Below are 121,896 nucleotides of genomic sequence, written 5' to 3' on the forward strand. Positions count from 1 at the left end.
ACCATCTAGTTTGGCTGACCAATAACAGTGCAGTGAATTGTCACATTAAAATAAATACAGCTTAAAACCAAAGCAGGAATTTTATGTACCTTAGTTTCCATTTTGCTGCTTGGGTTAACAAAGTGGTACAACCATTTGGTTGTATGAGATCCTTTCAAATTCACTAATTGATGCATAAATAAATAAAATGTGTTTGGGCAATGAAAAGATGACCTGACAACTAACATGACAACAATAAGTGGCTACTTTTCTACCCTAACTGCGACTAGTAAACATCACCGGTAATAAACTCAGACAAAACAAATTGAGAAACAAGGAGCAGGGAGAAAACACGTGCACACACTCTCACACACACACACACACACCCGAAAATACACAAAGTAAGAAAACTAGGTCTGTATATCATTCTCTATGCATGTGCGCACTTACACCTGACATTAACTACTCCCACACCTTCTTTGTTTCTCCATTTCCTTTTCTATCTTCTTGTGCATGCTCACATTTACTCACCCACATGCAAGTAAATGGGCTCATGTTTACATACAGAGGGCGCTAGAAGGCCTTAGAATAAAATATACACCACATGCCAAAAAACAGACCATCAGTTGCCATGTTTATCTAAGTAAATGCTGTATTTGTTTGTTTTGTCTCAGATGAGGAGGACGGGACTTCTCCAGTCAATGGAGGTCATAGACTACCAAGGAGCCTTGGTGAGCTAAGCCTCCCTCCTTCCTTTTTATTCCTCCAGAGTGTCATTTGAAAGGTTGGGGTTTTTCGTTTTGCGGTCAAGATGTGAATTTGTTCTTTACCATTAAAGAGAGAGAGAGAGAGAGGCATCACTGCTATTACACTCACGTGGCTTCTGTACATCTTCAAAAAAGGATGCATCAGTTTGTGTGGATAAATATCTACCTATTCGTACTCATAAATGGGTTAATAGAAGGTTGTAGTGCTGGCATTCCTGGATTTTCATCATTAAAGGACTCCATCCTCATTAGTGTAAGGCTGCGGGCATGTACAGCCCGCCTTCTTGGAAGTTGATTAATGTGATAAGCATGGTTTTAGTGACACAGTAAAATCCTTCCCATTAACCTCTTTTGGCTAGCATGATAAAGCAGATGTCTGAATTACTAGACATCAATCTTCAACAGTCTGGATAACTCCTGGATTCCCTCTAACATAGGGTAATGGCCCTTCATTAATTCTCATGTAAACTATGCCCAATATCTTGTATGTGTCCTTATATTTTTAAACAAAAGAGTTTAATTGAACTGTGAACCTTTTGTGAAACAAAGGACAAATACAGAGCAATTATCAACAAAGACTGACTGGAAGAAGTTGTAGCATATCTAGTCATTTCAAATTAATGAGTTTCACATTATGATCTGCCTGCTTGTCTCTGCTCTGCAACAGTTAGAAACAGACTGAAATGGATGCCCTGGTGCTAATGCAGGATTTTATAAAATGGTAAATTGGGTTTCAATGACAAAAGCTTGTATCGCACTATACCATACATACACTTGTAAACAAGCTAGAGGATAAGCTGAGTCACTGTGGATGAATGAGTTTTCTTAACACTACTGAATGTAAATAGGTCTCTGATATTTACCAGACATCTAGTCTCCTAGCAACTTGTGTGAATTTAGACAGCGTGCATTTTGAGTTTTGTCTGTTACTTGTTGGTACAACAAACACATACACAAAGGTAAGGGGTTTTACAAAGTCTTAAACATCCTCTGGGCTTAACCTGTGTCACAGAAAGAGACACAAAAATACACTATATGAGACGCAATATTACTCTTCTAGTCTGTGCTCAGGGGCCCATTGTTTCATAATCCATACATGCTCACACTCGTCACATCTTATCCTTCAGACGCCCAGCCAGCTCAACAGGCTCTATGTAAAGTTCGTACGGAGGTGGTTGAGGTTACGAGGGCGATGTTGGACCGTAGCAACGCTAACTTCTTGTTATGGCCGCCCTGTGTCGAGGTTCAGCGCTGCTCTGGCTGCTGCAACACCAAGAGCCTGCAGTGTGTCCCTGTCGTCACGCACACCCGATACTTGCAGGTAAACAACCACAAGCACACACACAAAAACAAAGCCAAATGTCTGAACGTGCACATTGACAATATCCTAGAAAGGCTGCCCTATGTTTGTGTTATACTCAGAATGATGTCCTCAGGCTCCTTCTCATTTTTAACCTCTCCAGGTCATGAAAATCGAGTACATCAATAAAAGACCCACTTATGCTAAAGCAGTGGTGTCAGTGGTTGATCATGTGGAGTGCCGATGTCAGCCCACTCCACGGCCCCCTGTGCTGAAGAAAAAATCATCTCGCAGACAGCACAACCACCAGCATCGAAACCAGACACTCAGCCAAGGACATGGACAGGTAATGTGTACAGTAACACTGACACAAAATAATGTCAGGAAAATGTCTCTGTTTTATGTATCCCAACATTGAAACACTTTGGTTCTTGTCTAAACATTAGACTGAGGTAGCACACAATGTGTAATCCATTTTCCTTTGTGGATAATTTGTTTTATCAAATGCTTTCCAGAAGAGTTGAATTCATATTGTTTTCATGTTTCATTCTATTGTTGTTAAATGTAGTTATAATGCAACGGGTAGAATTTAAAGTTTGGGTTTGGACTCATATTCTAACATTAGATAATACATATATTGAAAATCCTAACTCTAATTTTGTGTGACTGTCATACAAATGCCTAGAACACAGCGAGTATATTATCTATCTACTCATTAAGGTCTCCTTTTGTGGCATTGTATGTACTTAAATGTGCAGGCGTAGCATTTTGGTTGAGCATCCATGTACTAAGCTGAGATTTAGCTGAATTGTATTTTGTTGAATTTTATTGTCATAGGTCAAAGTGCACTCCAAGGATGAACTCCATCAGTGGGATGAGCTGAAACAGAACCAGAGGACCCACCTGGAGGATCTCTTGGAACAGCACTGGAGCCCCAGAGGAGACACCTTCACTCAGCCTGGGGAAGGGTACAGCCTGGCTGGGGAGGATACATCCCGCTCTGGAGAGGCTATTCTTTTCACTCCACAGTGGGCACATAACGCCACCAGGCTCCTTGGGACTAAAGACACAACTGACAATCTGGAGAATGTGGAGAGGAAGAATGGTAGGCTCTCAGACAGCAACAAGACTGTTTCCTCCATGGATAATGTTGCCGTTGAGGCAAAGAATAAGTTGGTAGATGGTGGGGGTGGGCTGCTGTTTAAAATAACTAAAGGGAAAGTGAATGGGGGAAACAGGAGCAGTGACGAAGGCACACAAACACAGAGTCCATTATGGCAAGAAGACAAATCCAAATTTTCAAAGAGCCACATGAGTGGTTTCTCTCACGCTGTTACCCAGAATCCTCAAGCCAAGCTCAGTCCTATTGAGGAACCCAGTGAGAGAGGTGGGAGCAGGTTTCGACCAACCAAAGAGCCAAATCCAGATCCTCAAGAACTGGCGAGAAGGAGAGACAATGAGACTCCTGATGAGGTGAGGATATTACAGATTGAGGAGGAAAAACTGGAGCAGGAGAGAAAAGAGCTTCTACTTCTCCACAAGAGGCTTGACCAAGAGAAGGAGATACTGAGACAACAGCAGATGAAACGAGAAGAGGAGGGAAGGCTGAAAGAAAAGGAAACTGAGAGTCAGCATCACGAGAAGGGTAAACACCATCATCATCTGCAAACAATAACAACACAGAAACCAGGTAATATATATTATGGAATAATTTGGGTTATACTTAGTGATGTTTATTTTTGGTAATTTTTTTAGTAATATGAAAATCTTATTCTGACAGCGACAACGTCCTCGAGTACCCCACGACAGCCATCAACTCCAGCAGGCCCCAGACCTCCACCCCATCCAAAGAGAAGGATGAGGAAGAATCGCAAACGCATCAGCAAAGCAGCTATGAGAGCAATGCTAATGTAGAACTAAAATAAACCAAGGTGAGTTCACTGAATGATTAGATAATAAAAGACAAAACAAGTTTTGAATATGTGAATCTAATATTTTGATTTACTGATTATGAATACACTTTTTCTTTGATTCACTATGCCAGTATGTATGAGGTTTAAAATCCATCTTCCTGTGTTTTCCCATCAGTGACACAAAGTGAACTTGGTATATTTTGTGGATCCAGAGGTGAAGCAGAGTGACTCCCTTCATATTAGTATTTATTCATTTGTCAGTAACCTGTGAGATCTCCTCCGTAACACTACTAATGACTGTCTGGTGAACCTGTAACTACACTTGTATGGAGTAAGAGGAGGGTAAGACGAAGATGGAATATAAGTAAAAGGTGGACCTTGTCAAGAGAACACTTTCCTCTACGACTGACAAACTGTGCGCAAGCACAGTACCTGTGGGAGACTGAAACTGCATCGCTGTAGAACTGTGGACAATAGTGCAATTTCAAAACTCTTCTTGAAACCTTGTTTTGATATCAACAGTGAGAAACTGCACTTAAATGTCAACAGAACTGAGTCTATATGGGGTTTAAATGAAAAAGTTTGTTGCTTAAAGACTGGATGATGTGCTGACCACAATCAGATTGGACTACAAAGTGGACATAACTTTTTTGAGTCATTGAAGAATCTGTTTTATTGTAATTGGATTAGAGACAATCATCAATAGGCTGCAACAACAAGTAATGTTGACTAAAATGAGCAGTATTATGTGTGATAGAATTCACATACATACAGGGCTCAGTGTTGGGAAGATAAAGCTGTGTAGATTTAACTTACCAAGGCCTGATATCATTTATGAGCTCCGTAAAACACAGATTGTCTCTCTTTAACCAAATATTAATTATATTTAACTCATTGCAAACACTGGAATCAGAGAACAAAAACATAAAATGTTGCATTAGTGAGTTTTGTCTGTTTCATGATCTCATCACAGGTGTGAAGAAAAAGGTGCTGTTTGAATACTAGCTCATAGCGTTACACCTGTGACCTGTTGATGTGCTATGTTTCTTATTTATTTATCTCTGCCATTACTGTGGATTGATACTGCAAACAAGATGTGGCTGAGATATGTAACAATGCTTCATGATGGCTGGGTGGTTCAAACATACAGAACAAGATGTAAAAAAAAAAGAAGGTTGAAACCTTTTGTGACTTCCCAGGATCATGCAGTGTTTAACTTCTATGTCAAGTGTGTGCATGCATGTTTGTGTGGTGTCATTTGAGTATGGGCTGCGGCCCACGCCTACACATCTGTCATGCATCTCAGTACTCATGTAGAAGCATATATCTGTTTCTCTCTTTCTGTCTTTGGTAAAGAAGTGTCTCTCTTCCACTGATTGCTTTTTTTGTAGAAACAATCACATTCCTTTAAAACTCTGGGAGAAAAAAACACCTACCTACAACATAATTTGTGTCCCCACTGTATTTGTTTTATTAATCTACAACACATTGTATTTGACATTTAATTTACAGGAAACTAAAAGGGTCAAAGCAAGTAAATCAATAGTTAGTCACTTAAAAGGACAGCAAAAGGCCAAAAATTGCAAATGTAGATAGTTTTTGTGTCCTATATTTCCATTAGCAACAACATGTAGAAACTGGTGATGCTATTTCTGTCCAATAATCCATAATCCGCCAAACATCTTAAATTATTGAAAAACATGGCTTGTACGTTCTTCATGCCAACTTACAACTGTTACTGATTTTGTTTGTTTTATTAAAAGATATGATGAAAAAACTGAATGTTTGTGATAACTTTGCCACCTCATGCTCTTTCCATAAGCTACCCATATGGGTATATCGTCAACCGCTTATCCAGCTGACATTGGGCGAAAGGCGGGGTATGCCAGTCCATCGCAGGGCCACACATAAACAAACAACCACTCACATACACACTCACACCTAAGGACCTAATTTTGGAGACACCAATTAACCTAGCCTGCATGTCTTTGGATGGTGGGAGGAAGCTGGAGCACCTGGAGAGAACCCACATGCACACGGGGAGAACATGCAAATTCCACACTGCTGTGAGGTGACAGTGCTAACCACTGCACCACCATGCCGCCCGTGTTTATATTCCTTGTCATCAATTTCCTTCTAAATCGATAAATTAGCTTCCAAAAGGCCAAAGTTTTCTTATAGTGTGCTATATGCTTTTCTAGCTTAGCTAAATGCGTGCAGTGACAATTGCTGATGATGAGTGTCTTAGTTGAACCTGTTAGCATGTTAACATTTGCTAATTAGTACTGAACATAGTACAGCTGATGCTGATGGGAGTGTCATTAGCTTTGTGAGTATTTAATCACCTTTAGTAAATGAAGGTAGTGGGCAAATTAAACATTTTACCTGATGATGGTACTCGATGAAAAGTGTGTCAGATTATCCCTTTAGTGTAAGATGCAAATAAAAAACTATTTTAGCTGGTTAACCACTGTAATCAGTAAGTAGGTGTTTTTTAACACCAAACTCCTTAAGGACACATTAGAACAGTTCCATGGATAAACTGACTTTTCTATGACACCATGAACTCTTGAATATCTTACCATCTCATGAGCCCAGGTGGATTTATTTACTGTGCCTGTTTGGCAGGCTGTGTCTACACAGCTCTCTGGAGACATCATACGTACTCCTTAAATGCACATGAGTTTAGCACTGCCTTGTATTGAGTGTTAGTCCAAGAGATGAACATGATTGTTCAATCTGACAAAAGAGAGAGACAGAGAACGTGGGGGTTGGTGTGCTGAAGGTGAACTCTGGCACACACTCTCTTTGTGGTTTGTTTTTCACATTTACCCACTTGACTCTTGGCTGAAAAAACTCCCCAACTCAGCAGCCAGCTGCAAAGTTATGTCTGCTAATTACCAAGTCAAGAAGTCATCTGCTCCCCTGTGTAATTGGAATCATACGAGGAATGGCTTTGAAGCACAATAATGCTAATGTCCTCACAGATTTAAACAATCTTTAGAGCACAGGGGGCTTACTTATATGTTTGTAGCTTGAAGAGCCACGTTCTTCATATTTATGTGACATAATTTGCAAAAGTCACTAGGTTTAATTTCTGTACCAAAATGACTATTTAGCAGAAAGCAGGCTCACCCTTAATCCCCCTGTATGTGTATTCGTGAATTACTTCCCATTGCTCTACTGTCAATCTCACACAGACATACAAACAGCAGACCATCTCCAAATTCAGCGTCGAGGTGGGATGCCTGTTTTTTCGCGGGTGTCCGAGCAGCTCCCTGCCCCCCATGGACTTCAAATAAGAGCGGGGAAGAGAAGTGCGTGGAGGCTTGTTGACTGTGACAAACTCATTCAAACACACACAGGGGTCAACTACCATGACAACGTGGGAGGGTCTCTGAGGGACCAGAGACTGTGACTAAAGACACGAGATGATTCATAGCCGACTGGTTGACCCTAAAAAATGATATGGCTTGTTGGGTCTTTACAACACTGCTACTTAACCAGCAAACAACCACTGGAACGATACAATGACTGATCTTGTCTAGAACCTGACGGGCAATATCACAAAGACCAACCTGATTACGAAGCATAACCCAACCATTATCATCAGTTAGTTACAATCAAATCCTGTTACATAATAATTACTGTGTTGGAATTCATTAGTGATTTGTTCTTTGGGTGTACATGCTCATTCTGCACCGCTACTTGCATATTTGTCAATTAAGAAAATAAATCATAAATACAACTACACCATGTCTCAAATGTGTCTCTCTTGGCATAATAGGTGAATACTGAATGAAAAGCTGAACAGGATTTCTGTTCATTCCCCTTGTTTTGTTTTAGGTTTGACTTTGTATATGGTCAAAAACAACTAATTTGTGTGATGTGTTGTATGACCACATTGAAAGACAAAAGCATTTTCATCAGCCACACTCAAAGTGGGATAAAAAGATGGCCATCATAAAGAGGAGCGAGACGCAATAAGACTTTCACACAGCCTCTCCTGGACGACATTCAGGGTTGCATTTGTTTGTACTCATGAAAAGTGCCAGAAATAGTTGTGTACAGAATGAAAAAAGAGAAGATCAAACCCTGCTTACTGTTTGACCTCCACACACCGTGCCAATCACTGGATGAAGCGGGTGTGCCTGTTGGATTTTTGTCGTCTTCAAGCTGTAGGGATAGGAGGGTTTCAGATAGTGTTCGACCAACCGACAAGCACTTCAGTTGCAGCATATTGGTGCCTCATGCTGCGGGGACATAAATCACAGTCACATTGTGGAGACTTATCTTGGTTTTGGGAACATAGAGCACATCCCCAAATGGTTGGTTTGAAGTTTGGTTAAGGTTAGGATACGGGTTTGGGTGAAGCATAAAGTGGGTATGGTTAAGGTTAGGGTATGTGTCTAGCGAATTAATGAATGCAATGTCCTCCGAAGCAATGGGAAGAATTTTGTGTTTGTGTCAAAATCAGGCATTGAAACTTCAAGTTCTATTCTTTCTTTCAATTCATCTCGTTGAGGACGGGGGGACACCCACCATTTTTTAAACTGTCAGGATGTAAAATTTCAAACATCAATGAGAATGCATCACTGCAATTTCAATATAACACTGCTGCAGTTCTGGGCCTTCTCCATTAGCAAATAAGCTGTCATGTCACATGTAAATACACAAGTGAATGTTCAGCAAGGTTTCTTACACCTGTGTCTTTCTGAATGCAAGGGAATATAGTGTACGTAAGATAATAAAGAACTTAAAAAGAAACAAAAAGCAAAGAGAGGCCCCGCTGCTGCCCTGATAAAATGCATCTAATTGTCCAAACTGCTTACGAAGACATTTCTTTGGAATAAGAGTCTGTGTTTCAGTATGGCCTGATTCCCTGATGTACAGTAGGGAGGAAACGGAGGCCTTTGAACAGGAGGTTACACAAGCATCCGTGTGGTGCCACGCACTCCCTACACCTTCCAGCACTTTTATTTTCCTGTTTTTATGCACGACAAAGGACAGGGACATGCTGTACACAGACGACGACACAATACATCATCAAGCGCATACACCTCCATTAACCCTGACCTTTATCTGTTATCCATGTTTTTATCTTTTTCTCTTTTCACTGATGAAGATCAATAAGAATCTGTCACTCATTCACTCACTCACTTAACGCACTCTCCCACTCCAGAGAACAAAAATCCCCAGATGGTGATTTTGAGGAATGTGATAATTTTTTTTTGGGGGGGGGGGCTGAGCATCTGAAAAAGCTAGGAATGCTGGGAAAACACATCAAATCGGCTTCCCATCGCCTTCCGCTACCGTGGTCAAGGCCAAGTAGACATGTGCATTAGCGTCTTCACGGGCATCATGACTCAGTCGCCGTGTGTCAAACTGCTCCTCAACCTCATCAGACAGGAAGTTGTACCTAGCGATGGGCTGAAAACACAGGATGTCGATATCAGCATGCCTGGAATTCCAGCATTGTGTTCTCTCTGCAGACACAAAAAAGACTTATGCTTTGCTCAGGAACAATACGTTAATGGTATAAATGTGTTCCAATAATATTGCATTACAAGCTCATACATGCACCACATATGCATTACACACTCACATCTGCTTCCCAAAATGGACAGACCCTGAATACTCTGCACAAGTCAGGCTAGACAGATGTGCAGAAAACAGAGCAATAAATTAGAGAGACAGAAAGTGTGTTTAATTATGCGCAGTGACATCCTCCTTCTGATCTGGACCTCAGCTGCCAGATTACTGTACACACATGTCTAACAAATACAGACACACACTGGTCATGTCCCCAGGTAAACAAGGGAGAAAAACCAGCCACTGTTTGTCATAACTTTGTAAATTTGTAAATTGTTGAAAATCGGAAAAAAGATGCATTTCCATTTACTATTTTTTACTAGTTTACTACCATTATGAGATTATTAGGAGCTGATTTGTCGAACAGCTGGTGGACATTAGACTATTGCAGCGTAAGAGGACGCAGCAATATGAAGTAATTAGATGAGCACCAGTCAACCCTCAAATGGTGAAATACAATGTTGAAAACATGACGGAAAAATTGCATTATTCCTTTGAAGAAGGTCAGTTTCCAGATCTGATGACTGACCCAATTTTTTTTTACGATATGTTGATTTGCATCTGTTTTTTTATGGCCTCATTGAAAATGCACTGAAAAGCAAGTGGATAGAAACCCATCTAGAGAAAGAGACTGATAACAGACGACAGCAAAAAAATAGCCTACAGTAGCCAAGTGTGATGTGAATAGACGGAAGGGACAGTTATAGTCAAAGTCAAAACACAGTAACGACAAGTATTATGCCATAGAAAATATTTATTATGAATATAATTTGCAGTACCTGCTCTAAAAAAGATAATATCTTGCTTAATGCACTTTCTATAGAGAAACAGCTACACAGCTAAAACAAAAATGCTAGCGTACATTAAGCAAAAGCCAGCTGTAGAGATAGCCACTGCTAGGCTTAGGTAAAATTAAAGCTAAATTTACTTGCTAAATACTTGTGTAAAAAGTAAACTTCTTATGTTATCAGAAAATTAAAAAGGGTATTTTGATGAACTGATATTTTGGTAATTATTCAGTTAGTGATTAACTAATGAGACAATAGGCAAATCTAATCATGTTGTAGAAAAACCCTAGCTCAACCTTACACAGCTTAGCAGCTGCCACAGTGGAATCTATGCAATTTTAAATCTGATACTTTATATAGATTCATTCAGGATAAATATTAATAGTAGTCAGACTGCCCTCATTCATATAAATGTAGTGGACAAAATAATAGAAACACTTGTCAGTATAACTCAATGCAATTATAATAAAACCTTAAAAAAGTCATGAAGGTAAGATTTATTGCAGAAGTGTTGTATTAGTTTTAGCTCAGTGAACCTAATAAACTAGCAAGTGAGCATATGTTAAGCAGTTTGCCAGCCAGCCTGAAAACTTACAAGCCAGTTTATATTTGTTTGTGTGTGTATGCTATGAGGGGTGTGTAAGTCATTCATAAAACAGAGATTTTTAAAACATTTTACAAGTTTACTATCACCATACAAAAGTGCAGTCAGATTACTCATACATTGCTGACATCGAAATACATCTATAGGCCTACTTTAAGTATATGCATTAAAAGTAGATTTAACATATTTGAATTCTCTTGAACAAAAACTTGCATACAGTGCCAGTGGCAATGCCACGCAACATAGCAGTATCAGCACATCAACGTGTAGATAATATACTCTATATTTAGCAACACAAATGGCAAGAACATTGAGAACAAGGTCCTAACTCGCACACCTTTGTGCAAACGTGCATACATAACCACAACGAATATGGCAATCAGCAAAGTTACACACCTTTTCCATGAGATGCTGTATAATTCTGCTTCTTACCTCAGCTGTGAGAGAGACAGTAAATTTGAGGAAGTAATAAAACAGACCACATTTCAACACAGTTCTTAAGAGCCTGCGGTTAGATATGTTGGTGAAATGCCTTACATGGCTGGAAAAAATATACAAGGAAGTAAATAATTGTATCTTGCTGAGAAAATCTTACCATTGAATTAAAAATTCTGAACTAGTTTGTATGCACTGCAGTTGTATTGTAATATATTTGTTAATTTAATTTTGACCTAAAATGTGTCAGGAAGCTTCCAAAAAAGTTCAAAAAGAAATAATTACTTTGTGCACCATAGGGGAATTCCATCCCCTTAGATTTACTTGCACCGCAGTCACAGGCTCAGCTCACTACTGCCCTCCATTGGTCAGACATCCAACCTGATGGTAGGTCAGACAAGACATAAAACTGAGCAAAATGTTTCCTAAAAATCCTTTCTAATGTTTAAAAACCCATTTATGTATACCCAATGATTGAATTTTTTCACATGGAAACATAAAAGGCTTAAAATAAAGTGCAAAGCTTATGTTAAAAAAAAACCCAAAACACTGACTGATTGCTATGTCTGCTGAGAAAGCCTGATAGGTCCCCCTTGAAATGCTCTTCCTTTGCTTGCTGCAGGTTACTTTTCTGCTGTCATGTGGGCTGTGGGGAGGTGGCAGTACCCTGAGGCCTGTATGGTGTCCTCTTGAGGCCAGGGAGTGAAAAGTCCTGAGGTGTAGGCTGGAGGTTGGTGGCTGCTGGTGGGCTCGCTGAGGCCTGTCTGGTCATCTGTCTCATCTAGACGCTGTTGGTCCTGCTCAGCGCTGTCGTGCCTGTGTGCGTTTGTGTTGGCATCGCTGTGAAATACAAGATCCTGTGTGGACCTGGAGACGCTGCGGCTGGGCAGACACACATAACCTTCCCCGAAAAGGCCGAAATTCACAGGGGAAGGTGATGAAGAGTCACCTGAGGGGGTTTCTTTTTCTGGCTCTTCCTCTTCACACTTGACATCCACTGACTTGCATTTCAGGTCTGGTGACTGTAGGATAGAAACACTGCTGTTCAGTATGACATCTAACGGCTGCAAGCTAATTAATAATATGTGTATTGATAATCATAGCTAGCTAATTGTCATTTGCTCATTTATAAACTGCTATGCAGCATGTGCAAGTGGCTATCTTCTGAATTATTTTGTTCTCAAAATATTTCCCAAGTTCTCAAGTTGTAATATAGCATGTGATTTCATTGTTATTAAAGGAATAGCTTAACATTTGGGAAATACACTTATTTGCTTTCTTGCTAAGAGTTAGATGACAAGATTGATTCCACGTATGTCTGTACGATAGATATGAAGCTGCAACCAGCAGCCGCTAAGCTTAGCTTAGTATAAAGAATGGAAACAGCTAGCCTGGCGCTGTCTGAATGTTACAACAGTTGCCAATCAGCAACTCGGAAGCTCACTAATTAACATGTTATATATTGTTTGTTAAATTTATAACATTGTGGTTTTATGGGGGTTATGCTATTTCTTGTCCTGGAACAGAGACTTCTTACAACTGCACCTGGCCAAGAACTGTCTGGCACATAACCCACCGTAAAACCACAACATGTCACTTTTAGACTATTTTCTAGATCTTCTCATCTAACTGTGGGAAAGTATACAAATGAGTATTCTGAATTTCCTAAAATATCAAACGATTCCCTTAAGGCCGGTGTTCATCTGCAGTTCCTGGCAGATGTCATCAAAGGCAAAGAATTTAAATCAAATATCTGATGCCATTTTAGGAATGACTTATCAGACAGTATTTCAGCTGATGTAAAATGATAAAAACATGAACATGCTGAACATTCAGATTCAGCTGAATGTCTGTGCTTTTGTGTGAGTGCCTGAGAAATTCTCAGCACCTGGATACCTGACAAATGACACTGGCACTACGACCGTGAGTAACTGACCAGGCAGAAGATGTACGGCCCACTGAAGCTCATGGAGGATGTGTCAGAGCTGTTAACCTTCTCAGCAGGGGAAGGCAGGTTATCACACCTCCAGCAGCCCTCGCCCTGCTCCAAAAGCTTTTTTTCACTGTCTTTGGTCGGCCACAGCGAAATGTCTGAGGAGCTGCAGGGAGATAGCAGAGAATCGTCACGTAATGTATCCATCCATGCACCAGAAGCATTTGTTCTTATTGTCTGTCAGGAAATGTCAAGGGTGAAATGTTTTACCATGTCGATACGCTGTCCATGTGCTGCACTCTGCACATGGACGTGTTCTCGCTCTGCATGAGGGTCCAGCTATTGGCTGACTGGATCACAAAAAATGTTTTTGATGAATGATTTATATGTTACAAAATACAATCAGACAAACAAAAATATGCAGATTTCTTGACACACCAATTCAATCAAACTGTAGAATTAGCCAGTCTCACCTTGATCTCAGACAGGATTTTGCTTTTACCTGGTGAAGGAACTGAGTCCACCCACAGAACTACCCTCCTATTTGTTGAAAATACACCATGTAAAAAGAATGCTTTATTATAAATGAATACGTATCACATTAGTTATCAAAAGGAAATCACTTAGAACATCCTAAATGTGTCTGATTTGTTTAAAGAGATAGTTCAGAGATATAGTAGTTTGAAGACATTTTACTGTCCCAGAGTCAGAAACAATAAATGTATTAGGAGAAAACCCCTGTTTCAGAGTGCTGCTTTAATGTTTTACACAGCAATATGTTTCCATAATGGAAACCTTTGTATGTGTAAAGTAAGGACAGATATTGATGCTTAAACTTTATATTTCAATGTTTTGGACTTATTAGTTTAATTTGATTGCATTTCAGATGTATTATGTATGTCCTCTTTTCCATTTATCTGATGTGCTAGAGTTACATTTTATTTAACAGGACTTTTACTGAAGTGTTCAGAAGTATACATAAATAAAATACCTTCGACAAGCTGGAATGGTGCAGTAGAATGTGAAGAAGACTGTGATCACACACACACAGATAAAGACATAGATCAGGGCGGTTGGGGACCAGGAGGCTGTCAGGGGACAGGAAACAGAATCAATTATAATAATAATAATAATAATTATTATTATAATAACAATAACAATAATAATGGTGCTAATTATTCATGATATGATGATTTTGTTTTTTGCGATCACGCACTTGTGGCATATGTTGGTGTTGCCTTTATTTATGTGCATTCTGTACACGCCGTATAGTACCTTCATGCGAGGTCCAGTCGACAGGCTGGGTCCATTCAGAGGGGATTCCCTTGTAGACGGAATCAGGGACGAGTAGTGACCGGACCTTGACCTGGTAGCGCTGGGATGGGGCCAGAGAACTGTCCGGGATGGTCAGAGACATGGACCCCCCTGAAACGTTCAGCAGGAAAGAGGATCCCTGAAAAAGGAATACATGTAGATCCATTAACATTTGCCGGTTGTGGCGTTTTTAAGGACTAGATTTCATGAGCTAAAAGTTTCTCACCTGATCATGTGCCCTGTAATAGCAGACCTGATAATACAGTTCGAGATTTGAAGCTTTGTTTGGGTTAGTCCATTCCACTATCCACTTGCTGACCTTTTCCTTCACCTGGACCTTCTCTGGTGGTTTGGGACGAACTGCGCAATAAGAGATTAGTTTGTAGCATCCAGTAACTCATGATGGAAACATTTATAATTAAATAAAAACAAGTTATAGTAACTTGTAGTTTTTATCATGTCATGCTTCAAAATTATGTGTAACAAATTATTATTTGCCGCTTATAGTTTGCATGTCCACGTTTCATGTTGGATTGAACCTTTTTTTTGTGATTGTTTTATGCTAAATATGTGGACAAGCGTGTGATTTCTAAGTTGTTTTATGACAGCTTAAAACCAAACCATCTTCAGTTATGTTGTCTTATTGCCTGGTAACAAACACGGATATGGATGCAGCAGTGCCATTCAAACACTAGGTGGGGGCACTCAAACACAGCTGCTCTGCTCGCCGCCATGTGTCTGCACAGCTTTTATCGCCTCATTGTCTGTTTTATTTTAGCTCCAATCTCTCACATAATGTTGTCCCTTCTGTCTCGTGTCCACTCACTGTGTTGGTGGACTTTGAAACTCTTTCCATTGAGTGGTGGTAGGAGCTCCACCATCAGATGTGCAGGGTCTGCGACAGTCAGTGAGCAGCTGTACCTCAGCACCGTCCCGCTGAGGTCAGAAGTGACAGTTGGGTTCACACAGCAACCCTCAGACCTAAAGGCAGATATTAACAGGAGAGGAGGGGAATGAATAAATGGGATGCATTTTTTTTAACCTCAAACAGGTGGTATTGTCAGCGCCACACTCGACTCACTGTGCAGTTTGGTTGTGTCGACAAGCCAACTGGTATGTAATGAAGTGAGCCAGCTCTCCGCTCACCTCCCAGCTACACATCACCTCCTTCTCTCCATCCAGCACACAATGCAAACTGGGAACCTGCTCAGGTTCTAGAGCCAGAGAGAGAGAGATGAGGAAAGAGCTAAAAACAACAGCTGCAGACTTTTCCCATAAAAATGGACAGAGGGAGAAGATTTGAAATGCAAGGAGGGGAGATAAGGAGCAGGGTCTGTATCAGACGAAGACCATCCCGGATTAAAATGATGCAATAAATAAAAGATGCAAGTCAAATGGTTTACCCAGAAATATCAAAGTGAAAGCAAAATTGTGAAACATACAGGAAAGGACTCGCAGTTTTGTTGATGGATTGCACAGGTTACTTTCTTTGACTCACCGTCTTCAGTCTGCCAGGTCAACACAGGACTCCAGAGGCTCCAGTGACCCACGCTGGCCCGGGCCCTCACCCTGGCTTCATACCTGCGACCTGGAAGCAACAATTGCTTATCTAGTTTTGTGCTGGTGTTTGTGACGTACTCAGTCTGCGGAGAGATTGAAAAGTGATGCGAGTGAGTTCTGGCTCACAAAGTATTTAATTAGAGTTCAAATACGTAATTAAAACTGTACACTTTTTGTTTCTGCTTTTATTGTGTGTGGTGAAATATAGAACAAATAAACGCAATTTACGCTCCATTCTACTGCATTAGCTGCCGGTTTTAACTCTACAATGCCTTTATTCAGCAAATATTAGCAAGCGTACATGCTAAACTAAGATTTCAAACAGGATTAACATTACACCCGCTAAACATCAGCATTGTCATAGTGAGTGTAGTTAACATGCTGACGTTAGCATTTAACTCAAAACATTGTTGTGCCTAAATAAAGCCTTATAGAGCCACTAGCATAGCAATGTATGCTATTGTACAGTGTGTTTAGGATATTTATATGCTTCATTGTAGCATCATCAAGGCTCAGGCTTGAGCAGTCAGTTATTGTGTTTAGGAACTAAAACTGCACGAATGCCCATTACATGCTGCTCTTGTCTAGTTTCAGTATGAATTTTTACTGGTAGCATATGTTTCATACTGACCGTCCAGTTGTCCTGTGTCTCTGTCCTGTAGCTGAGCTGATACATGATTTTTTGGTTTAAGGAGGAGGAGGGGGGGTAGGGGCTGGACCAGCTGAGCTGTCGGCCTCCATCACCTGCATCATGTGTGAACAGATTCACAGGTGGACGTGCTCTCACTGTACAACACAAAAACACACAGGTCGAAGTGGAAGTGTTGATGCCAATTAATGCAAATGTTATTTCCTTATGTGTATTATGCTTATATGCATTCATTTGTACTTAATAGCACAATGTATTCCTCTCATAATCATCAGTAACAGTTTTGTTTGACAGATGTCATGTAAACTCACAGTGCTGTAAAAGCTCCAGAGGCTTGTGTGGGTCAGATGAGCAGAGTGTCTTCTCCTTGAGGAAAAAGACTGTGTGATTGATGCCGATGGAAAATGTACGAGTATTATATCTACACTGGACAGTCCTGTACTCGCTCGCTTCTTGTACTGCAGCACCGTAGGGCGCACACAGCGTCCTGCAAGGACATGGACACAGAGCTGTGATACAGAAAACTTTTACATCACTTTTACATCACTTTTACCCCATAATCCTACATTATATTCTATGTTTTGACCAATAATCAGTTTTCATCTTTCAACAAGTTGCCATACATAAAACATTTTGTTTTATTTCAGTCTCTACAACCATCCAGCCCGTCCCGTGTTGCTAAACACCCTCTTGGTCCCCCTGCTGTCCCGTCCTCTCTACTGGTTGTACCTGTTTTTTTCTGTCTTGAACCAAAGCTGCAGAGTTGTGTTTCTGTGTTCCCTCCACTTGCAGAGGACATAGGATTCGTAGTCGTTATGGCACTGTAAGGATTTCAGCAATGGTGACTCTGGGTAGAGAGGGAGTGTTGTTTTTAAGTGATTGCTCAATTACTTTGCTAAATTACCCTTAATTGCTATTGTTTTATGCTGAGTAGATACTGTGAAAAATAATTAGATGTTTTACTTAAGTACAATTAATAGTAATTATGGAAAAAAACCCCCACTCAATTACAAGTGAAGGTCCTGCATACAAAATCTTACCAATGTAAAAGTATGGAAGTGTTTGGAGCAAAATGTACTTAAAGTAACACAACTAAAAGTACTTGTTGTGCATTATGCTTTCCCAGTATTATAGTATTATATATAGGATTATTAACACCAATGCTTGTGTGAAAAGCATTTTTGGGTAACAGTTTTTTGGGTAACAATAGGGGAAACAAAATTCAAAAGTAACTGATAGTGAACCATTAATTAATGAGCAACTCAAATCAAATTTTATAGAGTGGCTTATGATCAGTTAATTTAGAAACAAGTGAGGAAATAATCTGAACAACTTCATTATAGAAAAGTCGTTAACGAGTACTTCCCTAATATTTCCTAATGGAGGGCTATGTAGTAGATAATAATGAGCAGCAGACGGGCGTACGCTACATATATGAATCGTTAGGTAATGATTAGTTCATGAATATCTGTGGATTAATCATTCTGACCACTGTAATATAATGAGACATGCCCACTCTGGTTACTGGGAAAAGGAGATACACACCTACATGTGAGAACGAGAGTACATGTGGAGAACAAGAGTAAAGTTGATTAAACTATATCACTGTGTTCCGGGTGTCCCTTCATCACGCTGGAGGCAAACATGAAAGGTAAGGTAAGATATGTTATTGTCACATACACATACATGTGTAAATTCATTCTCTGCATTTAACCCATACCTCAAGGGAGCAATGGGAAGCCAATGTGCAGTGCCCGGGGACCAACTCCAGATCTGAGCCTGTGTTACTGGCACTCAATGGCATTGACTGGAGAACCTAACATGTTTTTGCGGGTGGGGGAAACCGGAGCAACCAGAGAAAACCCACATGAGGAGAACATGCAAACTCCACACAGTAAGGCCGGGACCTTCTTGCTGTGATGCCACAGTGCTATCCATCGGGCCACACACAGAAAATACTATAACTGCTTTCTTCGTGAGTTCCTGATTCCTCTAAATGATGAAGTACTTATTCAGTAGGGGAGGCCGGGGATGGTTGTAACTTTTTTGAAATTTCTGTCTGCATCTTGGAGCTCTTTCAAGCCAGATCGTTCAAAGTGTGATACAAACTAGTTACATGTGAACATAATAATAAAACAATTAAACTATATTACTGTGGTTGTCAAAGAAAACATATAAATACAATTTTACATTTTCATTGTTGTTAACACAAACCCAGACTCTTGAGGCCATGAACAAGCTAACCTTACAGCTAACAGCTAGAACATTAAGTTAGTTTAACTACAAAGGAGGCAATGCTATAACAAAGTTAAAAAAAAAAAATTTCCTTCTAAAATTGGCAGTGCCTAAACTGGGCATGTGCAAAGGGAATCAGGTGATTAGTAACTTGTTTCTGATTGGAGAAATTGGACGTGTTACAACTGACTCATGTTACACCCATCCCCGGTCTCCCTACTTACTAACCACCCTGTATGATGCACTGCTTTACTTGGAGGGACACAAAACAGGTAAGTAATTGTAAGATAATGATGAAGTAATGAGGGACTTCTTAGTAACTACTCAGTATTATGTATCACTTTTCTTGGGCTACACGAAATTGTTTAAGTAATTAGTAATGTAGAAATTATTACTAGTTTTGTGCTGGTCACCGTCTGGTTCAGAGTTAATCAGGAACGATTCATTAAGAAAATGGTCAGTATGAGCATTAACAGATATTCGTGAACAAATTATTACCTAATGATTCATTAATTTATCTCTAGTAACTCATCATTATCTACAGTCCTCCATTAGGAATTATTAGGGAAGTAGGCTACTCATTAATAATCAAGTTGTTTTAAATCACTTGTTTCCTAAAGCTTGGGTTGGCAACTTTGGAGAAACTATCAAGAGAAATCTAGATTATGAAAGTATTCAATCAAAATAATCCCACCACCTTCACCTTCACACCTCCCTCCAAAGTGACTCCCCCAAAACACATTTTCATGCACAGTGAGTACAAAGGCAGGAGTGTGCAGAGGTAGGCCAGCCAATCATTTAATTTGAGCAAATGTAACAACATGTTTTGTCAGTAAAATTATTAATATTTGCAAAATATTCAAAGTAACCTGTCAGATAAATGTAGTGGAGCAAAAAGTACAATATTTCCCTCCACTGTAGTGGAGTAGAAGTATAAAGTTGCAGAAAATAGTCAAGTCAATACTCAAGTATGTCACTTCACAAGAACTTCAAAACTGTACTTGAGTAAATGTACTTTCCACCACTGATTGTTACCACACCTTATATTTATATAATAATCACACAAACTAGAAAAAAGCATCCCATGAGAGATTCAGCTGAGCAGGGATTCCATTTATAATCTCAAATATTCAAAATGGAAAATTTCAAAGGATTTAATTCCAAAACAATTCAGATTGTTCTAGGTGAACACTGCAGAGACTCACCGCTCTGTAAGCTGCTACTCTCATGGACAGTACAGCGATCTGGACCAGAGGAGAGTGCCAGAGAAAGAGAGAGCGTTGACCAAAGCGCAACCCAGAAGAGAGGCATCATTCCTGGGAACAGACAGGGCCAGGAGCCTCTTTTTTTCTCAGTTTGTTTTAGGAAACTTCACATTGCATCTGTAGATGAGGTGAGTCTGGGTATATAAAGAGAGAGAGAGAGAGAGAGAGAGAGAGAGAGAGAGAGAGAGAAAGAATTAGTTCATTTACTAGAAATAATGAAGAAATGCGTCATGACCGCACTACCAGCACTCACTTCTGCTTTGAGTGTGTGCTTGTTGTGGGATGTCACCACACATCCGCTGCCTCTTATCTCTCTGTTTCACATGTGATGCGCCCTGATAGAATAGAATACACACTCTCTCCCTGGGGACACGCACCAACAAAATACCAAATGCTGGTGAGATGATTTAAATATATATCCTGGCACTAATCACTCCTTGGAGAAAATGCTCATCCTTTTTAAAACGGCAGCATCTCTAAGAAAAGGCGTCAAAACAGCCAGAATGAAGCAGCAGTTACTGGAGACATGGAGTAATATGAACTATGAAAACTGATTGACAAGACATGATTTTAGAATTAAATCTTTTGTCTGAGAGTGATATAATCTTTTTGAAATCAAAAAATTTGTACAATGCAGTTCATTAGTTTTGTTATTTTTCTCTGCACCCAAAAGCAAAAGTGGCCCATTCAATAAATCCAACATGCATCCATCCTGCATGCTAAAATTCAGCAAAGATCCATTAAAATCTTTTATCAGAATCAGAATAAGCTTTACATCTACAAGGAATTTGCTTTGGTGTTTTGGTGCTTAACAATGAACATAGTAGGTTGAAAAATATAAGAAGGATAAAGATAGACCAAGTACTGCAAGTCAAGAATCATGAAGATAATCATGAATATAAAATATAAAATTGATAAGAAGATATGAAAAAAACAAAAAAACAATGATAATGGCATTAACTCTTCGGGATGGTAACTGATGATAACCACAGGCTGAATATGAAACCTGAGTAGCTGAAATGTTGAACAGGTTTAGTTAATTCAGTTGTTAATTAGTTAGTTACCTAATAAAAACTCATTATCTTACATACATATCAAGCACACAAATAATGAGAAATGTTTGAAAAATATATTTTTTTATCTTTCATCTTATCTTCAAATAAAGGGCAAAATAATGTTAAACGATTACGTAGTTTAAGAAAAAGGAGAAAAATAAAGGGGAGACGTGATCATTTCAACGGTAGAATAAATGATAAACCTATGGGGGGGATTTTAAGGGTCACTCAGGCATAACAGACTCCACTTCTGCCTTTTTAGCTGCTGTTTACAGTAGCAGGTTTGGGGAAAACCCCAGCAGTAGGATTGTGGGAAGCCAACACTGACTTTGAAACCAATTAACCTTTTGTTGTCTGCGGTGCTGCAGGCCTGACAGTGATCTTGAGGTAAAAACCAGCTGCTGCAAAAAATCAAAGGCAGGAGTAGATTAATCAAATATAAAAATGGAAAATCTGCATCAAATGGCATAATGAATAAAGCATCTTAAAAGAAGAAACCCCCTTATTATAAGATTATAAAACTCTAGGCTGACTTTGCTTGGCGGTTTTTGATTTCTATGATCAGCTTTGGCATGCAAAAAAGCTACATTTCTGTCAGGATTTCGACTGAATCATCCTGGTGAGTGTCACAATATTACACAATCTTTGTCTGATTATGAAAATTCACTGTAACTAACGTCATGTATCTGAGTCACAGGATGTCAAGAAATGGGATTTTATGTCAACATGCATGCATCCAGCATGTTTTATCATCAGCGCTAATGAAGACTAACAAGTCCAGCTGCTTTTGACTTCATCCTGTCTTGATGTCAGTTTGCCAAATTACAGCTAAACATACAGTATATAAACATCACAATACACAACCGTTGTTTTCTACAGTGATATTTACAGCATACAGACAAATTCAAGCTGTGACATGAAAAAATAATTCAGTATAGGTGTGAGCTATATGACACGACTTTCACCCTGAGACCACGTTCATACTGACCAGCCATCCACAAAAACACACACAGTAAATCACCTTCTCCTACCTCACATGATGAAGACTGGATTTCCTTTGTCCGTCTGTCACCAGCGCTTCCTTCTTGTCAGCCGGTTCCTCACTAACACTTTTGAGAAGTCTGTGGGAGTTTCCTCTGTGACGAGTTCAGTTTCCCCTTTCTGTCCACAGTGTCACTATCACTTTAATACACGATCAGACAGATTTTAATTGGCAGGCTCCAAAATGCTGTAGTTACTGGCTGCAACAGAAACCTCAGATTATTCTGGAGACACAGCTACTTAAAGACAGATACAACAATACATGTATATCTTGGTATAGAAGGTGGAAAAAACAGCAATTAGAGAGACTTACCAGAAAGTTGTAACAGTAAATGTAAAATAAAAACTGCTAAAAACAGTTCTCGACACTTTCTTACTTTTACATTTCTTGTTTAAAGACAATAAATCAAACCAATATTGCTTTCTGACGTCTCAAAGGATACATATTTTGGTTTCGTGACACGACCTACTCAAGGTCTGCCAACAAAATAGTAAGTATCAGTGGTAAATCAACCGCATGCTTTGAGATAACAGAGTTGCACATTTCCTCCATTGCAGCGCTGCCACATGCAGCTGTTTCATGTTTCAGGATGTTCCATTTGTTTACATTTTGAAACACTTGCAATATATTTATTTACATTACCATGTGTAGCTATTTTCCTTTAAAGTATCTTACTTAACCCATTACATCAGATACTCTTCTTTTTCCTACATGTGACTTTAAACGAATATAGCCCAACCTCGCTACTGACAATTAAAGGTGGGCGTAGTGAAGGCATCTTCAAAGCGTGATCATTCGGTGCCGGTTCATGCGGTGCACCCACTTCTTTTGAGAGGGAACAGTTTCACAGCATGTTAGTAAAATGTGAAATTTTTTGCCTCAATTCAGAATTTATTTGCAACAAAGTAGTGATAAGATTAGATCACATTAGATTAGATTAGATTAGATTGACAAAAGAGTAAAACAGTGACACACTAAAATGCATCTAGTATTTAATTCATTTATTCATTCTTTCATTCATCATCTGGGTGACTCCCACCTATATTCTCCTGTTGTCAGTGAAGTAAGCAAATTTGCAGGTGTGGAAAGTAAATAAACTTTTGAAGTAGTTGTACTTTACATGAGTATCTCTTTATTTTATACTACTTTAGGCCTTTACTCCAGTACAATTCAGAGAGAAATATTGTACTTTTTATTCCACTACATTTATCTGACTTCACAGATTAAGATTTTGCCAACAGAACATATGATCAGCTTCAAACATGCTACTGTAACAGATTATCAGGATATCAAGTAGTTCAAATTACCTGGAGCAGCTACAACATTAAATTGGCACCTGCATGTTAAAGCTTTACTAATAATGTAACACTCTTACACACTATAATGCAAAGTAATGATTTCAGAGACTTTCAGAGATTATGCATACAGGAATTTTAGTTGTGATAGCGTCTTTACACGTTCAGTTGCTACTTTTACTTAAGTAAAGAATCTGAATACTTCTTCCACCATTGCAGATTTATAACATGGATGGACCGAGAGGGAAAGGCATTTTAAAAGAATTTTGCAAACCGTTTGGGATTTGATATATTTATTCTGATTAAGCATTCAGAACCATTTCATGGTTAGATCAGAAATTAAGAAAACAGTTAAATTATTTATTATTGTACACCTGCTGCATGTTGTTGCATGAGTTACAATTCACTTGTAATTGCTAATAAGGTGTTTTTATTTAAATGTTGTTGTGTTTCATTTTAAATGAGAGCTCATTGCTGTTTCTCTGCTTTCCTGTTATGATACTGACAGTTATTCAGGTTTCTCGTCCACTAAAGCAATGAGACAGAACCCATATTGAGTCAGTGAACATTTCAACCACCAAACATGTTGGTCACACAATCACTAAATCAGATCATTACTTACCTTTTCACTCATCCTAAATACACACATCTATTACACCCAGTACCTCTTTCGACTGATAAAGAGTGAATTGTGCACACTTATGATAAAGCTCCCTTTTCACCTGTTTTGGTCAGTATTGTGTTGATTAAAGTTCCTTTTTGTGACTGCATGTGTCGGGTTAAAAATGCATTTGCACTTGCAGCCCATGTCATTTACTCATCAATATTAATTCTTGAAAAACAAATTAGAAACCTAACTCTGACTCTGACTCAAACGTGCGTCTCAGTTTCTCCTTTCGTTGAAAGATTACCAGTCTTAGAAGGTGAGTACGCTCTTTAAGCCTCCATGTCTTGCTTGAGGACATTTGGCTCTTTCTAGTCCCCCACACCGCTCCTCCAGTGGATTACACAGCGTGCTATTTAATGCTACAGTTTCACTTGTCTTTTCAATATGACTTTAAAGTTATCTGACAGATCCAGCAGTTTACTCGTCCTGGATCGTGACCCACGCCACTGTCTGATGGCTTTCTTGATTCGACGCATTTGAGTAATGAAGAAGGCAAACATCAATGTGACAAAGACAAAAGATGTAAAGGACATTTTAAGGTCATGTAGGAAAAGCCAGAAACATGCATGCACATCGCCAGAGGTTTATGACTATCTCAGAAACAACTTCAGTGATGCTATATGCTGCTGATTTTGCTGTCAATTGTTTCCGATAGACATGAAAAGAAAGTTTATTATGCTGTAACTCAAAAGGCTCAGCTGACCTTTCTCTCTGTCTCTCTCTCTCTTGCCCTCTGACTTCCTGCTAACATATCTTTAACTCCTCGGTCTGAGCAAAGTTGATGATGAGTGAAGATACAGCATAACCAATTCCTCATTTCAACTGCTGCCACTTTGCTGTGACTTGCCCAATGCACATTTGCAATACTTTTTTAAAGATTTTGATTTTATAACTACTGGCCTCTGCCCACTGTACGTTAATACTGTGTCAGGCAAACAATTTTTTGATGCCACATGCACAAGGGGCTCAAAACCATGAAATTCTTTTTAGTTGCAATACAAATGCAAACAGATCTACAGATATACCACTGGCAACTGCTGTGGCTTCAGAGCTGTCAATATTAGTGCTTCACAGCGCGTTTGGCATGGATCCAGACAAGTTGGGAAGACTAGAATAGCTTCTTTCTCTAGAGACCTTAAGAAAGAAAAAAACCCTTCCTCTGATTCTCAGAAACAATGAGGAACTCACCAATCAACTTGCTGATCTCTACATGTCAGCTACTTGAGGTTTGCTTGTGTCAAGAATCACATATGGTCAACACTTGGTGGGGTGGAACGATAGAGTGTGAACTCACATGTTCATTTTCTCACAACATATAGCAAGATGTGTTGTTGGGTGTATTACAGTGGGGGAAGAAGCACAAGCATATATTTTACTTAAGTAATACGCTCTGTAAAAATACTCTATTACAAATAAAAGTCCTACAGTCAATATGTCACTTAAAATTATTAAAGTAAAAGTTTTATTGTGTTGAATTGTCCTTCAGAGAGTCATATTATTATATATATACATCATATTATTGGAATATTGTTGCTGATGCTTGAACACGTAAGCAGCATTTTAATGTCAGCACATTTAAACTACTTCATGTCTTGTTGTATAGTTTAATTTAAAGCACAGTAACATATTTTATGACTTGATCACATGTTTTGTTTGTAAAATGTAAATCTGTAAAGTAACTAGTGACTCCAGCCATCAGATAAATGCAGAGGACTACAAAGTACAATATTTCCCATTGAATTATACTTCAGTAGAAGCATAAAGTGGCATAAAATAGAAACCCTCCAGCAAAGTAAAAGTACCCCCAAATTTTACTTAAGTACAGTACTTGAGTAAATGTGCTCACTTGCATTTGTGGGATTCTACCATAATCATGCAATAATACAACAGTTACAATTACTAAACATTTTTCTAAAAATGTCACAACAACAATTTTCCAGCCAGCTTGAGCTTAACCTCAATCGTGCCACCTAGTGATTGCAAACTACAAGTGGTGTTAAGTATGCTGATACCTCTGCTGTGGATGGAAAGATGCATGATAAGAGTGGAATTATTGACGGAAACAAACAATGGTTCAAAAACCAGTAGTTAATTTCAATCTTTGTGCAAAATATTTGTTCTTAAACTGAACACTGGACTGATCTGGACAGCAAAAACACCCAACAATGCTGAGTACCAGAGGTTTGGAGTGAGAGTTATCTAATCATGCAACTACCTCTCTGGGGGTTCAAATTAGCTTCTGTTTGAATGACTTCATCTGCCTGTTAAATCAGGTAAATCAGTCATGAGTCCCAGAGACCATCATCTCAGAAATCCCCCAAAACAAATGAGACACTGTGTTCCCATTTCGATTCAATAAAGAGAAAACACATTCTCATTAACTCCACTTCTTTCGTTCCCAGAAATACAATCAGTTCTATTGTTAATGCTCCTACGTGAATGAAACTATACCAGCTCTTTATGGCACATTTGCAGCAGCCTATGAGAATACAGTCAAAGTGCTTATTGTGTAAATCCATGCTAGAAAAGAAACCACACTATCATGGACAATATGTGTTGAAACACTGGGAACTGTGCATTTGTGGCGCCTTTTAAAGATTCAAACTAAAATGTCCAGAAATTGTGTGCCAAATACGCTTACATGCACATGTTCAACCTGATTAAAGTTCAAGGAATAATGCCAGTTTTAAGGTTAAAGCGGTAAGCTGAGTTTTCCAGTAATGCAGTGCAAGTTGACATGATTTACATGACTGAGCGGGAACCAACTGGAAACTTTTATTTCCTCTTCACCACTAACAGCTTCACCACCATGCATCCTGTTCAGCCTCATTGGCAGATGTACCGAGAAACAACAATGAAAGACATTGTATTAGGATTCGTTTAGTTTCTTCATTTGTCTATTTTTTGTCTATGAGGGTTATTACATGTCACAGTAGTTTGTCACAGCGTTTTACTAAACGCACATCCAGCTTTCTCTGGTGAGGTAACGGGTTGGGCAGTACTTTTAAATTACAGTTTCAAATGTTGTCCAATCTTGCGATTTCTACTGATAAGAAAAGATGTGCCCTTATAAATCCTGCCTTGTACAGCTTTAACAGTGTATGCTTTAACATCCTAAATAATTGTTTTGGGGCATTCTTTTTACAAATTTAAAAAAATAACAAATTCATCAACAAGAACAAAAGGATTTTGATTACTCTGAAAAAAAAAATCAACTGCCAAATCAGTGCTAATGGCATTTATACACAGCATGAGCCGAATGATTGGACCAATCTGTTTTTGTCGACTAATAGCGCTACTTTCACAATTGCACAGCCATCATCCTGCTGGTGTAAAATGAAATACCCTTTGAGGCTAATGAGAATGTAATGTAAATTAATGAGATCAATAGTGAGTGTGTGTGTGAGAGAGAGAGGGGGACTCCAGCAGGAGAAATAAGGCAGCGTCAATTCTTGGACTCTTTATGAAGAAAGGCACACTTGTCCAATAAGAATCCGTTATAGTAATTATAAAGTAGTTGTAGTTTAATGAGCAGAGTACTCTGGGCTGATAAACAGCTGCAGGAGACACGCCTTGCTCTCTTTCTCCTGTCTCATTAATTTTGTGCCTTCTCTTTCTATCAGACACACACACACACACAGACACACACAGGCTCTCTTGATGTTATTACCGTCACAGCACAGTTGTACTCCATTACTGCCTGTTTCCCAAAATCACTTGAGAACAATGAAATCAAAAGCAAGACTAGAAATCACATTGAAACTTATGCTGGTGTCAGCAGTGGTGCATGCAGCCATCTAAATGACACGAGCACACAAAAGCAATCACTTAACAATGCATGTAATATCCTGGGAGCAATGATCACTTCCCTTGTCTCAATTTTTACTTCAGATAGAGTTGGGAAACATCTAGAATCAAACAATGACATTGTTTTTATCTGAACAAATCAATTCAATTGTTGGGTTTCTGAGAGTGTGCAGTGCACACACTTCCTCTTTTATTAGCCAGAGTCTGAACTAGGATGTTAAAGCTGCAGCTCTGGAGTCGAGCAAAAAGAGGCGAAATCCCTCAAAGCTGGAACTGCGCCCAAATCTCTTGCTCTGTCTTGCTGTCCATCTATTTTACAAACACAAAATACGCAAGCAGGCTGTGCTTACAGCACAAATCCATGCACACACAGATGTACAATACACACATTCTGGAGGGTGATTTGCCAGAGAGTCTCGCAGGGGTGAATCCCATGGTGCAGCACATTAGTGTGTGGAAAAGAACACATTGCAGCCCAGCCTTTAGGGCATTTTAGATTTTTTTGAAGCTTTTTTTGAAGCTTTATGTAGTTGACTTTTGCAGACTTTTATGAAAATGGTATGCCATTGTCAACAGTGTGCTTAAACAGCTGAGTAAAGCCATTTCTTTTTTAAAGGGTGACAAGAAGTCCCAGGATTAAGCCCAGCATCCACTCTGCTGAAGTGTCCTTGAGCAAATTAATCCTCACCTTGAGAAAATGAATCCTGATATGGTCAGCTCCAGAGTACTTTAGCTGATCCAGACATCTGACACTGAATCCTAAAAGAGATTTTCAAATGCATCACATCTCTATTATCAGAGCCCCTTTTATGGCCCTCAGGTCCGACTGTAGTGAATGAGACTTGACCCTTTATTTGAAATCTGTACCTTTTTTCAAAACCATGTCCGGAAGGTACTTTACTATGTTGCCCTTTTTAAGTGCATTCAGCGAGGGATTTATTTGCCTGCAAAGGTACAACACAAAAAGACCACCAAGAGACGCACAATGGCAACAAAGTGACACAAAATGACCACAAAAAAGAGAAACAACTGCAAAGAGAAACAAAACAACTACAAAGACAAGCAAAATGACTACAAAACAACAGCAAACAGACTACAAAACAAAACTAAACAACTGAAAAGGCTTTCTGCCAGCAGCCCGGTGCGTCAACGGGCTATGATAAAGTGTTGGTATTCGATGACCTGGGAAGGAGAACGGGCCATCCGTCCGTGACTGTAAAGTGCTCTGAGGTATAGTGCCACTTCACAGAACATTATGATTCACACGTGACCCATTACCCTGCCTAAACTTTCTGAAAGACACATGACAGATCAGTGGATTTTCACAATAACATCTTTCACCATTCACCCTTCTTTTATCTTTCCTCTCTTTCTTTCCATTGCTCTTCTTCCCCACCCTTTCATTGCTGAGCGCATTAAGCCAAAGGCCAATCTGCTCCTCTTCCCCTGCTCTCCAGGTCAGTCATGCTTTTCTTAGTGTTCCCCGATTCCATTTTTGTCAGCTCTCTTGCCTCTCCCCCTCTTTTTTCCTTCCCAGCCCTCTTGTCCTCTGGCTCCTGTAAGTTATTGCTCCAAAGGTGATTGCAGTATCCATGCTGCAAGATACCAACACTGGATTGGATTAAACTGTGATTTAATGGATGAAAGGACATTTTCTCCACTCTGAAATAGATTGTCTCCAGGGACCGGCCGTATATGGCGGCTTGACATGAGTTGAACTTATATTTTTTGTTGGCTTTGGAAGGTTACAGCTGTAATGGAGTAAAGACAAAGTTGTGTTGTGAAATCTGATGGTTTCACATATTTTCCTCTAACAAATCAAGGCCCCCTGGATTACAATGTGAACATACCTGTCTCTGTTCTCTTTACCTCTTTGCCTCTGCCCTCATCTATCTTTTTATACTCCTTCTTCCTTTCTTTTGTCTCTGCGTCCTTACCCTTCCTTCCTCCCTCCTCTCTCCAACTTTCCTCTCCGTCCATTCCCTGCAATCCCTCCTCCTCCTCCTCTCCTCTCAAACATCACACATTCCCCTCCTATCCCAATCCAGCGCACCCTCCCTCTCTCCCTCCCTCTTCCTTTATCTCTCCCTCCCTCTCTCTTTCTCCCCTTCATCTCACCTCCAGCCAGCCGGAGCACCCTCCTCCTCCTCTTCACACTGCCTGCCTTCTCTCATCCACTTTCTCTCTCTCTCTCTCTTTATAGCTATCACTCTCTGCTGTCTCTTGTCTTTTTATCTCTCTTTCTGTCTCTTTCTCTCTTTCTGTCCTCCACTTCTCTTCCACCGCCAGAAGCTTGCCGGCTCGCCGCTCTTCCTTCAACCACTGAGGATTCAGAAGCACCCGGGACGAAGACTCTGTCACAGGAGGTAAGTGTCCACAGTATGACTGTATGTGTTGTTGGTTGTCAGTAACCTTACATGCATCTTGAAGAAAAGAAGAGAATAAAGGAAGAGAGAGTAAAAAAGAGGCAATCAGGGCTAGATGATGATGATGATGATGATGATGATGATGATGATGATGATGATGTGTCAGGGGAAAAGTAAAAGAAAAGCATGGAAAAGAAAGGCTGTTTTGAACAATCAAAAAAAGCTTAAAAAAGATTTAGAGTTCAAGGAGATGGAAAGAAAAGCAAAAATGGAAATGAGTGCATGAGATAAAACAAACAAACCAAAACATCAATATTTGAACTAGAGAGCAGCCAACATAAGAGTGAGAGGAGTATTTAACATAAGTAAAGGATGTAAAAATGAGAATGGGGTGGTGATGCTTCCCTGGTGTAGCAGCTACGTGCCTACAAATGCAGCGGTGCCTGCCTCCTCCTCCTCCTCCTCACCCGTAAAAATCCCATTCACAAACAGGACCTGAAAACAGTCGATGGTGATTGGTTCCCCCGAGCGCCGTGTGTCTGTGTGTACTTCATTACGTGTGAATGTGTGTGAAAGAAAGAGAGGGGAGGGTGGTGATGGAGGTGGTGGGGAGAATTACATTCCTGTGCGGGTGATGCTGAGGTTTCGGAGCAGAGCCTTGAATGAAACTGCAGGGTTTGCGCTTATGCATCAACAGTATGACACAGTCCATACTGTACAGGAATGTAGAGACGGTGAGAGCTGTGTAGTGACACTGCATTTTCATTTGTGGATCCATTTCATTTCATTGGCCCAACATAACGTCATGATGACAGACAGACGGCGGTGCGAGTGGTGATTTTGCAACAGACTCAAACTTCTTATTTTCCTAACTCTTTCTCCCTCATTGCATCACACACACTGCTGTTCCAGATTGTCGTCCCTCTGCTTGCTACCGTCACAGCCACAATTTTTGCTGCTGCCAACCCTCCTAAATTAACAGCTGTCCAAATAGCAATGCGCTCCTGCATCGCCAATGCTGTCCAATTAGAAAGTGACATTTGTTTGGGGTGGGGCCGAGGGCTGTCAGGGTTAGTAGTGGACCGACAAACCGACATTGCCCTCCCTAGAACCATGGATAAATGAGATATAATAAACATTAAAATAATTGAAATAATATTCTGCTAGAGAGATACAAGCATACAAGACAGTGAAAAGCCAGTTTAAAAATATAGTAATAATAATAATATTTCAGCTGTTTAAAGGGAAATACAGAGGAAGAGATGCAGACTGTGAATGGTAATTAATTCCCCAGTTTAGGTGCCATGGTAGAAAATTTACGGTCACACTTGGTTTCATTCGTACGTAGGAACAACAAGAAGAGCTTATTTTGCTGAAGTGTGTGTCCTTGTATGAAAGAGCTTTGGAGGTCAAACATATAGCTAGGAGCCAATCCATTTAGTGAATTATAGGTGAATAATATAATATTGAACTGTATTCTGGATGCAATGGGAAATAAATGAAAGGATGCTAAAACTGAGGTAATGTGTTTTCTTCTCATTGTTCCAGTTTTATGATGAGGATAGAGTCCCTTTTTACTGAGGGCAAATTACAATAATCCAGACAGAATGAATGATTTTCTTCTGGTCAACGGCAGACAGAAATAGTTTCGCTTTAGAGATATTTCTCAACTGTTAAAATCACAACTCAATAACTCTTTATACTTGGTTGTCAAAGTTCAGTTTTCCGATTAAAAATAGTCCCAAACTTCTGGAAGGCTGCTTGGTGTGGGGCCGAATGAAACCAAGTTTTCCGTCTGGGTGAGGGAAATATAATTCAATCTTATCCTCATAAACTGGAGAAACTGGATACTTAACGTCCTCAAACGGTCCTTTGGGGCAGTCAAACTACACGAATCAGTGGGGTTGACGGGAAGATATTGTTATGCATCATCTGCATATACACAAAACAATATATTGACCAAGGGGAAGCATGCAATTAGAAAAAATATAAGGTCTCAGAATCGACCCTTGAGGTACACTACAATTAGATGAGGAAATGGAGCTACCAAGTTCCAGAGAGTTATGATTTGAACAACTTTGATATATTTGGGACTAGAATACATATGAAGAGAAGAAGGCAGAGAAAGAAAAGGAGAAAGGCAAGAATTTTAGTCAGCCTCACTTCAGAAGAGAGCACAAGTGGGTCTTGCGGTTAAAAAACAAAGTCCTCTTCTTTCCAACGAGCAGGATGCTATACATACAGACTATACTTTGACCATCAAAGTATACACCCTTCTCTACCCTCCCTCCTGCCACTTGCGCTATCTTTCTCCACTCTTACACCCATCATCATACATCCTCATAAACTTTATCACCACCACCACTTCCCCATTAGATATAAAACTCAGGCGTGAAGCACAGCGGCATTTCTTCGCCTGGTTTCATGGGAATTCAGTGATTTAACGAGCATGGAGCTCTGTGGAGTGCGAAATACCCAGGTGTGACATAATGCTCCTGGGGGAGGAGACCTTGCAGTGTGGGTATGGGACATTTGTGTGTGCAGGAGATGGTTATGTACATCTGTGTGTGTGCTTGCCAAGGAAGACTAGAAGACAGACAGACTGGTGGAAGCGTGTATGAGTGAGTGTGAGAATGACAAAGAGAGATAGTAAGAAGGGGATATGTGTGTTTGTGTGTGTGTGTGTGTGTGTGTGTGTGTGTGTAGCTGTGCAGTACTGATGCTGGTGTGTTTAGGGAAGCGAGAGAACCAGTGTTAAGAGAAATTTCAGACTGGAGCCAGTGGGATTGGGACAAGTGCAATGGGATAGCTATTCAAATGCCATAAAAGCCAGACTGGGGGTGCGCGATGCGATGTTTATATTGACAATATGTAGTCTAGGTGGTCCTATTAAGCGCTCTGAGGAGCTTAGAGTGCGGTCAAATGCTGGTTTGAGGTGGCTCTTGTGGCCTGTCAGCCGAGATGAAAAAGAAAGTCTGTGTGCACTTATCTCTCTCTCTGTCATAGTTCATAGATGCAGACACAATCCTTCACACTGACACATTGTCCCCTCTTGTATATCCATGTTGTGTTTTGTTCAGGGCCGGGGCGAATATAAGATCAGATCTTTAGGGGGGTTCAGCCTCTAATGAGAATGTGAGATATATCAATCTTGGCTTCACTATCTGTCCACTTTCTCACCTAGTTCTTCTATCCATCTCTCTCCCTCTGTGCACTCACACACAAACATATTGGATTCAACTACAACCAACCAAAAAAGTGACACTGGCGAGATGATGCACAAATTAAGCCTGGAATCTAATGTTAGAGGGTTAAAAATATTTCAGAAAATAATTACTATAGTAATAAGTTTCTGAAATATTTTATTATAAATATTAATATATAATTGTAATATAATAAAAAAAATTAGGGGGGATGAGCTGAAATTTAGGTGTGCTTGAGCACCCCTAAAAAGTGTCTAGAAAACGGCCACCTTCTAAACTGTACGGACATCTTTATATAGAAATTGTCACAACAAAATTAGAAAGCCACTATTTGGAAAACCTGACAATACCCATTAAAAAATACTGAATTTTTTAACAGTTTTTCTACTATAACTTAGGGGTGTGCATCTTCACTGGTCTCACGATTAGATTCGATTACGAATATCAGGGCAACGATACGATTTGATTCAATATCTTGATGCATCACGATGCATCACCTGGAAAGTGGGAATTTCTGGACACCTATAATAATAATAATCCTTATTTGTAGAGCACTTTTCAAAAACAAGTTACAAAGTGCTTTAACAAGTGTAAAGAATAATACAAAAAAACAAGATAATAGCATGAAAAATGAATATAAAATTAGTAAAATACAATAAAATAAAAGGGATAAAATAAAGTCAAATAAGATCGGGAAAGGCTCTCCTATAAAAGTATGTTTTAAGAAGGGACTTAAAAGAGTTCACTGACTCAGCCGACCTGATTTCCTTGGGCAGGCTGTTCCAGAGCCTCGGGGCCCTGACAGCAAACGCTCTGTCCCCTTTAGTTTTCAGTCGAGACTCTGGAACAGACAACAGACCTCTGCCCGAGGATCTCAAGGTACGTGCTGGTGCGTATGGGACTAAAAGGTCAGAAATATAACAAGGTGAGAGGCCATGAAGAGCTTTAAAAGTGATCAATAGAATTTTAAAGTCAATTCTAAAACATACTGGGAGCCAGTGTAATGAAGCTAAAATAGGAGTAATGTGGTCATATTTCTTTGTTCTGGTTAAAAGCCTGGCAGCTGAGTTCTGGACAGCCTGGAGTCGATCAATAGATTTTTTGGTTAAACAGGTGAAAAGGCTGTTGCAATAATCCAGGCGTGATGAGATGAAGGCGTGTAAAATGGTCTCGGTGTCCTTAAAAGTTAACATAGATCGAATTTTTGCTATATTTCTAAGTTGATAAAAACATGATTGAACAAGCTTTGTGGTGTGCTGCTCGAAATTTAAATTACTATCAAACCAAGGTTCTTTGCCACAGGCTTAATGTGATTTACTAGGGAACCAGCAGATGGCAGTATCTGATTTGCCATCTGCTGAGACCCGATGACCAGGATTTCTGTTTTGTCTGAGTTCAGCTGGAGGAAATTATTTGACATCCATTTTTTAACTTCACAAAGGCAGTTGTTAAGTGAACTCAGCATACCAGGATCTGTGGATCTGACGGACAAGTATATTTGTGTGTCATCAGCATAAATATGAAAAGAAATGCCATGTTTATGGATAATATGTCCAAGGGGAAGCAGATACAAGGAAAACAAAATGGGTCCTAAGACCGACTCCTGAGGCACACCATATTTAACTGGACAGAACGAGGAGACATAGTTGTTTACAGACACACAAAACTTCCTATTTGACAGGTAGGATGAAAACCATTCTAGGGTAGTACCAGAGATCCCCACCCAGTGCCTCAGTCTGTCTAACATGATGTTGTGATCAATGGTGTCAAAAGCAGCGCTAAGGTCCAGGAGTACAAGGACTGAGCACATGCCTTCATCAGCAGACATTAAAAGGTCATTGGTGACTTTAAGCAGGGCAGTCTCAGTGCTGTGGTACTTCCTAAAACCAGACTGAAACTTTTCAAATAATTTGTTATTTTCCAGTACAGTGAGCAGCTGTTTGGACACAATTCTTTCTAGAATCTTTGCAATAAAAGGCAGTTTTGAATTGGTCTAAAATTATGTGGGAGGGAGGGATCAAAACCAGGTTTCTTTAAAAGTGGGTTCACGCAAGCCGTTTTAAAATAATCAGGGACACAACCAGTAGATAGGGAGCTGTTGAAAACAGAGATCAAATGGGGCCCAACAGAATCCATTATTTTCAGTAAAAATTTTGTAGGTATTTCATCAAGTGGGCTGGAGGACACTCTCATTTGTGATACTGTTTTTAAAAGCTCAGACAAGTCGATGGGATAAAACTGGTTAAAACTCTCTTGTTGCTGGTGAGGAACCTCTGAGTAAGAGGCCACGGGGGTAATAGAGGCTCTGATTGACACCACCTTATTGGTAAAATAAGATAAAAACAATTCACAGTAATCATTACTTCCAGCTGAGGCACAAGGAGGGGTTGGGTTTACCAGATGATCCACAGTCTTAAACAGAAACCTGGGATTGTGTTTATGTGTAGTAACGAGTTCAGAAAAATAGTGTGTTCTCGCATCCTTAACCAAGTTATTCTATTTAATTGATAAATCCTTCAGACTGAGGTAATGGACTTGGAGACTGGATTTTTTCCATCTGCGCTCTGCTTTCCTGCATTCCCTTTTTAGGCTGTGAATGCTGTCCAAGGTTGCTTACTAGCTTTAGACGTAGGCCTAACCTTTAGAGGAGCAGTAATATTTAGTGACGACAAACAGATATGATTGAAGTGATCGACCAGATTGTTGGTGTTGGAATCAGACAGGTGTTGGCTTTGGCTCTGAAAGAATGCGCAAAACTTTGAAACACTTTGTTCATTAAAGATGCGAGAACACACGGAGCTTGGTGAGGCAGCATGAGTAACAGGTGAATCGCAGCTAAAAACAATACATCTGTGGTCAGATATGGTCATGTCCACTAATTCCACAGAGGAAATGCTGACACCCAGGGTAAAAACCAAGTCCAGTATATGACCACGGTTATGTGTTTGCCCTTTGACATGTTGTTTGAAGTTAAAAGAAGTGGCCATATTTAAAAAGTTAGTTGCATTAACATTGGTGGGGTCATCAACATGAATATTAAAATCGCCACAAAGAACAATTCTGTCATAATTTAAAACCAGAGTAGATAAAAATTCAGGAAGTTCTGATAAAAATCCTCCAGGCGGTTTTGGGGGGTGATAAATTATAACAAATATGATAGGTTGCAGCCCTCCAAGTTTAAGAGTGAGAACTTCAAAGGAGTTAAATTCATCACAGCGTACTTGATGACATTTAAAATTTTTCCTATACACGCTCACTAGCCCACCACCACGACCACTGACCCTCGGTTGACTAAAACAATCATTACGATTATAAGGCTACGATGTGATTGTAAAATGATTTGGATAAAGATGTATTTTTCTCACTGTGTGACTACTTGTTACTTTCAAAGCAAAGTATTTGTAACAATCCAAACAAGTAGGTAGGAATGAAATGCAGATATTTAAGGTTACTTCATATAAATGTGTTACGGAAGCCCTAAGCTATTTATATTTTTCATATTTCATATTTTTATTTTAGTTTGTTTTGAAAAGTCCATAGGTTGATGAATGTGGACCAATCGCCGGGATGCACACACTCCAGCACGTGATTAATTGTGAGCATGTAATCATCTTCATAACAACTTTGTTGAAGAGGAATATGAAAAAGATTTTTTTTTTTACATTGGTCATCCATAAAGAATCAAAGTCAAAATCTTACAACTATTAGTCATGTACCTTGCTCACTGAGCTTATCTGTGACATTAAAATCACCTTGAAATTACCTTAAACAAATGTTCTTGCCAACCCCTGTGTTGAACTACTGTTTTGTTATCTGGAGATCATGAGAAAATGATCTCGTTATCATGACAAAACAACAGTCATTATCTCGAGATCACGAGATAATTAATAAAATAAAGATACGAATCGATGGCTGCTTAGGGCTTCCGTAGTAGCTAACATTGCAAAGCATTAATACATTATTACAGCGTTATTACTGACCTCTGCTGCTGCAATTTTTATTTCTGAGGCTGCTGTTATTAGTATAGAGTCAGATGGGGTTGAACTACGCACTTTACAATGCTCCAGCCAAACCACGTTCACTCCACCTTAACAGCTGTTCCTTTTTTTGTCTCATCTAGTGTAGAAACATGGTTGTGCATCTTCTTGTAAGTTGATTATTGTAATCTTGTATTGAGCACCATGGGCCTTGAGAAATGACATTTTGTTCATTTGTGTATTCGATACATGGATGAATGACAACAAACAAACATGAACTAGTAGCCTAAAAACATCCTGCTCAGCTTCCAGACCGCAGTCTGAAGAGGAGATGTTAGCTAGCGCTAACTGCCTTCACTTTTCAGTAGTTGGAAAACAACAGACAGACTTTAATTAACGGACACACTGTGACCTGCACATTTACAGCCAGACTGAAACCTATACCACTCATGTTTTCCTCTGCTCCACTGCTTTCACCGTCACCTACAGCCGCCTGTCACGTAGCTGTCCTATGAAGAATGAGGACAGGATGTTAGCTAAGCACTACTGTGCTGCACAGTATGCGGATGAAAATCATTAACGTTAGTTACACATTGATTTTATTGATCATGTGAAAGTTTATTAGCAGCAGTCATTTTAAACAGATGCCTGTCTGTGCCGAACAGGGAGAATCACAGGTCTCTGTTGTGTGCACACCACAGACTGCCTGGAGCTGCACTTCCACATTTGTGAGTCACGATGCATCTAAAAATCCATTATTTTCAACATCCCTACTGTTAGCCTACTATTGTATGCCACTCCTGAAGTATCTTCTCCCCTGACATTACATGTAGAGAGTGATAAACTGTTGCTTTGTGTATAGTGCCATACAATGGCTCCTAATTTAGTCTATGATGAAGTAAATGATCCGAAGAAGGTTTTAAAATGTGTGACTGTCCTTACACTTAATAATTATCATGCATGCAGATCTGCCCTGATGTTCCTACAAAAAAATCAATCTAAAAATGTGAAATAATTTAAAATATGATTAGGTTTAATGTTGGGTCATTTCAAATGTAAAATCTCAACTGATTTTATTTTTCATACTTTCAAATGGTACTAATGTTAAACAAGACTGTCAATTTCCAGACATGCTAGCGGTAGCTATGCTTTGAGCTGTATGCTAACCTCAGTATGCTAATATGCTCACAATGCTCACAATGACAAGGGATTTTTAGCAAGTAGAATATTTACCATGTTCACCATCTTACTTTAGCACGTTAGCTAACATTTGCTAATTAGTACTAAACAGTACAGCTGAGGCTCTTGGGAATGCAATTTGTTTTGCAGGTAGCTATAAAGGGAAATCCATTAGTCTATAAATTGGTATACCATTGTATACACCAACAACAACAAAAGACAAAAAAACAAACAAACAAGCAACACAAACAAATTAACATATGCAACAAATGTCATGGTAATCTATCTATCTTGTTATTTCAGAACTAAAGTGGTGGAAAGAATGGCAGACAGACCGCTAAAGTGGCTAAAAATGCTCAAAGAAACAGAAACACACACAAACAGCAGCTACACATGTATTTTGCAAATAGAAATGGATTTATTACCTGTCACTATCTTGTCTGCATTGTGGTTGTTTGTGTGGGCTTGTTATCGTAGGTGAGACAGGAAAGGTCTGCGTAGCTAGAAGGAAGCACGGTGCTTATGTGGGCAAACATCCATGGAAGGATGCACCCTGGGAAATTGAAGAAACATTTTCTCTGGTGCATTTCTTTTGATAGTGGTTTTTCTTCTTGACCTTCCATCCATCCATCGTCAACCTCTTATCCTGCATACAGAGTCGCGGGGGCTGGAGCCAATCCCAGCTTACATTGGGCGAAAGGCGGGGTACACCCTGGACAGGTCGCCAGTCCATCGCAGGTTCTAGACCTTTATTGTTTTAATTATGCAACATCACCATCATGTTTTTCCTATTATTTATCCTCTCCTCCCTACTTTAAATTCCCTACTTTTCATTTCAGTATTGTTTAAATCTCATTTCAGCGTTAATCTTTTTCTACCTTTTCTTCACATCCTCCACCACCTGTGAGCTGATATATAACTATAGATATACAGTGGGTACGGAAAGTATTCAGACCCCTTTAAATTTTTCACTCTTTGTTTCATTGCAGCCATTTTCCAAAAATCAAAAAAGTTCATTTTATTTCTCAGTAATGTACACTCAGCACCCCATCTTGACAGAAAAAAAACAGAAATGTAGAAATTTTTGCAAATTTATTAAAAAAGAAAAACTGAAATATCACATGGTCATAAGTATTCAGACCCTTTGCCCTTTACACTCATATTTAACTCAGGTGCTGTCTATTTCTTCTGATCATCCTTGAGATGGTTCTACACCTTCATTTGAGTCCAGCTGTGTTTGATTATACTTATTGGACTTGATTAGGAAAACCACACACCTGTCTATATAAGACCTTACAGCTCACAGTGCATGTCAGAGCAAATGAGAATCATGAGGTCAAAGGAACTGCCTGAAGAGCTCAGAGACAGAATTGTGGCAAGGCACAGATCTGGCCAAGGTTACAAAAAAATTTCTGCTGCACTTAAGGTTCCTAAGAGCACAGTGGCCTCCATAATCCTCAAGTGGAAGACGTTTGGGACGACCAGAACCCTTCCTAGAGCTGGCCGTCCGGCCAAACTGAGCTATCGGGGGAGAAGAGCCTTGGTGAGAGAGGTAAAGAAGAACCCAAAGGTCACTGTGGCTGAGCCCAGAGATGCAGTCGGGAGATGGGAGAAAGTTGTAGTAAGTCAATCACTGCAGCAATCCACCAGTCGGGGCTTTATGGCAGAGTGGCCCGACGGAAGCCTCTCCTCAGTGCAAGACACATGAAAGCCCGCATGGAGTTTGCTAAAAAACACCTGAAGGACTCCAAGATGGTGATAAATAAGATCCTCTGGTCTGATGAGACCAAGATAGAACTTTTTGGCCTTAATTCTAAGCGGTATGTGTGGAGAAAACCAGGCACTGCTCATCACCTGTCCAATACAGTCTCAACAGTGAAGCATGGTGGTGGCAGCATCATGCTGTGGGGGTGTTTTTCAGCTGCAGGGACAGGACGACTGGTTGCAATCGAGGGAAAGATGAATGCGGCCAAGTACAGGGATATCCTGGACGAAAACCTTTTCCAGAGTGCTCTGGACCTCAGACTGGGCCGAAGGTTTACCTTCCAACAAGACAATGACCCTAAGCACACCGCTAAAATAACGAAGGAGTGGCTTCACAACAACTCCGTGGCTGTTCTTGAATGGCCCAGCCAGAGCCCTGACTTAAACCCAATTGAGCATCTCTGGAGAGACCTGAAAATGGCTGTCCACCAACGTTTACCATCCAACCTGACAGAACTGGAGAGGATCTGCAAGGAGGAATGGCAGAGGATACCCAAATCCAGATGTGAAAAACTTGTTGCATCTTTCCCAAAACGACTCATGGCTGTATTAGATCAAAAGGGTGCTTCTACTAAATACTGAGCAAAGGGTCTGAATACTTATGACCATGTGATATTTCAGTTTTTCTTTTTTAATAAATTTGCAAAAATTTCTACATTTCTGTTTTTTTCTGTCAAGATGGAGTGCTGAGTGTACATTACTGAGAAATAAAATGAACTTTTTTGATTTTTGGAAAATGGCTGCAATGAAACAAAGAGTGAAAAATTTAAAGGGGTCTGAATACTTTCCGTACCCACTGTAGATAACTGGTGGGTGCTGAGCATATGGCCATCTCGTCACTACGCCTTCTCCACCACTTAAGAGGTTGTCTGGATAATTAAAACACCATTCCCAGCCACGGCACTGAGGTTGCTCAGAGGCAATTTGCATTTGCGCTGATTTTGTCATGAAAAGCACAATTAACCCGGTGTTCAGGGCCCTTGTTAAAAGCTATTAATTAAAACACAGATTTTGATAAAAGAGAATGAAGAAGAGGATGCCACACTTTTTTGCTGAGGTGACTGGTTTCACTAGGGATTTTGGTGGAAATGAGAAACACTCAAACAGTATACTTGATGCTGTATTTGCTTACCAGGCTGCATGCAAAGTCATCTAGATTGATAACACCCACAATTTATGATAGACTGTAGCACCACGCGTCACTAAACCTTGTCCCTCAGATGCAAACTGAGACAAACATGCTTATACAGGTGCACAAACAGACAAACTGTGTACTGATACAGGGCAGGTCACACATGACGTTACTTTATCCCCTTCCCCAACCCTCCCACCAACCACCAAATCCCCTCTACACATGTACAACATGAATAACTGTTAATAAATTACATCTTAATTGGCCTAGACAGAAGGTTGTGATAGTCAGGCAATACAAGACTTGGGAGTCTTCATTGCCAAGGTCAAGGACAGATGTTGTGTGAGGCGGCTGGCATCTGGAGAGCACTTGATGGTCCCACCGATAGGCAGGATGATTAGTGAAAAAAAAAAAAAATAACACTGCCAGCTTGGAGCTTATCATTATGGGTCTCTGCACAAGTCATTGTTAGTGTGGGCGGCACCAGTGCTGGAATCGTGCCACAAGCTAATAAGGAATTATGAGCATGAAGTGAACAGCAGCTATTGAAACATCAGATGTTGAGGTTCAGCTAATATTTGAATAAGTGATGGGATTGTAGTGGCGCATAGTGTTTTGCCCGACAGTGCTCAGGTGGACTTTGTGAAGTCATATGAAGGTGTTGTACACAATCACAATGAATGGAAGGGTCTCATTTGTTATGCTTGTCTATGGTGGCTAAATTGCAAAACCTGCAGTAGTCCCTCTCATGCATCATATGTTTAAGAAATGTCAAAGACACACATGTAAACACACATGCACGTATGCACGCTAAAGAGCAACTGACCTTTTTTCAGATGTTCTTCATGCAAAGCGCATTTTTTTCTCCTTAAGGGAGAACTTGGGTCCAAAGCTATTTGAAGCTAGCTGAAGGTTTGGGAAGTGTTTCAGCGGTGACACAAGCGTATTTTTACTGAGGTCAAAAAGTCGATACTAACTTTAGACTGTCACAGAGGTCAGCGCAGTGCAACAGGAGTCAGCCCACTTCCAATTAGAAAACCTGTGACCTCTTAAATGAGATCATTAATGAACCCATGGTCAGATGGGAGAGAGAGCGAGCAAAAATGGATTGAGACTTTTCTTATTATAGAGCTTGGACGTTTTTTTTAGAAAAGAAAAATGAAACAAGATGAGTATGTGACCTATTTTGTCAAAGCCACTTAAAGTCTCCATCTTTGGGGAACAAAGTGATGGTATATATATAGATTTATAAGTAGTGAATAGTATCAATCCTAAGGATGAACGTTTACTCGGTCAACAAATGTAATTTTCTTCTCCATTAGGTTGTGCAACAACAGTGCTGAAATATACAAATTAACAGTAGTTATATATATATATATATATATATATATATATATATATATATATATATATATATATATATGCAGTTCTAATATTAATTCATGCTATATAAAATAAATCCTAGTATTTCTGTTGTATTTTTTATTATTATTTATAATTCTCTTCTGTCTGCTCTGGTGGCTGGTAACTGGTTGTGTTCCTCAGTGTGTCCATGACATGTGAACACAAGGTAAGAGAAGGAGGGCGAGAACATCAAATCAAAATCATTGCATTGCCTAAAGACTAACCCCCCTGAAACACCACACGAACGGAATAAGACGGGAATCATTCTTGCAGGACAGGACAGGAGTATTTTTGTGAGAGTGGGACAGGACAGGAGTGAATATTTACTGTGTTACAATCTACTACCATAGTTGTGGCCTCTCAAAGCAGTATTCATTGTGAATAATATCCATCAATCCCTGTTGAATGTCATATCCCAGGCTACATTCTGCCCCTCAGGAACAAGAGCCAGGACAGCTGCAGGGAAGGTTTTCCTTCCATTTATCGCTCCATCCTCTTACAGTACTCCCCTTTCGTCTGACCTTCATTTCCAGTTCCCTGACTCTACATTTAATTTAATCCACACTCCTTATCCTATTACCCATACTCTCTCTTCTCTGCCTCAATCTCTGCATTATCGGCTGCTTTGCTCCTTGGTTTAATGCAGAAACATTCCCAACAGAGTGCAGGCCTGAAAATTCTGACACTAGCCTGATTCATTCAGGCAAGAGCCTGCTCACATCTGACCTAATGCTGACCTGAACCCAAAGCCAATGTTTCACCATCAAAACTTCTCCCGCCACTCTACCTCACTCTCTCTCTTGTACTCTCTTGCTCAGGAGTGAACGGGTTTAAAGGTGTGATCAGGCAAGGGGTGGGCATGCAAGGAACAACATTTTTTCAGCAACCATTTAATCTATTTACGTCCTGTAATTACCTGTCTACACAGTAGTTTTCATTGTTAGTGGCAGAGTCTGCTATTCCCGTGCTGGATTCAATTTGATGTCTTTGGATTCCTCATTTGTGATAACAGGCCCGTTGAGAGGTCTGTGGAATTGAAAAGTAAATGTTTTGTCCCAACCTCACAGATCAATATGGAACCCCAAGGCTCTATACCTCAGTGGAATGCAGCAAATAATATGACTGAAGAAATCACATTAGTGATCTGATCCAACAGGAGAAAAAAAAGCCTGCTGCAGAAGAAACTCTCAGTGACAGTGTTTATTCCATATTGCACTCCTTCATGAGACCCATTCACTTCAGTGTCATATTCAATCTGGCAACGCCAGGCTGAGGCCTGGGTTATCATCAGTAAGAAACATTAGATTGGAGGCAGAAGATGTTTTGATGACCTCTGAATCTGACTTTTGTCAAGGGGGCACATGTGTGAATGTGACAGCATTACATAGCATTGTAATACACTTTACCTTACATGTACAGAAGCTGTATGATTATGGAGTTGAGGCATTTTTGTTCACAGGTATATATGTGCCTCAACACATGTATGTAAGAGTATACCATCATAGAAGTGTGCAGGAGTGGGTCTGTCTATTGGCTCCTTCCGTTGAAGCTCAGTTCCACTGTCTCTGTCTTCTGTGGCTTTATGAATGACTGCACAATTCTGTCTTTCATGTGAATGTGCATATTCCATCCTCAACTCCCTGCCCTGCGCCCATTTTCCTTCCTGCTCACTTTCTCTTGCTTTGTAAGAAAGCTGTCCTCGGCATATTGGCCTGAGGCGAGTCCAAGGCTGTAGAGTGTGGGCCTAGTGTCAGAATGAACATGAGAGACTGGGGGAGGGGAGGGGTCGCTGTGTATGCCCCTGTTGGAGTCTGTGCATGAGTAGTCGAGAGTGTGCTACTACTGTTTTAACTGTTACTGCTTTCTGCTGCAAGGTCAAAGGAGCGCTTCCCCCGCACCCCCATGTCTCTCTCTCGTAGCACTGCAGGAGCTGCTGTCAATGACAAGAGGGCGTCAGCTGCTGCTGCTGACCAGGCATCACTGCCGGGGTTAGGGATACAGGGCAACACACGTACTGGCACAAACTGGCATCCGCGTGTACACACATGCGTGCGGGACAGCATTGCTCACTCATGCAAATACAAATTGAAATGTGTGTACACACACCATACCACCACTGCTGAGTGGTGGTATGGTGTGTATTGATGAGCACTTGAGCTGCGATGTGTGGATAGCCATCCCACTTACTCTCCTGCACCACTTAACGCATCATAATCCAACTGTGAGGATACACTGTGCGTCTATATTTAGTCAATCCCAAACAACCACCAGCCAACTCAAGTTCAGTGAAGACTAGTATTGTGTCAATTTACAAACCAAGTGTGAAATGATGCAGAAAATTTGATGGATGAATAGTACTCTACAAGATGAAATCCTGATTACAAGTAGAGGCAGAATTGAGAATCATTATTATGATGTAAAGTGGATGACAGTGTAGTGAAGTAACCATCTCTCACGTTACTTGTATTTTGCCTTGCTGACTCAAGGTCAAACTTTCCTCCTTAAGAAGAAACAAATCTGCTGACGATGTAGGTGAATGCCCCCAGACACCAGAATTTATGTACAATGAATTTAACCGCTCTTCAAACTGTGGCTTTAACAACCCCTCCTCCCCTCGCTTGATACCCCTCCCGCCTTCACCCTCTCTTCTTTTCTCGCGCATCACAGACATGGTCCAGAATACAAATTGTATTTTCCTTTCTTTATTTGGGTAGCCTATAATGCTGTAGGCCAGAGGAGAATGGGAGTCTTGAGTGAATGCATCCCGCCAAAAGAAAAGGGAGGCAACAATAGGTTGGTAAAGCCGCTCCACAGACAAAAAGAGGAGAAAACAAAGAGGGGTAGAAATAGGCAGACAGATACAGGAACAGAGAGAGAAAGGGAGAAAACATCCGAAGACAAAAGGCAAAATAATGATAAAGGAGAGTATACTTTAGATGTGTTCAATAAAGGATAGGCTGTTGAGTAGTCTTCAAAGATGTGGCTAATTGTTTTGTCCAAGAAACGATGATACAAAGTATTTTCTCCTCACTAGTGGCCAAAAGTTGCATAGTGGCGCAGTATGTGGCATTGATTCTCAGTGGAATCAGCAGTGCGAGTGACCCTTTCACATTATGTGTGCTCAGATGAAAAATATTGATCAGTGAAACTTTGACTTTTACTTGTAAGATAATGCAACACACCACATCTGCTTTCAGAGGTACATAAAATGTGACTCTAGAGAAGCAGGGTCCTGTCACAAAATCAAACTTTAGAATGATTGGTAGTTTTTTAAAGCGTGCACAGATGAGACATGAGACATGCTAATGTATAGCATTAGCATATGTAGCATTACCTTAATGCACGGATTTTACTTTTGTTAAGTCGGATTTACACTTGATGTAAAGTGTTCAACAGGAGTCCCACTGTAGATACATCACTTAGGTTTTGATTTATAGTTCAGCGTTGGGTTTCACCCCAGATGGCAGTACTAGACAGATGTATGCTACATATTCAGGTCGTATTTTTAATTAATTGTATTCCCCACAGTAGTTGTTATAATAGCCGCATTACATCCAAATAACTTCTATTTTGCCTGGTCTCATTTGGTATTGCACTTCCATAAAGTTGGGACCCACTGCGAATTTTCTCCTCGCGTGAGTACATTCGCTGCAAGTGTTCACACACAACGCGAGAAGGCGATTTTAACGCGATAACGTGAATAAACACAACTCGCCATTACTACAGCTGTATGAACCCAAAGTAAACATTTTGCTGTGATTAAATAACAATAAACGGATTAAACTGATGCCGAAATAACTACAACATGATGCAGATTTGTTAAACATATGAATCCATGCTTTGTCAGGTCTGCCAGCAAGACAGCAGGACAACAACTTCTAAAATGTTGGTTTTCTGAATGAAGTTCGGATCGATCAGGGCTATGCTATGCTAACTTGCTCACAGTAAAGTACAATGATAGCTGGAATAAAGTTACAGACACATGTTTTCTGAACTCACCAGGTAGTTCAACCTCTTCGCTTTCTTTTCTCCAAGTAATGTCCAGTTTTGTCCGTTTTTTATATAAATATGAAGTTGTAGTCCGACAGAGCTAACGACGTTAACAACAACACTGGAACCGGATGTGCACGGAAGCTAGCTGCTGAGAAGCTCCAGTGAAGATAAATCAATGTTGAAATCCCAAAAACTAAAGCGAAAAGCTAATTTAATAAAAGCAGTTTACTCCGAGCTTGGTCTGAAAGCACCATTAGTCCTTAGTATCTCCACTGCATCTTACATTTCTCGTAATGCAACTCTATAACATTTTTCATTAGACTCTTTCTTCCTCCTAAATGCTCACTTCCATTCAACCCCACACTTTCAGCTTGTGACATTTTCAAACTTTGGAAAGCTCTTTCCAGAGACACAGAAAGCTTCATACAACTGTTTCCACTGACTGAGAAATACTCTGCATGAGGACTTAACTGAATTTCAAGTGTATAATTGGTCCCCCTTTAACATTTTCTTAATCATCTGGTTTGATTTATCACTTATCTCCAGAGCTGGGGAAATAAAGAGGAGAAGTATACCCTTCATTAGCAAATTAGTCTTTCAGTGACCTAGAGAAAACACAGAACTCACATCTAAATTTCATAGATTTTCTGTGCGATCGCACTGGGAAAGCTGTGTGTGTCCTCCAGGCCTTTGAAGCATCAGTACAACATTGTGAGTAGAAAGACTTTTCTGTATGAGCAAGCGTCTGCCTGAATTGCCTTTGAGCAGGACCCCAAAAGGGGATGTTCTTTCCTGTCAAGGAGGAGACCTGAGATTTACCGACCGTGGCACTGATGAGGTAAACCGTTACTCTTAACTAGGCAAGGTTGTGCTGTGCCCATCACACACAGTATGTGGTGAGTCAGATCTCAGAGTCCATCAACCCTTATTAAAATCAACTGAAACAAGCCTGTGTGCCACTCACCCCATAGGATCCCTTGCTTTGTCCGACGGACAGAAAGGTAAACACTGTCAATGTTTCACTCAAGCTGGCCCGCTGCGTGTGGCGGCTGGCAGAGAGCAAGACAGATCGACAGCACTGGAGGAAACAAAGCAGTGAAAGGATGAGAGTGAGGGGACGATCGCCACCAAAAAGGCCACTAGTGATTTGTGTGTGTGATGAATGCTTATGCACCACTGCCCTGAAGAGGTGTGTGTCTGTGTGAGTAAAGAAAGGTGACATGTGACTCTCATGACTCTCTCTGACCCCATTTACTCAGGGCTCAAACTGTTTTTTGCATTGCCACACCAGCTACCACACACACACACACACATACACGCGTACCTATCCAACAGTGCACCGTCGGTGTAAACCGCCAAGTGTGGACCTGTGTAAATATAATACAAAATTTACTTTTAACATAATATTACTACAAATTTTTTGCTTTTTAAAGAAATTGCCAAGAGGGGACTTTTAACAATAGCTACCCATCCAAGAGGGGACCTCCACTGTTATGCAGTGGAACTGTCAGTGCTCATTCTCACCTAATTTACCTTCAAAGACTTTCTTTGTTTCTTTCAAAAATGGATCATTTAACTTTAATGTGAGCGATGTGTAAACATTTCACCGTGATCCAAACAGTAATCACTTTAATTGAAAATAAATAAAGTTTAAACTTTAATTCAGAAGTAACTTTGCTGCATGCATTGATATCAAGCACTACAGTATTACCAACAAAAATTACTTGATCTAGGTTTCAAATATATAAAATATCTTATTACACTAGTGCACTTATTTTAATTTTCTCTTTGGGGAATTCATATTCTTCTGTATGGGATGGTCATTTTTATGACCTGTGTGGAATGGTAATGTATGCATTTTAAATAGTTACTTTGTATTTGCTCTTAATAACTGAATCTGGTTTTGAATCGCACATCCACTACACTCTGTTAAGGCTATTTGGATATCTTTAGTGCGTTCATTTTAAAGTCATTTATGGATATAATGAGGTCAGACAACAGATAATGAGTTATCCTTTTTCTAATAAGGATAATTTGACATTCAAACTATAGCATGCATGACAAACAAAAGCAAAAACAATAATACTTATGAGAAAAATGTAATCTCAACTAAGCAGTCTGTTGACACATGATTTGATAATATGCTTTTGTAACAAAACTTAAAGGCTCAGCAATAGTAGATTTCCTAACTAGTATTAAGCTTCAGACTGTAAGATAAAGGGCTACCCATCAGACATGCATAGTATTTTCATGTTTGCATTAGGCCTACAGAAAAAAAACGTCCACACTTGTGTGGCATTAAATGACAGGAATCCACTGTTGGTTGCTACATATGACACATGTCCCCTCTTAGATAGTATGGAGCAACTGTCACACTCCAACATCCAGCATCAATAATTATTCCGTAAGATTTGTTATTATGTTTTTGTAATGAAATATGAAGTCTTAGCTCTAGTGGATGGCTTAACCATTTTCAATCTTGACACTGCATTAAAGTCAGTCCACAAGTCAGGGGAGTCATAGGTACTTTAAGATAAATAAATAAAAATTAGGAATAACATGGTCAGCAGCAAGATACTTTGTATTAATTTTTTATTAATTGCTAAAAACAGATTTATTATCAAGTTTTACTAGACCTTTGAAATGGTTTAGCCCCCAAATTTTCCAAATATAATATCGACCAATTATGACATGATTTTAATCAATTTTACAATGTACTTGTTTCTTTAATCTATATTTATAGGTGTGCATTTTGTTTGTTGATTTGCATTACAGAAATGTCCACTGTTGGCTGGTACATAATGACCTCTTAGATAGCATGAATCGACACTCACACTGCAACATGGATGAGTAAAAAAGAAATGTATGATTCTTAAAAGAAAATTATAATATAACCTAAATAGAATCTTTAGTTATACTTATAAATAAGGTCTATTGTTGTGTAACATGTAATAGTTTCCAAATAACTCTCAATTAAGTCTTTTCCAACTCATAATATGTTCTTCATTCAAAAGTAAAGTCTTGCTCATAACTAGTTCACTGGTAGTTTGACACTTTTTGACCCACACACATTCCCTATTCTGAACTCGCCTCCTTTCCCCACTTAGTAAAAACATTAAAGCACAAAACTTTACCAACTTAAACATTCAAGAGCCTGAAGTTGATCCTCCACCTGAGAAGCTGCTGTCCTTTGCTAAGAAATGTGTAACCCACATTACCCATGAGAAAAAGACTATTACCGATGACATGAAATCCAGAGGCAAAGTCGATCCCTTGGTGAAGTGTGGAATGTTGAAAATGCTGCTTTAGTTACAGATGAACAAGCTTAGATGTACCTGTGTACTTTATGGACAGGCCCTAATATATAGGGCTACCCAAATAAATTGATGAAGCATTAATGTCCTGATGAGTTGTCATCAGGAATGCATAATTCTTGATTCAAAAGGCCTGCAGAAAAAAAGGTTCACACTTGTATGGCATTAAATGACAGGAATCCACTGTTGGTTGCTATATAACAACACATGTCCCCTCTTAGATACTATGGAGCAACAGTCACACTCCAACATCATTAAATATTCTTCAAGCATGATAAATAAATTGAAATTAGGAAGTAAATGGTCAGCAGGAAGATTCTTAATTTTCTTTTTTTATTATTTGCTAAAAACAGATTTATTATCAACTTTCACTAGCCCTTTGAAAGGATTTAGCCCCCAAATTTTCCAAATATATTGACCAATTATGACAATCACAGGATTTCAATCAATTTTACAATGTACGTGTATCTTTAATCTATTTCTAAAGGAATGCAATTTGTTTGTTGATTTGCATTACAAAAATGTCCACTGTTGGCTGGTACATAATGACACAAGTTCCCTCTTAGATAGCATGGATTGACACTCACACTCCAACATGAATAAATAAAAAAGAAATTGATAATTTATAAGAGAAACTTAATTTTAAATAATAAAAATAATATAATAAAATAATTTAAACTAAATATAATCTGTAGTTACTAGGGGTTTGAAGAGACACCAAGTTTACAAGACTAGGCGAGACACAATATTGGGTTCAAGTGTGAAATGTTGAAAATGTTAAGTAGTGCAAGTTCAAAGGCCTAACAATCATCATTGGTCGCAAGAAACCCTCCCCCACACTGCAGACAATCAGACACAGATTCTCACTGCAGACAATCAGACACACGTTCACACCCCTCACCTGCTCCAGGTCACCTCTTAGAGACAGCACTCACACTTACATTTCTCCAGGGTTTTGTATTCAGCGTAACTCTGCATTGGATGCTTATTCATTCATTCAGTTTCCTACAACCACAAATAGAAAAAGTACAAATATATGTAGACATATGTTTAGTAAAAGTGTCCAAACACGCAATTTTAATAATAATCAATTATTATTTTGCCTTTATTGATGATAGTACAGCCAAAGAGAGAAAATAAATACAGGGGAGGGAGGAGGTGCATGCTAATAAGCCACAGGTTTGGCCACTGCAGTAAGAACTCATAGCATTTGTGGATGGTGCACATGCTCCTGAAGCCACATGCTCATAAACTGAAAGTTTCTTGCTCTCTTCTCTCTTAACTTTGACCCTCAATTTACTGTATACAGTACCATAATGGCCACTCTACATTTTGGGTTTCAACAATATGCTTAAAAGAAATGTATGCCTGTTTGTATAGCATATTTACAATATTGGTAAGCATGAGAAAAGTTCTCACCACTCGGTTAAATTATAATATGCCTGACATAAGTGGCATGTAACACAAAATAAATTAAACACAAAATAAACACAATTAAGGCAAATAAAACAGAAGCCTTTTAACTACATAGCCTAAATACCTATGGTAGAAGCACAAAAAGCAAGGACGAATGACCAAATCATCAAAATCTGAGCAAGACAATAAGGCATTATGTTGGTTCTGAAACAGGCTGTAGGTAACTCCACCACTACACTTAATGTACGTAATTGAAGTAAGTTTAAATTCTATCAGAAGAGAGTGACCTTGAATTTGAATGACTAAGAATGCCTAGTTGACATTCATTGTAAGCCTTACATATTAAATGATTGATTATCATTTCAATTCTTTGTCCACAGGAGCCAGACATTCTAAAACTAAGATACCTTAATCACCTAATTTAGTATTTAAATTCCATCTCTGTGACTTTCCCACTGCTTGTAAACCTTTTCAGTGACTTTAAGCATTGTTGATGATGTGTCAGACCAATCAGAGAGACCATCAGTCTTCCTTCTTTTGAGATAGATTTCAATCCAAATACACTATATGGGCAAAGGTACTACCCCTGTCCTAATAAATTTAGCTACTTTTTGTGAGTAGCTTGTAACGTAGGGTACAGTTTTCAATAAAAGTGGAGTATTGTACATCTGCTCTTTACAGTTTCAAAATATCTCCCACAAGACTCCAGAGAAGTTGCATTACCAAAGGCCAAGTCACTGGTTAGCGATCTTGATGCCCTAACGACCATCGTCAGCAACAAGAAACCATCCCCCATGCTGCACACAATGGAGGACAATGACTTCACAACCCTCACCCAAGATGACTTCTCAGGGACAGCTCTCAACATTTCAACCTTAAAACATTTCTGTGAATCACATAGGCTCTAGTCACTTAAATGTAGAGGATTCTTTTAAATCTATATCATTAACTGAAGACATGTGTAACTTTTTCTAAAAAATCCATAACAATACCTTCAAGCAGTATGTCTGACATGTCTACCACAGTAAACAAAAGTAAATCAAACCTATATCTAATTGCCAGAGAACATTTGCATTACTATGCCAGCAGTAGTTAGCATTTGATGTCTTATCCTAAGAACCAATCACTGTTCAGATAGCTAGTCAGGATTGTGTATATATATTCTGGGCTCCTCAGAGAAGGTGCATGGCAGTCTTTGGTGTCTTGTGGAAGTGTTGACAAGTATGCAGTTTTTTGAAGGAGAAAAACCAACCTTAAAATTTCTCTAGTATTCTTACTAATCGTTTACCAGTCATCCATTTATCTATCTGTCTATCTTATCGGTATGTAGACATATTTCACCTGTGTTGTTCTTTTGAAAAACCTTTTTATCTATTCATCCTCAAGACCAAAGCGAGAGGTAAGTTGAACATTTTTACCAATACCCCTTGTATGTTTTCATCAAGCCTGTTTGTAACTAAACTATCAAATTTAAATATAAACATGTACATATATAGTATAGTATAACATAGTATATTCTGACTGTATCAGATTGTACAGATAGTTTGTTATTGTATATTGATTGCTTAGTGTGTAAATATTTTTACACCTATGTAGAATGTTACTTGTATATTGTATGTAGGGTCTATATAGTATGAATATTTATACTAATACATAGAATGTTAACTGATTCTACTTTCATTGTATTTTATTCCTTACATTCCTAGAAAAAGTACTGATAGCTTCATATTGTTTTACAAAGTCACCCAAGTTATCATGCTGTTCATCTCTTATTGTATAAACAATAATCTTAAATGAACTTGTTAGAAGTCAAGACACCATATGATGTATAATATATTGTCAAACATTTCACAGGAAAATGAGACCCAGAAGGGTTTTTCCTAAAAAGGAAGCCTTGCAACTTCACCGCATCTGAGAAAGAAAAAGCCAAATTTCAGAAAGGATTCATCTACAAGGAGAAAGGTATGTTATTAGATCAGAACATAAGATTCTCTGTTCAGTACTGTATTTAACTACAACTTTCTCGGTTGCTAATGAATTATAAGGAAATGGTGCATTGTTAAGTGTGTGCATAGTATATATAGTTATATGTTGCTATGTAAGGTGCAACCTGAAAATGGTTTAAAGGCATAGCTTGATTTTGTGTTCAGATATGAGAACAATATTGATCTTGTCATACAACTCTCAGCAAGTCATTCAAGCTAAGCAGGCAACAATTAAAATAAGAAATACCCCCTGCCATCATACATAGTGTACAAATTTTTGATGTGTATTATATAAATGTAGATACAAATTCAAACCCTTAGGGTGACAATGCATAAGATCCTCATCGAGTGTTAGAACTGCTGAGATAGTGTTGGTCGACAGACAGACTGACAGATCATTCATTTATTCAGTATTTATCAGGTTTTGAAAAAATCACCAACCAAAAACACTGAGCCAGGAGAATTCTTGCAGGAATATATTTGAAGACACATCACTGACTCCAAAGAAGGGGCCCGGTTCTGAGAGTACTCAGATGCTTTGTTATGGTACTAAAGAAGTCCTCAACGACTATAGAACAGTGGCATTAAAGTACTGTAAAACAAATGTCTGGGTTTGATAACAAACCGATTCTCTATTCCCTCAACAGCCCTAACAACGATGACCTCTGGCACTTTGGAGAGGTGTTCTCTTCATGGATGAATCTCAGTTTTCACTGTGCAGAGCAGATGACGTGTGTATGGCGTCGTGTGGGTGAGCGGTTTGTTGATGTCCTAGTTGTGGATCGAGTGGCCCATGGTGGCGGTGGGGTTATGGTATGGCCAGGCGTGTTTTATGGACAACGAACACAGGTGCATTTCATTGATGGCATTTTGAATGCACAGAGATACCGTGACGAGATCTAGAGGCCCATTGTTGTGCCATTCATCCACAACCATCACCTCACGTTGCAGCATGATAATGCACGGCCCTATGTTGCAAGGATCACAATTCCTGGAAGCTGAAAACATCCCATTTCTTGCATGGCCAGCATACTCACCGGACATGTCACCCATTGAGCATGTTCAGGATGCTCTAGATTGGCGTATACAACAGCGTGTTCCAGGTCTTGCTAATATCCAGCAACTTTGCACAGCCATTGAAGAGTGGACCAACATTCCAGAGGCCACAATCAACAACCTGATCAACTCTATACAAAGGAGATGTGTTGCACTGTGTGACGCAAATGGTGGTCACACCAGATACTGACTGGTTTCCAGACTCCCTCGGACACCCCCAATAAAGGGAAACTGTAACACATTTTTGAGTGGCCTTTTATTGTGGCCAGCCTAAGGTACACCTGTGCAATACCCATGCTGTCTGATCAGCATCTTGATATGCCACACCTGGGAGGGGGATGGATTATCTCGACAAAGGAGAAGTGCTCACTAACACAGATTTTGAAAGTTTTGTGAACAATATTTGAGAGAAATAGGCCTTTTGTGTACATAGAGAAAGTCTTAGAGCTTTGAGTTCAGCCCACGATGAATGGGGGCAAAAACAAAAGTGTTGCGTTTATAATTTTAGTGTTGCGTTTATAATTTTGTTCAGTGTAAGACCACAGAAGAGGGGGGGCACATGAGGAACTTTTAGGAACAGTTTAGGAGTTTGTGTATGTCTTAGCTTAAAAGCACATTCAATAAAGTTTGCTTTAACATAGTTCTGTATATTGTGCTGCTGTTTTCTATTTGTGGTTGAACAACTTGTGTTAGGAATAGCCATCCAACGTTGTGATGGTTCTGAGATGAGCTATAGGTAACTCATCACTCTTTCAATGGCTATGACAATACTGAGATGTAAAAACCTATAAAGACAAATACCTGCTAAATTTCAGTGTGAACTTAATGCAGCACTCGTTGTGTGTTCTCCACTTGATGTACACTCTAAGTTCCATTACATTCCGTTACGATGCTGCACCATTTGACAGCCCTCAAATATGCTTCTTTATTCGCAAACAAATGTTTAACCCCACATTTCAAAAAGCTACAATGAGAACATTGCTGGTAACACTACAGCTTATATATTTGGTTTAGATTATAATTTTTTCTTAAGAATTGTCCATTTTGCTTATTTCTTTTTATTTGTAAAGTGTGTCTTAATGTCTCTGTGGACCTTTCTCTAAGGGCTAAGAACAAATGTACTGCTGAAGCATTCTGTATAAGTTTTTAGACAGATTATCAATTTTTCAGAGACAGGCTTCATTTAGCACCTTAAATACCACATCATAAAACCCAAATACGCACATATGAACTTGTTCATTTGTAGCTAAACTAACCTTTTCAACATTTCACACTTTAGTTTCGACATAATGTGATTTCAACTGTACAAAAGTAGCTAACTAGCTTTGTAATACTTGATCACCAAGGGAAGGAGTTTGCCTCTGGATTTCATGTCCTCTGTTATAGTCTTTTTCTAAGGGGTAATGTGGGTTACACACTTCTTAGCAATGGACAGCAAGTTCTCAGTTGCAGGATTAAACTTCAGGCTCTTGAAGGTTTCAGTTATAGTTTTATGCTATAATTACTTAACTAAATAATTTTTAGTCAAATAGGTTACTTCCTAAATATAGATTTAGGACACATACAAACACTGGTCATGTATCATGATAATTAATAGCATTAAATCCATTAATTAAAAATGAAGAGATCTTGCAGCTGACCTTTGTATTCATTTTGTTTTTACTTTCACTTTTTTTGTGCTTTTAAAATACTCATTCTGATGCCTACGGGGTAGTCTATCATTTTAGTAGTCTGAAGCTTGAAACAATTAAGGAATTTCACTAAAACTCAGCTTTTGCATTTTGTTGAAAATAACTTCAATAAAAACTCAGGCTTTATATTTTCTTACAATAACAGATTATACCAAATAAAGACACTCTTTAGTTAAGTTTATTTCTTCTCATAAGTATGATTAATTTTGCTTATTTATTAATTTCTTTTGTTGGAGTGTGATTATCGCTCCTCCTATCGTTCCGCACAGTACAAGTGTGGTCCCTTTTTCTGTAATGCAAATCAATAAATAAAAAAAATGCATATCTTTAAATGTAGACTAAGCACACAAATATAATGAAACAAAAAATGTATTGATGTCAAGTGCTTGTGAAATCTGGTCAGGTTAATATTTTGGGACTGGACAAGTTTAAATCTCTAGATGTCAAATGTCAAATTACTTTTTATTAACTAATTCATTTTTCATAATTAATTAAAACCATAAAGAAAGTATCTTTATACTGACCATTTTATTTCTAATTCTACCCTGGTTGTTTTTCTATTTTGTTCTGTTTTTTAGAATCTAAAATTCATTTTACTCTCCAGGCCTTCAGTGTAGCCCTTTATTTTAATACATGTTGATCTTAAAACACAAGACATCCACTAAAACTCAACTCTGTATATTTTGTTAGAAAAAATGAAGAAATCGTGTTTCAAGAGACAGCTTTACTGAGTAGCTTGTATAATAGCCCCTCTACAGTCTGAAAGACTCCCTGGGGCTACAAGCCATTCGCTCTATAGGGGAGTGTTAAGAACGACTGAATGAAAACGATTGAATGGACTTAAACACTCACACACCTGCAGGTCCCCTCTTGACAATAGTTGAAAAAATTTACCAGATGGTTTTAGACATGATTTTAGCATGATTTAAAGCATGTCCAACAGGGGACCTAAAACATGTCCCCTGTTCACTTTTTAGTCCCCTCTTAGTGTGTGTGTAACGATGTCGAGGTCCACTGTTGGATAGGTTGGTAAGTGCGCACACACACACACACACACACACACACACACACACACACACACACAGGGTGGTACGATCGACGCCTGTCTCCTTTGATTTAGTGTTTTCCCCAAACAAAGCCCAGCCAAACTGGACTCCATCACTAAGGCAGCAGAGGAAAAAGAGGCCCTTACATCACACTGCTGTGAGCCAGCCAGGCATGACGAAGACTGCAGTATTTTCAGCTGGGGAGACACAAACCCCCCTTCACACACACACACACACACACACTCTAGGACACTATAGTAAACTATTCACGACCTTCTATAATACTGCACCTTAAGTGACAAGTAACATTATCTAGAGGTTCTTATAGTGGAGTGTAACTTACGGAGGAAAGGCATGATGTTTTCTCAGTGCAGTTGCAGGTGAAGGTTACACTTTGATGCTCTTCCACCTGGGAGCACTTTTTTTAGTTTTTCCATTGCACTAATCCATCACTGTCAAAGAAAATTACATACATGAAGCAATTCATCTTAGAATAACAGAATAGCGTACATGTGTGTTATAGATGCTCCAGTGTGTGACATTGCTTTCAAAAGACCTGCTTCCTGTTGAAACAAAGTGCTTTCCGGCCAGTGCCTTGTCCAGCAGCTGTGCCATTCAGAAGTGTGTGTATATGTTTACAGTATATGTGTCTTATGGGTATGGTATGTGTGTCTTTTTGTATTTGTGTGTGTGCGCGCGCGTGTGTGCGTGTATGCGTGTGCAGCATGCATGAGTGTGTGGGTAGATCTTTGAGTGTGTGTGTGTGTGTGTGTGTGTGTGTGTGTGTGTTGGCAGCACCCTGGCCTTCAGGGTCTCTGTCCTGCAATGCTGAAGAATAAAAGAAGAGAAGAAGATGGTAAAAAGGATGAGGCAGCACAGTAAAGAGACAGAGGAGGGAAGATCACTCAGACTGACGTGCAGCCCTCAGGATGGTGACACCGATCACAGAGAACACTTAAAAACAGACATTTTACAGTCAAAGTTAAGGTTATCTGGTGTCACTTGAATTAGATAAGTTCTGCTGGGCCCTTACTGTGTGGAGTTAGTGAATTTCCTTCCACGCTCCAAAAACATGCAGGTTAGTGTTTTTGTCATATACTGTATGTGTCAGCCATGTGATGGACTGACAACATGGCCAGGATAATCTGCATCTCGCCCAATGCATGCCAGGATCGGCTACACCCCCCCATCCCTCTGTGACCCTGAAAAGGATGAAGTAAGTATAAAAGATGAACGAAAGCCAACTCCGTAAAAACATTTTTATATTCCACCTTCAGGATTTGCAGACACTCAGTGTCAACAGCGCACAGCACATGATTCAGATCTTTTTTTACTGCTCCAACGAGCAAATAACAATATTAAAAAAGGGTGTAAAATGTATGTGGGCAGGCCAGTTGAGACTGACTTCCATTGATAAAACACATTTGCAGGGGATGAGATGAGGAGCAAAGTACAAGTAAGAAAGAGCAACATATGATCCACATATATTCTGTAAAGTGTATCAGGGAGCTTTATTACACATTTAACATTGACGCTATATATTTATTTCTTCAGGTAGATTGTCAGGAGCATTCATTTGTTCCCTCTCAGTTTCTGCGAAGTGGTATTTTTCCAGTATTATTCCCGAGTAGACCGTTTCTCTGCAGCTTGACACACAGTACATCCTAAACCCATTCTCTTTTGTGCTTGGTGGAGCAACAGAAGAGGCTCATCACAATGTTTCAGCTTTTATTACACTAGAGTTTTTGCTCCCAGAAAATGATGCCGGTGCGAGTACATGCTATGACTGAAAGAAAGAGTAATTTTGCACAACAAGATCAAGTAATTTCATGCAATGACACCTAACATACTTACAGACAAAGAATGACTGGAGTAAAACTATTGTTTAGCAGAAGTGGGGACCGCATAAATCATATATTTAATGTATTATGTCTGCATTGTGTTGCTGTTTTCCTCTGCATTTAAAAACCTTTTATCTACTTTGCTTGATTGAACTTAACAATGGAGTAAAATATCCATTTTGTGATGAATGTAAAAAACGCATAAATCTGTCCCTCAAGTCAGCCACATGCAAATATCAATACGAAGAGTAATTAATTCAGAAATTCTCTTCGGCGGCTGCAAATGTCTGACTGATTTCTACTGTGAAAGATTACCTCTATTCAGAAACTACCTTTTAGATACAATGATTCGTCTGTCTTCCCCAACAAGTTATAATAGCCATTTTTACACCTCATTGAGCTCAGAGGCAAACTTATGATAGCACAGTCTTGAAAACTATTGATGCTGCTGTCTCTTTAATCGGCTAGATGAATTAATCCATTTGGAATGAGAAGAAGAGAGAGAAGAGGAGAGGAGTAGGCAGTGATGGCTTGGCAGGGAACCCAGTGGACGAGGAGATGGCATGGAAAACACATTTGTCACATGTGTCTCCTCAAAAGGGTTGGACCACGCTTGTTTGTGTGTTTCTGGGTGTGAGGGTTAGCATGTGTATATTTAAATGTGAAACTAATTAACTTTGGTCATGAACTATTTAAACCCCCTTATCAGCCACAGTGTGAAAACATTATGGTCTGAATCAGGCATTTTAGCAGAGGCTGACTGGCAAAACATGAGAGATAGTTATCCTGGAACGAGAGGAAAGAAAAAAGAAGAAATGCTGGGCACAGAAAGATTGGTGCATTGATAGGGCCATTGGCTGCTCACTGTGTGTGTGTGTGTGTGTGTGTGTGTGTGTATGTGAGCGAGCCACATGGTCCTCCTGTGGTCATCATTCAATGCAGCACACCTGGAGTATAAGTGCTCTGCTGCGGCCAAATGATCCTGCCAAAGGGGTGGAGGGACACAGGAATGGAAGAAGAGAGATAAAAGGGATGGGGGAAGGTGGGGGTCAAGGATTTAGGGGTGAGAGAATGGGAAATGCAAAATGTGCCAGGAGAGGAGGAGGATGCGACCACATAAATGTGTGTTGCTAAGAGAAAATGAAAGCAAAAAAATGAATATAAGGAGAGTTGGAGAGGGGAAGAAGAGAGAGAGAGAGAGAGGCTCTGGGAAGGACAGCCAAATGAGAGAGAGGAGATGGATAGAGATGCAGCGAGATAGATGAGAGTGTTAATTTAGGTTGCAGGGGCACATTGTCTCTACAGCTTCAAGAGGATGGAGAGGGGCCACACAGACAAATGAGGGAAATGAAATTTAAAAAAGAAAACAGAGAAACAAAGCAAAAATGGAGAATGGAGGAGAGGATGAAGCCAAACTATAATTGAAATAAGACGCAAAACAGAAAATAGCAAGAACAGGTATGAAAGCCTCTTTGTATTGCTATACAGTGTTTAACACTGTCTTTCAGCTGCCCAGCCTGGCATGTATGATATCAGAGTGCTGCTTTGGAGGTACTCTAACATCATTCTGGCATTAAATGGAGAAAAGTTTGATCCAAGGACACCCCCCCACACACACACACATGCACACACAAACTCACTCACCCTAAAAGCATCATTCAAATTGTGTAGCTGGCAGAGCCAGACCGTCGCAGTCTTGGTAGAAAGATTTTTCTTTAGGTTGATTCTTTTACTTTGGTGTGAAATGGAAACAATTGACGTGTTAGAGACTAAGTTACAGTCAGTTCAAAGGACAGAGGGCCTCATGCAAGAGCATTTTTATATTCTTATCCAAAGTCTGACCAGTGCATAAACTTGGCTTATCCAAAGACTTACTTCTTTCTGTGACATTTCACATACGAGTGTTTCACTAAACACTCTGAACTGCACAAATTTATCTTCAATCATGAGGAGGTGCACCTTCTTGAGATTTGATTAATAGCATAATCGATCCCCCAAGTCCCGCTGGATATCACCAGACCAAAACATTACACATTTAGCAGTGTGTTAGAGAACCCGAAACAATTGGCTAGAAGTTATTAATATAGCTGCCACTGATCATCAGAGCAGAGCCCTACTGTGACAGAAATAGACTGAATAGTTTGTTATAGACACTGAAATTTTTTTTGCTCAAGCAAAGCAGCCCATGAGTTACAGGGGAGGCAGAGACTGTCAAGGAGATGGACCAGAGAATATTATATACAGTTGGTGATGTTACACTGTCAGGAGGATGATCCTGCGACCTGCATAGAGACCCTGAGGCAGCTGTCAGAGTGAATTTTCCTTCACTGTATTAAAAAAACCCACAAAATTAAATGTCGAAGCTCACAGTTAACTGTCAAGTCTTGATGATTGAAATGTTTAACATTACATTTATTTTATTTTACGGGTTTTTGTAACATACAGTATTTAAGCTCCAAATTCAGATTAAGGCTTTAGAGTGTCTTAAGTCAAAGAAGTTTGTTTCCCCTTGTGAACAAAGGAAGACGATCTGTACACAACTCAAATGGTAGGTCTGGGTCTCTGGTGTTTTTTGGGGAATGTGACAAATTCTTTTAAATCCCTCATACCTGTTTGTATGAGTGGTTCTTGCATTTGGCCCATTGACTCACCAACTGTTGTGAGCTTTAACTAGTGATTTCATGGAACCCCAACACAATGCTTTCAGCATGTTTGTTAGATCTGAAGAAAAGATGCAATGAAAAGTTCACAGTTGGCAGATGCGTTTATTTAATAATAATGTAATAAACTGACTAGTTAGTCATCGGTTCTTATCTCTTCCCTGCTGGGGAAATGCATTGCATGTGTCTCATTTTTACATTTATGCTGCTGTATTTTTGATGTACTTAACACCAGGCCAAAGAATACATAAAAAGGGTCAATATGTTGCAGACATTTCTTGCTCTACATTTGACTGTTTGGCAATATGTGCTTGGCATGAAGCAATCAGTAGCTACTTGAGATGCAATGTGCCCATTGAGGCACAGCATCTGATCTCGTCTCACCTGAATAGACAATGGCGTGATGATGAAATGAGAGAAATGAGAAACCCATCATAGACCTTGACGGAACTGACAGCTGGCAGCATCCAGCAGAGGGAGAGAGAGTGTGAGAGAGAGAGACAGATGCTTCTCCCAGAGAGAAAGAAAGAATGAACAAATTCTTGCGGCCTGGCACCAGATGTTACCTTGGCAAGAAAAAGAAGAGAGGGGAGGAGTGGAGAGAACATGGGATGATATGGAGATACAACAGAAAAGAAGAGATGATGAGGAGGAAGTGGTGGGAAAATAAGGGCACAGAAAAGTAATAAGCTCAAAGCTTAAGCCTAGAAAATTGTGAGCCATTTTGAAAATTCTGTTACAGGCAATTTAGTGGCTGTCACGAACGTGACGTCTAGAGGACTTTAGGTTGGGTAAAAAGAAGTTTTCCTGAGCTTTGAATCAGACTCACTGCTGAATGACAGCAGTCCTGCTATATTTTCTCTTTCACCCCAACTTCCCTCTCTCTTCTTTCTGTCTCATCTCTACCGTCTCCTTCCTGCATCACCTCTCACCAGCATCACATGCCTCTCCTGATTACTCCCCGTGTCTGTCTCCTTGTCTCCCTTTCTCGCCCCCACCACTCCGTTCCTCTCCTCACCTGCCTCATCTGTCACCTCCGATTCCATGTCGGGAGCTTTTATTGGCAGGCCCGGTTAAACATCTACTATGACCGAAATCCTCTGTGTGCGGGTGTGTGTCTGTCCCTCTGGGTGTGTGTGATGTGATTTGAGAGAGGGGGGAAAGCATGTGTGACCTGATGTGTGTGTCCTAACTCCTGGCAGCTGTTATTAGTGTTGCCACGCAGGCAGGGAAGACAGACAGACAAACCGCGAATGATAAACCAAAGCCTAGAGAGGGGACAAGGGGATCAGAGGAAATCATTGTTACTCAAACACACCTTCTGCTCCTTCCCTGTCTACCATTCACTCCCTTTGTTTCCTGCTCTCTCTCTCTCTCTCTCTCTCTCTCTCTCACCTATAATCTTATCGAACCTCTTATCATCTCTTTTTGTTCCACGAGATGACAGAAGTGAAGAGCTAAGAATCTATGTACAGTATCTAGGAAGTACTGTATACCGTGCAGCTTTCTGTGTGCTACCCCTACACACGCACACACACACACACACACACACACACACACACACACACACACACACACACACACACACAGAAAGAAATGGCATGCAGTAGTGAGGTGTTTAAGTTTTGATTCTAGCGGCTAGTTGCTGACTCCCTTCAGTGTAGCAGCTACCCTTCAGGTGGCAACAACAAAGGTCAGAGTATTGATCATTAGTCATTCTCATGAGCGCTCTCTCACACACACACACACACACACACACGCACACACACACACACACACACACACACACACACACACACACACACACACACACACACACACGCTGTTGAACAGAGCACAAACAAATCCCATTCACATATATAGGATAAGATAAGATGTTCCTGAATTGATCCTCCGTAGGTGTGTGTGAGTATAAAGAAGCAAAAATACAATAAATTAGAATCAGTGATCATCAGGATCAAATATATAAAATATGAAGTCACATGCTCATATATACAGTACATGCATGTGTTGATGCCTACACAAACACCCCTACTCTGCTCAAAACATGTACAATGGACATTATGCAATACTTCCCCAAGGCTGATATATGCCAGAGTTGATGCACATTAACACTTTGAGGTCGCTCTGTTTGTGTGCGTTATATGTGTGTGTGTGTGTGTGTGTGTGTGTGTGTGTGTGTTATTGTAGTGTAGCAGGTACGGGTCAGGGGGGTTAATGTAAAAGTATAATAACTGAGTCATGACACTACTGTGACAAGTACCAGTGGATTGGAGTGAGTATTGTGTCTGTAGTGGGAAGAACAGGCCGAAGGGTAAGCCAGTGGCAGACAAAGTCACATTTGGAGGCGCCTGTTTGATCCAAAGCAAACTATGCATGAAAGCATGAGAAAAGAAACAGAAGATAAAATTGAATCCTGAGGCTGTTGGATGCACAGTGGAGTTCTTACCAAACAGTTTTTTTCTGTTTTCTTTGCTTCCCTACTCTTCCATAAAATTAAATTTGATATATAGTTACATTTCAATCAAAACATACCTCATTGTATTAATATTTAAAGTCCCCACTGGCCAAATTCTTTCAACTTTCCATTAGCTGCATAACATCAATAACATCAACACTAACCACTTTGTATGGCGACATACACTCAAGAGTATCAAGTTAATGTATGACATTAACATATTTGACAATGAATGTTCCAAAATCCACGATAATACAGTCTCTGTCTGCAGTCTTCATTAATCAAGACTTTCATGCGTTCCTGCAGAGGGAACAGTGAGACCAAGCCATTCATCGAAAGATTAATTACATCGGTTTCCTGAGAAGCCATGAATGATGCAGTTTGTTCAAAGGCTGGGCGACACCTCACTCAAACTGCTCAATTATAACTACACTCCACTATCTCTTCCATAAAATGCAATGCAGGTAGTCGTGGTTGAACTCATTTTAATACAGGAACTTAAAGTAAGCCAATTTCTCATTTTGCGGGGCATAAAATAAAATACCGTTTGACTTTGTCACGTTACAATTGAAGACTTTCCTGGGCTCCGCAGTAGCAATTTTCATCTTTACTGTGATTGCCGCTGCGTTTAGTGACTGTTACCAATGGAACAGCGTGCAGGTTGAGTGAGTGCCCTCGAATCAGATCATACTGTGGCTGTAGGTGTGCACTTAATAAGTCTAACAAGCCATGCCGCCATGGGACATTAGCAGGGAGTGAATCGATGCACATGAGATGCCAGTGCATTAACTTGACTTAATTATAGTGACGCTCTACTCTCTAGTGCCAAACCCCACCTCTTCCCTTCTTGCAACACATGGATACACACGTATGCTTAGTTACTAGTTTATTAGGTAGCTAACACTAATGAAGGTTATAATGTTCAGTTTTAGAGAGGTGTTACTGTTCAACTGTATGGTCATTTTGGATACACTGACAGTTGTTTCTATTCCCCATTTCTATCAATGAGGGTTGGCTTGATAACAGAAGCAGTACTACACAGCTCCTGTTGGCTAGAGCAAAAACAGGGTTGTGTGTCATGAAAAATCTCAAACCAAAACAACTGCTTAGGTTTCTAACCTGCTAGCTAACACTGCTAACACTGGCTCCTCACTCTCACAACCCTGCCTGGCTAGTTAGCCTGCTGGGTGGGTAGCATGTGCGGCCTCATTAAGCTAAATAAAAGGAGAGGACACTATTGGTAGATTCAGGATTACTTTGGCATTGCTGTTGCTCTACCTAGCAGAAGCTAACTGGCTAAATGAAAACATGGTGGTGAGATTCACAAAGGGGCACATTATGAGCTGAATGAATTTGTAGACGCACACACACACACACTACTCTTATGGCCTCAATTTGTTGTTTAATTGATTGATGGATATAATGATATCTAGGCTCCTACTTTCTGCCTTGCAAACTGGCAGAGTGTTGTCCAGAAGAATCCTTCACCCGAGTGAGTCCTTGACTGAAATTAGATTTTAACTGCAATGCGGCTGGCTTTCAGTGCACAGCACAGAATTAGCCAGTTAGTATAATGTGTGTTAATGGACCATCCACTTCCACAAATTATTCTTAAATGTATACTGTCCATAAAAGAGCAAACCCACACATCTGCAGGACAAGAGTTCAGAGCAGGTGCCAGCCTTGTTTTTGTGCTAATGTTTTTATAATGTGCAGCATTTAATAAGTCGCCCTTGGATTAACAAAAGGAACACATGAATGTCAGGCCGTCTGTGACAGACAGTCGTTGTTGGTTATTATCATAACGTGCAGATGTAGCCCTGCGCCGCTGATGTAATTCAAGCTTGAGAGGATTTAAGGGTGGAATAATCTTCAGAGATTTTCTCTTTTTTATTGCCTGACACTAGTGATTTGTTGGAATTCGATATACTTTACTGCTCACACCCCACACATACCATAACAAACGCATTTCCCTGCACACACTGAACCTCAAGGTCAAACGTTTCTTTGTTCATTTCTAGAATATGCGTGTGTGTAGGTCTACTGTGTGTATTTGCATACTTACATGTATATGTTAGCAAATTTGTGTGGGTGTTTGCAACTGAGAGTAGGAGGGTGGTTACATGCATATATATAAGTGTGTGTTTATGTGTGCATGTATATACTAACCCACAATTTATGTAAGCATATTATAATATGGATCATTTTATCTATTTTATATGATTATTAAATAAAATATCTGCTATCATTACATAGATATCTACTCATATGTTATAATATATATACAATATTTATATGCACCTGCTTTTGTACGTGTATAAAAATATTGCTTATGTGAACTTGTGTGTCAAAGCTCTCATTTTTTTATTTTGCTGATGTCTGTATCATATTAACTCTCGGAATACATTCAGATTAACAAAATAAAATGTTAAATTGATTGAAATGATCTTTGAATGCCTTATTAAGAATATTTTATTTTTCACTGTATGACTAAATTTTTTTTGTTAAAGTTTGAAAAATATGTTGTGTTGCCCCTCACTTCACTTCTACCAGCTTGGGTATTTCACCAGAGGCATTTTCCATTTTCTGCAATTGGAAGAAAAAACAATCTAATTTGAATACCGTCACCCAATATAAATTAACTATTGAACATAAAATTAGTGAGCAGTGATTTCACCAGACATTAGGTTGCTTGTCACTACATTCACTACATGTTTTGCAGACACTGTACACCTCCTCTAGGGACACCAGTGGCCACACACTCTATCTAGACCCTCATATACTCAGTGGTAACTTTCAGTCCACCAGCTTTCTCTTTTCTTATTCTGTCTTCTTCTATCTCCATACATCTCTCTGCCTCTTTCATCCTCTGCAGTCTTTTCTTGTCAGTTTTTCCTTTACCTCCAATTTTGCTGTCACAAATACTTCCTCTTCTGCTTTCATCAACATCCCTTTTACCAATGATACGTCAGCCCTGGCTTTTCTTTTTTACTTTGGTTGAAACTGAACTTTTCTAAAACTTTGTTAAAAAGTTTTGCCACTCTTTCTTCTCCACTCTCTCTCTCTGAATATTCACGGGCTCTCATATTACAGTGCTGGCACTCATATTGCTTCTGAAGTCAGTCTCAAATATTCCCAGACACCTGTTGCCGGGGTTCACACTATTCTGCCAGCAAAGGCCGGCACCAGATACTGTGTGAATCACACAATCACCCCCCTCATCTCTCATGTAGACCCTGCACTTCACACACTGTCACTCTCCTCAGCATTCCTGGTGTGTGTGTGTGCGTGTGTGTTTCAGCTATGATAGCTGCGTGGCTCTAAGGATGGCAAAGTCAGTCTAGAAGTCTCCAGCCTCAGTCTGCTAGGCCAGCAGCGACATAACCTCATTGACACAATGATGATGACAGTGGCGATATAGTGATGAAAGTGATAAAGATTAATGTGATAAAGATGTCGTTGATGAAAACAACCTTGACACTTAATGGCTTGGATAGTTCCAACACTGACCTGAGTGATCTAATTTTCCAGACTGCCCATAGAACCTGACAGACACATCGAAAGATGCCGGACACCCTTCTGTCACCACACTCATGCATCTTCCTCTCTAAATCACATCCAACAAATCTATTTTTCCTTGTGCAGCCTTTTGCCTCCTCTTTTTGCCCTCCATCATCCTCTCTGCCAAGGTTTCCACTTTGTGTATACAGACAGGTCAATCATTCTTTAGGTCTCTTGGTATCTCTGGACTTCTGATATTTGCAAGCCCTGCAGCGAGGAGTGTTCCTTTGCATCAAAAGGATCTGATTATAGTAGTAAGGGGTGGGGGGTGGATGGGGGGGGGGGGGGGGGGGGGGGGCGTTCATCTTGATACCTCAATATTTATGGAGAAAGAACAATGATTAAGCAGGTGGATCATGCTGCATGAGCATCAGGCAAACATACACACATTCGACATACACATACACAGATACAGACAGCAGGCGAGATTGGATTGGATTAAGAGGTGAGTCATTCTTCTCCCCTCCTGTGTCATTCTCATTTTTTGCTGAGCTGTATAATGTCCTCCTATCTATCTATCTATCTATCTATCTATCTATCTATCTATCTATCTATCTATCTATCTATCTATCTATCTATCTATCTATCTATCTATCTTCTCATCTCCCTGCCTGGCATGTTATTTTTTCCATTTTTCTTCTATTCTCAGATTCACTTCCTCTTAATTTTTTCATCCATCTCTGCCTTTCATGTTTCTGTTGCCCTTCTTCTTCTCTTTAACTCTGCAATTTTTCAGTGTGAGAGAGACAGATGGGGAAAAAATGCTGAGAAATAGTAATATAATAGTGTATATGGAGGACGAAAGTAACAGCTCTTCTTTCTCTGTCTGTCTCTCACAGACACTTACCTGTGTGTGTGGTCTTCACCTAGGAAATTTCACGTATTTACATATTTCCTACCTTCAGTGTTTTCTTATGGATTTTATGTTCCTTGCTGTGGCTGACAAAACACAAAATGGTGATCTGTTGATGGTACAATGTAATATTGGCAAAACGAAGCATCCCCAAACGACCCATGACATTATTTACATACAAGCACAACATCAAAATCTTAGAGCATGCTTTTTTTGGCTTCAGAAGTACTTCAGTATTGTCCCTGTTAGAACTTAAACTGAAGTTAGTCTCTACTACATCTTTTTCTTCATCATGTCTTTCTCCCTCTATCATTTCTGTGTCTATCAAACCAGCAACTTTGCACAAGCTTCAACACTTGAGCGCTACTCTGGACTAAATAAATCAAGCAGATTGACTATATCTGAATGCAAAACCTTGTCAAAATGACGCTGATGTTGAAACTTTGCTTTAATGGCATAATTTGATCAGATGTTAAGAGAAACCCTTTCTGCTGTGTGGCGACAGCCTGCACAGTGCTGAAGTGAAGTCATAAGACCTGCAACCCCAGCTCCTTTAGGCATGTAGCAGACAGTTATCCAGAGACCATTAGAGTACGAACAACGGTAAAGAAATCTACTCTAATTCATGTATTAACAGGATAAGTCGTCTGGAAATGTAATGTGTTATATAAACAATTAGTGCCACAACATTACAGTAATAAAAAAGCTGTTATCAGCAGGATGATAACCAGTAACAGTAATGTGTGTATAGTAGCCAAGCACAAGGCGAGGAGCAAATGTAGAGCTGAGTCAGTGCAGCTGTACGGGGAGTACAAGCTAATATCAGTGTTCTGAATGGCAGTCATGCAGCTAAAAATATTTACGTACATCTTACTGTCATATAATGCAGTAAGATGGTTGTCAAGGATAAGGAAAGGAAGCAGGTCGAGGAGGACAAGTGAATATTTCTGTCAGACATAACCAGATACATTCTTAACCTCTGTGTCAAGGTCAGGAAGGAGAAGTAGACTTGAGCATCATCTACATAGCAGGACAGTGGCGTGTCCTATCTACATCTACAAAGATGATATTCAACAGATGACAACAACGTGCTAGGATCCTTCTTGAAATGTGATTTCAAGGTGAAGGGACCTGGTGTATACTGTTAACTTTTTAGGAAACCGAGACCATTTTACACGCCTTCATCTCATCACGCCTGGATTATTGCAACAGCCTTTTCACCTGTTTAACCCAAAAATCTATTGATCGACTCCAGACTGTCCAGAACTCAGCTGCCAGGCTTTTAAACCAGAACAAAGAAATATGACCACATTACTCCTATTTTAGCTTCATTACACTGGCTCCCAGTATGTTTTAGAATTGACTTTAAAATTCTATTGATCACTTTTAAAGCTCTTATATTTCTGAACTTTTAGTCCCATACACACCAGCACATACCTTGAGATCCTCGGGCAGAGGTCTGTTGTCTGTTCCAGAGTCTCGACTGAAAACTAAAGGGGACAGAGCGTTTGCTGTCAGGGCCCCGAGGCTCTGGAACAGCCTGCCCGAGGAAATCAGGTCGGCTGAGTCAGTGAACTCTTTTAAGTCCCTTCTTAAAACATACTTTTATAGGAGAGCTTTTCCCGATCTTATTTGACATTATTTTATCCCTTTTATTTTATTCTATTTTACTAATTCTATATTTATCTTAAACGTGTATTTTAGTCTTTTCAATGTTTTCTTGCTTTTATCTTGTATTGTTTTTGTATTATTGTCTTTACACTTGTTAAAGCACGTTGTAACTTGTTTTTGAAAAGTGCTCTACAAATAAAGATTATTATTATTATTATTATATTGCATAGCATTAGGACAAAGGTTTGTGCGCCTGATGGAGAGCACATGCAGTAAAGAAAGACACCTGCTCCATGAAACTGAATTGCTCAGATTGTAAGATTGTAAGTACTGGTCGACAGTGTCAAAAACAGCAGACAAGATGAGCAAGACAAAAATGGCAGAATGCATGAGTGGTCTAGAGAGGAGGATAGAGGGGATAGAAGAGAAGAGAGGGTAAGCACAGAAGATGGATACATTTCAGCCAAATTTTCAGGTGTTCTCACACATTTCTGGCTTACCCATGCATAGTTCTTTGTGTACAAAATCAAAATGTGCTGAAACAAGATGCCTGGAAACATACTTTCACAAATAGGTTCACAATGTGTCCGCATTATGTTAGCTTACCTGGACTCAGTTTCAAAGGCATCCCTCTCTCTCCTGTCTCCTACCTTTTCTTATTGGCATCACATTTTCTCTCTTCTTTTTCTCCCTGGGATTCATCCTTATACTATTTCTTATCCTCTTAGCTGATCCCAGGCCTAACTTCCCTTTCTTCAAAGTTACGAGATGTAATTTACATGTAATCTCACGTTTTCCCTGTGCTGGAAAAAGTTTGATCAGAAGTTTCTATAGTATGTAAAAGTAGACAATGAATTTAAAATTCATAGAATTTAGTAGAGTCATAATACTCACATGTAAGCCTAAATTTTAAAACTAATTAGCTAAATATCGTTTAAAATTTTGAACCACATGTTTGTTCTGCACCACAAATGCTTGTTTATTATTTCACTAACAAACTGAAGTGAGATACCCTCAGGGGAATTTCCAAATGAGCAGTGCTCGTTTGCATAATTAACAATAAATGTGGTGATCTGGTTTGCATGACTGCCAAGAAAGCCCCATTAGCAAACAACATACACTGTAAATGAACGAGTGAGGAAAGTTGTAATTTTCTGGCTTAATAAGCCAGTCAGTCACCACACAGCTACAGCATCTCACATATCCATTTGAAACTTCTTCAAACAAACCATTAAGAACAGGAGTCCCATAAGTAATCACACAAGCCAAAAGGGATGCAGAGATAATCAAATAATTTGAAGCGGTGGGACAACTGGGTCTGAAATTCAGATGCTGTTTAGCAAACAGGAGCTTGTGTTTATTATTAAGTGTGCCATGTTGCCATGTATAAAGGAATAGAAGAAAGAAAATGTCGTTGAAAGGTTTTCATTTTGTCTAGCTACCCCTGATGGTTTTCCTTGCCAGGCCATGCAGGCATTGGGTGAGATAAAACCATAACCATGATTAGAATTCCCCTTACTCATTTAGGTTTCTCGTCCCCACCCTCCACTTCTGTCCACACCTCATCTAACATCGACATTCCCTTGTGAGACCCGCTGTCGACCTCGAGCTCACTACCACTTCACTGGCCTCACCTTTCCCTTTTTACTTTTCTCTTTTGCTCTGTCAGCATTCCTCTTTTAATCTCTCCTCTTTCATCATCCACCTCTATCTCCCTCCCGGCTTCACTTGTCACTACTCTATCACCTCCTCCTTTCGTTCCATCCTTCCTCCTGTCCCCCTGCTGAGCCCCTTGTCAGCCCAAAAGGAACTGCAAGAAGCACCTTGGCACATCATAGGATCAAGGCAACCCCCTCTGCGGCCCTTTGGCTGCTGTGAGAGGACTGGAGAAGGTGATAAATTTAGAGGGGTGCACCAGCAAATGGGTGGATGGAGGGAGAGGACAACTTGTCACAAGGTTGCATCAAAATTAGATAAAGATGGTTGAGGGAGAGATAAAAGAGGAAGGGTTGAGGAATGGTTAAAAAGATTTAGGACTTTGAAGGGAAGATTTGTGAATTGGACTGGGAGTGATGTCCATGTGCAGCTATATCAGTGGGAATAGTGAGCAGAGCACAGACAGAGAAAGAGAGAGTAAAAGGCAAGTTTCATACAACTAGACAGATCAACCATTCCTCATACATAAAAACAACATTTGTTATTGTGTAACAAAACTATTAAGTCTCCTAATATTTTCTAAAATGCATCAAAATTATGTGATTATTAAGAAATTATTGTGGTTTGGTTTACATAAAAGAAAACATTGTTGACTTTTGGTTGGACCAGTGTTGGGGAAGTTATTCAGAAATTATAATAAGTTACTAGTTACTCCTTAAAAAAGTAATAATAAATCTTTACTCATTACTGGGTGATAAAAGTAACTTGTTGCGACTTAATGCCACCTGCTGAAATAAAAAATAAAACATATAAATTCCGACTTTTGAACTACTGTTTCTGCACATATAGTTACGTTACGTTAACGCCACTCTCTCCCGACGAGTCAAAGCATCAGTGACAGTTTTGAAAGTTTTACGTTGCTGTGCTGCTTCAGCTCATGCTTCAATAAATTAAATGTAGAAATGTTCGCAGTTGAAAGCTTGTTGCTGCTCGCACAGAGTTTACAATAGACTATATTCTTTGTATCTTAGACTGTGACACAGTAGCAGTAGCTACTTACAGCTGTGGAAAGAATGCCTCTCTCCTTCGTTCTCCTTTCTTCCTTCAATTTTTTGGCTATCAGCTGACCTAAACAATATATGGTCCGATGTCGCTGACGCATTCACGTCGAGGATGGTGCGTTTAGTAACGCAGCATTACTTGGATTAGTAACTGTAATAATATCACTGTTTTGGAAAAGTAGTCTGTTAAACTACTAGTTACTGGGAAACGTAATATCATTACAGTAACGCATTACTGCCCAACACTGCACAGGAAGCGGACTGCCACTGACACACCCCGATCTCCTCCCTAAGGTCATGTTTGGACAGACAGCAGCAATGCCTGAAAATAGTGGCCTCGCCATTAATCAATGAGACTGGCTCTGGCAAAACTGCTGAACCTCAACTTTTTCCACAGCGCAATGCAACATCATCCAATAAGGCGCTATGTTGGCCGTTCAAATGTGTGAATGGTCTCTGGATAACTGTCTGAAACGCTCATTTCAGATGGATCACTTCATCTCATGAATGCTGTGAATTACCTGAAGCAACATGCCCCGAACAACCTGCTGCTTATGTTTTTAACAGTGTGAACACCCAGTAAGACGTTTTGTGGTGTCTTTGCTCCTAAGAGATGTCGATAACTGTTCGTACATCATTCACAATCATTTGCTCAAATGACCAATCTTGTCATTTTTCTGGTGAGAACTGTCTCTGACATTATTAAGCAAAGACAATATATCGCTGCCACTCTGTCATCCAACAGCATCATGAAATTGATAGTGGTCTGATATATATAAAACCTTGACAGTAACTGAGATGATACTGCCTGTTGTTGAAAGTCGCTCCCCAGCAGACAACACCAGTCCCTGTTTTCGTGTCTCACACACACTCTCTCCATTCACCCACGACCCAGTACACACTCACAAGAAAAACTTTCACAACACAAACACAGAAGAACACATGTATCCATCTCTCCAAAGAAAACCTTTTTATGGCTTTCACGTATACAGACTGTAGCCCTTAAATCCCATATTGGCCTTTCCCAACCAACGCTTCCTAAAGGTCAGCGTGTGAGGTTATTCAGTAATACCACTGATTGAAATCAATAATGTTTGCTGTGATCTATAATCACTTCACATCTACAAGTGAGCCTCTGGGAGGATTCCTGCCTGGCAATACATGAAGAGCAATGTGGCCCCTTGCAGATTCTTTCTCTGCAACGTACTTTGGCCTGTTTCGTGGACCATGGCGGTTTTATGGATCCCTGCTCATTTTAGTCTAGCTATTGCTTTCACATAAGACTACAAATCCAACAAACTTATTGTTTAATTCAATCCCTGAAGCAAATAGACCCAAATGGAAGCAACCTTTAAGATTATCAATTAACCATTCACTAACAACCTTCCCCTGAACAGCAATTGTCTAATTATGGCTTAGCATAAGTAGGCATGGCAGGTTTGTCAAGCTTTGGATTTCTCCACAAGCCAAATTGGTGTGCATGGGCTGTAGTAAGAGTGATGGAGTGTGGAGGGTTATGACTTTAGCCTTTATGAAACCAAAAGTGATGGCTTAAACAGTGTGTTTATCTCCTCCAATGTAACCTGCAAGGGTTGGCAAGCCCTACTAGCTTAACAGTAGAGTAGAAACCCAGCTATGGCCAAAGAGAGAAGTTTACATCAGCTGGTCTGACCTGACATTTTTCCCTATCGTACTATACTATTTACTTCCGTTACCTATCTGCTTCACTAATATGTGTGATAATGCTCCCCTAGCAGCTAAGTAACCAAGTGAGTATTCGCAGATCCGGTTCAGAATGGGCAACAGGCCAGCTGATTTTGGAATCAAGATGGCGGATCAAACCATGTGATTTCAAGATCGAGATGGTGGTAAATCACTCTCCCCTGAACTAAAAAAATTGGAGACCTCTGATGCTAACCTGCTGTGGGTCACAGGTCTGGTTAGCTTCAGAGATCATATGGTGTGTGCATGTGGGGTTAGTAAGCAGAAAGAGGAGGAAAGCTATACAATATACCACAGTCTATCATACAGCCACCAGCAGTGAATGATTCATTCAGCAGCGGTTTCTGGCTTTGGATTAGATAGAATGTGCAATTGTATCTGTTCTCAGACAACAGAAGCCAACACCAAAAATCCTTATTACTGTTTCAAACACTCAGCAACAAATTTATCAATGAGAGGGACAGTAGTAAACTTGCATTCAGCAACCTTGTCCTTTGGCTTGATGAAAATACTGATACGTTTTCACACAGTAATAGGAACAAAGCAGTTGGGGCTCAGTGAGTGGTACACAAACAACATGCATCGCATGGAAAACACACAGCAATAAAACAAGACACGGTGGTCTTTAAATATCCCTTGGAGTTTCTTAACAGAAATTCACCACATGAAGCTTGTACAAGTAAGTTACAATAACAAAGTTATAGAACTATCTGCTGCCCAGACATACTAAAGCCTCTTACGTGTCGCTTTTGGTAGCGAGTAAATGCATCAGTCCTTTTGGGAAATCCAGCGGATTTCTCTCAGCTCAGTTTAACAGTATAACAGTTTCCTTAGGGATCCAAAATTGTGTTGGTAACACAAAGAAAAAATTATTGAGGTAGAAAAAAGAAGAAAACAGAGTAGCTCGTCCAGCGAGTGAAGTCTGTATTCAGGAACAAAGAGAGTTCAGCGCTGAGAAAATTGCGTCTCCTATCACCGCTTGCGCAGTTGTGGACAGACAGGGTTTGTTTTACCTCCTTACAGTCCCGTGAAGAACTGGGAACTGCGAAGAGGGTCTGGAGGTGTTCGGTTTTATACCTCCATTGACAAAATGGCTGCACTTCATGGGATTTACATTTATTCATTTAGCAGACACTTTTATCCAAAGCGACTTACAATTGCTATACATGTCAGAGGTCGCACGTCTCTGGAGCAACTAGGGGTTAAGTGTCTTGCTCAGGGACACACACTGAGCTGCGGCACACACAGTGACAAGACGTCACTGCTGCTGGCTCCCCTCAGCCCTATTATCCTTACTGTGTTAATGTTAGATACAAGTGCACAGTAAAAACGTTAATTAATAACTTAGGGCTCTGAAACTCTTGTTCTAGTCTATGTTATGAAGCTTGTTTGGGTTCTTCTGCCAGTGTTTCGGGATTATGTACAGCTGAACTGAAGCCACGGTTGCCGGCTGAAGCGGCTCTGTTATGGATCACACTACCTTGCTTGTGAGGAACCATCCTACTCTGCTTCTGATTGGCTAGTAACACAGCTAAAACAGAGCATTCAACACACAGGGTCAAAAGGGGTGCTGCAACATATGGTGCTTTTTGAAAATTAAACCACTTAAACATATTCTGGTACAATCCCTAAATAAAATTATGAACCTGAAAATGAGCATATTATGACCTTTAAAGGTTTTAGTGACATCTAGTGGTGAGGGTTACGACTTGCAACCAGGGGCTTACAGTGCATTCACATGCTCCTCGCATGGTCCCTTTTCCCGAGTTGTGAAGTCGCTCCTCTGACTTCACTGTGTTCATGTTGATTTCCAATTTAAGAGCACTACTGCGTTCTGGGTTCTCTATACGGGTTCTCCGGCTCCCTCCCACCATCCAAAGACATGCAGGCTAGTTTAATTGGTGTTTCTAAAAGTGTCCTTAGGTGTGGATGTGAGTGGTTGTTTTTCTATGTGTGGCCCTGCGATAGACTGGCGACCTGTCCAGGGTGTACCCCGCCTTTCGCCCGATGTAAGCTGGGATTGGCTCCAGCCCCTGTACGCAGGATAAGCGGTTGACGATGGATGGATGGATCAAAACCATGCGGACATCCAGTTCACTCTACAACCGATATCACCACATAACAAATTACATGTTTACGTGATTACGCAAAACGTGATTTTGCGCAAATCAAAGTTCTGCACACTTCTATATGTCCCATGTACCCTTTATTTTTTTACCCTTTCTTCTTTATTTTTATTTAAGATTTAAGGAGGAAAAAAATATTCTGATTATGACAACACCAGATGACTGCAACGCTCATCCCTCCCTTTCCAAACATGCAGGAGAAAATACATTAGCAGTCACGCTTCTTCTTCTTTGTACATATTCAACGTAGTGAAAAAACACACTATGTACAGCCGTTTGGGCTTCTGTAGAAACATGGCATAAGAGTACTCGCGGTGTATGTAGATAGAAATGGCTCATTCTAAGGTAATAAAAACACAACAGTTTATTATATAATGTCTTCATACACCACTGAAAACATAGTTAAGATATTAAATTGCATTTCTTTCAATAGATCTTCCTAAATATTACACACTGAACCTTTAAGCACAATATCATGTAGCCATGCATGCACTAAAGAAAAAAATATTAAAAAGAAATTTTGTTCAGATTACTACCACCTTCATAAAATTATAGATAATGGTTGGAGAACAAACCACTAGTGAGGATGTCTGGGCCTTATAATTTGTCACTGATGATGCAGAATGCCTCAAAGGTGGAAATGGTAGATGAAAATTAAAAGTTTAAGAGAAGGGAGACAGAGAGTGGCAAAGAGAAAGTGAAGGGCTAGAGATCGGATAAGAGGGGGTATTAGAGGACTGAGCGAGGTCCCTCGGGTGGAAAATGAGGTGGAGAAATGGCTGGAAGGAGAGAGTGTTAGAGGAAGGGAGGGGCAAGAAAAGAAGTCTGAGAGGTGGAGATGGATGATTATTAATAGTAATGTTTGATTAGCATGAGTTTCAGTCAGGAAAGCGATACGGGCTGGCCTAACATCACTGACCCCATGGTGAACTGGGTGCCCATTTTTCATCCCAAAATAGTTGGAGAGAGCATGTATAAAACAGAAAGAGCAGAGCTTCTGATCTTTTACTGGACGTCCCTCTTGCACCTATCTGGCTCCACCTCAACATCTGTCAGCCAGTAACCAGGTAAGAAGAAGAAAATTAAATATTTGAGATATTATATGGAGGTGTAAGGCTTTGCCAGAAAGAAAGACAGACACATGAAAGTTATGGCGGCAAAGCTCGAAAGCAGATCACAAGTTTTAAGATGAGGGCAACAAATCTTACTTTTCTCAAGAAACAAATAAGGATAATGCATGGTTGATATTGACATCACAGCTCATGTTCTTGATGTTACTTTTTGATCAAAGGCAGCGATAGATGAAACTAATAGGAAAGGTATTAAATAGAGAAACGTGTGAAGAAATGCAATTAGTCTTCTTGTACAGGCTCCTCTATAAAAAGAGATTAGATCTAGATACAGAGACAGTATATATAAATATATATATATGTAGGGTAATTACTTTCTGATAGCAACGCTGTCAAAATACGAGGCACAAGCATTTTGTTGCAGTGCTTAGTTATGATATCTGTCAAGGTCAAAATTTTTAATTTGACCTAATGAGATTGAACACATCTCCACTCACGCTTCAGGGTAACAAATCTTTGTCAAAATGCTAATGCAGTGAAAGGCATGAAATTCCTCTTCAGAGTGAATCTCAGTGCATTTCTGATACTACAGCTGATCAAAGAGATTAAAATTTTTTTGCATGTACTCATACAGAAGATTTATTGTAGACCATGAATATTCATACATGGAACAATAGTTAAGTGGATGCAGTCTCAGTTAATTATTAAAGGGGATGCATAATATTTTGTTTGTGTGTCACAATGAAATATGTAATGCTTTTTAACACTCTTAACATTATTGCTTTCAATGGCAGATTAAATGGAATTTACATCTTTAATTTGTTTGGTAATATGTTATGCAAATGTATATTGAGTTGGAATGCTTACGATAGTTTTCATTGTGTTTTGAAAAGTCATCTCATTACAGTCTGTGGCATTATGAATCTTAGTGGTGTATGTTGAGTGGTAGTGTGTAACCATGGTAAGGCTTGCAAATATACTCACACACATGTTTAGCCATGCTAGCAGCATCTAGGGACTGACTGTAATATATGTCAACATTGGAGGGATTGCCGTGAAATTTGCATAAACATTATGTTCCCCAGAGGATGAATCGATATGATTGATTGCCAATTATTGGATACATTACTAATAAAATGAGACATTCAGGTTCTCCTCAGGGTGAATCTACAAAAACATTGGTGATCTGACTTTTAGCTGACTTTTGTTTATAACCAAATACTTGCAAAGCTAATGACATTCCCATCAGCGCTGTACTTCATCTTAAGTGATAATTAGAAAATGTTAGCGTAACTAAAATAGTGACCTGCTTCATATCAGCATGTTAGCATTACCCTTGTGACCATGTTGCTGATGTTAGAAGTACAGCCTCAATGTGCCAGTAGCATGGATGTTAACTTTTTGGTCTTGTTTTCACTCATACCAAAAATATCAGTTACAGAGTTTTAAATTACAACACATTGAATAAAATGTGGAGAGGAGCCAGAAAAAGAAACTGAAAACACAAATAAACTACAAGATTGCCCGGGTGTGTCTGGGGAACCGGCAGTGCACGGCAGGCTGTGTATACATGAGAGTAGTTGAATGAAGGGGAGAATGCTTTTATGTATAGTATAGTGTACATTTTCTTATATAGATGTATGTAAAGTTTTTAATAAAGTGTTTTTGTATAGTGTAATCTCAGTTTTCTTAAGATGCATAGAATAGTGTAACAGTGTTGTAATTGAGCAGCCTGGGTTCGCTTAACTAAAAACTTAATAAGGAAACAATGAACAGGATTAAGTCTAAACTTAAATTTAAACTAAATATAAACATTATTATTAATTTAGAATTTTTTTGTGTAACACACCACACAAAATAACACCCCTGCCTATCTACTTCCCAAACAAAGAAGAGTTGAATCTCACTCAATTGTCCCATCTCATATCGTGCTTAACTTTAGTGGATCATAACATATGGAATTCATCTGCAGATGCTCCAGTTCAAAATGAGACCAAATTTTTTTATGGATGTCAGTTTTTGAGGCCAAAATGTGGCCTGCATCAGACTAGGTAAGCCTTGTTTTTAGCCTAGCCGGTTGTCAGAAATGCCTTTTGCTATGTTGTAAAATGATGAATACTACTGAAAAGACGAAAGTCTAAGATTTACGATAGGCTCAGTCAGTGATTATGCATGAACATGGATGTGACAGCTCCCCAAAAGTGAAGCCTAAACATCTGGATCAACCCCTGGCAGTGTTGGGCAAGTTACTCTGAAATTGTAATATATTACTAGTTACTTATTACTCCTTAAAAAAGTAATATTATTACTTTACTGTAAGTAGTTACTTTACTCGTTATGTTACTATACTACTTTCCAGTGTTTCCCACAGAATGACAGTGGGGGTGGGGCAAAGCTTTTTGCTGGTCGCACAGAGTTTACAATAGACGACAATGTTCTTTGCATCTTAGACTGTGACACAATAATGGCAGCAGCTACTTACAGCTGTGGAAAGAATGCCTCTCTCCCTCGTTCTACATTCTTCCTGAAGTGTTTGGCGGACATGAACAACAAAGTCCGGTCCCGCTGAGCTGCCGCACAGTCATGGATTCACGTCAACGAGTAACGCAGCGTTACTTGCCTTAGTAACTAGTAATAATACTACTGTTTTAGAAAAGTAATTAGTTACACTACTTTGTTACTGGGAAAAGTAATATTAGTACTAGTAACACGTTACTACCCAACACTGCCCCCTGGTGGCCATAAACCCCACCCCTTGCATGTTAGCAGATGGGTCAAACAAAAAAATCAAAGTACACTTCAAATACATTTTTCCCAAAGACAGTTCTGTCATTTTAGGCATCTCTTATCATGCTGATGTGTGAGTATGAGATGGCTGGGTGTATGGGCAGTACCTACCATGGCTCCAACCTCTATCACTACTGATAGAGATTCTCAGAATCAGCTTTATTGCCAAGTAGTGTTTTACACATACAAGGAATTTGCTGTGGTGATAAGGTGCTACACGTAAACAAACATACAGTCAACATAAATAAATGTACAAGACATAGACTCTGGCTCCAAATGTCGCCAGCACAAGATGGCTTCATTTTTGTGCATTGGGAGGAGGTAGATAAGCGTTGTTCATCTTTTTATGCAGTTTATGGGCTCAGTTGATAAAATAGGACTTTCAAAAAATGTCACTGCAACCACGAGTAGTCCTTGAGCATACAGTCATAAATTATCCAATTAGATTAGCTGAGGTCAGACACACACCACAATTACGGTTGGCGGAGATAATAATACATTTATAATTCACAAACTGACTCAGTCAATCAGGAAGACAATTAGATACTGTACAGTTATGAACACACACACACACACACACACACACACAGGATTATTGTTGTTGCCAAGCTAGAACTATGTGGTGAAGCAATCCTGTCCTGTACCTGCCAGTGGATTAGACAGTGGGCAGTGGTGATAACAGCCAGATGATCCCCAGGCCTCGGCATTACTTTTATCAAATCCATTCTTTTTTTTCTTTTTTTTGAATGAACACCATTGTACATTCTCCCTCTATGCTGCTCTGCTCTATACAATCAATAGACAGTGTAATGCACACTGAAAAGTCAACTTTAGCTACATTCAACCACCGAGCTTATTTGAAGGTCAACTGTGCAGATCTGTGGCAATACAGATAAAAAGCTTTTATTGAAGAAGAAAATCACTGGCCCATTTGATACAGGTAATGTGCCTGGAGAGAGTTATTCAAATTCCTCAGATTAATGGTGGAATTTTAGCAGCAGTTTTTTAAAAATCATGATCAAAGACGTAAGGTGTCGATGAATAATAATATTCAAAGTTTATGTTACAATTCAACATTTGCAGTCATTATTTTATAACTCCCTTCGATAAAAATAGTACTGTACTACCTTCATTTAAAGTATATTAAGTAAACTAACCATAATGCACTGAGTAAATCTCATATCATTATAAGAAAAATAACCTGAATTCTATTATACCTATTTTTATGTCAACACAGTCTTCATATAAGTACGTAAAGACGAATACAGAGGAAAATCCTTTTTTATTCAGTCATTCATTGCAAATGAAATCCCATTATTGGTGACCTCAGTTTAAACTTTAAATGGCATAATGCTCGAGGAGTGTATGAGTCGCATAAAAACAATGAATCTATAAAACAATGCTCACTGTTAAATGCCTCATTGCAGTACACTGGCATGGCAGCATAAAAGGAAAACTCAACACACCTTCAAAAACACCTTCAAAGCCTATTTCTGTAGAGGACAAGAGTTCACCCCCAGTTCACAAACTGAAGTGGCTTATTTTCTCCTTTACTATATCTTGCGCTGTCTAAGTCTAACACATACGCCCACGTTCTGTGCTTTTTACAGACTTCGCCACAAACATAAGACAACTGTCAAATGAGCATAAGGGACTCAGGTTTCTTGAAATGCATTCGTCTTTCAGCCTTCCACCTCTTCGCCCCAGCCTGCTTGGCACCCTCTGCAACACTCATAAAAACTTGCATGACCGCACACATATTCACACCTTCATGCATCTGTTACAGTAGACCGGGGAGTTGGCAGCCCCGCAGCATGGTTAGGTTTCCCACACCTAGAGAGACCATCAGGGTGATGGGACTTTCCATGAAGGAAACCCCTGTTTCACAAACTGTAGTATACTCTACTTCAAAGGGTGTACAGCTCATGTAGGGGAGATCCTGCAGAAAGTTTTAATGTAATATTTTTATGTCACATGTTGTGAGCTTTTTTCCCTAATTTCCAACACGTTTGATTGTCTACAGCATAACAGAGGGCACACCCACACATAAAAACACACAGTAATTATAGCTACTGATTAGTAATTTGCCTGTTTTGAAGAATCCAGACTTTGTGTCTGTTCAGTATGATGGAGACATCTGAGCAGGCTCTTCATGCATTATGTCTTGTGTCAGCATTCTGTTTCAGTCATGAAAATGTTGACAGACAAGAGCAACCGACCTCAGGGGGGGTTAAACATCATACCTCAGGCACAGGGTTTCAAGACTGCAGAAATCAGTGTGGTAAAGAGTAAGAAAAAAAAGCAAGGGCATCTAGTACAACTCTAGTCGAAACATTTGATCAAAGATAGGGATATAGATGATGGCAACAACTAAGCAATGAGTGCATTATATCAGCAATGCAGCGCAACAGATAACCTTGGAGTCTGATTGATGCTCAAATCAGGCCTACTTATATTCAGTTGGGGGTTTAAAAGGGAAAAGGATTGCTTACAAAATTGTTGAATCGCATTATTATTAGTATTATACATTATTACACTAATACACAAAAAATATTTTGAAGATTGAGTCATCTGGGTCTGATGAAATATTGACTGCATAAGATGCATACTGTATGTAGCGTCATCTAAAGAAACATATAAGGCTTGAATCTTGAGACATTGAGCATTAATGACATTAATAAATATTAGATTAAGAAACCAGAACCAATACTCTAAAGCTTTACTTCAGGTATTACTGGCACTACCATATTACCAATCAAAAAGCTATTGATTTTGGAGACTCCTAATGTTTCTTGATTCTTTTATGTCCATTTGAGGTTTGCTGTATCATCCCTCTAAATTACACCCATACCAACACAGTCAAGCCTCACTGTCCTATAATTTTCACATAAACTTACCGTAGCTTAGGTGGTAGAGAGGTCGATCCACCTGCCCTAATTTGAATGGCTGGTGGATCGACCTCCTGTGGCTGCTGGCTGCAGGCGGTGACGTCATATTTACCATAGACATCACTGTTATCATTACTTTAATCTATAACTCTCCTTTATTTCCCAAAATATCAAACTTAAATGAAATCTTTATCACGTTTTGCTATAAATGCCTCAAAGTTTAAATGTTTAAAATGGTTACAAATTGCTACTCTTATAATAACAATTTATCAAACGACAAAAGAATTATCACCTGAATCTGCAGCTGCACTCCACTTCAGCCGCAGCAGGCAGCTGTTTTCAGCAGAAAGCTCTAAAAACCCACTGTACTCTACCTGCTCAGCAACAGCAGACAGACAGAGTTCGCAACTGGTGAACATAGTGAAGCATTTAGCAGCTAAAGAGCCAGATATTTCCCTCAGGAGTTGGTGCGCTACAAGAGAGGGAATATTGGGCTTGACCTTCATCAGGTGTACAGAAACACAACTCCATTTGATTGATAATGTCGCTTAGTAGCTGGTGGATGTGTACATAAGCAACTGTAACTATTTCGAAATATAAAGGCAATGATATGTCAGGTGTGTGTTCACAACTTGTTTCCACTGCCCCCCAGCACATCTTTATATTTCCCTTTAAGTAAATCAATGTTTCACAGTTCCACGGGCAGCACACTGAACGAGATATCTCAGTAAATCAATCTTATCCTCCTCATTTCACAGTAAATTGTTTCTTTTCCCCACAGACACCTTTGTGGTATAGGTCAGAGAAGGAGGCAGTGCTTTTATAACAATAAAAGATTGAACGTGTGGCCCACAAGTTGAGCAGCGCTCACTATTGATCTGTATGTGTAGCAGTATGTAACTGAACACCAAAAGAAGCTAATACATCACTGATACACTGAGTTTGACACCAATGGAAGAAATCTATGAACTACGTGTAATAGTGTTTAACACTACATTTATTTGCAAGTTTCAAAAACACTTAAAAGATACATATTATAATTTTATTACCGTTGACATATTTATCATCTTCTAAAATATACCTTAATTTCATTCAAAATATGATCTTGTCAGGTCATAAACTGATGATTTCCCCTCACTGTGGTAAATATTGTACACTGGTTTCAATGGAACCCAGATGACAACAGTGTTTTTGTGGATATTTGCAGCCAAATAAAACCACAGTGTAGATTGTGAAGTACATGATATTAAAATAGTTGGACTGCTTGAGGCGTGATGCAACAATATGTGATAGCATGAGATGGTTTGTAAAGTGTGGAAACTCACAGGCAAGCGCGGAAATTTCATGTCACTGTTGGCGGGGACAATAAAACATCTTCTAGAGGAAGATATTTAGAAATAAAGTTGACGGACAACAGTGGTTATATATATATATTTTTTTAAATAAAATTTATTGCTAGGGACAATTCAGTAGTCGCTGGATATTGGTGGGGACGCGTCCCTAAATTCTACGCCCTTGCGAACAGGCAACTCAGACTGTATTTTTTGTCACTGAGGACAGAGCTAGAGTACTGGCCAGCTCAGCATTATGTGCAGTACAGAGAGACCACAGTGATGATGGTGCTACAAGGGCGATAGTGATACACTGTCATTACAGTGACCTGTGTACGAGACATTGTACTTCTTCCTGCTTTGCATCACATCACGGATTGCCATGAAACTTGGAACAGACATTCAAGGTGCACTCAAGATAAATTGTAAAAACTTTGGTGTTCCCCTGACCAGTCATTCAGCGCCATCATCAGGTCAATTTGAAATTGTCCAATACTTTGGTTTATGATAAAATCTGATGATTACACTTGATTTCTCATGCTTATTGAACTTATTTTCTCAAGTTCATTTAGCTCACTAATGGTTTTAAATGTTTAATACTCAATAAGATGAATCTGAACTAATTATTCAACCTTACAGTTTTAGTTGAACCAGCTCAAAATGCTTTACTGTATACCTTTTTTGTTTAGCGCTCATTAGAAAATAGCATGCTAACATTCTACACTAAGATGTAGCATGTTGAACTCTGAATGGCCTACTTTCAATTTATGAACACTAAAAGCAGGTGTATATTAACAGAAAAGTAAGGAGGTGGTTGTGGTGTACAGGTGGGCCAGAAACTGGACTTTAAGTAATTTACGTAGCTACACGTATTACTCAGATGTTTCTTAACTTCCATAAGTTATGTAACAAAGTAACATAGTTATTTTAACACAAACTACGATGTTTTCCTAAACCTAAGCAAGTATTTTTGCTAAACTTAACCAAATCGTGACATTTCACGTTACCTACAACCCTAAAGTGGTACCCAGGGCGTTAAAAAGCAATGCTAAGGGGTCTTCACCATGTCCATATATGACGAGATGGGAGTGAGAATGTGTTGCCAGCTTTTTTCCCGGTTAACTGGAAGCAAAGACCACTGACTGCTCAACAAGTTGCCTGTGCCTTCAGTCAGCTGGAGGCATGGTTTGCTCAGTCACAGTCGAATAGCCTGCTTGAAATATTGTGTGTCCCTAGCAAATCCCTGTTAAGGTTTGTCAGACCGTAATGAGTGAAGTGCAGTCAGAGCACCACGTCCTCTAATCCACATGTCACTCACTGCGTCTCAGCACCACAGCTCTCGAGACTCCAGTTTTCTCTGTGTGCTTGCCCTTCTCTGTGTTCAGCTGCAAGTGTGTACACGCTGTATATGTGTGTTTGCGACAGAGGAGACAAGGGCATCAGTCAAAGTCGGGGGGTGGAGGGTGACAACTTCATAAGCAGTGATCGGGTTCACTCACACACATGGAGAGAAAACCTAAAGCGCTGTTAAGTGCCGGTCTCACCTTTCATAGTGTGAGGTGCAAGAAGATTCTCCATCTGGACTGGGCTGACAAACTGAATTCTCCTGTGGTATTTCAGACACAGCAGAAGACTCAGGTGACCTGGTAAACCCTTGCTGAGTTGGCCTCTGGCCCCGTGCCCTTCTTTCATCTGCAACATTTCAATGATATCACACAAATAAAATGGCAAACACTGATATGGACACCACACTGGCTGTTCTGTCCATCTGTCCCTTCCCTTGCTGGTCTCCTTTATTCTAATATTTCCTTAATATCTTCTCTCAACACCATCCTTCTACGGTGTCTATCTCTCTCTCCACCTCCGCCACATCTCCTTCTCCTCCCTCCCTTTGTCACCCCTCCTCGACTGTCACCGATTCACTCTGTCACTCGTCACCCCCCTCTCGCATGTCCTGGTTTCCTGCTCCATTTCTAGAGTGTCACCAGTGTAATACGAGAATGTCTCTGTGTTCTCTCTCTGCTCTCTAGCGACCTTGTTTTTAACCTTGTCCACTCTCTGTCCTTCTCTTCCTTCTCTGTCTCCCTCCCCTCTTTCCCCTCTTTTATCCAACAGCCGAGATGGCAATGAGCAGCATCCTCAACGCTGATGACATCAAGAAAGCTCTAGATGCATTTGCAGGTAAAGGTCTTGTTGAGGATAAATCCTGGGGTTCTGGAGTAGCCTAGCGTAATGAGCTGATTGCAGCTGAGTGGACCGACACTCTGCTGTGTTTTGTCTCTAGTGGACCAAATGTGAGCTGGATCTGGACCATGTATGATCTCCCAGATTTGGTTAGATCTTGGGGATATGGACTGTGTATGATTTGTTCTGAGAATCAGCACAGAAGCTGATGTTGAATGCATTACTACTGGTTTTAGACTGGACCAGTAGTACCTGTTCCCCCTGTCACAGTAGACCTATGTTGACCAACAGTTTTAATTATTTCATCTTCGTTTCAGATGAATCATATTTTGTCCATCCATTTTGGTATGGCAGATGGCTAAAAATACTACAGTACCCATGAGCCTCAGCCGCATAGCTGTTAATCTTTTGTACTGAAGAGTTTCATGCTGGTCAACGCCATGAAAGGGCTCCAACAGTGAGTTGCATAAAACTGTCTATAGGAAAAATGAATGGGACTTTCACTTCTGGAACAGGGGGCTCCTGAAATAGCTCCTCCAACTTTGCGGCTCAACTCACTGATCAAAGACCTTGATTAAAACAGTTGAAAAAAAACAGATAAAACTTACTTTCACAAGCTTATGAATGGTTTTTTGAGCTTCTTTTGCATACGTGTATGACTGTAGTTAGTGTATTTGCATGTTATAGACAGACAGAGGAGATAGACAGAGCTCCATGACCCAGAACGGATTGCTCCTCTGGCAAACACATGTTCTCAATTTATATCTGTCACACTGTTAGAAGGCTGCCTTATTACAATTAAAATTTTGCCTTTGGGCCTCATCACCCAGATCAACACAGGACAAACAACTTTCAGCAACTTAAAGTTACTTAAAAAATCTTTGGTGTCCAACAGAAAGTTTTTTCTGTTTAAAATTCAATATTAGAAGACCCTTTAAGTGAGAGTAGTTGAGAAACACGTTGTCAAGTGTCAGTCAGTAGGTGTCACAAGGAGCAACCAAGGTGGACATTTTGGAGTGCTGGCAAAGTGCAAAAATTTCGTATCACTGTGCTTGCATGCCTGTGTGCCCCCTTGTTTGTGTGCGTACAGTTGCTGGCTCCTTTGACCATAAGAAGTTTTTCGACATGGTGGGTCTGAAGGCCAAGTCTTCTGATGACGTGAAGAAGGTCTTCACGGTGCTGGACGCCGACAACAGCGGCTTCATAGAGGAGGAGGAGCTGAAGTGAGACAAACATTCACACAGATACACACATGATCCCTATGCAGCACATACTGTGACATAGATCCGTTCTGGTTTTCTGTCCCCGGCCAGATACGTCCTGAAGGGTTTCACCAAAGATGGCAGGGACCTGACAGACGCAGAAACCAAAGCATTTCTAAAAGCAGCCGACAAGGATGGAGATGGCAAGATTGGAGTCGATGGTAAATATCAAATTCCATTAGTGGCAGCGTCGTACCAATCAGCATAAACGAACAAATACACACACACACACACACAGACGGACTGTTTTCATTCACATTCACATTCTGCAGTGTTTAGTTGTGTACCACATGTTTATTTATTGTTCATTTATTAAGATGTTCAATCTGTTTTGAACTTTTTTAGTGAATGTTTCAGATTGCAACGTCTATAACTAGGCGACTGCACAGTGCATTCATATTCAGTAGTTAGTTTGAATTTCCATGCCAAAGAAACAAACCGAAATTTTACAGGTACCTTCATGCAGTAAATTGACATCACTGTTTATTTGACATTGTCATCAGGTGTCCAGATTAACTGAACCACAAGGCATGTAGTATTTTAAGCAATCTAAGTATGTTTAAAGTTGCTCAGAGAGTAGACAGAGGAGCTGATGATGAGGAACAATTATAATGTTTTAACTTTGTGCATTAGTAGAACAGGTTGGGTTGTGTTGAACGTAAAATACAGTAAAGGTTAATGCTAGATTATATGATAAATTTAACTTTACCATAGATCATCATTTAGAGAGATAAATTCAATCCCTAATGACTAAAGATCCACATCTACTGTTTCTCAAAAGAATATAAAGATAACCGGATTTTTGTTCTCTGCATATGGGAAAACCCACCTTTATCATTTTTATGGTGCACATGAGGCACATGAGGCATTTTGATGTAAGTATTCACCCTTTTTCGTGTAGTAAATTTCATAAGGAAAGGGAAAATTAAATAAAAATCTGTGGTATGGAAAAATGAAAGACCCTCCTGTGCCGTTCCAAAAATGTCAGACCACACTTAATTCTGCAAAAGAAAATACACATAACCCTCCCTCTTTGTGACCCTGCCTTCGCACCCTTAGAATTTCCACACAGTCCTTTACTTTTGAACAAATTGTGTACACTTTATATTACTGTTGAGCATTTTCATTTTCCAAAGGATACCATAACTTTTTAGTGTTTTTAAGCTGAAGACATTTTTTCTGCAGTGGATCTTTAAAGAGCAGAAATACTTTTTCTTCCTCTCTTGCAGAGTTTGCTGCCCTGGTGAAAGAATAAACAGTCACCCCGTGTGAATGCCTAGCACTCCAAGATCAACCCCTAACCACATCCTGATCCCACCCACCCCCCTCACCAGCACCTACACCTCACCACCCTACCCTGACTCCCAGCCTACCAGACTGCAGCCAATTAGTGCACTCCTCTTCCTCAACCTCTCCCCCACTGCTGTATTCACTAAGTGCATTGCTGCACTATAGGAAGTAAGCCGTGGTGTGCACCCCCTCACACAGACACACACACACACGCCTCCTCAAATGTCCCCACAGCTATATTCATCCTATTTATTTTATCCTTTTTATACAAACTTCTTGTTCTTCTGTTAATGTATAGATAAACATGCCTGCAGGAATGAACCTCACATTTTAAAGCATAACGTAGATATTTAATGAAAATAGAGATAGAAAGACCCTCATTTCCTTCTGTATTTCTGACTTTACCCTCTTTCTTATCGCTTCATTTTCTATGCCAGCACCTCCGCTCACTTTTTCTTTCTCCCCTTTTTCTGTTTCTCTCTCTCTCTTTTCCCTTCCTGCATTCGCGGCCCTCTGTCCCTCCAACACAACTGCCCCATCCATCCATCCATCCACCTATCTATCCATCCCTTTATCCTCTGGTAATGAGCTGTTGTAAAACATACCAAAAGAAGAAAGAGGTCAAGCTGTGAAAGAATCAAATAAAAAAATACAAAGCCTCGAGAACACTGACTCACTGATAGTCTGTTAATTCCTTCCTTTGAGGTGATTCTTCTATCTGATTTTACACTCAATCAGTTCTTTCCTTCTTTTCTCTTTTCTGCTGTCACTTTTACTCTTATCAAGCAAAAACGAGTGAAGCATATCTTAGCAGCAACCTAATAACATATAAAGGGGTGCACTTTGAAAAGCTATTGTTCATAAAAAGGCCAAATTTACCCTTCAGTGTCATGTGAGTGTTCATTAGCATTGACTGTGTCATCTAAGCAGTGACAGGAGAAGAAACTGCATAAAGACAAACTGTGCAATTACAGATCACTGAGGAGTCTGTCTCTGGCAGAGTTTGCTTCGCAGTCCATACTACATTATGAATGTAACTCCACTGAAAGAGAAAAAAGAGGCGGAGGCCACATTATCCCACTTGCCAAAGTGTCTTTATTCAGAAATGCCGTGCTAGTTTAACTGAACCATGCTGTCAAGCCATTAGCAGAATTGGATTCACACTGAGGTTCAATTTGGGTTAAGTATCCCCAGCGGAGAACCCAAACTGGGAATCCTGATCTTCTTTAGTAGGCCGTTTTACTGCCTGAGCAAATAAACACTGAAGCTTAGAGGCTATCACTTGAAAAAAACAGACAAGCACAGAACTGTTCAGTTCAGTGTGACTCAAACAAGCTCACTATTGGTCCCAACAGACCATTAAGATCAGTGTCAATCACAGGAAAGAGAAATGGCCACTGGAGAGAGAGACAGGTTTATAGGAAGTGGCTGTGGAAAAAAACATGTGACAAAGAATTACTCAAAAGCAGTGAAGCGAAGTGTCAAAATGTTATATATCCCTTTAATATATACATGAAAAATGCTTTTTTCTGGAAAAGTCAAACCAATCAGAAGTTAACCCCCCCCCCCCCCCCCCCCCCCCCCCCCCCCACACACACACACACACACAGACCTGATGAAGCAGGTCCACTTACTCACTTTCTGCTATACATACTGCTATTTCTGAGGGCAAGAATAAAGTCCTTTGAATAAAGAAAAAAAGAGTCAAAGAGATTGGGAAATACATATTGGGGAAAGAGAAAAATAAAGTTTGGAGAAAGCCGATGTCAGAAGATGCTCTGGTCCTAAATAACATCATTGAATCCAACAGTAAAGGTTATAACAAGAGAAATGAGCACTGCATTTCAAACTACACACACACACACACACACACATACACACACACATACACACAGTCCTGATGAAGCAGATCTGTGTAAAATTCTTAACAAATTACATCTTAGAGTGTTTTTTCCTGAACTTTAGCTTTTATTGTTTCTTATTTAATAGTCAATATTTAAATTGTCAGGGGCTTCAACTGATAATGTAATACCTGTATCTTTTATTATGTAATAACTTACATTGTTACTGCTGCATTATAGATCAATACTTTCATTATGCCGTCAGGAAAATATGCCACGGGCAAATCAAGTGAGGCACACTGGCTTAAGTAATTATATGATGCTATAAAGATGGTATTACATTATCCATGAATGCACTGCATTTTTCATTACATTTCTGGCTCAGACATTTTATCCTAATTTTTTTTACAATATATTACATTATCTGTCAGAGGTTACATTTTCATTTTTTACAATCCATTTTCCAAAGTAAATTAGTAATGCAATTAATATGTATTTTTGGACTTAATTCAGTAGACCAGGTAGAGAAAAATGGTTGAGATGCAATACGATGGATATAAAACCTAAAACCCAAAAACAGATGATGTAAGCAGCTGTGCAGTCCATGGCATCATGCATGCATCCCTGAGCTATAAATGACAGATAACAAAAGGTCAATTTTGTTGCACACCAACACGTTTTTAGCCCTGATTCCTATAGTCGTCTGTACACTACAGTAATCATTTATTTCCAAATGGACAATACAAAAATCATTCACATGTCAGAATGTCAATGCCATTGAAAAAGCATTTCAGAGAAGGACTGATGATTTAACACCCGGTAAGATCAAAGTAGTTATTAGTTTATGCCACGTAAACACATTTGTCACGGAAGAATCAGTGATTCATTCCTACTATTTTACAAATCACAAAGACAGTGCCAATTATGAAAAAGACTACAGAAAAACACGAATAGATGTTGGCTGTTGGTTTAAAAATATATATGTACACATACAGATCTACAGAACCCAAGAAGTCTGAAATATTTAGAAAACATTTCATCCTCTTTCTCCAACTATGTATGGATCAATGCAGAAGATCAATTCAAACAGAGGACTGTCAGAAGTATGAAAACACTAGTTCACAAAAACAACCTCCAATCAAGGTCCACTTACTCACTTTCTGCCATACATACTGCTATTTCCGAGGGCGAGAATAAACTATCAAGCTCAATGAAATTTGTATTTGTTTCAGGGTTAAGATGTCATCTCCGATATAAACGTGGGGCTGATCTGTCATTGGTGGACGTGGGCTTCAGCTTCACTGTGGCAAATGGGTTGGTACCCCTTCGAATAAAAAAAAGAAAAAAAGAGTCAAAGAGATTGGGAAATACATGTTGGGGAAAAAAAAAATTCAGAGACAGTTTGGAGAAAACCAATGTCAGAATATGCTCTGGCCCTAAATAACATCATTGAATCCAACAGTAAAGGTTATAACAAGAGAAATGAGCACTGCATTTCAAACTGTACAAGCATCATCTAGCGAACTGTTCACCTGTAGTGAGAGTGAGAGTCACGGTTCCCAAATGGCTATAACTGAAATGGTTTCAGTACTAAACTGCACTTCAAACTGTAATGGAAGGAAAGCAATTCTGTGCCATCTAGATCACTGCCCTCATATGTTGCTGTCTGATTTAATGGGTTCGTGACATACTTCAAAAATATCATTAGCTTCCGTAGAAGAGAATCTGAGTGGCTTCCATTTAAACATTTCACAACCTGTCTGCGCTTTTTAAAGCGGAGCCACAGTTACATTAATCTTACCTTGGGAAGAGTTCTGGTGGTGATCCGTGTGGTTTCGATCTCTGTAGAAAGTAATATGAAAAAGGCATGGGTGAGTGAAGGCCGATCCAAACCACAAAATGTGGACACATGCACTAATGGAGACTCAGCAGGCCCTTGACCCCTTGCCCTTCTGCTTTCAGTCGGTCCTCCCACAAGCTGCTCATTGATGTGTTGTGCCAAGCAGCCCCACACACACTCCAAAATGTGTCCAGTTGAAACAAGAGAGCAACAACAACAGAGCCCATGCAGAGACATCAAGGGAAAATGCATCAATGTCACAATGAAAAAAACATATAATAAATAATAAATCTGTTTTGTCATTTGCATTGTTGACTTTAGAACATGTTTCAGAGAAATACTTTGCAGCGTCACAGAAGCAGCCAACATTTCCAGTATGAAGATGTCCAAGACCTCAGTAGACAATTCATGAGCGAATTGCCACACTGAATGAATTATGAATATACTGAATATGAAATGTACGTGTAATGCATGAGTTGTGACTGGTGGAGGGCCTGCCTGCCTGTTAAAATCTCAATATATGTCCCTGACAGAAACAGAAATGCTACTCAAACCCCTGTGTGCTTGAATAGCACCAAAGAGAAAAGACCTTGACAGTAATATCACACTGCAGTAACCCAAAGGTTATGTACCAGGCCTATTTAGTCACAAGGACTTCAAATAGGTCTTCACTTTAATAGTCTCAAGTTACAGCATGCTAAAACAAGAGCACACACATGCACACCACCTCCTCGCCCTTACACCGTCAGCAGCTGGAGCTTCCTCCCTGCATCCACCAGAAAGAGGGGTGAGGTGCCATTGAGAACAGCACCTTGCCGCAGTGCCCCTGCTGGACAGACTGGGAAATACCATCAAAGATTTACATGCTGGACTACATCTCTCATCAGAGATGTCCCTAATCATTTTGTTTGTTGACCGAAATAAACGTCTCTAATCTCTTTGTCCCTGCTTAGGGTGATGTGAAATGATTCCGGGGAACCTTTTGATAGTGAAGCTAATTAAATATTGACATATCAGAGGAACGTAATATATATTGACAGCAACTAAAAAAGCCAAAACAAACCCACTGCCGAACAGTACCACTTTCTAAAAAGACACCTTGCATATGTGAAAAATTTGCTAATGCTCTATAGGTCAGTAAAAAAGCCACTAATACGAACAGCTTTTGGGTTACCAGGTGGTAAAATCTGTCTGAACATTTATTTCTAGAACAGGGCAACAGAAGATCTGCATATGAATCAATTTATTAATAGCTTATTAACACTGCAACAGCAGACTTGATGGATGAAATCCCTTTATTAATGATTTACCAACATTAATAACTGCAGACTAGTTTATTAGAAAGTGAGAAACCTTTCTGAATGGATAACCACCATTTAAAACTGTATTACTACCAAGGATAAACACCAACCAACCTTGTGACCCAAAAGGTGTTCTTATTGATGGGTTATAACTAATCTACAAAACATTGGTGAATTATTTATTAACCATTAAAAAAGCCACTCGTTGCAACTTATAAAGGTGCCTTATTAGAAAGTGGTCCCCAATGTCTACAGAAGAAGAAAAATACAATGAGATCTCAGCAAACTACATTTCAGTGTCCATTCATAGACCATGCTTAAAAAAGACTGATAGTCTTTTAATAGAGAGGGAGAGAGATATTTGATTGATGTCAGCTACACTGATCAATAATCAGATGGAGTGATTGATGGGCATACCTTGTTTCCTGAATTAGACTCAGCACTTCTGTCAGGAGTCGGTGTGACTGGTCGCATCTCAGATTGTTTATTTGAAGATAGATTTGGTGGTGGAGGTGGAGGGGGCGGGGCTCCACTGTGGCTGCTGCTTCCCGGTTGGTCGAGCAGGTTGCTCATGCTGCTACTGCCTCGGAGAGTGGAGTTACTGAAATTACCACAAAATTCCATTGTAAACGGAGAAAATTCCATAAAGTAAACACAGAGCTCACTAGACACCTGAGCTTTCTTTCCTCTGTTCATACTTAAAGGATATTAGATTTTGACACAAAACAAATATGACATGTAGTTAATAAGTTAGTTTCTGAAGTATGTGAGATTTCACAACGAATACATGTGTGCAGTGCATTTGATCAACATTACCATTCACATTTTAGGCATTTAGCTGTGGCATGTCCACAGTGAGTGGGCAAAGTTTTAGTTTAAACCCCTTACTGGTTTTCCTCACAGCAATGGGTCACCCAAATATCTTAAATAGTCCATGTTATTATTCCACACCACGAGTTTCATGCTGACCTTCTTTTATAAATGTTGGGCCCATAAAACAATAAGGACGGCCTGGGGGAGCTGCAAACCATATTCTGTATCAGCTTTTAAAGGGAAACATTATGCAGAAGGTTTAGTCTTTGGATTAACATCTCTCCATTTGTTCTTAATGGCTGCAACACACATATATATATCATTTTAATGAAGTAAATTCATTACGGAGAGTAACATGGGTGTAGCTGTAGTTCTGTTTGTAGTTCAGAAATGCATGAATAGCATGCGGCAATCTTCAGGTCTGAAAAGTGAAGTGCCTTAAACCTGCCTTCTTTCTAATGACCACGAGGTGATGACTCCACAGTTGCAAAAAAAAAAATAGATTATTTAGATGTCTATGAGAAAATGACCCTACTTCTCACCTATGTATTATCTCAGTTAACACTTTCCCAATGCGTTTATGGTCTTGATTGCTAGTTTTAAGTCTTCTTTGAATCAGTGTGATGTTCATTTTGTAAATTGTGAGGCGTCAAAACAGAATCCCCCAAACCAATGTCTGACGTACACGCTGGCTACGTCCACTTCTTTTATACAGTCTATGATAACTAGAGGTACATTTTTGTCTACCTGCTTGTCATGTAATTATGACTAGCATGATTTGCTACGGCAACTTGCTTAGCAGAGTAACCAGTCAGAGCCAATTTATGACGAATCCCACTCTTCAAATCGTGGATACTCAAAATGCTCAGTAACATGTTAGACTGAGAATTTTGTTACAGTTGGACAGAGCCAAGCAAGCTGTTTGCCCCTGTTTCCAGTCTTTATGCTAAGCTAACCAGCTGTTGGCTATAGCTTCCTATTTATGGTGGACCTATCTTTCCTAGTGTTTTGCTATGATGTCTGGCATAGTAAGAGTCAGTAAGGTATAAAAATATGTTTCTTTAACAGTCTGCACTCAGCATGACATGATGTTATTCGGCAGTCATTCTTGTTTTATCGGATGTTTACCCAGAGCTGGTTGTCCTCGGAGGATCATCCACTGCTTCCACATATGAGGCTGGAAACCATCCCTGACTGAAAACAAAAGAGCCAGAAAGTAAAGATGGCAGGTTAGTGGATTAGGCGTTAAAATTACACATACTTAAATGAATTAGTGAGGACAAATAACACTTTGTCATTCAAGTTAATGTTTGCGGTTGTTGCCATGATAATATCAGCCGGCTGATCCACCACGTAGGTCTGGAATGAAATATATCAACAACTATTGCCATGACATTTTGTAGAGATATTCATGGTCCCCAGATGATTGTGTCTATGTCCTGGGATTGACACATCTTTCCACCCCATCCACCTGTTTACACCGTCTTACAGCCACTCTGAGGTCGCTGCCACAATAAACATAATATTCTATCGTGCATGTTACGATATCGTAATATCGTAACATGCTTCAACTTTTATGGCCGTTTTTCTGGTGAGGACAGGCTGAACAATTGCCATGCTATCATACAAATACAAACTAACAAGAGAACATCACTCACCGTGAAGTGCTGCCAGCGCGTCCATACAGCCAGCCATTCTTCGGCTGATGGACCAGCGCAGTGATCATCTCTCCTTTGCTGAAGGGCAGCAGGGTGGGGTTGGAGCCACCGGGCTCGTGGGCCACCAGGGCCTTCATGGATCTGCCTCCACCACCGCCCACCACTGACTCAGCTGTAGAGCGAGAAATGCTTCCCTGGGGAGACGGGGCTGGAGAGATTACAAATGAAACACATGGACAGAGAAAACAGTTTGTAACGGCAAAGAATGATTAATCAAAAAAATCTAAACGATTGTTTGTCTCTAAACGTAAGAGCTATTTACAGTTGTTTATTGTCTTTTCATTACTTTATCTAGTTTTACTCTAGATAAGCAAGCCAAATAATTAGACAGACTTTCTGCAGAGGGAAGTAGCCTACAAATGAGGAGGTATGAAAGTGCATGATGTACAAAATTATGACGAGGGAGAGAAAGATGGACGAGAGAGGGAAACCGAGATAACAACTAAAGAATGACAGAGCGGGTGGTAGAAGGCAAAATGAGCAGTGATATACAGACAGATAAATTATGCGATACAAACTGTACTTTTTAGAAATACTTTCACTCTAAAACTGGCAATGTGGCCCCAAAGTAAAAACTAAATCTTTTTATGATATTGTTTTTAGGTGTTTTGAGTACTTGAACAGAGAAAAGGATGGTAGTGTAAATGTATTTTCTGTGTTCAAACATGGTGCCAGTAAAACTTTGCTCTCTTTACTCTTCACTCAGAATAAATACAGAGCTTTGTAATGAAGCCTGCTTCATATTACAGAAACCACTCACCCCTTGAAGGTATGTTGCCGAGGGTCAGTTCGTCTCGGCTTTTTCTGATCTCCTCCTCCTTCATCCTCACCTGTACAACCAAGAACACATTACATGCACAAAGGCACAAATTAGCTTGATCTGTGCAGAGTTGTAATGTTAATATATCTGTGCAAACATCAGGAAATACCGAATTCATATCTGAATAAACAATAATCAAAAGCAGCAGCCCAAGAGTGAGCAGTTAATGTTATCTTACATAGACAGGTTTAATGTGGAGGATGTGTTGGATCTACCGTATGTTACAATGAGTAATGTGTAGGCTAGCACGTGTGATTGCAGAAGCGCAACTCAAATATCTGTGTAAAGTCTCTGCTATAAGCAAGAATAAATCCCTCGTCAAACCAAAATAAACACAGAATCCATATTAATCCTCTGATTGTTATTACTGTAGGGTGTGGGATCTGTGGGGTTCATCGGCACGTCACCTTCCAATGAGGAACAGGCTGAAACTGAGGGTTTATCTCAGGGGCGTCTTCATTGTTTACTTGCTTTTTTGCATCCTTCATGCAAAGTACCATATGGCATCAGACTGTGAATGATCCATGATGTTAATCTCACTGTTTTGAGATGCAGTTGTCTGAATTCATACTTAATGAGGCTTAACATTTATTCAGATGACGTGTATGGCTCAGATTTCGATAGACGATAGTATTTGGACAGGAAACAAAGTACTTATCTTAATTTATCCTTATCATGATCACATATTACATTATTCATGCCAGAAAATCTGTAATCTCTGTCAGCTACAGGTTTAGCAGTAGCTGAACCTGTAGCTGACAGTAGCTGAAGCGAAGAAAGCTTCCCTTTAACAGCACAATGCCTCATGCCAGAGGTGTGATCATTCTGATGGTTTCAAATAAAATCAAGCTCCAACCAGCAGAGGGCTCCCTGGTAACAAAAATACTATTGTAGTAATTCACTGCTTTCCCTATAACCATACTGTCTATGTACAAGTATTATCCATTTCTTGGTGCAAGGTCACACCCAGATCCATCATAATGTACTTTTTAATCAAATTTTTTCTTTATAAATTTATAAAGGTTCAGACACAAGATATTTCCCCTTTGTCAGGATTATATCTCACACCAACAGCGTATTCTTTGAGTTTTGAAAGATTTAAATGCAACCCAGCTCCGACCCTGCTTGAATAATTCAGTAAACACAAGTGATTTCTGCAAACTCCCCACTGAACTCACAGAGTTGTCCACATTAGTGGGTCGCCTGGTCTCTGGTCCTCTGGTGGCATTCACCTCCTCTGTCCAGGAATCAGCTCTCTGCTGCAGCGAACCTCCTCTCTGCCACACACACAAATGTACAAAGAAACTTTAAAAAATGCCATTAAGGATTAATAGAGTTACAGCAGTTTATGCTTATGCATATATAATATATATCCACATATAACAAACAGTGGACTGCTTCAATTTATAGTATGTAAATGTGAGTGAACGTCCTCCACCATTTCTATTACACTGATGTCTCTTTGTATTTGTGAGATACAAACCTGTACTGGTCAAACCGCGTAAAGCTGTAGAATTAAAGGTATTTATGGAAGCTCATTTCTGTAATTAAAAAATGCTCCTGATAAGTCAAAACATTTATATATTTATCATAATTTTGACTTAATATCTCATCATTTTACATTTTAACTCACAATTCTTACTTTTCATGAGCTGTTATTTTTTTTCATGACTAAATTTGCATCAATTTTATTTTCCAGGTGGGAATGGCCTTCCATAGTTACCTATTTCATTTAAACAAAGTTGATTATTTGTGTTAATTATCTGGTAAGTTCTTTTAGACACCATGCACTGTTCAAACATTCTCATGCACAATGAGGCACAGTAGTTATTTGCAGGCCTCTCTTCACATGGGAGCAGTATAAGATATCAGAAGATCATATTTATTGGAATGAGCCTTGTATTTACATAGTTATCTCCAGTAGTCCAGTTTAACACAAGTATTAAAAAGGAAAATTTTCTTTGGGTGGCCCACAGGCCGCTATTTGGCCTGTAAAGTACAGAGAGTTAAACAAACAAGCACATCAGTCCTAAACCACTGGTGCAGTCTCAGAGGGCTTCATTATGAGATCCAGTGTTGGTTTATTGCATGAAAGTTGTCAGTCACAGTGAAATGTTTACAGTAATTGGGTGAGTACAGTGATGTGATAAAAAGTAAGCAGGAGCAGTCCAAAGTTCAAACAGATGACCTGCTAGTGTGGCAGCCGTACAGCTGAGGAAACTCGCTTATCTGTGGTTGACGCGTGTTATAAAAGAGAGGACTTTCCCTAAGGGGGCCGATAAAGTCTCACATAATCATTACACGTTATTGTGAATTGTCTTTCCTTTCATTGTCCTTCTCCTTTGTATGGCAAACCCGCCCCATCTGGCAAACGAAACAAACCCATAAAATATTGAATAAAAAAATTGTAAGTAAGTTGTATACTTTATTCATGAGTTGGGCAATGGACTGTATCAGGCCACAGTGTTTCTCAGCCAGGAAGCGGTGTCGTCTCTCCTCCTCCTTCAGCGCCTCGCTATGGCTCTCCCTGAGGAACTGCACATACTCGCTACAATCCTGAGGATATACATAGTCAGTACATATAAACACTATACAAGGACACCCACACATTAGTGCTGAATTTTTCTCCCAGGTGCCGAAAGAGAGAAACACACAAACCTGGTTGGCTCCTCTCCTCAGCTGTCTTTCGAGAGCTGCTGCCTGGTTGTGGACTTCCATCTCAAAGTACTTCCTACTGCCCTGTACGACAGAGAATTCACATCACGTCTGTGTAAATACATTCCAGTTATCCAGCTGCTGTAGGACAATATCAGGTCAAAATTAGCAATCCAGTGGAAATGAAGACGAAGATGTTTTCCCATTAATTCTAATGGCTTCTTCAGTTTTAAAGCCTGATTGTTTATCGTCTGAGAGGTAAGTGAGCTATGTATCAATATTCATTTATCAGATAACTCACTCCAGGGCAACACAAACTACGATTAGGTTCATAACAACTTTGGTGATACCTCGCATTAATTTTACTTTTTATAACCGGAAATAATTTCTGAGTGCCCTTTGACTTTGTAGTTCCCCCGCTTGGCCCTCACTCACTGATATGTAATCTTTGTCCAGTCTAATGTTATTGTCCATCTCCTGAAGAACCTCCACACTGAACCAGCGGAACTGGAAAGAGACACACACAATCATATTAAACCCATGAGGAAATGTAGCAGATAAGAGTTTGATAAAGAGTTATCATGGACAGATAAGCATAGTGTCAATGTAACTTACTACTCCCTCCAGCTCCAAGGTCAGTCTCCTTTGGCTCTCAGCGATCTGAATCAGGACATCTCCTTAAAGACAATAGCATTACATGTCATATTATACTAAATACGTTACAAGAAAACAATAGAATGCATGCAACATTATTTAACCTTTCCCCTTTGTTCATTTTGCTGGGATCACAAGGAACTCACAGATAAGGTTGTTCATTTGTTATCACAACTGAACTTTTATCATGTGTCACTGAACTCAGTTTCCCAGGAATCATTGAAAACATAGTTATGGATATTATATTTCATTTCTGTCAATAGACCCTCCTAAATATTACACACTGGACCTTTAACTGTACAGACACACAGTCTTTGCATGCTAACTTACTCCTTTTAACTTGGCACTGTTACACAGATCACATAAGCATAAAACTATACTGATCTTAGCACGTTAGCACGTTGTGCGGGGTGACTTCAGTAATTCAAGCAAATAAAAGCCCAAGCTATTCATTGAAGTTTTACTGTGAGTATATTTCACGAGACTGAATTAGGTAGTTGGCTCAATCAATTTTCTCTTGTTTAAGAGTAGTGTACTGAGGTGAATATAACTTTAAGTTATCTTCTATTATTATGTGTTGAATAACAGCAATAATAATAAAAAAATACATTATTTTATAGAAATCTTGTTTAAACACACACACACACACGTCATTCTCAGGTGAAGAACATTAAAACCTTTGCTCCCCATATAGATTTACATGGTTTAATTTTCAAAAAACACCATATTTTTTGTCATACTGCACATTGCTACAGCGCCTCCTCTTTTCACCCTGTGTTGAAGGCTTCACTTTAGCTGTGGAGTGATACATCTTGTCTCTAAATGATAGCCAATCAGAAGCAGAGAACGGCGGGTCAGTGAGAAGCAGGGCTTCGGTTCAGCTGTACATGTTGCCGACCAGCTTAGCAACATAGACTGGAGCAAGAGTTTCAGAGTGGTGAGTTATTAATCTGTAACAAATGTATCTTTTATCCATAAAGTTTTAACTGAGCTGTGTCTCTACATCACAGTAACAACTTTATGTCCATTGACTGCCTGGAGGGTAGCTAGTGTTTGGAAGGGAGAGGAGAGGTGTGTGCTGCAGCTCAGTTTTTTCCTCCGGTGTCTTTGAGCGTTTGTCGGAGTAGCCACTTGGCGAGGGTTATATGACGCACATTTTGCTTTCATCCCTGTGACGTCACAGGGATGAAAGGGAAACGACTGGACTACAAACGAGCTGTTTTCAGTCAGTTCAGAGCAGTGTTGAGGGTTTTCTGTGGGAGATGGGAACTCCCTTTGAGGTGGACTTTGGGCTTTTTCACTTTGCAAACCAATTCCATGCACAAAAATATATATAACACAATAAAGAAAAAGTTTTTTTTTATATGTATAAAATGCATAAATAGAACGGAAAAAGCCAAAAAGCATAATTTGACCTCTTTAACCCGACTCAAAGAGAGGCACAAGCTGGGGCTATATTATTATGATTTGTTGATTTAGTTTTTCTGTGATCAGTATACTGCTAACCAAACTAGCCAATATGCAAGCTATCTGTATTACTAATTTACTATTGGGATAACTGTTAAGCATTTTACTGTTCTGACTCATTACTATGCTGTGATTCTTAATAGTGTTTCCATGACATGAGGGCCAATATAACTCGACAGCTAATCTGTGCTTCTATTAATCCAGTGTCCTTGTTCCTGTGCCAGTTCATTTTTGCACAGCCTTTCATTTATTTAGATGTTTATGACCTATGATGATGTTTATGGAAACTATCATTATCTATCATCAAATAATTTGCCAAATAGTGTAGTGACAGTTTTACAATTGCCTCCAGTAAAAGGCCAACACGCTGTCTTCAGATGCTACTAGAACTTTAGCTCCCTGTATAGCTGTGCACCTACATACATAGTGAGGGGCAGAAGAGGGACCTAAATATTTCATAAAATCTCAAAAAATGTTTCCAAAGCAGTAGCAGCTGCCTGGGTTCAAATCTAGCCCAGGCCCTTTGCTGCGTGTCATCCCCTCTCTCCCGAGCCTTTCCTGTCTCTGTCTACTGTCACTATTGCCCAAAAAAAGCTTTACAATGCCATAACATCATATTCATCATATCATCATATAGTAAATGTTTAACTTCTTAAGTTTGACTTGTCACTGTCCCTGAAATGCATGCTGGGACCCATGTCCTGACTGTTGGGTAAGAGTAGACTAATTATCCAGTTTGGACGATGTCGTCAACTCCACCCTTTAGAGTGGCTGGGTTAAGTGAGCGGCGCACGGCCCACTGCCTGTCATCGTCTATTATTTATGTTACCTGTTGCCATTTGATAACCACTCTACAAACACCCTTGACTTGAACTCACATGATAACCAGAGACAAGCATGTACTGTGTTGCAATTTAAATTTAAACCTAACTGTTGCCGTAAGTACAAATCTAATCAGACAGTTCTGCAACGCTCTTGACTTGACCTGAGCCCAATACAAATCACCTCAGTCTGATCTATAGGTAAAGGTATTTCAGTCTTTATACACCCTGACTAGATACTGTAAATACATTAAATCAATAACTTCTCACAGTATGTCTTACTTAAACATCAAAGACTGCCCTAATCACACACACACGTTACATGTGTTCTGGCTGAGAAAGGAGTAATAAAGTGCCGTCTGAGGGTAAACTTTGGTCTCAATGACAGAGAAGTTTAATAAATGGCCATAAATAAGATGCTCACATCCTGGATTGTAGATACAGAAATAGCTTCTTTGTGTTTCCACTCAGTAATGATTAGATTGCACAAGCCCAGCTGTGCATGAATACATGGTCACACATACCCAGAGAACGTGAGGACATGGTGTGAAAAGCCTTCTCTCCAATCTTTGAAAGTGCGCTGAAGTAGGCCTCACTTGTCACAGCAAGAGCTGAAACACATACAGACACAACAGCATGTTAAATTTGCAGTTAACAAAGCACAGTAAAGTCCAGTTAAAGCTAGATGCTGAGATAGCCACAGCTAGCCACAGCTCAAGCTAAATTTACTTACCCCCATTTCTTTATTTAAATCTATTAAATTTGAAATTATTAATCATGTTGATTTTAAGGTATAATTATTAACAAATTAACAACACAGTTTAACAGTTTTACTGTTATCAGTTTGACCCCAGTTAAATCTTCATCCTCAGTAACTTGAGCACAACATTAGATCCTTGTTCTGGTCTTTGTGACTTCAGTAAGCGTTTGCTGGATTTTTAGCAGGCTAGCTACAGCCAATGCTAACCAGTCAAACGCACACTCCTGAGGCTGTGAGACTAATGGATTTCAATCATGACAGTGCTTTAATAAGGACAGTCTGAGCAGCATCCACTACCTGTGTTCTGTAGCTGAATTTCATTTAATTTTAAAGGCCTTTCACACTAAATGCATTGCACGGGGATTAGAGGTGATTATGATCTGGATAATTAAGACATAAAATATAGACACAATTGCTGAACATTCAGAGTCAAATGAAAATTTTAATCCCAGCTCTGAAATGACCTCCTCTCTTCCTTACAGGACTTAAAGGAAACACAGTCTGATACAGAGCTTAGAAATAAATTTATATTATGTGGAAATCAAATAGTAGTTCCTTGTGTGTCTGTTGACAATGTAGTCATTACCTCTGCAGGCCTTAGTTACAGACCCATAACCAAAGCTATAAAAGCATCAGGATATTCCCAAACCATACGGACTTTGAAATTAGGTCTAGTGAAACAGATGCCTGATAGCTCCCACATCCTGTGTACTGCCATTAGAGTTTGTTTAGTTCACACTTCACAATAAATGTAGGTGCGTGAATTTCACCCACAAGTGATCAACAATTGAGACATTCTCATAAGCAGATTGTCTTTCTTTCTTTCTTACCATGGAAAGCTCTGACATAGCTGTTACCCAGGGAAACCAGTTTCTGTAGGCTTGGGTTGAACTCCTCCATCAAGCTCTGTTTGGGAAATACAGAGAAACTTTTAGACCCACCTAAAGGAGAATCAATGACATCCATCTTTAATTCAATCTGTATTTATGAGCACAAATTCTCCATCCCAACACCGAAGCACAGCCTAAGACTTAAATCTCTGGTGTGATAAAGTACAGGAAATACTCCTTGAGTTTGAAACTGTGAATTCACGTCATGTTTGCTTGGCAGAAATTACATTAGAAAGTTGAACTGAGCTTTATTCCTCAGTAACCAAAGAACATTTCCATGTTGTCCAGAAGCAGTGTCACTTTCCTGAAGAGTCTCTTGAAAAGAAATCACAACGCAGGCCACACCACTCTTACAAGTTCTCTTACTCATGTTGTCTCACAGGTTAAGTTTGTTGTCTAATTTGAGCCACTAGCCCACACAAAGTATCTGTTACTTACCGAGTAAATCCCCAAGGTGGAGCGATGCAACTGATCACTATTCATCCCCGACATGTTTATATCCGGAATAGTGCAATGAAATGTCAACGAAACCTTGAGAGGGTCTGTAGGTCTTAAATCATCCGGCAAAATGTACCAAAGCCTCTGTGAGAAAGAGAGAGTTAATCGTATTAAGCTGGACGTGGCGCTCAGCAGAGGATGCAGTTCAGGGTGTTCGTAATCGACACCACTGTGGCCTGAGAAAGACTGGAGTAAATAATTAAACATGGCTCAACCATAAAACACACTGACATATGCAATAAACCTTGACTGTGTGGGCTTACCATACTGTCTGCTTTATTCATGAATATATGAGAGATCTATTTTCACTGAATATTTACAGCAGCAAGATGGTGTATGTGGGATGGCCATATTCATTTTAACGTATTTGTCGTATCGAAAGCAATGCAGCGAGTGACCACTGACCACAAACTTGGATGGATGGATAGATAGATGGATAGATAGATAGTGTTGCAGTAGCAGCGGTTTACATAAAATAAAATACAGTTAACAAACATACACAACACAAAACAAGCATGAGGTAGGTCAAAAAAATATAATTAACAAATTTACAAATATGTCTTATTATACACCCATCAGTGCTGCAGGAATGAGTCCTAAAACCCAGAAATGAGTTAGCATTTTGTCTTTAATTCAGGGGGCATTTTGAGGGTCTTTGATTGGATGCCTTAAATAAGGTCTGTGGTTAACACAAGATTACAAGTTTTTAGGTTGTACAACATAAAATAAATTAATAATAATATAAATAATGTTAAATATAATATGCCAGTAAATACCCTACTCGTGGCCACTTAACAAGTGGCTAAACATGACTACAGAGCTTGTCTGTAAAACTCATCTAATCACTAGTCCTTTTACAACCTTGTTATGATTGTACTCTTGCACTTGCAAACTATTTAACTCAAAGAATGGCAACTGACACAGCCACGACCACTAGCTAGATCAGCTCACATTAAGAGGAAAGGCTTTTGATAAGTAACGTTTGCCTTTTACTTCCGGCTATCCTGTCTTCATAAAAGCGGTGTTTATTTGTGAAGATTATCTTGCTGAACAAAACGTGTAAGTATCATAAACCTTTGTTTACCAGAGAGCTTATTTTCCGCAATAATCTAAAATCCAGTGGAAAAATCCCATTGGCTTTTTTGTCAAGGGAACCAGGGCGTTGCTAACTTTCAGGTTGGCCTACAACAATACGTCATCCCTGCAGCACAGTTTTTAGACTTTGGCCCAGATAAATAATCTATATCAGACTTTAGATGCACAGACAATACTTGATAGTAGAATCACTTCATTGTTGGCTTTGGTCTTTTCATGGGATTTGCATAAAAATACAGCATATCACCAGCATTATCCTTTAATATAATATTATAATATAGTTCTCTAAATACAGGGTTTACACCCAAAGATGGTTCAGAACGAAATCTGTGTTCAGTGTGTCCAACAGATTGAGAACAGCTTGTTGTCCATAGAAACCTACAATAGTAGTTTAGTAGTTTTGTGGAGACCTAAGCGCCTGAAAATAACCTACACATGGAGCCGTGGAGCTGGTATAATTTCAGATGGAAACAAAAGTGAAAAATTCTTGTGCTGTACAGATTGTAAAGTCGTCTGAGGCAAATTTGTGATTTTGCACTGTATAAATTAAATTGACATGACTTGATAAATGTCACAAAATGCACTTATGTGTCGAGCATATTTAAATCCATGATTTACTTAACTCCAATCCTTTAATACAGTAATATCACTCCTCTACAACATTCCTCTTTTTTGATTGGTTAATGCAGAATTCAGTGGTCATATGTGCCAAAAATCCTATAATCCTTGTACATTAATCACTTGAGATGAAAAAAAATCCTACTTGCACAAAATGTACGAGTCAAAAACAAAGCAGTGGTGTACCTATACATTTTTGCATGAAATACAGAAAAGAGAGTTGCTCTACCGTATTTGATCAGTGAGTGGTTACTTCAGCCATCAGCCAGGAGAGGTGCAGGTGCCACAGATATGTATATGCTTTATGAATGGTTGTATGGTTGCATTTTATTGTATTATATGTGAGAGAATCCAGACAGGAAGTAGAGAAGTAGCCTACACTGTGAAACCTTTGGTTCCCAGTTTAATTGTTTATGGTTTAATAAATAACAGTCCCTTGAAGGGAGAGAGAGAGAGAGAGAGAGAGAGAAAGAGAGAGAGAGAGAGAGAGAGACTCTTGCACACTAGATGGCACCATAAACGAACTGGAGACATGACTGGAATGTTAAACAGTTTCATAACACACGTATTTAATCTCTTTCTTGTTCCCTCTTCTCTCTCATTTTCTCTTGATAAAGTGATATTAACTTTGGTTCAATATTTCAGGTGTTAGTACAAACATTCCCTCTGCATACCAAGACTTTCTTATACAAGAAGAGCATAGATCTTGTACAACATACATTATCTGAAAGACCATCAGTGGTGGAAAACGTAGCCTATGCAGATCCATGTATCAGACCAAGTAAAAGTAGCAGTAGGCAATTTAAAAATACAACCAGTGGCAGAAGAAGTCAGCAACAAAGTCCATGGAAGGAGTCAAGTACACTTAGTACCAATAGGAAAAAAGCCAAAAGCAACGTGTTTTAATAATAATAATGTTTTGTAGACGACTTAAGTCATGTGACATATGTTACTTATGTAATGTACTTATTTTCACCCAAATCACACTCTTTTCCTAAACCCAAGTAATTTTGTTGCCTAACTTAACGACGATGGTTTCACAATGTGTAGGTTATGTTAATGGTGCGTTCCAGTTGTACTGGGAAGTCGGAAAGTTTTTCGGGTTGCACTCCCCGGCAGGGAATGGCATGCAGATGAATCAACTGCCCGTTGGGCCATGCCCAGTGAGTCCAGTGACTCAGTCAACGTGAACGCCCCCTTAAATCGGGTTTCTGACTCACAACATCACAAACCCCGACCTCAAAATCCAAGATGGCTGCTCCGAGCATGAACAGAGTAAAAGCTGTAGGAACACAGCATAAATGTCACGTGACTTAAATAACGTACTTAAGATCCTGCACACTTGCAAACATGTCGAGCAGTCACATATGTTGTTGTATTTTCCAATGGACACTGTCCCATATGTTGTTTTGAGACACTTGACAATCTATTTTGTTACTTAGGTGTGAGGTTGTGAAGCTTTCATATCACTGCAACACACAACATAAAGGTCAAGGGTTAAGTCAATGATAAATGGAGCTCAGACTTGCTGGCCACAGAGGCTTTTATAGACATCATACATCAGCAGTGTATTTCGATCATTAACTGGGCGGCAGTGTCCAGAATGCTTCACCCAGAATTGCCTTTTATTATAGCTCAGACTCATTGGACTGAACATGGACTGTGGTGCAGTGTTGAACAATAATTTAACTCCAAAAGAAACCAGAGAAAACATTTTATACTTGTATACCTTAATCACCAAATGCATTCATGTGCAGAGCCGGTGTTTACCCTTCCATCATCCTAAAATACAGAAATAAAAACCAGTTTAAGCTACAATCATCATTAGGTGTATTACGGCGACAAGCATGGGGAAACAATAAGAACCCACACTACTGCTGCAAAGCTATATAAAGCCAAAAATACAAGAAGTTACATTGTGAATACAAATCTCAGATCACACAGATCTCAGACATCATGTGTGATCAGTAAATGTTTTGTGTTTACTTTTTCCAGGCTCTTGTTCCCATCTCTACAGGAGTACTTAACAGCCTACTTTACTATTCTAGTTTTCCAGTGAAGACTGAGAGCTCCAGCTATTTTATGCTGCAGACATGTTGGATGTCTTCTCACCCATCTTATATTAGAGCTTTCAGCGCCTGCCACTTTGAGAAGCATTTGCTTAAAGCCCCCTTAGTACTTGTGTGAGAATGCACATCACACTCTAATTTTATACAGACAAGGGCTGCTTCCCTCACAGTGAAGATTTTTCTCACACCTGTCTTTGTCTGTGTGTGTGTGTGTGTGTGTGTGTGTGTGTGTGTGTGACTTCTGCTACCTTAGGGGACACATTTCAGACTAAAGACAGGTTGACTGGGGATAGCTTGTCCAATTGGGGACAAAAGCTGTGTCCTCTGGGCAAAGGAAGAAAATATGGAGCAACTGGGAAATTGCAAATTGTTGTGCCAGTGCATTTTTAGTAGTGGTAATGGTTTGAGTTGTGGTAAGCTAATGTATGTATGTGTGTGTGTGTGTGTGTTTCTCACTTGGCCTCTCATAAATACTCCTAAATGCATTTTTTAATCATGCATGTGTGTGCACATGCATCACACTGAGGTTAACATGAATTTTTACTGGCAAGCCTGGTTTAATGAAACTCACTAATGGCACAAGGGCGCTCACACACACTCACACTCACACACAAACACACACACACACACACATACACTAGGGCCATGATTCTGTCATCTCTGCAGCTGTAAAGCTGTTCTATAGGGAACCTTGAGGCTAACTTATGGCCATCCACACATCACATTAGTAGGCCTGCAATGTGTTGCTGAGCAAAAAAAGTATTAGGCCAAGGGGAGGGGGCATTCATTCTTTCATCTTCACTGAAAGCTTGAAAAAATCACCCTTGTGTTTGAATCTGCATGCCTTTTAGCACACTCTGCAACATCTATGGGAGAAAAATGTTTGATAATCCTATATCCCCTGTCCACAGTTATAAAAAACATAGTTTAAACACTGCTGGAAAAGTTAGCTTTAGGCAACAGGAGGAAGACAAAATGTACAAAAGGTGTGCTATCAGACTGCATGGAGCAGTCTCTCTCTCTCTCTCTCCCTCCATCTCTCGCCCCCTCATTCTGCTTCAGTATTAACAGGCTGGATTTTGCCTGACTACCGAGGACATGCGCGCTGAACGGGGGAGGAGGTGTAACAAAGACAGACTGCCTGCTTCTGATGTTTTGACTCCATGATTACTCAATTATGGTGCGGAATTCTCATTTTCTAATTGCTTGTTCTTGTAGAAAAGGAGGAAAGTGAAGAGGGGATTTTTTCCCCCTTTTACATAGGCCTACAAGAAAATAATTTGACACTTTTTGTTGTTTTGGAGCTTTTAGTTTCTTACAGACTCAGAGTGTTATTATTAGATATTTCTAATAATTGCTCGCCCCTGCCGCCACCCTGAAGTTCATTGTCATTATCTTAGCCGCCGGGATGGTGGCCTTCATCGGAGCGGTTATCTGCATCATCGCAGCAGTCCACACCGGATCCTCCAGGGCTGCCGCGACACAACAGCAACCAGCAACCGACAACCACTCGCTTTATCCGGACGCGGCGGCGCAGAGCCCCGGCGCGGGGAGCTCCGTAGCCAGGGTGGGATCTTTGGGCGCTCTCCATGGTTCTGAAACGCCAGACTCAGAAGCACCAACCTTCAACATCGGGCTAGGCGGGCTGGACGGGGTCACTGGACTGACCGGGCATGACCCAACGGTCAGTCGACTCATCTGCACGCCGATCCCCGCCGGGGAGTGCAACCCGAAAAACTTTCAGCAACAAGCGGATGACCCGTCGCTGTACGCGGGTGAAGATTGGGGCTACCTCCGCACCACCGCGGAAGAGCTCCGGCAGACCGTTCTGCAGCAAAAGGACCAGATATTAACAGACCAACGGACCATCAGAGAGCTGACTGGGAAGTTGTCGGAGTGTGAGAAGGGGATGGACGGCAGCAGCAGCCGCGCAGACAGACGCGGAGGTGCTGCGGGGCTGTTGGGGGGGCAAAAGCACAGCGGAGGAGACTCACCTGGAGCGGATCATGGTGCGGGACAGCCCGGCATCGACGCCCGAGAGTGCCCACTTGCTCACCGTCAGGGCTGTGGATGAACTGGAGCAGGCTATCACTCAGCTCAAAGACCGCATAGAGAAACTGGAGGTAGGTAAAGTGTGAAAAAAAATCACCTCATCACACATAAATAATCTTCATCATGCGACTAAAACAATATGAATCCCAAGGATCAGTCTTTGGCCCCATGATGGGATTTTGAAGGAGGATCTCTCTATTATAAAATTATAATAATTAACCGAGAATGGTGTTTCATGGTCTGATAACAGCTTTGAATATTAAGCTTTGAATATTAATGTAGCCTACTATAACTCCAGCTACATTTTGTATCATTAACCTATTATAAGAGTTGACATCCATGGCTATATTTGGCTATATTCACTCTATTGTCCCTTTTAGGATTTGTGGGAATGCATGCGTGGTTTATGAAAGAGTGCTTGTTGAATTTTGAATGAGAACAAGTGAGTTATCCAAAGGGTCTTATGTGTGATATTGGATATTGGCAGCCAGATTTTTTGTAAACATCAAGTGAAACCTATTAAAATAGCCTAATAACAGTGTAATGTAAGGGAAAGGAACAAGGTAAGACTCTATTCTTTTTTCTTTGCAAACTAACACTATAATCAATAAAATGGATCATATGATTCAATCTGAAAATTATGCTGATGTTACAATAACATCAAGTATTATTTATTTTGTATAATCATAACTTTGTCTTCTATTAATGCCTTTAATAATACATGAACTGATTGCTTTGGCAATGTTGCTAATTCATCATGCCAAGAAAACAGATTGAGATTTGAAATTAAAAGAAAAACATAGATGAAAAGTGAGGCAGGGGAACAGAGAGAAACAGGGGGAAGGGAGACGAGGATGAAGATGGGGGTGGGGGTGCTGATGGAAGAGAGAAGTATACCAGAACATGATACATGCCCTTATCCGACCAGAATCCAATGATGTATAACCTCATTTTGGCTGAAGAAATACCATACATAATTTATGAGTTGCCTATATTTGTTGAAAGCGCAGACAAACGTGCCTCTCTGCAGTGTAGTACTCCTCACTCAGTGTGAGTTTATGTAGGACATGTCTGTATTGGGTCATTTTCCTTGTGGATTATGCACCATTTGTCTCTTTTCCATATTGCCACTGTAAGATGAAAACCTCCATAATGCAAATAAACAGAATAATCTCCATGTTTGACACTTTTCAGGAAATGGGGAATTCAGACTCACATTTTTCTTTAACAGAATAAGATCTGAATCGATGTTACAGGGTGATATGAAGTCAAACCTAAAACATAATACTTTAGCCCATGCTACAGCTTTTACCATCACATGTCTGTACTGGTGGTATTTGGCCTACTTCAGTACAGTGTGGTGTTTACATCAGATCCTGTGTACTGGTAAATATATACAAGAACAGTACTCATCTGGGAATAATATGCAGGTCAAATAACGGCGTTAAATGGCTTACCTCCCCATCTCTCTTCTTGCGTGTGATCTGCTGATGCAAGTGTTTTTCTGATCATGCATCATGCACACACTCTTAATGACACTGGCTGGATATCCACGTATCTCTCTACAACCAGAAAACCTATAATGCCACCCCACCCATTAGCATTCAACCGCACAATAGCATCACTAAAACAACAATATCTGGTCAGACATGTGAGGCAAACAAGGTGATGTGGTTGCAAATAATGTGAATGTGCAGGAACTTCAATGGTTTTCCATTTCTAGCATCCCTACAAGTGCGCTTGGTACCATAGCCTCTGACAGCAGTTTGAGCAATTATGTTTTTTTCCTGCAACATCAGTGTGAATTCCATTGCTGTACTTAGGCAAAGTGGTGGTTTGAGCTCAATGGTTACTTCAGAATGCTAACAGGCTCACAGTGATAATGCTAACATGCTGACGTTCAACAGTTTAGCCGGTAATGTTGACCGTGTTCTCCATGTTAGTTAAGTGTGTTAGCATGCTAATGTTTGCTTATTAACATTACTTGACAACTTGACTGAGGCTGATGGGAATGTATTACGGTTAAGCAGGTATTGAGTCAAAAACCCACATTGAACAAATAACATTTTTGATCAGACGGTGGCGCTGCATGAAAAGTGAAGACATCGACAAAGTTACTGCAATTCATCCTGTGGGGAACAAAAAATAGTTGTACCAAATTTTATGGTCTAAACCACAAATGTCAACTTCATGGTTATATCTTCACCACATCTGCCACTATAGATTTATTTTGTATGGGTCTACATTTTAGAGCATAGCACAATTTTGTTTTCTCTAGAAATGTTTGGCATCTGCACATGTAAATACCTGTCCTGGAGCGTAACCCCAGGCTCAATAACAGAACTGTCAAAGAGGATAAATCACCTACGATGCCAAGACTCACCATTAGCATACGCATGATTTAAGCACATTTTTTTTAGTGTTAGTCCAGAGAAACTTGCATACCTGTAATTTTGGATTCAGTTCTAATAGACATCAACTGTTACAGTAAATATGATTGTGCTTGACGATAATGACATATTAACAAAATTCTGATATTTACAAAACTGAGAAAAGGCTGGTTGACAATTTTGTTGTTGATTCTACCACAAAATGTCACTAGCCTATATATGTCCCTAGATAAAAGTGTTTGTAGGGATAGAGTGATGAACTGAGGATTATATTGGAAATTAATTATTAATCCATCATGCAACTTTTTTGGGTCAAAAATATAATATAATAACACCAGAACCATTTCAGAATCTTGAAATCTATATTTCGGTAAGATCTTTTTTTAACCACAGTTAACATTAACATCAGTCCTATTCTACATGTGTTGTCACATTTTTACACAGTAGTTGTCTTTCTAGGAAATAATTACCTTCCCCTAGATCCTTAGTTCATCTGTAACCTTGTATACAATATAGGTCAGCAAACTGCACACTGTATCGCTTTATGTTGTGTTCAAAGTACTATATCTGTGTGTAACTTCTATATATATTCCCCCATGGTGTCTTTGTATTTCTACTGCATACTGTTAAATAATGTGCTTGGTGGATATATTGGACCAGGCAGGTTTCAGGAATCTTGCAGAGTCTGTATTTCCCACATTTCTTCCCTTGTGGTTCTGGTGTTTATTTCAGTGAACCATTAAGCAGCGGGGCCCTAGCAATTTGTTGTTGACTAAAATGGTTCATTCTCTAGGCAGCCTTTTCTGACTTGCAATTATTTGTTGTGTTGTACTTAATTAAAAAAACCCTGAAGACATAAGATGGCTTAGCTTAATGAAGATCTGTTCATAAACAAAACTTTATGTGGTTGACACTTTGTTTTGTTAGTTTCTCTCTGAAATTCTATGTCACAACAACTGCTTTTTAAAGATGAAACATTACAATAACTCCAGCATATTGAAACCTTATTTACTCAGCCCCTATCCCCAGACGCGATGTAATTTTCAGCAAAATCAATTATTAATTAGGCGTAATAACTTTTCCTTACATAGGCACGCAACCAACAGAATGTTGAGAATCACTGCTACAGCTGGGATGTGCATTTTCATGAAGTAGTAAAAACATTATATTACCTGAACAACAGCAAGAGTACCTAGACTGTAAAACCCACACTGTGAACTACTTTATCCACTGCCTCCCTCCTCTGCAGTCAGACATTGGCCCATTTCCTCACAACCAGACGGACAGCAACACCTCAGGAGTGCCAGAGGAAGGCGGGATGTCTGGCGGCCCAGAAAGGTTGACTAATCCTGGGCACAGAGCTGGTGCTGACAAGGCCTCGAGGATGGAGGACTTGGAGGGGGAGCTGGAGAGGAAGGTGGAGCTGCTGGACAAAGAGAGAAAAGCCCTGAGGCTGGAAACAGAGAAAAACAGACAGGAAATCGACCGGGGCATCAATAAACTACACCACCGACTCTCAGGACTGGAGGAAGGTTGGTATCAACAGAGGGGAAAAAACAGAAAAATGTGTGTACTTGTGGGTGTATTTTAATGTGTAGATTAAAATATAATAAAGAGGTATACAAAATGTTGAGAGAAATTGTAAGTAAATGTGATTAATCACTTGCACGATGTCTCAAGTCACTAATGATGAGAAATAATCTGGCAAGTTACCTCAGATGTTTCATTTATATACAAGCCTACTCTTAATCAGATTACGCCATGGGGTTTCTTTATGATGAATAAATTATGTTTAACTTATGTAAAAGGCAAAAAGACATCAGAAAGACTATGAAATTCCTGCCCTGCTTTAACAAAAAACAGAAAGTGCAGATACAGTAAATGAGAAAAGCAGGAAATCTATTTGATCCTTCATTGATTTCTCCTTGCCTTCTCTATCCCTTTTTATTTCCAAATTCATGCTCTCTTTCTGCTTTCCCAGGTATCTCAGGGCATTCTTTCCCAGAGGGCTACAGATTGTCCTTCCCAACTCGTACAAACTACATGTACGCTGTTGTGAAACACTCCATCCCAATGCTGCGGGCCTTCACCATCTGCCTGTGGCTGCGGCCGGCAGAAGGAGGAATCGGGACACCTCTTTCTTACGCTGTTCCTGAGCAGCCCAACGAACTGGTGCTGCTGCAAGGCCTGCATAGCCCCACTGAGATGCTCATCAATGACAAGGTATCAAGCTGCATCTGCTCAATATCTGCTCATTACTCAATATGTCAATTATTGTAAGGTAAAAATATAAAAAATTGACTTTGCATGCATCCCTTCACATATGCATTTCAATATACAAATGTGTGAATATGGTTGTGTAATTTAGGAATCTGTTACAGTGAATTTATGTTTGTGTGTGTACTAAAGCGTTCAAAGGTTTTCTTTAAAGGGGCCATGTCTGTTTTTTTTTTTTTATTATTTGTTTTATTATGAATTATTAATTTTTTATTGTGTATTTGTGAACAGGTTGTAATCTCACATAAAAATTTTATTTAATAACTTTCTCAGTCACTTGAAACAGCCACTATGCAGCATCCTATGTGAATAGGACACACACAGCGACAACACTGCAGATAACGCCAAAAACTGCCTCACAGCACAACACCAACAAAAATGTGTGTTTAAGTCTGTCAGGCTAAACGAGAATCCGATCGATGTCGGGCAAAAACATGGTAAATATTAGAAAGGTGTTTATGTCATGGAGAGACCTCTACTTTGTTTTGCACATAAAAACCAACCCATTGGACAAGTAAAATAACATTACTGCAAAACATGTGAAATTTTGTGTTTTAGTTGGCTCAAATTAGATAACGTTAACGCCAACCAGTTGCTAACGTTATCCGTTGCAAAATACTAGCCTACAGTTGTATCGCTTATCACATTACTTCACCAGCGAACCCTGGAACTGGTATTATGTCAAAATGTTCATTTTAGCCTGCAAGGTAATTCCTCCCATCTGCCCCCTCCTCCCCATTTCTGCACTTTAATGATTCTCTTTTTGCGCCACTGCTATGATTACAATGCCATTTGCATTCCTATTAATATTCCAAATCCCTCAGATACATACTAGCTCATACAATGCAAGTGTTTAAATAGTGTTGATAATGTTGTGTTTTTATCTGTATTTTATTTTTATTATCGTTATTATTTTATGTTTTGCTGTGTATGACCTCATGTAACTTAGGTGACCCACATAATATACAATAGTGCAACATAACGGTGCAGCACATCACTACAGTGGAAGACCCTTTCGGTACAGTAGCATTGCTTACTGCGGTCTAAGTGTTGTACTAAAGTGTGGCAAGAATCTAATTTATAATATTCCGTCTAGCTCACCGAGCATTTTCATTATCATACAATAAATTTAGCTATGTCGAAATTGCTGAGCCTCTTTGGTGAAAGAAACACAAATAGTTATTGAAAAGCTGTCAGATAAATGCAATCAATGTAATGTTACCATGTTAACAAGCATGGATTAGTTAAACATCAAGATGATATAAATGTTACTTTAACGGTGCAGTGGAAGAGTTAAGCTTATTGTCTGATGCCGTCTCAGCACATGTACACGCTTGGGGAGGTTTAATAAAAAAGCATAAAGGATAGGATACAAAGGTTTTCAAACACTGATGGCTAACTCTTTATAAATTCCCTATAAAGGCACAGCAACCAGTGTACATATCTTTGTTTACTGATAATTAATTAATCACCCTAGAAGAGTTCACTGCTTTCGATAAGGCTAATCCACTTTTTGAAATTCTACCAGTTGTACTGTATATCAAAAGCATTATAGTCTTGATTGGAATTTTTTCCTGCCTATTACAGAAGATATAGTGACCTGTATTAGCATACAAATATGTAGAACACATCATATGAAAGAGCCAATAGGAGACAGGCTAAATAGCCCCATTCATGTGTTTTAATGTACCACCTTGGCTGCATTGCAGGGTGGGGTAGCGCAGTGGCTTCAGATATAATTCAACAAAGTCATTATGGTAATAGATGCCCAGAGGAAACACTCCATGTCCTTGGAGGTAGCAGAATGTCTCTGGGATTGAAGAAATACTGTCAAGCCTGAAGACTTCTGAATGCGAGACATGTAGAAATATCAGAATACAATCATGTACTTCATTTGAACTGCCCTTTTGCTCTCCCATTCCTAGGTGGCGCAGTTGCCTCTAAATCTCTCCAGAGGCAGCTGGCAGCACATCTGTGTGAGCTGGAGCCAGAAGGGAGGAGCCTGGCAGGCCTACCAGGGGGGAAAGCTGAGGGGCGAGGGTCACACACTGGCAGCGGGACATCACATCAGACCCGGGGGAGTGCTCATACTGGGGCAGGAGCAGGTGAATGCACAATTGAGGGAATGAAAGGCTGAATTAATTAAGTTTTAACTGATGAGCAGCAGGTAAGGCAGGCAGGTTACCCCAGGAGAAACCTAATTTTGTATGCCCTTCAGGCTACTGCTGACTACAGCGCTGTAAGCAAATAGTTAACCCACTGCAACTACGGCTCTAATCAGTTCCCCCTGAGTTGTAAGTAAAATGGAACACTTTGAAAGTCTTTGTGAAAGTACACACAGTAAATCTAAGTTTGATTAGGTTTAGAGTATACTGCTAGGCAAATTGTTGAAGTGGTGTGTTGGGTGGATATGGTGTGTGTGTGTGTGTGTGCATGGTCATAAGCAACAAGGGTAGTCGGCTAGGGGACTCTCATCCACAACCAAAAAAGCCCTCCCATATGGCTTCTTCATTCCGTAGTCCTGCATGCATACTGGTCACTTTCTATCATTTCTCCTTCATCTCCCCTAAAGCAAGTCCACAGTCTTGCCCAAGGCAGGAAAACAGCTGAAACTGAGCGTGTCTGTAAACCAAAGTGTTTTTGACTTTAATCACCTGGATCCTTTCAAGCTTCCTTCCTGTAATCCATCTTCACTCTTCTCGATCTCCAGGATTCCCTGGGTGGAGGTTTTGACTCATCCCAAGCCCTGGTTGGAGAGTTGTCCCAGGTGGGTCTTTGGGACCGGGTCCTGTCTTCTAGCCAGGTGGCAAACTTGGCACGCTGTGGCAGAGTAACCCAGGGCAGTGTGGCTCCCTGGAGCGAGAACGGAGTCGAGGTTTATGGTGGAGCAACCAAGGACCCGGGGGAGCCTTGTAGTAAACACAACAGGAGTTCTCAATGACCGATGGGGGAAGGCTTTGAGGAAAGTAGAAGTGAAGAAGGGTGGAGGGAGGGGTAAAGTTGTAGCGCATTCAAGAAAGTAGAATTTCCTCTGCCCAGGATCCTGTAGCAGTGCTACAGGATTTTCTAAACAACTCTATGCGGCATGGACTAACAAGTATGTAGGAAATGGAAAACGAATGGTATTTATTCATATGACCTGGATAGAGGCTTTGCAGTTACTTCAGCAAACTTCTAGCAACCACAGCCGATGTTATCATCGAGGTCCACTGGTGAACTGTGCAACACAAGATGAGATTCTTCATAAATTTAGCTGTAGTATGGATATAGATCAAATTTTGTAAGTTACAGCTCATACTTTCTGTGTTGGCAAACCAGCTAGCGGTCTAATTATTGAAAACTAAAAATGTTAATTTTAACATAAGTATACTAGCAAACAATTGAACCCTCTCCTAACTATTAATTTGTGAGCAAAGGTGAATTAATATGATTAGCTAGCTAACAAACTGCCATTATCTAACATGTTGCTTAAACATTGCTTTCTTGAAGAGAGTAAGATGGAATACCACTCTTCACAGCAGCTGGTTATAGTAATCAAGCTTAGCATAAAATTAAAAACAGGGGGCAATGGCTAGCCTGGCTCTGTTCAACGGTAACAAAATCCAAACAAGACGTGTTTATAAGCGAGCTTTAGAGGTGAAAATTTGTTACCTTTGGACAGAGCCAGGCTATCTTTTAGCCCATTACCAGTCTTTATGCTAAGCTAAGTTAGCCGGCAGCTGGTGGTAGCTTCAAACGTACATGTGAGTGATATCAAAATTCTGATCAAACTCTCCGCAAGAAAGTGAATAAATGGTTTTCCCAAAATTTTGAACTTTTCCTTTAAACTGATCAGATTACTGGAGATGATGCCATTTAACAGCTAAAACTTTGCAGAAATCACCACTGTCTATTTATCCTGTTAATCCTGGTTGTAAAAAACTCAAAGAGTTGACCTCCACTATGGCTGCCAGAAGTTGTGTCAAGCCAGCTGAAATCCCTCCGTGAGAGCAGTAGGGTCGGAGTGAAGTTAATTAAGGGCTGCGACAGCTTTAGAGTCTGGAGTCAATGTAAGGTGATGAAAAATGTTGGGGGAAGTGGTGGGAATATTAAGTAGTAGGCTAGATGGCAGCAAGGAGTAGATGATGAAAGAGAATGCAAAGAGGGAGGAAGGGCAAAAAAATAGATAGATCAGGCACTTTTAAGGAGTGATGCTACATTGTTTTCACCTCTGCATGATGTATTCATATACCTGTAATGTCTTGCCACTGCACTTTCACATAGGAGAACAGTGTCTCCTGCATCCATGGCTGTCTTGTGTTTGTCTATAAAGGCCAGATGGTCTCTTTTATTTGCTAAAGATGTTACTGAACAAATGTAAGGAAATCAGCACTTCTGGCAGAATGTTTTGGGGGATTGGTTTTCAGTTTTGCACTCACAGTAATTTTAACATTCTTAGATATAGACTGTTTCCTCTTTGCAATTGTGTACATGCAACCACTCAGTAACGTGGTTTGACAAATGAACAACCTGCAACCTCCAACTCTTCCAACCTTCCTACATTCCATGCATGATTTGTACTATATGTTTGCCTTGGTGCATCCAGTATCTTTCTGGAAATCCATCTCTGACCATGTTTGTACTCCAAAGCCATTTTGATGACTATTCTCAACTGTTGTGCGAGACATGATGTTAAATGCAGATTGTTCGTTTCAGAAGTTCTAAAACACTGGCTCTCCCTAGAATAAAAATAATCCTTGGTGGAAAGTGCCTGTCAGGGTGTCTGTGCCCATGTGAAAAAAAAAAAATCATCAAATGTATTATTCTGATGGAAAATTCACACTGCAAGCTATTTTGAACTAATTAAGCATCAGTGTTTCTGTGAATTCCCTGGTGATTTTTTAAGATCTCAGAGGTTTGATAAAACATTTGAAAACAGCAGCAGAGGACTTCTGTGTCTGATGCTCGATCTGGTCAAAATCATCTTGCTGTGCCTCACAGTGTCTTTGAAGATGCCTCTCAATCTGCAGCGTTATTGTCAATATTATGCCTGATGTCTGTTTGACTCATGTCAGAACTTTTTCTTTTGAGCTTTTTGATAGTGATGTGGCATTATTCTGTTTACAGTAATTGGAATTGAAAGCTTTTTAACTCTATTGGCAATGTTTGTCTTTACATATGAATTCTGTTTTTTATCCACTGTATGCATTGGTAACTGTCTATTTCATGTTGTTGTTTGGATAAATACCGT

At 39.7% G+C, this 121,896-nt stretch overlaps 5 protein-coding genes across 9 annotated transcripts in view; 3 read left to right on the forward strand and 2 right to left on the reverse strand.

Annotated features, from left to right (window-relative positions):
- pdgfbb (platelet-derived growth factor beta polypeptide b) overlaps positions 1-5,741 on the forward strand; it is an 11,467-nt gene extending 5,726 nt beyond the window's left edge. Inside the window, exons 3-8 of the mRNA XM_038695555.1 lie at positions 654-710; positions 1,874-2,067; positions 2,210-2,392; positions 2,884-3,736; positions 3,827-3,977; positions 4,135-5,741. Of these exons, the coding sequence (XP_038551483.1) occupies positions 654-710; positions 1,874-2,067; positions 2,210-2,392; positions 2,884-3,736; positions 3,827-3,960 (1,421 nt within the window). The 3' untranslated portion in view covers positions 3,961-3,977; positions 4,135-5,741. The remainder of the gene's footprint in view (positions 1-653; positions 711-1,873; positions 2,068-2,209; positions 2,393-2,883; positions 3,737-3,826; positions 3,978-4,134) is intronic.
- Positions 5,742-11,001: 5,260 nt separating this feature from the next.
- Positions 11,002-22,576, reverse strand: csf2rb (colony stimulating factor 2 receptor subunit beta). Of its 4 annotated transcripts, XM_038695577.1 has the most exons (16): positions 21,734-21,752; positions 20,588-20,697; positions 20,275-20,468; positions 17,564-17,681; positions 17,146-17,321; positions 16,817-16,971; positions 16,124-16,268; positions 15,707-15,839; positions 15,452-15,606; positions 14,852-14,985; positions 14,587-14,764; positions 14,303-14,399; positions 13,785-13,851; positions 13,582-13,661; positions 13,315-13,477; positions 11,002-12,400 (listed from the first exon to the last, which is right to left on the reverse strand). In XM_038695577.1, exons 3-16 carry the CDS (start codon positions 20,381-20,383, stop codon positions 12,002-12,004), a joined length of 2,109 nt encoding a protein of 702 aa, XP_038551505.1. In that variant the 5' UTR covers positions 20,384-20,468; positions 20,588-20,697; positions 21,734-21,752; the 3' UTR covers positions 11,002-12,001. The 4 variants fall into 4 exon arrangements, with proteins under 4 accessions (XP_038551505.1, XP_038551494.1, XP_038551519.1 ...); XM_038695566.1 differs by lacking the exons at positions 20,588-20,697; positions 21,734-21,752 and adding an exon at positions 22,421-22,576; XM_038695591.1 differs by lacking the exons at positions 20,588-20,697; positions 21,734-21,752 and adding an exon at positions 22,411-22,515.
- Positions 22,577-30,336: 7,760 nt separating this feature from the next.
- pvalb6 (parvalbumin 6) lies at positions 30,337-90,753 on the forward strand. 2 transcript variants are annotated; one of them, XM_038695611.1, is made up of 5 exons: positions 30,337-30,566; positions 87,467-87,532; positions 88,626-88,758; positions 88,849-88,958; positions 90,027-90,753. In XM_038695611.1, the coding sequence occupies exons 2-5, from the start codon at positions 87,472-87,474 to the stop codon at positions 90,050-90,052; spliced, it is 330 nt and encodes a 109-aa protein (XP_038551539.1). In that variant the 5' UTR covers positions 30,337-30,566; positions 87,467-87,471; the 3' UTR covers positions 90,053-90,753. The 2 variants fall into 2 exon arrangements, with proteins under 2 accessions (XP_038551539.1, XP_038551531.1); XM_038695603.1 differs by lacking the exon at positions 30,337-30,566 and adding an exon at positions 78,186-78,342.
- Positions 90,754-92,034: 1,281 nt separating this feature from the next.
- Positions 92,035-108,265, reverse strand: baiap2l2a (BAR/IMD domain containing adaptor protein 2 like 2a). The gene is made up of 15 exons (XM_038695619.1): positions 108,108-108,265; positions 106,106-106,249; positions 105,608-105,683; positions 104,542-104,628; positions 101,691-101,752; positions 101,511-101,582; positions 101,079-101,159; positions 100,845-100,976; positions 99,599-99,697; positions 98,361-98,430; positions 97,541-97,748; positions 97,011-97,076; positions 95,487-95,670; positions 93,730-93,770; positions 92,035-93,252 (listed from the first exon to the last, which is right to left on the reverse strand). Exons 2-15 carry the CDS (start codon positions 106,157-106,159, stop codon positions 93,171-93,173), a joined length of 1,314 nt encoding a protein of 437 aa, XP_038551547.1. The 5' UTR covers positions 106,160-106,249; positions 108,108-108,265; the 3' UTR covers positions 92,035-93,170.
- Positions 108,266-111,020: 2,755 nt separating this feature from the next.
- cbx6b (chromobox homolog 6b) lies at positions 111,021-120,828 on the forward strand. The gene is given in 6 exon segments (XM_038695630.1): positions 111,021-111,907; positions 111,909-112,070; positions 115,639-115,921; positions 116,371-116,612; positions 118,592-118,771; positions 119,377-120,828. Coding segments are annotated over 6 exon segments (1,650 nt in total). The 5' UTR covers positions 111,021-111,355; the 3' UTR covers positions 119,608-120,828.
- Positions 120,829-121,896: the final 1,068 nt, after the last annotated feature.

The sequence above is a fragment of the Micropterus salmoides genome, unplaced genomic scaffold (assembly GCF_014851395.1).
Source record: "Micropterus salmoides isolate LMB-PRFRI ecotype aquatic unplaced genomic scaffold, ASM1485139v1 Ms_hic_scaffold_10, whole genome shotgun sequence".
Classification (NCBI taxonomy): Eukaryota; Metazoa; Chordata; class Actinopteri; order Centrarchiformes; family Centrarchidae; genus Micropterus; species Micropterus salmoides.

What these genes read in the sequence shown, in the direction of transcription:
- csf2rb (XM_038695566.1), bottom strand. Translation starts at nt 20,383, where the DNA reads ATGATGCCTCTCTTCTGGGTTGCGCTTTGGTCAACGCTCTCTCTTTCT. An exon ending in GAGTAGCAGCTTACAGAGCG is followed by an intron (nt 17,682 to 20,274) that starts GTGAGTCTCTGC and finishes CTCTCTACCCAG; the next exon opens with AGTCACCATTGCTGAAATCC. An exon ending in ATGGACAGCGTATCGACATG is followed by an intron (nt 13,478 to 13,581) that starts GTAAAACATTTC and finishes ATCTCCCTGCAG; the next exon opens with CTCCTCAGACATTTCGCTGT.
- baiap2l2a (XM_038695619.1), bottom strand. Translation starts at nt 106,159, where the DNA reads ATGTCGGGGATGAATAGTGATCAGTTGCATCGCTCCACCTTGGGGATT. An exon ending in TGAGGAGAGGAGCCAACCAG is followed by an intron (nt 100,977 to 101,078) that starts GTTTGTGTGTTT and finishes GTATATCCTCAG; the next exon opens with GATTGTAGCGAGTATGTGCA. An exon ending in TTGCCCAACTCATGAATAAA is followed by an intron (nt 99,698 to 100,844) that starts GTATACAACTTA and finishes TGTGTGTGGCAG; the next exon opens with AGAGGAGGTTCGCTGCAGCA.
- pvalb6 (XM_038695611.1), top strand. Translation starts at nt 87,472, where the DNA reads ATGGCAATGAGCAGCATCCTCAACGCTGATGACATCAAGAAAGCTCTA. An exon ending in AGCTCTAGATGCATTTGCAG is followed by an intron (nt 87,533 to 88,625) that starts GTAAAGGTCTTG and finishes GTGTGCGTACAG; the next exon opens with TTGCTGGCTCCTTTGACCAT. An exon ending in TGGCAAGATTGGAGTCGATG is followed by an intron (nt 88,959 to 90,026) that starts GTAAATATCAAA and finishes CCTCTCTTGCAG; the next exon opens with AGTTTGCTGCCCTGGTGAAA.